Consider the following 144,179-nt stretch of genomic DNA (forward strand, 5'->3'; position numbering starts at 1 on the left):
GCCGACTTTCGGCGCAGCATTGTAGGATGGCCACACCAGTGCGGCAACTTGCTAGACACCACCTCGGTGCCATCCAGATCTCGGCGCGTTATGCTGCCTTCGGCCTACTGTAGCCGCAAGTGCGGACGCAACTCAGCTGGATAGCGAGTGAAACACCAAGGGGCGCCCCACTGCAGCCGAGGAGCCTCCATCTTGGGGGCGACGCACAGCATCACATTGCTTTCCAATGCAGTCAGATCCTCAAACAGCCCCCACTGACTGAAGCAACCTCACAGGCCAACGGGGTGCCCCACGCCGACTTTCGGCGCAGCATTGTAGGATGGCCACACCAGTGCGGCAACTTGCTGAACACCACCTCAGTGCCATCCGGATCTTGGGGCGTTGTGCTGCCTTCGGCCTATTCGCACATCGGTCCGCTACTGACGCCGCCTCACGTGCCAACGGATTTTCTACGGTTTTTATAGCAGCGCGTAACGTAAGCATAACAGGTCATGTGACTTGTTTATAAAACTTTTCATTGGTTCATTTTACTTTTGGTTTCCTAATAATAGAAAGCTTGATCATGTGACCTAAAAATAACACTTTTCATTGGATTAAAACATTTTTTTTTTCCCAAACGATGAAAGCCCCACCTTGTTTCTGGATGTTTCAGACTGAAGCTGGCGTCAGCATGAGAGCACTACCATCTCGTGGCTCAGTCGTGGTCATTCCGCGAGCAATCATGGCAGCCGCTCCCCACTGGAAGCCTGCAGGAGTCGGGGGCCCCCAAGACTTTTGTAAAATCTTCAAGGCTCAGGGGACATCCGAGTTCCAAGGTGTCCCAGGACAATTTTAGTGGACCAGGCCCAAATCCGAAGAGCTGTCCGCCATTTTAAGAGTCCTGTGGCAGCCGCCTATTGCTGCACTGCAAGAGTGGGCGCAACTCAACTACATGGTGAGCGAGACGCTGTAGCCGCAAGAGCGGGCGATAAACAGCTAAATGGAGGATGAGGCACAGTGTAGCAAAAGCGGGCGGAATGGCAACTGAAATGGTAAAGGGGCGCCCCAGGCAGCATTGTAGGATGCCAAAACCAGTGCGGCAACTTACTGGACATCACCTGGTTGCCATCCACATCTCAGCGCGTTCTGCTGCCTTGGGACTATTCGCACAACAGACCGCTACTGACGAGGCCTCCCCCCGCACCACCCGGGACGCCTCATGCCGTTTTTCGGAGCTGCATTGTAGGATACCAAAAACCAGTGCGGCACCCAGGTAACATCACCTGGGTGCCGTCCAGAACTCAGCACGTTGTGCTGCCTTGGGACTATTCGCACAAAAGACAGCTACTGACCATTGTTGCTTCTTTTTTCAAAAAAATGTTTCAATGTATTTACTGTTTTTGTTGCATTGTATATATTTATAAGTTAATAAAGTTTTATAATCCTACTACTTTGATGGAGTGCTATATATTTTAATGTGACACATAATTGTAAAAACTTTGATGTACAAAGAGGCATCCCTGGAATCTTCCGCTTCAGGCTCGGACCCACACACCCTCACAGTGAGAATCCCCTCACCAATCACAATACAGGATCGTTATCAGATAGTAGGAACGCATGTGGTGTGACGGATCTCATCGGGAGGGGGCCTTGATCTACTGTAACTCCTTTGAAGAGGGGTAATTCTCTACAGCTGGAGCCATAAACTACATCTACAGGGCTAAGTGATAGCCTGGGACCGGCCCGGACAATCAGACACAGAGGAAGAGGAGTGTCAGAGGGTGCAGTAGTGAATAGGGTGAAAGGGAGGTGTCGGGCGGGCACAGGGTGTAATTCTCAGGGAAGAGCAGCGCAAATGGGGGGAGGTTTATGGCCCATGCATGAGAGAGAGAGCGTGGGTGACCAGTGCGTGGGGGAGATGCTTGCGAGGGTGGGGAGCCATGCTGAGGATCGGCGGCGTGCAGGGAGTGGGTCTGGTCAAGGCATCTAAATTGCCTGCCGTGCTCAACAAAAGTGTGGCATTGCAAAAAAGGCAAGATAGCGCAGACAATGTTTATCAATAAGGATTAATTTATAACAATTATTTTTAACAAAATATTTAATCGCAGTGACAAAATGGCGGTCAACAGTTCCTGATTTCCTTCGAAACGAACGTTAACAGATGTCACGCAGCAAAAAAAAAAAACGCTCATGAACAGCGCAGATGGGAGGATGTTTCTGGCCCATGCATGAGAGAGAGAGCGGGGGTGACCAGTGCGTGGGGGAGATGCTTGCGAGGGTGGGGAGCCATGCTGAGGATCGGCGGCGTGCAGAGAGTGGGTCTGGTCAAGGCATCTAAAATGGCTGCCGTGCTCAACAAAAGTGTGGCATTGCAAAAAAGGCAAGATGGCGCAGACACTGTTTATCAATAAGGATTAATTTATAACAATTATTTTTAACAAAATATTTACTCGCAGTGACAAAATGGCGGTCAACAGTTCCTGATTTCCATCGAATCGAACGTTAACAGACGTCACACAGCAAAAAAAAAAAATCGCTCACGCACAGCCGCTGGAAGACATGTATCAACATATATGAGCCTCCTCAGCCACCCTCAGAAAACATAAGGGGTCAGGATACGTCTCCCGTACCCCCTTATACCTAGTAATTTAATTAAACCGAAACACAAAATGGCGAATTCACGTTTCGCTACCAGTTTGCGACCCGGTTCGTGAACCAAGAAGCGCTTCTACCGCGAAAAATCAAATTTTTTTTATTTGCCCAACGGGACACTTTAATAACCCCAACATCATTCCTAGGGGGTCAAGAAGGATCTACTTGCCCCCTTTCATTAAATTCCCCCTTCGTTTTTCTCCTCCTCTTGTCTTTTGATCCTACCGAGAGACAAGATGGCGGCCGCACCGGTCTGTTTAGAATGTTGACAGACACCGGAGAGCCAATCAGCTTCGCTACGCAAAGCTCCGTTACGCGAAAAGTACGCGATCTGGTGCGCTATCTGGGACGCTGTCACAGATATATGTTTTTTTAAACGTTAATTTCTCAAAATCCACTGGAGCACATATATTGGGACCCAGCAAGGGCACATCGGGCTAACAGTCCCTAAAATTTTGCCAAGTTTCGTGCAAATCCATTCAGCCGTTCGAGCTAAAAGTGAGGCCAAAGGCCCTATGGAAAAATGAATAGGAAAAATGCTTTTTGGGACCCCCCTTTTTTCTCAGCCCCCCCTTGACGGAACCCCCCCACATTTACAGGGGCTGCTTAGAAACAAAATGTGCCATTTTCCTGAAAATTTCAGCCGATTCCGTCCACAAACGCAAAAGTTATTAGACATAGAATTTTCAAAAGTTCCATAGAGAAAAAATCCTAACTATATATACCTACTGGCTATCGCCAGTAGGTAATATATATATATATATATATATATATATATATATATATATATATATATATATATATATATATATATATATATATATATATATATATATATATATATATATATATATATATATATATATATATATATTCTCTCCAATCCTGACGATCACATTAGCAATCAGGCGCTGACTCCGTGGGGTCTTATTCAGAAACAAGTATTTATTTTTCTTAGTGCTTTAGGATTGACGCGATTCGACGGTCACAGCCGCCTTGCTCATATATATATATATATTACCTACTGGCGGTCGCCAGTAGGTATATATAGTTAGGATTTTTTCCCTATGGGATTTCTGAAAATTCTATGTCTAATAACTTTGGCGTTTGTGGACGGAATTGGCTGAAATTTTCAGGAAAATGGCACATTTTGTTTCTGAGCAGCCCTTGAAAATTTGGGGGGGTTTCATCAAGGGGGGGCCGAGAAAAAAGGGGGGTCCCAAAACACGTTTTTCCCATGTTAATTTCCATAGGGCGGTTGGACTCACTTTTAGCCCGAACGGCTGAATGGATTTGCACGAAACTTGGCAAAATTGTAGGGACTGTTAGGCCGATGTGCCTTTGCTAGGTCTCAATATATGTGCTTCAGTGGATTTTGAGAAATTAACGTTTAAATCAAGATATATATCTGTAACAGCGGTCCGGGCAGCGATCCGGTTCGCGTACTTTTCGCTTATCGGAACTTTGCGCACGGAAAGCTGATTGGCTCTTCGGTGTTTGTCAACATTCTAAACAGTCCGGTGCAGCCGCCATCTTCTCTCTCGGTAGGATCGAGAGACAAGAGGAGGCCAAAACAAAGAGGGAAATTTCCATAAGGGGGCATAGTAGATCCTCCCTGACCCCCTAGGTTTTATGTGGTGTTTTTAAAAGGGCCCAGCAGGGTCCAAAAAAATATATATATTTTTTTTTTTCGCGATGAGCGTCTAGTACGCGAACCGGAAAGCGTTCTGGGCAGCGTACTATAAGGATAATAGAATGATACACTTTTCAAAGACTGTATGTTAATTGTTTGGTTTTTTTTCTTTTTTTTTTTTGTTGTCTTTATTTTTAAAGTTATTTTTGTTATTTTCATTGTTTTTCATACTTTATTAAATTTTCTAACATTTCATTGTCAGAAATGTCATAATTTATTATAGGGTGTAATTGTTTTTCATTTTCAAGCAAGTTGTCTACTGCTTCAACACATTGTAGAAGTTCGTGGTCTCTACTGTCATCCATAAAGTCATCAAGTTTGTCTTGGCTGCTCTCCTTCAGTTCAATCGAAAATGAAATTTGTTGTTCGCCTTCCATTTTGCCTGAAATTTTGAATAAGAAAATATATATTAGTAGAGATAGGGCACTGTTGGGATTAATTTTAGATAGTCATTTTTTATCAGTGAATTTATCTTTTGGCAGTGTATAGTATCAGAGTGGAAATAGGACTATAAAAAAGTGTATGTGATTTAACCAAGACAAGCCTAACTCCATTCATAACTATAACAGAGAAGTCTATCTAAATACATTACTACTACAGAGGGATAGTGTATACGTAGCAGAAAAATTCTATTATATTAAGTTATAGTGCACAATATATTTCGTTTTTAAAAATTATATCTTACCTTCACAAAGAAGTTGAAGTTTTTGGAAGCTATTAAAAGGTGTTGTACAACAAGAAGTAGTAGTCAAAATGGCTGTGTTTTCTTCTCTTCCTTTATATATATTCAAGTATATAACCAATCAAATGTCAGGTAATAAAAGTAGAAAATGAAAGTAACATTTTCATTGGTTGTCAATTCCAACAGTTCAGATGTGTTTTGTGAAGTAATTTACCTCACGGTATTTGGAGAGGTCTAAAGGCTAAATGGCTAAATGAAATTTCAATCAAATTTGTGAGAATGAAAGGGATTGTTATGTAGTATGAGCTAATTTATATTTGGTGAGAGTGTCTCTAGTCGTTTTTCTGTAAATTACTTTCCCGCCTTTTTTTGGACCGCTTCCCGGATAGCGGTCCGGTCCGCGTACTTGGAGCGTAACGGGAGTCCACCATTTTGTGTTACGGTCGAATCAAGGAATAAAATGGAGGGTAAATAATGTTCTGAATGGGTAGAAGGGGGCATGGTACAAGTATTTTGCCCCCCTACGTTTTCTGAGGGTGGCTGAGGAGGACTATATTTGCGAAGAAAAAACTTTTTTTTGAAATTTTGCGCGGTTAGCTTCCAGTTCGCGTACCGGATAGCGCTCTTTAAGCGTAGTTTGTTGAAAATTACAGAAAAAAGTTAGAAAAAAAATAATAAAAGTGTGTGATCAGATGAAGGGTAGCTCTGAGAAGAGCTTTTGGGTTTATGGTACATTTAGGTACTTATAAGTAGGTACCAATGCACAGTCTTAAATTCAGAATGAAAATTCTGTTGCCCTCATCTGAGAAGTGAACTCCATCTCCTCTGTAGATATCTTGCATGTAGTAACGCAAGTTATTGTTGTACAGAGAGCCCATTCCATGGTCTCTCATGAAAGCTGACACAGATTTGTTTACATGCTTCCTCGCTTTCTCAATTTGTGGACAAAATTGGTTGGACCACCTCCATTTCTGTCTTTGGCATATATTGGAATATACCAAGGCAGTTTGAGGAAAAAGTGCCATTAATTGCTCAAAGGTGTCCTTTAAAAGCATTTCCAGACCTACCCCTGTCAAAGTGCCCAAATCATTACCTCCACAGTGCACTATTAACAGGTCAGGTTTTGGCAAATGCATAAAGGTTTTCACCAATGGTATCAATTGGTGACATTTTAATCCTCTTTGGCCCAACCACTTAATTTCCACATCTTGTAAATTGAGGTTAGGTAAATTTCTGCTCTCAGCATACCTTTGAGCCCAGTGGATGTAACTATGTCCAACAATCCAGACGTTAAACATGGTGGCTGAAGGTTGTTCTGCAGTCAGATGAAGTGTGGTAATGAAAGGGCAGTTGAAACAGTAGGAGTTTCTAAAGAAAAAAAACTGTGGATTTACAATGCTAATGATTCATTAGCAGTGATTGGTGCATTTACATTTCTGAAAACAGAAAGTTAGGGTGCATGGATGTGTTCTTTGAAAGATGTAATTTGAATGGTCAAGGAAGAAACATTTAATGAAAGATTGCACTGGATACGCAGGTGCACTGAGAGTTCAGAGTTCAATTGAAACATTGTTGTGTGAATTTGCAAACATGAGAGGTCTTCCAGGAGGTGGTTGCTATGGATACAAGGCAGACAGGGCAGAGGGGGGAAGGATTTTGATTTGAAAAAAGTGAGGGAAGAGGTATGATTGGCTAATATGAGAGATATGTGAAAAGAATATCTGTATTTCTGTGCTTTCAATAGCTGCAGCCTTTGGAGTGCATCCTTTTTCTTCTGCTGAAGACAATTTGGTGTATTTCTGAGACTGTTTTCAAAACTCAAAAAATATTTGCTAAGGTGAGAAAAGATTTATTTAATTTAGATAGAGAATAGTATGATTTAAGGAGAAAATGATGAAGAAAGCTGTGTTTTTAAAATGTGGTTTTGTCTCTAGTGATATACTAATAGAATTAGTTTCAAAGAGAAATTATAATTGCATATTTGGTGTAACATTCTGGCATGCAGTTACACAAGATATTGTAATACATGGAGGCCATTTCATGGTCTGTTATGTAAGCTGAAACAGATATGTTGCTTTTAAAAACGATTTAAGAAATCAATTACATTTCTAGATATGTACTGCTAGAGCTTCATAGGTTGTTTTGGGCCATATTTATAAGGTATTTGAGTGTCTAAGATGTTGTGTTCGCCTTTTAAAATGTAAAGTGTTCCTCATGGGACAAGTGTCTTGTAAATACGCTCCCACTTGTGCTTGGCAAATTTAGATTTTGATTATGGGAGTTACCTAGCCATGTTAATAGTGTCCCAAAAATGGTGCTAGGGCATTCCAGAAAACACTTTCATGTGTCTCAAGGACATTTTTAGTCATTTCTTCATGAATGCAGGTATACAATTGATTTATATGCTGTGTTTAAAAACGAATTTTGAAATGAATTAAATTTCAGGATATGTACTGTTAGAGCTTCATAGGTTGTTTGGGGTCATATTTAGAAGGCATTTTAGTGTCTTTGAAGTTATTTTTCCCTTTTTAAATGGAAAGCGTTCCTCATGGGGCCCTGAGCAGTTCTTAGCCATATTATTTAATAGGAAGTGGATAACATGGCTAAGAGCATTTGCTGGGAAATGCATGAATATCGTTGATTTTTCTGCTATATTCATGCATTGTGGCCGTTTTTTTTCACATTGCTTCATAGGTTGTTTGGGTTCATATTTAGAAGGCATTTTAGTGTCTTTGATGTTATTTTTCCCTTTTTAAATGGAAAGCGTTCATCATGGGGCCCTGAGCAGTTCTTAGCCATGTTATTTAATAGGAAGTGGATAACATGGCTAAGAGCATTTGCTGGGAAATGCATGAATATCGCTGATTTTTTTGCTATATTCATGCATTGTGGCCGTTTTTTTTCACATTGCTTCATAGGTTGTTTGGGTTCATATTTAGAAGGCATTTTAGTGTCTTTGATGTTATTTTTCCCTTTTTAAATGGAAAGCGTTCCTCATGGGGCCCTGAGCAGTTCTTAGCCATGTTATTTAATAGGAAGTGGATCACATGGCTAAGAGCATTTGCTGGAAAATGCATGAATATCGCTGATTTTTCTGCTATATTCATGCATTGTGGCCGTTTTTTTCACATTGCTTCATAGGTTGTTTGGGTTCATATTTAGAAGGCATTTTAGTGTCTTTGATGTTATTTTTCCCTTTTTAAATGGAAAGCGTTCCTCATGGGGCCCTGAGCAGTTCTTAGCCATGTTATTTAATTGGAAGTGGATAACATGGCTAAGAGCATTTGCTGGGAAATGCATGAATATCGCTGATTTTTCTGCTATATTCATGCATTGCGGCAGTTTTTTTTCACATTGCTTCATAGGTTGTTTGGGTTCATATTTAGAAGGCATTTTAGTGTCTTTGATGTTATTTTTCCCTTTTTAAATGGAAAGCGTTCCTCATGGTGCCCTGAGCAGTTCTTAGCCATGTTATTTAATAGGAAGTGGATAACATGGCTAAGAGCATTTGTTGGAAAATGCATGAATATCGCTGATTTTTCTGCGTTATTCATGCATTGCAGGCCTTTTTTTATCACATTTGCAAGCACTTCTTAGCCATGTTATCCAATGGGAGGTGGATAACATGGCTAAGAGCATTTGCTTCAAAGGTTGTTTGGGGTTATATACCATTTTTGGGAAATTATTAACATGCCTATCTAACTCCCATAATCAAAATCTAAATTTGCCAACCGCAGGTGGGAGCGTATTTACAATAAATTTGCACCATGAAGAATGTAAAATAGCATACTAGATACTCAAATAACTTATAAATATGATCCAAAACATCTTATGAAGCACTAGTAGTGCATATTTCTAGAAATGTATTGGTTTTCATTTAATGATTTACTTCATTGGTAGGCCTTCACATGTTTTTTTACCTTGGTTTTTTTTCAGTGAAAATCTTATCTGCAACCATGTGTTGGCCTCACCTCAAATAAACAAAACAGGTGATGGACTGAATGTGGATCAATGACACACATTCACCCCAGTCCAAAGATCTGGGCCTAAACAAACCTTTAGATAGGCTACATCTTATCGTCATCCTGAATTAATGATTTAAAATATTAGGGAGTGATTTATGAGTGTTGTATGCCTGTTTTGTACCATTGAGTGTCATTTTTGTGATGCAGTGCTGGTGGAAAATATTTGCTATGTTAAATAATTAGTACGGCATTAAGTTTTAGATGACTGTTATTTATTTACTGTTTGGTAATAGTGGTTAATAACATTTTATATTATATTTTTTCACAGATTCAACTGCAGATTCTTTCATAGTTTGGAAAATGCCTTCCAGAAGTCGAATACGAAAGGCTAGAAAACGTCAAAGACAGCAGGATGATGTTTTATTGCAGCAGTCCTCTTCCCCAAATACTTGTCAAAACACCAAGAAAGGTCCGGGTAAGAGCATGAAATCATTCTTAAGAAATATTTGTAGTAAAAAAAATTTTGCTCAAAAAAATGTGTCTCTTAACAAAAAGAGAAGTAATTTAAATGGAAAGGAGAGACCCATCACAAATGTTACTGGTAGAGGAAGAGATAACTCTGTGCATGATAGTAGAAGGAAACAACAGTTTAGGGACATTCGACAACGAATGTTCCGTAATAGGATATTAGTTAATTTATTGAAAAATATTAAAAAGAAAGGCCAACAGAAAGCGGCATTTTATAGGAGGAAGAAAAATGTAGAGAAAATTATTGATCATGCTTTTGAAATTAAGCGAAAGTTGTTTATTTTGGTAATCAATAGAATTAGGAAACTAAGCAAGGTAATTTCTGATTTCAAAACTAAAAGTAGATGGAAGAGAGTAGTAAATCGTACTAACTTTTGTGAAGTTTTTTCCGGAGAATGGATGCATAGTTCTAGTTGTGAGGCATTTTTTAATGAGGAGAGTTATTTTCAGGATAATGATTTGGTGTTTGCAGTTGACACCAGTGGTCGAGCTTATGAAGTGAAGGATGGTTGTCCAGTTGAAAAAGAACAACTTGTGACAACAGAGACAGAAGAGGCGCTAAGTGATGAGGTTTTAGGAAGACGTCCTAAGGGTCCTGTGTACATTTGGAAGTGTAGTTCTATTTGCAGTGTGCGACAGGTTTCCATCAATTTGCTTTGTGATTTTATACGGACATTTAATAAGAAAAGTTTGAAGCAGAAAATGAAGTTGTTGCAAGATTTAGATCCTTGCAGAGTGAGACAAATGACAGGTTTGCGTGGTCATTCACTGGCTTGTCTTTCCAGGAGAGTATGCCAGAGTGTTTTTCATCATTTCAGGATGCTAGCAGTGCATCATAATAAAGTGAGAAAATTAGTGAGAATGTTGTATTATGCTAAGAGTCCAGCAATTATGCTTAAACAGTTATGTGCTGCTCTTTTGCATGGTTCTGAAATAGATGTGAAGAATCTTTGTGAAGAAATTGAGTTTTGTTACTTTGGTAGTAAAGATGAGAATGTTCAAATTGACCCTGAAGTAGAGGGTAATGTGGAAGATAATGTACAGGTTTCCAGTACAGATAATTTTCAGAAGGAAATTGCCACGTTTCAGATGAAATCAAGTGAGAGGCCTAATTTCACTTGTGTATGTTGTCGACGCACTTATTATAAGAATCAGACTAAGGTAGTGGATTTATATGCAAAAAGTGAAAGGGAAAATAATAGTGAATGGAAGGATTTAGCCACATACTTGATGGTAGAAAATTATTTTGATTTGGGATCGGATCAACGTGTGTGTACTTATTGTTGTAATAAATTAAACCAAAACCAGACGCCTGCTAGGGCAGTTCATAATAATCTGGAATTGGTTGAGATTCCTTCTGAATTGAAGGATTTAAATACTTATGAATCTATTTTGATTCAAAGTATCCATCCCTTTCAGGCTATTGTAAGAATGGAGCCAAAGACAGGGAAGTTGCCTCCAGCAGATTTACAGAGAGGATTAAAGGGAAGAGTTGTTTATTTGCCTCTAGATTTGAACAAAAACATTAACACAATTGGAATAGAAAAAGTGGAAGAGGAACCTCTGGTTATCTTGGTTAATGGGGTTCCGACAAAGAATAAGAAAATATGGCAAGATTTAGTGGATGTTAGGAAAGTCAAAAAGGCAACAGTGTATTTGAAGAAAAATAATAAGTACTATAAGAATGTATATGTTGCAGAAGAGGAAGTAAGTGATGAAGAGGATAGCGATTTGTGTGCTGGCCAAATTGAGAAAGTAGAGGCCTCTAAAAGTGAAGAAATACATGAACATTATAGTGTTCATCCTTTGCATTCGAAGGAAGTGATGGGGAATGCTATTGAGTTGTTTCAAATGAAACAAGCCAAAGGGAGTCCCATTAGTGTTTGGGAGGAAAGTTTGGAAGCTCGGTGTTTCCCACAGCTATTTCCCACAGGTCAAGGAGGAAGATATGATGAGCGACCTCGTGAAATTCCTGCGTCTGAATACCGGACTTTACGATTGTATGCAGAAGATCCTAGGTTTCGGCAATGCATTCCCTATTTGTTTCATCTCCTGTTTGAAAGCGATCTGTCTGGACTGTCATATGCAGTGAACCACATCTTAAAAAGTGGTATACAGATGCGAAACATCTCGGCAAGTGACTTTATGCATAAAGTCAATGTCCAAGACAGTATTTTGGATTCTCACTTAATTAATCTCATGGCGTGTCAGCGTGGTACTAATGAGTACTGGTACCGTCGTCATGGTGACTTAAAATGTATGCTGAGGAACTTAGGAACTCCGACATGGTTCCTCACTCTGAGCTGTGCCGAGTATGGCTGGGATGACTTACTTGAATTTCTACGAGAGGCAAATGGAAATATTGAAAACATTGAATTCAAGACACCTGGAGAACTGTGTTCTTTGGATCCTGTGAATGTATGCAGGTACTTCAATCATAGATTTGAAGCTATGATGTCTTTCATCACAAATAAAAAGAATCCACCTCTTGGAGAGGTGTTGGATTTCTTCTGGAGAAAGGAGTACCAAGCAAGAGGTGCCCCTCATATACATATGTTGCTGTGGATCAAGGATGCACCTAAATTTGGAACAGATCCGGATGACTTAGTGATGAATTTCATCGAACAGTATTCTACGTGTGCTGTTCCAAACGCAACGGAGAAGAAAAGTCTAAGAGAACAAGTTCTACGTTTCCAAAGCCATCGTTGTGGAAAGTACTGTCGTCGTAAATTCAGAAACAAGGACAAGTTCTACACCAAATGTCGTTTCAACTTTCCACGACCGGTGATTTCTAAAGGAAGAGTGAACAGTTTGATGTCTTCGCTGCGACATAATGTGACGAGGAAATCACCCAAGAATACATACAATTTGAAAAGGAACGAAGAGTCCAAGTACATCAATGACTACAACCCAGTGATTTTGTCCATGTGGAATGCCAACATGGATATACAGTTTGTGGCTGACAACTGTATGGCTGTGGCTCGGTATGTGACATCTTACATCACCAAAAAAGAAAAGACCGAACTGAAGGATATGTGGGAGGACATTTCCCATGAAAAGAGCCTCAGCAAGAAGTTGTACAGTTTCAGTCTGAAGATGTTGTCGCATCGAGAAATCGGAGCTTACGAATGTTCTGATCGATTGTCTTCAGCAAGTCTCTATGCCAAATCCAGGAGTCTCGTTTGGGCGAGTCTTGGTCTTGCTGCAACGCGAAATCGAGTTCTAAAACCTGTTCGGGAAATTGAGTATTTGGCAGAAAAGGAACCAAACAGTACCGACATTTTGAAGACCAACATGTTGGATACATATTATCCAAATCGAAGCAGTCACCTTGAGAATGTTTGTCTATATGAGGTTCTCCAAAATTATATATTCAAGAGGAACATCAAAGAAGATATTGAGAAAGGAGTGTATGCTGTAATTGGAAGTGAGGGATGCCTGGTCAAGCAAAGAAAATGCCAATTAGTAAACCATCGAAAATTAAGTGGCGAATCTCCAGAAAAAAAGGAGTTTTTCTATTTAGCACTTTTGCAACTTTTCAAGCCTTGGCGTGCAGAAGAGGAACTGCTTGGAGATTTCCTCTGTTACGAAGACTCTTTCAATGCAGCCAAGGAGTCCATAGAATGTCCTGCTTTTTCTAAATATCAAGAAATGCTAACTTTGGAAATTGAGCAGGAAGCAACGATTGCAGCCGAGATTGCCAGAGACAGTTCTCAGGACAGTCAGAGTTCTGTTTCATTGAGTCAAGATCCACTTGGAGGACCTATTATCGAAAATGAAGCTGCCACTGCTATGAATGAAGTAGAAAGAGCCATGGCACATGCTCAGGAGGATTCAGTTAACTTACAAGACTTGGAAAAACAACTCAACGTTGAGCAGAGGAAAATATATGATGAAGTTACCAAGGAAATTGAGCACGGATTAAGTCATGAGAAGAAAGAGTGCTCGTGTACGTCGTTGAAGCCTGTCCGACTGTACGTGAGTGGAGAAGCGGGAACTGGAAAAAGTTTCCTCATTAAAGCAATCTCTTGTTATTTGCAGGAAAGGACTGAGTCATCGCTGTCTTGTGTTGTCACCGCTCCTACTGGACTGGCAGCACATAATATTAAAGGTATTACTTTGCATCGTCTATTGATGCTGCCGGTGGAGCATGACAACAAATTACAATACAACAAGTTATCTGGAGATGCTTGCTGTGAAGTTTCAAGAGTCTTGAGGAAAATGAAACTACTTATCATTGACGAAGTAAGCATGGTTTCCAATGTCATGCTTGCCTTTGTGCATTTGAGAATGCAAGAAGTACTTAAAACTGAATATGATGTGTTATTTGGTGGGAAACACATCATTGTTTTCGGAGATCTTCTGCAGCTGACACCAGTAAAAGGTCAACCTGTGTTCAAAATACTCACGCATGAAGATACCAGGAAGTGCCTAGGGAGCATTGGCAACGTCAATATATGGTTAAACTTCAATTATGCAGAACTGCATCAAAATATGCGTCAGGCAAAGGATGAAGATTACAAGAATATTCTACAAGATATTAGAATTGGAAAAGTGACCGAGCATGGGAAAGAAGCTTTAAATGCACGATTACTGTCAAAATTATATCCCAAACAAGAGATTGTGCCTGAGAATATTTTTCGGAAAATTACTGAGAAGAAATCCGGGATATGTCTCATGCCAACTCTTGCAGAATGTGCCATCTTTAACAACAAAATGTTGAATTTAGAAAAGCAAGAGATTGTGAAACTTGAAGCTATCGACAAATTAGAGCATATGGGATCAACAATTATTTTGTCAGACAATTTGAAATCAAAATTGGATTCATTAGAGAAGACTATATCTAAAACAGCGGGTTTTGAAAAGACTTTGAATGTGTGTTTAAATTGCCGAATTATTTTGAGAAGGAATTTACATGTAGAAAGAGGTCTGGTAAATGGATCAATGGGTAATGTTGTTGATTTTGAGAAATACAGAAATAGAGATGGAATAGAATTTTTAAAAATTAAATTTGATGGCATTGAGGAAGTACAGCAAATTGGTCGTTGTTCTGCTAGGTTTTTGCTTGTTAAAGATTTATATGTTCGCCGTAAACAGTTTCCTGTTTGCTTGGCATATGCGGTGACAATCCATAAATCGCAAGGTTTAAGTGTAGACTGTGCATTGGTGAATATTGGCAGTTCTGTGTTCAAGGAGGGTATGGCATATGTGGCATTGTCACGAGTTAGAACTTTATCGGGATTGTACTTGATTGACTGTGATGTCACAAACATTTGTGCGGATCTAGATTGTGTTAAGGAATACAATAGGTTAAGAAGAGAGTATGCGCCACATTTGCCTCAATATCCTTTGTTTGAGAAACGTGTGGTAGGCCGCAAACGTAGAAATAGCAGTAATAGTAGGGAGGTTGTTGCAAAAAGACTAAAAGTCAATGAACCGAAAATTGTTAGCAGAAAGAAAGTGGATTCTGTTGAAGATGTTGTCGGTTTTCAATTTGAAAACAGTTCTGGTGTCAACTGCTATGCAAATGTAGTGGTTAATGTTCTCTTTTCACTAGAGAGTTTAAAAGAACAGATTCTGTTGAATTCTGAACAAATTTTATGCTGTTTGTTGAATTCTGTTTTCGAGAAATGTAGCACTGATCGAACAAAAGTAGAAAGTGTGTCTGAAGTTCGTTATCTGTTAGATGAATGTTCAGGTCAAACAGACTTCTCTGAAAATAATCAGCAAGATTGTCAGGAGTTTTTAATGTATATGCTTGATATATTGCAAGTTGAGGGTGTAGATGTAGATCACCTGTTTGGGCTTTCTTATCAATGGCAGCATGACTGCGAGAACTGTATGGTATCAAGTACTACTAGTGTAGACTCAGAAAGATTTATATATTTAACTTTGCCAGACAGTAAATCAGTCTCCTTTAATAAGCTAGTAAATGCAGCGGATCACAACATGGAGTGTAGCCAATGTAAATGTGATATGATGTCAACATTATTTATACGTAGATATGGCCAGTATGTCATTTTAATGATCCAACGTTGTAGGCCTGATGGATCAAAATTGTCAACTTTAATAAAAAATTTTGTGGCTTCTCAGCTGTCAATATCAGGGAGGACTTTTGTTACTGTAGCAATTATCTATCACGATGGTCCATCAACAACATCAGGACATTATACAGCTTACTTAAAGTCTGGAAACGGCTGGTCATTCTGTAATGATTCCGTTGTAACGTTCAAAAAAAAATTGCCGTTTGACCTTAAAAATTCTTACCTGGTGTTTTTAAAACCAAAATTTTAAGTAGAGGGAATGTAAGTCTGCAATGCTGTCTAGATTAAAAATCCAACTATATAAACCTAATGCAAGTAAGTCTGCTTCATAGTAAGCAGTATCAGTGTCATAGGAAAAGGAGAACATGAGTGACAAAGAAGAGTAAGTTATTAGTAGTCCAGGATTGTGAAAATAATCTCAAATATTTTATTTTTGAAAGTTGCGAAAATAGAAAATGTCGGGATTTGATTGGAAGAATAACAAGACTTGCGAATCGCGGCAACATGATTTGGCCTAGTGGAAACATGTGATATAATGAGAGAAGTCTTTTTTTCTATGTAACATATTTCACGTATCGATGGAGGTTTTCTTTCAGAAAGTGGCGGGCTGAAAATATTTGTAGCACAGCAGAGTGGATGCTGTTCATAGGAGATCGTTCGACGTCATTGAAAGTAAGTTAATTTTAAGGAGTTTTGAAATCAGATTTCGAAGGTTGTATGGGTTTTTTAAACACAATCATTTTGATTGTGTTTTTTTTTCCCCGCTGTTACATGATGAATACCTTCAAGTCACTGATTTAAGTGAAATTTGATACATTCTGAGAACAGCAAAAATAAACCATTTAACATGTATAATTAATGTTATGCTTTTTGAAATTATGATATATAATTAGAAATGTGAGGTAGATATGGAGAAGCAGAGTCTTCTGTAAGTGTCAATTTTAATGCTTACAGTGCTGTACTTCTAGGTATTGTTTTTTTTTAAAAAAAAGAAATAGGCCTCACCTCAAAGAAAGCTCTTGAAAGCACACATCTTATTTGCATCCTAAAACAATCATTTAAAATGTTTGACACAATTTTATGATGGCTTTACATCTTTTTTGCGCTGTTATTGCATCACTATTGTGAGACATAAGCAATGCAAAAGAAGCATCATGTTTCAAAATAGGCCTCATTTCATCAGCATGAAGATACTGTTTTTTTAAAATAAATATCTTTAGGATTGTGTAGGGGTCGTAGGGAAGTAGAGGTTTCTGTAAATGTCAAAGTTGTTTAAAAACTGTTTCTTCTTGAACCTTTTCCCTTCTTTTTTCTAATTTATAAATACATGTTTTAATATTTTTGGAAATGTTTGTTCTCTCTTTTACAGATTGAATGTATGAAAAATTTGCTTGAAAAGTTAACATGAATTATAAGGTAAATGTTTTCTACTTTTTTAACCTACATTCCACTACTGATGATGTTACTGACTATGTTATGATTGATGTAATAAATGGGCATGTTTTACTGCAATGGTAGGTCTTCACATCTATTATCTCGTCTGTATTCTTCAACAAGCATAAATTTGATATGCAACCCAGAGTACGGTTCACCTTAAACAAACTTTTAGAGAGGACACACCTTATCGTCACCCTCACTCAATCATTTAATCTATCACATTTAACATCTATTAGTTCTACTGCTTCATTTCTTTAATCTTTACTTTCCTGTGTTTGCTACTTCTCTCCTTCCTTTCTCTATTACTTAATTTTTCTATTCCTTCCAGTATTTTTCTCAGTCCCTCTCTTCTCATACTTCTTCATTATTATTCACTAATTCTGTCTCTATTAATGTTACTGTTTCTGAATGATCTCCAAAAATTTTAAAAACAAGAACAGTAAGTATAAGGATAGGAAAAGACATTTATGTTACAAGAAAGACAACTATAGGAAGTAAACAGAAAAAACTGTTACTCGCAATCCACTGCTGATGATCTCACTGACCATGTAAAAAATTATGTAATATATGACATGATCAGAAGTGAATTGCGGGTAACAGTATCTTTTCTTTACTCCCTATAGCTGTCTTTTTTTGTAACATAACTGTCTGTTTCCTTTCCTTATACTTACTGTTCCTTTTTTTAAAAAAATTTTTTGGGGACGCTCAAAGTACGCGTACCGGAGTGCGAACTGGTAGCGAACTAATAGAAATAGAGCTTGGCAGAGTTCAAAGAATTCTACCAATTTTTTTAATAATGGGGAGGTAGTTCTGAAAAGAACTGTTTTTTTTTGTTTTTGTTGTTTTAAATTTTTTTTATTAGTTTTCTGAACATTTTTTATATTTTTTTGTTTTTTTCTGAACATTTTGTATTTTTTTTTATTTTTGGGGGGGAGGGGGGAAACAAAAATGATTCATCGAAGACGGCTCAACAGGAGCAACAAAAAAAAAAAGAATTTACTTTTTGGGGCGTTTTGGGCACACATGATTGGTGATGGCTCTCATTATCAGGGTAATGCTACTTTCGCGGTAGCAAAGTGTCTGGTTGCACCACACACAGACTTGCTTGACTTCTCCCATGTTGATTTGGATGTTCGGGATCACCTCCCTCGCCTCCGGTCCCGATACCTCCTGAACAACAGATCTTCTTGCCATTTCTGGCGGATTTTGTTGTTGGTCGCGAAGTTGTGCATTGCTGTAATTGTTAGGGTGCCATCGACTCATGTGCCTGTGCATTGTATGATTGCCAAAACTGTACTTTTTGTCTGTGCCCCTTGAAAGACGATCGCCGCAAATGCGACAAAAGACGTATCTGGCATTTACTTTCTTTTGGTCAGCAGGAAATTTAAAAAATTGCCAGATATAATTTTCTTTTCTATTATATCTTCTGGGCTCCTCTGGCAAAAACTCGTCATTTTCTTGCTGTTCTTCCTCTTCTTGATTTTCCTCCTCTTCTATAATTAGTGAAGCAGGTAGTCTTTTCTTCCCATGAGGAGGTGGAGGAGGTGGTGGGGGCACACTGGCAGAAGCAACCATTGAAGCCATTGCTGATGAATCAAAAAAGGTCTTTCTCTCACCAAGATGAAAGTCAGAGTGAGGAAAGAAGGAGGGGTTTTCATCATTTGGGAGAAGGAAAAATTCTAAACCAATGAAAAGTGTTAATTTTATATCACATGACCAAGTATTACATCATTAGGAAACCAAAAGTGAAATGAACCAATGAAAAGTGTTATTTTCGAGTCACATGACCTGCTGTGTTTACGTTTCGCGCTTTGCTCCGCTTTCCGGTCCACTTCCGGGTCCGCTAACTTGGCGCGTCCAACGACGTATTACGCGATAACGCAAAACGTCATGCAAACGTAACAGTTACGCTAAAGGAACGTTGACCGGTTCGCGTACTAAGCCGCGGCTTTAAATTGAGCTAACGGGAAGCAGACCGGTTCGCGGACTGGGAGCGGAACAAAAAAAAATGTTTTTAAAAAATTGTCTAAAGAACATGAAAAATATATTTCAAAATTTAAAGAACAATACATTGTACAGCTACAGATATTAGCTTTTAAAAAACCATTGAAATTCAATGAAAAAACCATAGGTTATACTCCATATATAGTTAGGAATTAGCATTTACAAAACCTTATTTTACTCGCATAAAACCATTGAAATTCCATATATAGTTAGATGCGCTAACTATATATCGCGCACCCGCAATCCACTGCTGATGATGTCACATATTACATCATTCATGACATGGTCAGTGACATCACTGATGACATCACTGATGACAACATCCAGTGACTGTATGTTTCTGTAAAGTTAAAATATGTCTTACATATTGAAGAATGAGTGGATGTATAAGTGTCTGGATGAAGGATTTAGTAGGTGCATGAGTGACTGTATGAGTGAGTGATTAAATGTGTCTCACTGAGTGCATGGGTTAGTGACTAAACTGTCTTAATTTGTGCATCATTATGTCTGTTGTTCTGTAAACTGTTGCATGTGTGGATAAGTAGCTATATGAGTAACTATATGGGTTATTGATTGGTTGCCCAAGTATTTGTATGGGAGACTGAGTGTGTGTGTGGGTGGCTGGGAGGTGTATGACTCTGTGCATAGATGTGTGAGCAGTTGATTCACTAGATGTATGGTTTCAAAAGTGCATGTGGAAACAGCTGTATGGGCGGTTGACTGTGTGCATGAGTGTATTGGTGAGTGAATGGATATCTCAGTGCTACATGTCAAAGTAAGTACATATGTAAAACACAGTACATGTGAGAGTTGACATATATAAATAACTGTGCATAAGAGCCAGTGAATGTGTGAGTGGCTGTATGGATCATTGTGAACTTGTATCAGGGATTGTATAAGAGAGTAAATATGTGTTAGTATATGTTTGAATAAGTAAAGTTTGTATAACTGTATAGTTGAGGAAATGGAGGTGTGATTGATTCTTTGCATGACTGACTAGGTGTGTGAGTAACTCCATGGATGAGTGACAGTCTGTGAGTGTCTGTTTACACTGATTGTATCTAAGGTTATATTAGAGTCTGAAGAGGTTCATCGTATTATCACATGAATGATATCATCAGTGATGTGATCAGTAATGTCAAATGAGATGTCATCAGTGATGTCATCAGTGATATCATTTGAGATGTCATCAGTAATGTCAAATGAGATGTCATCAGTGATGTCATCAGTGATGTCACTGACCATGTCATGAATGATGTAATATGTGACATCATCAGCAGTGGATTGCGGGTGCGCGATATATAGTTAGCGCATCTAACTATATATGGAATTTCAATGGTTTTATGCGAGTAAAATAAGGTTTTGTAAATGCTAATTCCTAACTATATATGGAGTATAACCTATGGTTTTTTCATTGAATATATATATATATATATATATATATATATATATATATATATATATAGCTATATATATATAGTTATATATATATATCCTACTGGCGGTCACCAGTAGGTAGTTATAGTTAGGACCTAGTTTCCATAGGAAAAGTGTTTTTTCTTTTCCCAATAACTTTAGCGCCGGTTGACTGAACTTCGTGAAATTTTCGAAACTAGTGGCACGCTACAGTCAGCTTCTGTCGTGAAAATTTTGGGGTGATTCATCAAGTGGGGGCTGAGAAAAAAGGAGGTCCCAAAATGCATTTTTCCCATGTTAATTTCCATTGGAAGCTTTAGACAAAGCTACAACCCGAACTGCTGAACGGAATTACACCAAATTTGGAAAAAAGCTAGATTTTGGTTAAGAACGAGCCCTTTTAGTTAAATGGTGTAAATCCATTCATAGTTTCTGAGAAATTAGAAAAAGAGAACGTTGTGACATCTGGGGAAGCAGTGGAGTTGTGAACCCTCCTGAACATGAGCTTTATTCTAATTGGCTGCCGACACTCCAGACCAGGAAGTGTTGGCCGCCATCTTGTTTCTCGGTAGAACCGAGTCACAAGAAAACAGTAGGAAAAATATTCATAAAGCAAGAAAAGGGGACAGGGTAGAAGCACCCTGACCCCCTAGGCCTGCTCAGGAGGTCCCACAAGGGCCCCTAGGGCCAAAAAAAGCATTTTTAAAAATTATTTCGGCAGAAAGCGTGATGGGGTCGCGAATCCCGCTGAAATTATTTTTAAAAAATGAAGCGTGGGCTCCCGCGCTTTGTTTAGAAAAAACCCTGTGTGGGCCAGGTCCCGGGGACACTGCCAATTTATCAGCCGGGGCCTGTGGTGGACCCCAGAGCCCTGGGGACCGCCACCTCCCGGGGCTGTGAAAAACAAATGTGTGGGGTGGTCCCAATCCCCCATGCTGTTCTGAGGACCGCCACCCTCCCGGGAATCTTTTAATAATTAAAACCTGTTTGTGGGGTTTGAGGCCCCCAAAATGCCCCGGGGCCCACGACCTCCCCAGGGCACGACATATGTAAATGTGGGGGTCCGTTCCAGACCCCGAGCCCCGGGGACCATCATCTCCCTGGGGCATTGTATTGGTGGGGAGTGGGATCGTGCGACCCCCACCTGAAGCCCTCCATGGGCCTGGGGACCACCACCCTCCCAGGGCTGGTTCCTGCAGTGTCCTGGGGAGCCCATCCCCGGGACACTGCTGTTTGCTATGGCAGGTGCGGGAGCCGTGCCGCTCTCGCCCTGTCATAGAAAACTCTGCTTTGGATTTTGGAAGTGAGAGAAGGTTTACTGCTCTCAATTCCAAAATCTAAAACAGATTGCTTTTCCACAAGGGGAGCTGCATGTCGGCAGCTTCCCTCGTGGAAAAGCAATGCCGGCTCCCCCAGGAGGCGGGGAGCCAGCGGGACCGTGGGGGCATTGGGGCTCCCCCCACTGTCCCCATGCATGAGGGCAGGCCTCAGGGGATGGGGTCCGTGGGGCCGAAAAATGAACCAGGAAGGGGGCCGTGTGGTTCCCCTCCCTTTTAATAAAATAGATTTGGGTATGCCCCGGGCTATTGGGTCCCCGGGGCGAATATAAATGAATGGAAGTGGATGTTTTTTAACAATGAGTGCTTGGCTCGCAGTGTGACCCCTGCTGTGAACACGATGAGTGCACAGCTCTCAACGTGGCCCTCTGGTGTGAACATGATGGGTGCACGGCTCTCGGTGCAGCCCCAAGTGTGAACGCCATGGGTGCACGCCTCTCAGCAAGACTGCTGGTGTGAACTTGATGAGTGCGTGGCTCGCATCACGGACATCTGGTGTGAACATGAGGGGTGTGCGACTCTCAGCGCAGCCCCAAGGGTGAACGCAATGGGTGCGCGGCTGCATTAATCACGCAGGGTGCGCGATTCCTACCAAAAATAATTACGATTTTTTTACGTAAACCTAGGCTATACGTTGGGATATTAGGTGGCTCTAAAAAGAGCCCTTGGTTTAATTGGGAGGTTGTTGTAGCTACATGTAAGTGCGGATGCAGAGCTTCAGATTGTTGTGAAACACTCTGTTCCTTTCATCCGTGAAGTGTACTCCATCAGTTCTGTAGATGACATCCATATAGAAACGTAGATTGTTGTTATAGATGGAGCCCATCCTCTGGTCTTTGAGGTAAGCAGAAACAGCTTTATTGACATTTTTCTAGCTTTTTCAATCTGAGGATAAAATTGATTTGACCACTTCCATTTCTGTCTTTGGCATATGTTAGTGGATACAAAGACAGTTTGGGGGAAAAGTAACATCAATTCTGCAAATGTGTCCTTCATTAGCATTTCCAGACCTACTCCAGTCATTGTGCCTGGGTCATTGCCACCACAGTGCACAATCATGAGGTCAGGGGGTTGGAGATGCAAAAAGGTTTAAACCAAAGGCATCAATTGGTTCCTCTTTCATTCACTCTGTCCGATCCATTTAATGTCTACATTTTGTAAAGCTAGGTTTTTGTCAAAATCTCTGTGTTCAGCATACCTTTGCACCAGAAAACATAGATGTGCCCTACAATCCAGACAGAAAGAATTTTGAAGTAATGTCTGTAGGTAATCAAAAAATGTCTGTAGCTGAGGTTGTCAGTTGGTAGAATGAGAGGTATTTAAAATGGTCGACAAGGTGCTGTTTTAAAAAAAGCAGAACCATGATTGGCTGTTTATGAACATTGAACACTATAAAATAGGGTGCATTTTACTTTGTTTAAAAAGCATATTTGTTATTGGTCAGTAAAAGATGTTTAAAATGTACTGTAGAAACAATAAGGCCATGTTTTGCAAAGCCAACTGCACCTGCTATGTGCATTTGCAACATTGTTTGGTGAAATTTAAAATGTGGTGAACTTGTGACCTGTCAGTTAAGTTAAATTTTCCATGAAATTTTTCCTATGGAAACTGGCATTAAACAGAAAGGGTAAAGGATTAATTTGCTAAGCTTTATTATATGTAACCAATGGAAATGTGTTTTACAATTTGAAAATCTGTGGGACGCAATGTTATTTGTTGCTTATATGTATTTGTATGAAGAAAGTTAGGGAAACCTTGACTTTACTGGTTTTACCTTGCTGAGTCTGCTGCATTACATTGATTGATTGTGTGTAAAAGAAACTCCTGTGTGAGTGTGTGAGATTTTTCATTCAACACATTTATTTGCAAGGTGAGTTATACATTTGTAAGGTTTATTTTAAAAAGATATGAAATTATTCTAAAACTGTGTTGTTTGAAATATATTATTAAATGTAGAGATGCATATTGGAATTAGTTTCATTGTACTTGACTGTTGTTTAACCCCTTCGATGCTCATGATGGAACGGTTCAGTCATGAGCATCGGTCTAGTTGTGCATATGACGGAACCGTTCCGTCATGACCACACCCATTTCCATTAGGGCCCAGCACAGGAGAGGGATCATCTCAGCAGCTAAGGTGTTAAAAAAGAGTCTATACAGTAATATGTGTAGTTTTTAAAGATGATTACTGATGTTATTAATTAAGCTTGTTTTCAAAGTCTGTTCAAAGGTATAGGTGAATGATGGCGTACAATTTTTGGTAGTTGGTTAAAGATACAGTACAAATGTGTAGTTTGAAAGATGTTCATATGTTTTGTTCTCTCTACAAAGGTATAGTTGAATGATACTGCATTATTATAGATACTTTGGAAAAGATCTAGCAGAACTGTGTTGTTTGAAAGATGATCATATAATGTGTTAATAATGAGATTTCTGTCATTAGTTTGTACAGAAGGTAAAGTTAAATGATGCCATATATTTTAAGATAGAATGGTGAAATAAGGTGTTGTAAATTAGGCTTCCTTTGGTATTGTGAGCAAAGGTAGAGTTGAATGAATCCACATCATTTTAGATACAAAGGTGAAGATGTATAATAAAAGTGTGGTTTTAAAAATGTTCATTCAAGGTGTTGTTAATGACTCTTCTTTCTTAAGTCTGTTGAGAGGTATAGTTTAATGATGTTGCATATTTGTAAATAGAATGGTCAAGATGCAGCTCAAAAGTAAATACCACATATTACCCTTTCTGGCATGTTGTAGTTATCTACTTACTTGATAGTATGTAAAGACTCATCTATGTGTTCAGATTCTATTTATAAAGTTGTATGTATGCTTAGTGAACTTATTGAGAGGTGCCTGGCATATTACAGGAGTGCAAAGTTAGTGAATATGTGATTTTAAAATTACATGCGTAATGACTGACTGGTTCCATATTCTGCAATCACCCAGTTAGTATCCAAGCACTACCCATGCACTCATGCAAAAACACAGGCACTAACTCATGTTATGTTATGTTATAATTTTGTTAAGCGCACAGCTGCCCCAGCTAAGGGGCGTCCCGGCGCTGACCGTCAAATTGTACAAAATAGCAGTTATAGGCCGAAAAGATAGAAACCCTAGATCATGCACTGTTACAATCCCCAGAGCAATACCTATGCAGTCCAGTAATCTCCCTGTCACTACCTATGAACTCTTCGGGTTGCGTAGCCAGCACCAAGTCTTTATACAAATCACTCCGCCAAAACCCAAGCACTTATAAATTTGCCATGCACTCTCCTTGCAGTAGTCTAATCATCCAGTCACTACCCATGTACTCATGCAATTACCCAGGCACTAACTCATGCAGTGCTACAATCCCCAGAGCACTAATTAAGCAGTCCAGCAATTCCTATCAGTCCCTGTGCACTCTTCCAGTCTTGCAGCCAGCACATGTCCTTATCCAATCATTAAACCAAAACGGAAGCACTTAGAAATTTGCCAAGCACTGTCTTTGTAATAGTCTAATCATCCAGTCACTACCCATGTACTCATGCAATGACCCAGGCACTAACTCATGCAGTGCTAAAATCCGCAGCGTATAACCATGCAGTCGAGAAATCCCCCTGTCACTCCCTGTGCATTCTTGCAATCTCCCAGTCAGCACTATGTACTTATCCAATCACTGCACCAAAACCCAAGCACTTATAACATCGCCATGCATTGTCCTTGCAGTAGCCTAATCATCCAGTCCCTACCCATGTACTTATGCAATGACCCAGGCAATAACTCATGCAGTGCTATAATCCCCAGAGCACTACCCATGCAGTCGAGCAATTCACCTGTCACTCCCCGTGCACTCTTCCAGTCGTGAAATTTTCGAAACTAGTGGCACGCTACAGTCAGCTTCTGTCGTGAAAATTTTGGGGTGATTCATCAAGTGGGGGCTGAGAAAAAAGGAGGTCCCAAAATGCATTTTTCCCATGTTAATTTCCATTGGAAGCTTTAGACAAAGCTACAACCCGAACTGCTGAACGGAATTACACCAAATTTGGAAAAAAGCTAGATTTTGGTTAAGAACGAGCCCTTTTAGTTAAATGGTGTAAATCCATTCATAGTTTCTGAGAAATTAGAAAAAGAGAACGTTGTGACATCTGGGGAAGCAGTGGAGTTGTGAACCCTCCTGAACATGAGCTTTATTCTAATTGGCTGCCGACACTCCAGACCAGGAAGTGTTGGCCGCCATCTTGTTTCTCGGTAGAACCGAGTCACAAGAAAACAGTAGGAAAAATATTCATAAAGCAAGAAAAGGGGACAGGGTAGAAGCACCCTGACCCCCTAGGCCTGCTCAGGAGGTCCCACAAGGGCCCCTAGGGCCAAAAAAAGCATTTTTAAAAATTATTTCGGCAGAAAGCGTGATGGGGTCGCGAATCCCGCTGAAATTATTTTTAAAAAATGAAGCGTGGGCTCCCGCGCTTTGTTTAGAAAAAACCCTGTGTGGGCCAGGTCCCGGGGACACTGCCAATTTATCAGCCGGGGCCTGTGGTGGACCCCAGAGCCCTGGGGACCGCCACCTCCCGGGGCTGTGAAAAACAAATGTGTGGGGTGGTCCCAATCCCCCATGCTGTTCTGAGGACCGCCACCCTCCCGGGAATCTTTTAATAATTAAAACCTGTTTGTGGGGTTTGAGGCCCCCCAAATGCCCCGGGGCCCACGACCTCCCCAGGGCACGACATATGTAAATGTGGGGGTCCGTTCCAGACCCCGAGCCCCGGGGACCATCATCTCCCTGGGGCATTGTATTGGTGGGGAGTGGGATCGTGCGACCCCCACCTGAAGCCCTCCATGGGCCTGGGGACCACCACCCTCCCAGGGCTGGTTCCTGCAGTGTCCTGGGGAGCCCATCCCCGGGACACTGCTGTTTGCTATGGCAGGTGCGGGAGCCGTGCCGCTCTCGCCCTGTCATAGAAAACTCTGCTTTGGATTTTGGAAGTGAGAGAAGGTTTACTGCTCTCAATTCCAAAATCTAAAACAGATTGCTTTTCCACAAGGGGAGCTGCATGTCGGCAGCTTCCCTCGTGGAAAAGCAATGCCGGCTCCCCCAGGAGGCGGGGAGCCAGCGGGACCGTGGGGGCATTGGGGCTCCCCCCACTGTCCCCATGCATGAGGGCAGGCCTCAGGGGATGGGGTCCGTGGGGCCGAAAAATGAACCAGGAAGGGGGCCGTGTGGTTCCCCTCCCTTTTAATAAAATAGATTTGGGTATGCCCCGGGCTATTGGGTCCCCGGGGCGAATATAAATGAATGGAAGTGGATGTTTTTTAACAATGAGTGCTTGGCTCGCAGTGTGACCCCTGCTGTGAACACGATGAGTGCGCAGCTCTCAACGTGGCCCTCTGGTGTGAACATGATGGGTGCACGGCTCTCAGTGCAGCCCCAAGTGTGAACGCCATGGGTGCACGCCTCTCAGCAAGACTGCTGGTGTGAACTTGATGAGTGCGTGGCTCGCATCACGGACATCTGGTGTGAACATGAGGGGTGTGCGACTCTCAGCGCAGCCCCAAGGGTGAACGCAATGGGTGCGCGGCTGCATTAATCACGCAGGGTGCGCGATTCCTACCAAAAATAATTACGATTTTTTTACGTAAACCTAGGCTATACGTTGGGATATTAGGTGGCTCTAAAAAGAGCCCTTGGTTTAATTGGGAGGTTGTTGTAGCTACATGTAAGTGCGGATGCAGAGCTTCAGATTGTTGTGAAACACTCTGTTCCTTTCATCCGTGAAGTGTACTCCATCAGTTCTGTAGATGACATCCATATAGAAACGTAGATTGTTGTTATAGATGGAGCCCATCCTCTGGTCTTTGAGGTAAGCAGAAACAGCTTTATTGACATTTTTCTAGCTTTTTCAATCTGAGGATAAAATTGATTTGACCACTTCCATTTCTGTCTTTGGCATATGTTAGTGGATACAAAGACAGTTTGGGGGAAAAGTAACATCAATTCTGCAAATGTGTCCTTCATTAGCATTTCCAGACCTACTCCAGTCATTGTGCCTGGGTCATTGCCACCACAGTGCACAATCATGAGGTCAGGGGGTTGGAGATGCAAAAAGGTTTAAACCAAAGGCATCAATTGGTTCCTCTTTCATTCACTCTGTCCGATCCATTTAATGTCTACATTTTGTAAAGCTAGGTTTTTGTCAAAATCTCTGTGTTCAGCATACCTTTGCACCAGAAAACATAGATGTGCCCAACAATCCAGACAGAAAGAATTTTGAAGTAATGTCTGTAGGTAATCAAAAAATGTCTGTAGCTGAGGTTGTCAGTTGGTAGAATGAGAGGTATTTAAAATGGTCGACAAGGTGCTGTTTTAAAAAAAGCAGAACCATGATTGGCTGTTTATGAACATTGAACACTATAAAATAGGGTGCATTTTACTTTGTTTAAAAAGCATATTTGTTATTGGTCAGTAAAAGATGTTTAAAATGTACTGTAGAAACAATAAGGCCATGTTTTGCAAAGCCAACTGCACCTGCTATGTGCATTTGCAACATTGTTTGGTGAAATTTAAAATGTGGTGAACTTGTGACCTGTCAGTTAAGTTAAATTTTCCATGAAATTTTTCCTATGGAAACTGGCATTAAACAGAAAGGGTAAAGGATTAATTTGCTAAGCTTTATTATATGTAACCAATGGAAATGTGTTTTACAATTTGAAAATCTGTGGGACGCAATGTTATTTGTTGCTTATATGTATTTGTATGAAGAAAGTTAGGGAAACCTTGACTTTACTGGTTTTACCTTGCTGAGTCTGCTGCATTACATTGATTGATTGTGTGTAAAAGAAACTCCTGTGTGAGTGTGTGAGATTTTTCATTCAACACATTTATTTGCAAGGTGAGTTATACATTTGTAAGGTTTATTTTAAAAAGATATGAAATTATTCTAAAACTGTGTTGTTTGAAATATATTATTAAATGTAGAGATGCATATTGGAATTAGTTTCATTGTACTTGACTGTTGTTTAACCCCTTCGATGCTCATGATGGAACGGTTCAGTCATGAGCATCGGTCTAGTTGTGCATATGACGGAACCGTTCCGTCATGACCACACCCATTTCCATTAGGGCCCAGCACAGGAGAGGGATCATCTCAGCAGCTAAGGTGTTAAAAAAGAGTCTATACAGTAATATGTGTAGTTTTTAAAGATGATTACTGATGTTATTAATTAAGCTTGTTTTCAAAGTCTGTTCAAAGGTATAGGTGAATGATGGCGTACAATTTTTGGTAGTTGGTTAAAGATACAGTACAAATGTGTAGTTTGAAAGATGTTCATATGTTTTGTTCTCTCTACAAAGGTATAGTTGAATGATACTGCATTATTATAGATACTTTGGAAAAGATCTAGCAGAACTGTGTTGTTTGAAAGATGATCATATAATAAGTTAATAATGAGATTTCTGTCATTAGTTTGTACAGAAGGTAAAGTTAAATGATGCCATATATTTTAAGATAGAATGGTGAAATAAGGTGTTGTAAATTAGGCTTCCTTTGGTATTGTGAGCAAAGGTAGAGTTGAATGAATCCACATCATTTTAGATACAAAGGTGAAGATGTATAATAAAAGTGTGGTTTTAAAAATGTTCATTCAAGGTGTTGTTAATGACTCTTCTTTCTTAAGTCTGTTGAGAGGTATAGTTTAATGATGTTGCATATTTGTAAATAGAATGGTCAAGATGCAGCTCAAAAGTAAATACCACATATTACCCTTTCTGGCATGTTGTAGTTATCTACTTACTTGATAGTATGTAAAGACTCATCTATGTGTTCAGATTCTATTTATAAAGTTGTATGTATGCTTAGTGAACTTATTGAGAGGTGCCTGGCATATTACAGGAGTGCAAAGTTAGTGAATATGTGATTTTAAAATTACATGCGTAATGACTGACTGGTTCCATATTCTGCAATCACCCAGTTAGTATCCAAGCACTACCCATGCACTCATGCAAAAACACAGGCACTAACTCATGTTATGTTATGTTATAATTTTGTTAAGCGCACAGCTGCCCCAGCTAAGGGGCGTCCCGGCGCTGACCGTCAAATTGTACAAAATAGCAGTCATAGGCCGAAAAGATAGAAACCCTAGATCATGCACTGTTACAATCCCCAGAGCAATACCTATGCAGTCCAGTAATCTCCCTGTCACTACCTATGAACTCTTCGGGTTGCGTAGCCAGCACCAAGTCTTTATACAAATCACTCCGCCAAAACCCAAGCACTTATAAATTTGCCATGCACTCTCCTTGCAGTAGTCTAATCATCCAGTCACTACCCATGTACTCATGCAATTACCCAGGCACTAACTCATGCAGTGCTACAATCCCCAGAGCACTAATTAAGCAGTCCAGCAATTCCTATCAGTCCCTGTGCACTCTTCCAGTCTTGCAGCCAGCACATGTCCTTATCCAATCATTAAACCAAAACGGAAGCACTTAGAAATTTGCCAAGCACTGTCTTTGTAATAGTCTAATCATCCAGTCACTACCCATGTACTCATGCAATGACCCAGGCACTAACTCATGCAGTGCTAAAATCCGCAGCGTATAACCATGCAGTCGAGAAATCCCCCTGTCACTCCCTGTGCATTCTTGCAATCTCCCAGTCAGCACTATGTACTTATCCAATCACTGCACCAAAACCCAAGCACTTATAACATCGCCATGCATTGTCCTTGCAGTAGCCTAATCATCCAGTCCCTACCCATGTACTTATGCAATGACCCAGGCAATAACTCATGCAGTGCTATAATCCCCAGAGCACTACCCATGCAGTCGAGCAATTCACCTGTCACTCCCCGTGCACTCTTCCAGTCACCCAGCCAGCATCATGTCCTTATCCAATCACTGCGCCAAAACCCAAGCACTTATAAATTCACCATGGACTCTCCTTGAAGCAATCTAATTATGCAGTCACTACCCATGTACTCATGCAATGACCCAGGCACTAAAACATGTACTGATACAATGTCCTGAGCACTACCTTTGTAGTCCAGTAATCTCCCCGTCACTACCTATGCACTTCTCCAATCACCCAGCCAGCCACATGTCCTTATCCAATCACTCTGCCAAAACCCAGGCACTTATAAATTCATCATCCCTCTCCTTGCAGTGCTCCAATCATACAGTCACTACCAATGCAGTCATGCAAAGATTTATGCACTAACTCATGCACTGCTACAATTGCCAGAGCTCTACCAATGCATTCCAAAAATCTCCCTGTCTCTACTTATGCATTCCACCCATCACTTAAGCAGCCCCATGTCCTTATTCAATCACTCTGTCAAAACAAGGCACTTATACATTCACCATGCACTCTTCATGCAGCATTCAAATCATCCAGTCACTACCCATGTACTCATGCAATGACCCAGGCACTAACTTGTGCACTGCTACAATCCCCAGAGCACAACCCATGCAGTCCAGTCATCTCCCTGTCACTGGCTCTGTACTCCTCCAATCACCCAGCCAGTACCATGTACTTAACAAATGACTCCACCAAAACTCAAGCACTTATAAATTCACCATGCACTCTCCTTGCAGTACTCTAATCATCCAGTCACTACACATGTACTCATGCAATAACCCAGGCCCTAAATCATGCAGTGCTACAATCCCCAGAGCACTACCTATGCAGTCCAGCAATCCCTATCACTCCCTGTGCACTCTTCCAGACATGCAGCCAGCACATGTCCTTATCCAATCACTCAACCAAAATGGAAGCACTTAGAAATGTGCCAAGCACTCTTTTTGTAGTATTCTAATCATCCAGTCACTACCTATGTACTCATGAAATGACCCAGGCACTAACTCATTCAGTGCTACAATCCCCAGAGTCTTACCCATGCAGTCCAGCAATCCCCCTGTCACTCCATGTGCATTCTTGCATTTACCCATTCAGCACCATGTCCTTATCCAATCACTCCGCCAAAAGCCAAGCACTAATAAATTCACCATGCACTCTCCTTGCAGCACTCTAGTCATCCAGTCACTATTGATGTACTCATGTAATGACCCAAGCACTAACCTGTGGAGTGCTACAATCCCCAGAGCCCTACCAATGAAGTTGAGCAATCTCCCTGTCACTCCCTGTGCACTCTTCTAGTCACCCACCCAGCATCATGTCCTTATCCAATCACTGTGCCAAAACCCAAGCACTTATAAATTCACCATGGACTCTCCTTGCAGCACTCTAATCATCCAGTCAGTACCCATTTACTCATTCAATGACCCAGGCACTAACAGGTGCACTGCTACAATCCCCTGAGCACTACTCATGCACTGTCCATGTATACATTCAGTGACCAGGCACTAACACATGCACTGCTACAATCCCCTGAGCACTACCCATGCAATCCAGCCATTGCCCTGTCACTACCCATGCAGTGCTCCAATCACCCAGCCAGTACTATGTACTTATCCAATTACTCCACCAATACCCGAGCAGTTACAAAATCACCATGCACTCTCCTTGCAGTACTCTAAAGTTCCAGTCGCTACCCATGTACACATTCAATGAACAAGGCACAACCAGCACCCTCCCAGTGCGACTTCCGGAACACAAATTTAACAATAAAATAACTTTATTCCAATTAGAAATATATGATTTTTATATTCGTGTTGATAATCTCTTGCTTTAATACACATATTAAAATTCTATATATATACTTTTAAAACATAAACATTTTACAGGAGTCGCACACCCGGCACGGCAGCATACGTACCTGGGGTAACGCAGGGCCGGAAACCGCACATTCATCGCTTACCAAACGCGCATCAGTCGCGACTCTTGGAAAATGAATGTATCAATAATATATTTTTATTGCAATTACAAATATCTGATTTTAATATTTAGTATAGATAACCTCTTCTTTTAATACACATATTAAAGTTATATATATATATATTCACTGAAAAAACCATAGGTTATAGACCATATATAGTTAGGAATTCGCATTTACAAAACCTTATTTTACTCACACAAAACCATTGAAATTCCATATATAGTTAGTTGCACTAACTATATATCGCGCACCCGCAATCCACTGCTGATGACGTCACATATTACATCATTCATGACATGGTCAGTGACATCACTGATGAGATCACTGATGACATCTCACATGACATCACTGATGACATCACTGATGACATCTCATTTGACATTACTGATCACATCACTGATGATATCATTCATGTGATAATACGATGAACCTCTTCAGACTCTAATATAACCTTAGATACAATCAGTGTAAACAGACACTCACAGACTGTCACTCATCCATGGAGTTACTCACACACCTAGTCAGTCATGCAAAGAATCAATCACACCTCCATTTCCTCAACTATACAGTTATTCAAACTTTACTTATTCAAACATATACTAACACATATTTACTCTCTTATACAATCCCTGATACAAGTTCACAATGATCCATACAGCCACTCACACATTCACTGGCTCTTATGCACAGTTATTTATATATGTCAACTCTCACATGTACTGTGTTTTACATATGTACTTACTTTGACATGTAGCACTGAGATATCCATTCACTCACCAATACACTCATGCACACAGTCAACCGCCCATACAGCTGTTTCCACATGCACTTTTGAAACCATACATCTAGTGAATCAACTGCTCACACATCTATGCACAGAGTCATACACCTCCCAGCCACCCACACACACACTCAGTCTCCCATACAAATACTTGGGCAACCAATCAATAACCCATATAGTTACTCATATAGCTACTTATCAACACATGCAACAGTTTACAGAACAACAGACATAATGATGCACAAATTAAGACAGTTTAGTCACTAACCCATGCACTCAGTGAGACACATTTAATCACTCACTCATACAGTCAGTCATGCACCTACTAAATCCTTCATCCAGACACTTATACATCCACTCATTCTTCAATATGTAAGACATATTTTAACTTTACAGAAACATACAGTCACTGGATGTTGTCATCAGTGATGTCATCAGTGATGTCATTTGAGATGTCATCAGTGATGTCATCAGTGATGTCACTGACCATGTCATGAATGATGTAATATGTGACATCATCAGCAGTGGATTGCGGGTGCGCGATATATAGTTAGTGCAACTAACTATATATGGAATTTCAATGGTTTTGTGTGAGTAAAATAAGGTTTTGTAAATGCGAATTCCTAACTATATATGGTCTATAACCTATGGTTTTTTCAGTGAATTTTCAAGGTTTTGTAAATGCTAATTCCTAACTATATATGGTCTATAACCTATGGTTTTTTCAGTGAATTTTCAAGGTTTTGTAAATGCTAATTCCTAACTATATATGGTCTATAGCCTATGGTTTTTTTCAGTGAATATATATATATATATACATACATATATAAACATATATCATCTGTATATCTATATAAATACAAACATAAATGCATGCATACATATACTTATATGCATACAGATGCATGTTATTTACATGAAAGTTGAAAAACCATTAATAAAAGCAAAGCTAAAAAGCCACCTCATTACAAACAGAATGGCTTTAACTTAAACGAGGGCGAGATCTATTGCATTTTCAATGCTTGTTTACTTTGGTTCCATCAAGAAGGCATTCAGATGTGTCACACATTTGCCATAAATTCTGAATGTTAGCACTCTAGTTGCACATTAGATCACTGTAGTAAAGCTACTGCTCACCAGGGACGTCTGCTGCTGGTATTCAAAGTGCATGTTTCAGTCTGCATGTCAGAATTTTTTTAATGAAATTGAAGAGGATTTGAGAAGTCACTCAAAATGATCCCTAATTTTTCTTTCTGAAGCACTAATCATACTTTCTATGGCAAAATTAACCCCCTCATGTTGTTCCTTTTTAATTTGAGTGTTTTCAGACTTACCACTTCATTCCAATCAAGATGGCTTCTGGTGTGCCATACTTATGTCATAAGTAAGATTGTTAGCGCTCTAGTTGTTCTTTAGAACACTCTGGGACATTCTGTCATTGGGCTATACTTGGGGTACATCTGGGTGATATTTGGGCTACATTTAGGCTCTTTTGTCTCTGGTGGCCATCTTGGGAGACTGTATGTCAGAATTTTTTAATGAAATTGAAGATGGTTTGAGAAGTCACTGAAAATGTCCCCTAAGTTTTCTTTCTGCAGCACTAATCATAATTCATATGGCAAAATATACCCCCTCATTTTGTTCCTTTTTAAATTAAATGTTTTAAGAGTTACCACTTTATTCCAATCAAGATGGCTTCAGGTGTGCCATACCTTTGTAATAAGTAGGACTGTTAGCGCTCTAGTTGTTCTTTAGAACACTCTGGGACATTCTGTCATTGGGCTATACTTGGGCTACATCTGGGTGATATTTGGGCTACATTTGGGCTCTTTTGTCTCTGGTGGCCATTTTGGGAGACTGCATGTCAGAATCTTTTAATGAAATAGAAGAGGATTTGAAAAGTCACTCAAAATGTGCCCTAATTTTTCTTTCTGCAGCACTAATAATACCTTCTATTGCATAATATACCCCCTCATTTTGTTCCTTTTTAAATTAAATGTTTTAAGAGTTACCACTTTATTCCCATCACGATGGCTCCAGGTGTGCTATACCTTTGTAATAAGTAGGACTGTTAGCGCTCTAGTTGTTCTTTAGAACACTCTGGGACATTCTGTCATTGGGCTATACTTGGGCTACATCTGGGTGAAATTTGGGCTACATTTGGGCTCTTTTATCTCTGGTGGCCATTTTGGGAGACTGCATGTCAGAATGTTTTAATGAAATAGAAAAGGATTTGAGAAGTCACTCAAAATGTGCCCTAATTTTTCATTCTGCAGCACTAATCATACTTTCTATGGCAAAATATACCCCCTCATGTTGTTTCTTTTTCAATTAAATGTTTTAAGAGTTACCACTTTATTCCAATCAAGATGGCTTCAGGTGTGCCATACCTTTGTAATAAGTAGGACTGTTAGCGATCTAGTTGTTCTTTAGAACACTCTGGGACATTCTATCATTGGGCTATACTTGGGCTACATCTGGGTGATATTTGGGCTACATTTGGGCTCTTTTGTCTCTGGTGGCCATTTTGGGAGACTACATGTCAGAATGTTTTAATGAAATAGAAAAGGATTTGAGAAGTCACTCAAAATGTGCCCTAATTTTTCATTCTGCAGCACTAATCATACTTTCTATGGCAAAATATACCCCCTCATGTTGTTTCTTTTTCAATTAAATGTTTTAAGAGTTACCACTTTATTCCAATCAAGATGGCTTCAGGTGTGCCATACCTTTGTAATAAGTAGGACTGTTAGCGCTCTAGTTGTTCTTTAGAACACTCTAGGAGGCTGCAGTAGAACACAAAGGAATCAACTGACAGTCTCTGTCCTTGTTGGATGTACATGTTTTACTGAGAATGTCAGACTTGATTTTCACATGACTGAGAAAGATAATGTGAATTTACAGAAAATATGCTTTCAGTTTAGCTTATAGATCCCCTTCCAAACCACTGTGGGAAAATCATGAGATATTAGTTTTCTTTCAAACAATATTCATGATATCACAGCAGAAGGTTTTTTCAAATGGTAAAATCACCTTAGAACCCACCACAATTCCTAAAACGAGTATGGTACCATCAACAAATGATTTATAATGTAACTAAAGTCCTAAAACCCTCTATTAACTACAATTCTTTTTAATGAGGTGCTATCATGTATATTGGTCCCAAGATGGCTGCCAACACTTCTTGGATGAAGTGCTGACAGCCAATCAGATCAGATGTGTGGTTAGGCTCCGCCCAGATATATATCTTTTTTTGAACCTAAATTACTCAAAATCCACTGGAGCACATATATTGAGACCTAGCAAAGGCACATCGGGCTAACAGTCCCTACAATTTTGCCAAGTTTCGTGCAAATCCATTCAGCCGTTCAAGCTAAAAGTGAGGCCAACCGCCCTATGGAAATTAACATGGGAAAAACGCGTTTTGGGACCCCCCTTTTTTATCGGCCCCCCCCTGATGAAACCCCCCAAATTGACGGGGGCTGCTCAGAAACAAAATGTTCCATTTTCCTGAAAATTTCAGCCAATTCCGTCCACAAACGCCAAAGTTATTAGACATAGAATTTTCAAAAATCCCATAGAGAAAAAATCCTAACTATATATACCTACTGGCGACCGCCAGTAGGTAATATATATATATATATATATATATATATATATATATATTCACTGAAAAAACCATAGGTTTCACACCAGTTATAGTTAGGAATTAGCATTTAAAAAACCTATTAAATTCACTGAAAAAACCATAGGTTTCACACCAGTTATAGTTAGCTGGAAATTTTACTGATATAAAACCATTGAAATTCCCACGTTATAGTTAGTTGGACTCACTATAACTTGCGCGCCTGCAATGCACTGCTGATGACGTCACATATTACATCACTCATGACATGGTCAGTGACATCACTCATGACATCACTGATGACACCATCCCTGTGACAGAGTGACTGACCTCCTTTCAGTGTAATGTAACCCCTGAAACACATATTCAAAAATAGAAACTAACATTTACAAAAAAGTGGCGATACCTATACCAGTTACAACAACCAATTCAGTAATTCAACCATTTATATACACATTTACTCATTCACCAACAGTTCTATATAGTCATTCATACATATACTCACTTATCATATGTAGTGAAACACCTTTACATCCGTTAACACACCGACAGTCTTCCAAAAGTTACTCACACATATACTCACACATGCAAAAAAACTATTGAACATCCATTTATTTGCATATACAGCTATACACACACTACCACCTTATTCCTAAGGAAACTTACACATACTTACTCTCTTAAACAATCACTTATAGAATCACATACTTATTTAAACAGGAACTCTTACAATCTCTCACTCTCACATTTACTCACTTATATAAATCAATACTCCATATACTACAATAAAACATATGTATACACACTCATATATAAAACATATTTATTTTTTCAGAAAGACACACATTCTTTGGATGGTGTCATCAGTGATGTCATGAGTGATGTCACTGACCATGTCATGAGTGATGTAATATGTGACGTCATCAGCAGTGCATTGCAGGCGCGCAAGTTATAGTGAGTCCAACTAACTATAACGTGGGAATTTCAATGATTTTATATCAGTAAAATTTCCAGCTAACTATAACTGGTGTGAAACCTATGGTTTTTTCAGTGAATTTAATAGGTTTTTTAAATGCTAATTCCTAACTATAACTGGTGTGAAACCTATGGTTTTTTCAGTGAATTTCATAGGTTTTTTAAATGCTAATTCCTAACTATAACTGGTGTGAAACCTATGGTTTTTTCAGTGAATTTCATAGTTTTTTAAATGCTAATTCCTTTGTATATCGAGTTTCTAACCTTTTTTTTTTTTACAATTTGCTGTTTTTTTTTAAGTATTTATTTTTTTTTATATTTTTTTTCTTTTGCGCTCTGGGTGCGCGCTCCGGGAAGCTTTCAGCTAAGCTCTCCTGTAAGCTTCTCCGAGAGCTCATCTGAAAGCGCACCCAGAGCGCAACTGTCGTTCGTGAAAAAAAAATATGAATGAAAAGTTAATAATAATGCAAAACATTTCGTACCATACAAATAAAATTTGTTTTTTTTAATATGGAAAATGATTATGCATTTCTATAAAAGATTGATGACGTCACTTCGGCGCGCAACGTAAGTGCCCTCGGAAGCGCATACGTGCGCGGCGCATAAACGCACGGAAAAGCGCCTACGATCGCGCCACGTTTGCGACCCGGAAGCGCCTACGATCGCGCTGCGTAAACGCACCCGGAAGTGCTCCGGAGCGCGCAGCGTAAACGCATCGGGTCATGTGACCCTAAAATAACACTTTTCATTGGTTGCTAACAGTTTTTTTTTACAATGAATGAAATCCCCACCCATTTCCTTCACTTCTTCTTTCACTTTTGTGACTGAAAGACCTGCCTTTTTTGCTGCTCCATATTCCTGGATTCATCATGGCTGCCAGACTATCCAGCAGTGAAGATGATTTCATTGATGAAGAGCCTCCTACCCCAAAGGTGAAGGAACATTTCATCTGGAAATTTTTTAAGTTTCCAGAAGGCCAGAAGAAGGTGAATGCACCAAAAGTAGAGTGCAGGATCTGCAAACAGGTCCTGTCACGGGGTAACCCCCCAAAAAAATACTCTTTTGGCAACTTCACCATGATTCGCCATGTGGAGAGGAGGCACCCCCAGAATTTTGCCCGGGAAAGTGTCAGGGCTCTGGCACAGGAGGTTCCCAGAGATGGGGCCTCTACATCAACAGGAGGAGCAACTTCTTCTGGAAGAGAACAATCTCATGGGCAGGTAGCAAACATTCAACCTGCATTCAACCATGGGGTCGTCAGATGCAGATACTGCAATCAACTCCTCACCTATGGGGAGCAAAGTGGCCTGCTCATGGTTCGGGCATTGGAGAACCATCACTGCCCTTCCCACCCCTAATTTTTTTCTTTTCTTTTTGCTCCTGTTGAGCAGTTTCTATTCCCTGTTTTTGTTCCTCTTCAGTTAAAAGAAGAAAACCAAAAGTTCTTTTCAGAACTACCTCCAATTCTCATCAAAGAGCTATAATCTTAAAAAATGAAGAGTAAGTGAAATATAGTGCATTGATAATTGAAAGGAGAATGAGTAAGAAAGAACAGAAAGGTATGAGAGGTGAAAGGAAGTGAAGTAGGAGGACTGAAAGAAGGTGAGTGTTAGAAAAGAAAGTTATGACACAGTGAATAAACTGGAGGCCTCATTTCTGAAAAGTGACGCATCGCTACGTGAAAATAGCGATGCGTCACTTTTCTGGACGCACTCCTTATGACATTCCAGATATGTCATATTTAATATATGACTAATCAATTCGCAAGGAGTTACAGATATGTCAGTATTTCTGACATATCTGTAAACACAAAAGTAACGCATTGCAGGAGTGCGTCACAAAAGTGACGCAACTCCAATAATGTGTCCTTTCACATGGAAAAAGCACCATGTGAAAGGTTTGCTGTGAAGCAGGCGCAAGATTTTGGCGCAACTGCATCCTAAAAGTGACGCACTGCGTCATTATTACCAAGCTTTTTGCAAGGAACACCCCCTCTGCATGCATTATACCTGACACTATTTTTTAAAAAGTGACGCATCTAGGTACATGGGTCACTTTTTAAAACTCTGCGCCATATTGTATCTCCATCAGGTATAATGTATGCAGAGGGGGCAATCCCTCGCAAAAAGCTTGGTAATAACAACGTACTGAAATCTATGAGATTTCCCTGCGTCACTTTTAGGATGCTATTGCGTCAAAATTTTGCGCCGGCCTCGCATCACTTTTATGTTTACACATATGTCAGAAATACTGACGCATCTGTAACTCCTTGCAACATGATTCGTCATACATTAAATATGACACATCTGGAATGTCATAAGGACTGTGGACAGAAAAGTGACGCATCACACCAGCAGTGTAATAAAATGTGCCTCGTTGCACTATATTTAAAGGATGCAACAGCATCCTAAAAGTGACGCAGTGAAATCTCAAACATTTCACTGCGTCGCTATTACAAAGCTTTTAGTGGGAGAACACCCCCTCTGCATGCATTATACCTCACGCAGATATAATGTGGCGCTTGATTTTAAAAAGTGACCCATCTACCTAGATACCTCACTTTTTAAATATAACGCAACGCAACACATTTTTTTACACTACTGGTGCAATGCGTCACTTTTCTGTGCGCACTCCTTATGACATTCCAAGTAACGCATTGCTGGAGTGCGTCACAAAAGTGACGCAACTCCAGTAATGTGTCCTTTCAAATGGGGAAAGCAGCATATGAAAGGTCTTGCCTCAGTCTAACACCTGCTGTAAAGCAGGCACAAGATTTTGACGCAACAGCATCCTAAAACTGACGCAGTGAAATCTCAAAGATTTCACTGCGTCGCTATTACAAAGCTTTTTGCGGGAGAACACCCCCTCTGCATGCATTATACCTGACGCTATTTTTAAAAAGTGACGCATCTAGGTACATGGGTCACTTTTTAAAACTCTGCGCCATATTGTATCTGCAACATGATTCGTCATACATTAAATATGACACATCTGGAATGTCATAAGGAGTGCGCACAGAAAAGTGACGCATAACACCAGCAGTGTAATAAAATGTACCTCGTTGCACTATATTTAAAAAGTGACGCATCTAGATAGATGCGTCACTTTTTAAATATTGCATAACAATGCGCATTTTTTTACACCGCTGGTGCGTCACAAAAATTGACGCACAGGAAGCGCAAAACTAACAGCGCAAGGCCTTCATAAATATGGTCCTGGATTTTCCCCGTGCTTCGCCGGTGCGCGTACCATGCGCTTCCCCCGCGCAAAACGAAAAAATTTTTTTAATGCCCTGCAGGACCCTATTTTAGTCCCTACATCAAACCTAGGGGGTCAGAGGGGGTCTACTCTTCCCCCTTATGGTCATTTGCCCCTTTTTTTTTCAAACCCCTTGTGTCTCGATTTTACCGAGACACAAGATGGCGGCCGCTCCGCACTGTTTAGAATGTTTACAGACAACTGAGATCCAATCAGCTTTCTGCGCGCAAGTCGCGTGGCGCGCCTGGAGCGCACTCCGGTGCGCGCACCGGAGAGCGCCTATAGATATATATATTTTTTTGAACCTAAATTACTCAAAATCCACTGGAGCACATATCTTGAGACATAGCAAAGGCACATCGGGCTACCAGTCCCTACAATTTTGCCAAGTTTGGTGGAAATCCATTCAGCCGTTCGGGCTAAAAGTGAAATCGACCGCCCTATGGAAATTAACATGGGGAAAACGCGTTTTGGGACCCCCCTTTTATCTCGGCCCCCGCTTGACGAATCCCCCCCAAACTTTCAGGGAAGGACCGGACCGCCATGAGACCATTTTCCTGAAAATTTCAGGCAGATTCGTCAACCGGCGCCAAAGTTATTCAAAATAGAATGTTGAGATTTAACATTGAAAATTATCCTAACTATAACTACCTACTGGCGACCGCCAGTAGGTAATATATATATATATATATATATATATATATATATATATATATATATATATATATATATATATATATATATATATATATATATATATATATATATATATATATATATATATATATATATATATATATATATATATATATATATAATTCACTGAAAAAACCATAGGTTTCACACCAGTTATAGTTAGGAATTAGCATTTAAAAAACCTATTAAATTCACTGAAAAAACCATAGGTTTCACACCAGTTATAGTTAGCTGGAAATTTTACTGATATAAAACCATTGAAATTCCCACGTTATAGTTAGTTGGACTCACTATAACTTGCGCGCCTGCAATGCACTGCTGATGACGTCACATATTACATCACTCATGACATGGTCAGTGACATCACTCATGACATCACTGATGACACCATCCCTGTGACAGAGTGACTGACCTCCTTTCAGTGTAATGTAACCCCTGAAACACATATTCAAAAATAGAAACTAACATTTACAAAAAAGTGGCGATACCTATACCAGTTACAACAACCAATTCAGTAATTCAACCATTTATATACACATTTACTCATTCACCAACAGTTCTATATAGTCATTCATACATATACTCACTTATCATATGTAGTGAAACACCTTTACATCCGTTAACACACCGACAGTCTTCCAAAAGTTACTCACACATATACTCACACATGCAAAAAAACTATTGAACATCCATTTATTTGCATATACAGCTATACACACACTACCACCTTATTCCTAAGGAAACTTACACATACTTACTCTCTTAAACAATCACTTATAGAATCACATACTTATTTAAACAGGAACTCTTACAATCTCTCACTCTCACATTTACTCACTTATATAAATCAATACTCCATATACTACAATAAAACATATGTATACACACTCATATATAAAACATATTTATTTTTTCAGAAAGACACACATTCTTTGGATGGTGTCATCAGTGATGTCATGAGTGATGTCACTGACCATGTCATGAGTGATGTAATATGTGACGTCATCAGCAGTGCATTGCAGGCGCGCAAGTTATAGTGAGTCCAACTAACTATAACGTGGGAATTTCAATGGTTTTATATCAGTAAAATTTCCAGCTAACTATAACTGGTGTGAAACCTATGGTTTTTTCAGTGAATTTAATAGGTTTTTTAAATGCTAATTCCTAACTATAACTGGTGTGAAACCTATGGTTTTTTCAGTGAATTTCATAGGTTTTTTAAATGCTAATTCCTAACTATAACTGGTGTGAAACCTATGGTTTTTTCAGTGAATTTCATAGTTTTTTAAATGCTAATTCCTTTGTATATCGAGTTTCTAACCTTTTTTTTTTTTACAATTTGCTGTTTTTTTTTAAGTATTTATTTTTTTTTATATTTTTTTTCTTTTGCGCTCTGGGTGCGCGCTCCGGGAAGCTTTCAGCTAAGCTCTCCTGTAAGCTTCTCCGAGAGCTCATCTGAAAGCGCACCCAGAGCGCAACTGTCGTTCGTGAAAAAAAAATATGAATGAAAAGTTAATAATAATGCAAAACATTTCGTACCATACAAATAAAATTTGTTTTTTTTAATATGGAAAATGATTATGCATTTCTATAAAAGATTGATGACGTCACTTCGGCGCGCAACGTAAGTGCCCTCGGAAGCGCATACGTGCGCGGCGCATAAACGCACGGAAAAGCGCCTACGATCGCGCCACGTTTGCGACCCGGAAGCGCCTACGATCGCGCTGCGTAAACGCACCCGGAAGTGCTCCGGAGCGCGCAGCGTAAACGCATCGGGTCATGTGACCCTAAAATAACACTTTTCATTGGTTGCTAACAGTTTTTTTTTACAATGAATGAAATCCCCACCCATTTCCTTCACTTCTTCTTTCACTTTTGTGACTGAAAGACCTGCCTTTTTTGCTGCTCCATATTCCTGGATTCATCATGGCTGCCAGACTATCCAGCAGTGAAGATGATTTCATTGATGAAGAGCCTCCTACCCCAAAGGTGAAGGAACATTTCATCTGGAAATTTTTTAAGTTTCCAGAAGGCCAGAAGAAGGTGAATGCACCAAAAGTAGAGTGCAGGATCTGCAAACAGGTCCTTTCACGGGGTAACCCCCAAAAAAAATACTCTTTTGGCAACTTCACCATGATTCGCCATGTGGAGAGGAGGCACCCCCAGAATTTTGCCCGGGAAAGTGTCAGGGCTCTGGCACAGGAGGTTCCCAGAGATGGGGCCTCTACATCAACAGGAGGAGCAACTTCTTCTGGAAGAGAACAATCTCATGGGCAGGTAGCAAACATTCAACCTGCATTCAACCATGGGGTCGTCAGATGCAGATACTGCAATCAACTCCTCACCTATGGGGAGCAAAGTGTCCTGCTCATGGTTCGGGCATTGGAGAACCATCACTGCCCTTCCCACCCCTAATTTTTTTCTTTTCTTTTTGCTCCTGTTGAGCAGTTTCTATTCCCTGTTTTTGTTCCTCTTCAGTTAAAAGAAGAAAACCAAAAGTTCTTTTCAGAACTACCTCCAATTCTCATCAAAGAGCTATAATCTTAAAAAATGAAGAGTAAGTGAAATATAGTGCATTGATAATTGAAAGGAGAATGAGTAAGAAAGAACAGAAAGGTATGAGAGGTGAAAGGAAGTGAAGTAGGAGGACTGAAAGAAGGTGAGTGTTAGAAAAGAAAGTTATGACACAGTGAATAAACTGGAGGCCTCATTTCTGAAAAGTGACGCATCGCTACGTGAAAATAGCGATGCGTCACTTTTCTGGACGCACTCCTTATGACATTCCAGATATGTCATATTTAATATATGACTAATCAATTCGCAAGGAGTTACAGATATGTCAGTATTTCTGACATATCTGTAAACACAAAAGTAACGCATTGCAGGAGTGCGTCACAAAAGTGACGCAACTCCAATAATGTGTCCTTTCACATGGAAAAAGCACCATGTGAAAGGTTTGCTGTGAAGCAGGCGCAAGATTTTGGCGCAACTGCATCCTAAAAGTGACGCACTGCGTCATTATTACCAAGCTTTTTGCAAGGAACACCCCCTCTGCATGCATTATACCTGACACTATTTTTTAAAAAGTGACGCATCTAGGTACATGGGTCACTTTTTAAAACTCTGCGCCATATTGTATCTCCATCAGGTATAATGTATGCAGAGGGGGCAATCCCTCGCAAAAAGCTTGGTAATAACAACGTACTGAAATCTATGAGATTTCCCTGCGTCACTTTTAGGATGCTATTGCGTCAAAATTTTGCGCCGGCCTCGCATCACTTTTATGTTTACACATATGTCAGAAATACTGACGTATCTGTAACTCCTTGCAACATGATTCGTCATACATTAAATATGACACATCTGGAATGTCATAAGGACTGTGGACAGAAAAGTGACGCATCACACCAGCAGTGTAATAAAATGTGCCTCGTTGCACTATATTTAAAGGATGCAACAGCATCCTAAAAGTGACGCAGTGAAATCTCAAACATTTCACTGCGTCGCTATTACAAAGCTTTTAGTGGGAGAACACCCCCTCTGCATGCATTATACCTCACGCAGATATAATGTGGCGCTTGATTTTAAAAAGTGACCCATCTACCTAGATACCTCACTTTTTAAATATAACGCAACGCAACACATTTTTTTACACTACTGGTGCAATGCGTCACTTTTCTGTGCGCACTCCTTATGACATTCCAAGTAACGCATTGCTGGAGTGCGTCACAAAAGTGACGCAACTCCAGTAATGTGTCCTTTCAAATGGGGAAAGCAGCATATGAAAGGTCTTGCCTCAGTCTAACACCTGCTGTAAAGCAGGCACAAGATTTTGACGCAACAGCATCCTAAAACTGACGCAGTGAAATCTCAAAGATTTCACTGCGTCGCTATTACAAAGCTTTTTGCGGGAGAACACCCCCTCTGCATGCATTATACCTGACGCTATTTTTAAAAAGTGACGCATCTAGGTACATGGGTCACTTTTTAAAACTCTGCGCCATATTGTATCTGCAACATGATTCGTCATACATTAAATATGACACATCTGGAATGTCATAAGGAGTGCGCACAGAAAAGTGACGCATAACACCAGCAGTGTAATAAAATGTACCTCGTTGCACTATATTTAAAAAGTGACGCATCTAGATAGATGCGTCACTTTTTAAATATTGCATAACAATGCGCATTTTTTTACACCGCTGGTGCGTCACAAAAATTGACGCACAGGAAGCGCAAAACTAACAGCGCAAGGCCTTCATAAATATGGTCCTGGATTTTCCCCGTGCTTCGCCGGTGCGCGTACCATGCGCTTCCCCCGCGCAAAACGAAAAAAAATTTTTAATGCCCTGCAGGACCCTATTTTAGTCCCTACATCAAACCTAGGGGGTCAGAGGGGGTCTACTCTTCCCCCTTATGGTCATTTGCCCCTTTTTTTTTCAAACCCCTTGTGTCTCGATTTTACCGAGACACAAGATGGCGGCCGCTCCGCACTGTTTAGAATGTTTACAGACAACTGAGATCCAATCAGCTTTCTGCGCGCAAGTCGCGTGGCGCGCCTGGAGCGCACTCCGGTGCGCGCACCGGAGAGCGCCTATAGATATATATATTTTTTTGAACCTAAATTACTCAAAATCCACTGGAGCACATATCTTGAGACATAGCAAAGGCACATCGGGCTACCAGTCCCTACAATTTTGCCAAGTTTGGTGGAAATCCATTCAGCCGTTCGGGCTAAAAGTGAAATCGACCGCCCTATGGAAATTAACATGGGGAAAACGCGTTTTGGGACCCCCCTTTTATCTCGGCCCCCGCTTGACGAATCCCCCCCAAACTTTCAGGGAAGGACCGGACCGCCATGAGACCATTTTCCTGAAAATTTCAGGCAGATTCGTCAACCGGCGCCAAAGTTATTCAAAATAGAATGTTGAGATTTAACATTGAAAATTATCCTAACTATAACTACCTACTGGCGACCGCCAGTAGGTAATATATATATATATATATATATACTTTTAAAACATAAACATTTTATGGGCTTCACGTACCGGGCGCACCGGCATACGTAAGTGACGTTAGTTGGGGCCGGACACCACGCACCCATCGCATACCAAATGCGCATTCACCGTGACTTTAGCAATATGGCGGCTTGAATCCACGCCCTAACCGAGATAGGTACACGATTGGTACGCGACTCCACTTAGAAAAATATATATATATTTTAAAAACAAAAACATTATATTATTTTTACAACAAATAAAAACCTATATAAAAATATTTTTTACAAATCAAAGTCACAAAATATTTCATAAAAAAACCTTTGAAAATCACAGAAAGAACCTAAGGTTTCAGGGACGTTATATTAAGAAATTAGCATTTAAAAAACCTTTGAAATTCACAGAAAAATACCATAGGTTTCAGGGATGTTATAGTTAGAAATTAGTATTTTAAAACCTTTGAAAATCACTGAAAAAACCATAAGTTTCAGGGAAGTAATAGTTAGAAATTAGCATTTAAAAAATCTTAGACATTCACTGAAAAAACCTAAGTTTCAGGGACGTTATAGTTAGTTGGACATTTCACTCATACACAACCAGAGAAAATCAACTGTTATAGTTAGTTCAGCTAACTATAACTTGCGCCCCGCAATGCACTGCTGATAACGTCACATATTACATCATTCATGACATGGTCAGTGACATCACTGATGACATCTCAAATGACATCACTGATGACATCTGTGATGACATCATCCATGTGAACATCTGATGCACCTCCTCACACTCTAAAATACCCTTTGATACACCCAATTTAAAATTCAGACTACCATTTTCGAAACCATAACACACTAGTACCAGTTACTACATACACACTCACTGATTCCTAGGTCTACACACACATCCACTCATTCACCTATACAGGCACTCATACATGCAGTCACTCATCAATACAACGCTATCATATGCATTCATACACCTAAACAGACACTCACACACCACCACACATCCAGAGTAACTCACACACCTAGTCAGTCATGCAAAGAATCAATCACACTTCCATTTACTCACCTGTACAGTTATGCTCATACCACCTCACTCATTCATACAGATACTAACACATATTTACTCTCTTATACGATCACAAATACAAGCACACACTCATGCATACAGCCACTCTCACAGTGACTCACTGTCACATATAGTTATTTATATACACCATCACTCAGATATACTGCCTTTTTCATATGTAGTCACTCGTAAGTGTACAACTGAGACATCCATTTACTCACCAACACACCCATACACACACTCACCCACCCATACAGCTGTTTCCTTGTCCATTCCTGAACCCATACACCCAGTGAATCAACCACTGACACATCTATGCACAGAGTCACACACCTCCCACCCACCCCCACTCACTCAGCTACGCATACAAATACTCAGGCAACCAATCAATAAACCAGATAGACACTCATGTAGTTACTCACTAACCCATGCAGCCGCTTACACACCAAGCAACAGATTGATACAGAAATTCACACAGTTTAGTTGCTAACCCATGCATTCAGTAAGTCACATTTAATCTCTCACTTATTCAGTCAGTCACATACCTACTAAATTCTCCATCCAAACACTTATACACCCACTCATTCTTAAATACAACTTGAGATATGTATAAAACATATTTAAACTTTATAGAAACACAAAGTTACTGGATGATGTCATTAGTGATGTCATTAGTGATGTCTCCAACCATATCATGAATGATGTAATATGTGACATCATCAGCAGTGCATTGTGGGGGCACGAGTTATAGTTAGCTGAACTAACTATAACAGTGGAATTGCACTGGTTTTGTAGGAGTGAGATGCCCAATGTTTTTTTCAGTGAATATAGTTATATATAAAACATTCAAAACACAATGAAACAATGTACATGAAATATTAATATTTAATTTAAAATTATAAAAAAACATAACAATAATAATTGTGTTATTATTGTTCAATTAGGTTTCCACACTATACTCTCACAAACCTAGCAGTCCACACTTAAAATATAACTAAAATAAAGAAGTATAAAACAATTGACATACTTAATGATCAATTAAATAATTATTCATAAAAGAATAATTAGTTGTCAATTAATTATAGGCTAAATACCTTCCCACCCTATGCCCTACAAACACAACAACCGGCACCTAACATATATTGTAAATAAAAGACAACTATTTAAAAATTTACATAATTAACACTCAGTTAAATAATAAATAATAAATGAATAACTCCTTATTAAGCAATTATTACTTAACTTTCTACCCTATACCCCTTCACACATCCAACAATCCACACCTAAAATATACGTTTAACAATAGAATAATTACACAATTAAATCATTAAAAATCAATTCAATAATTATTAATGATAGATTAACTGATTATCAAGTATTACTTAATTATTATCCCACCCTATACCCCTACAAACCAAACAAACCTGTAAATAGAATATAACTTAAACAATTATAATAATTGCACAATTTACATAACTAATTATCAAATAAATAATTAAAACTAAATTAAAAATGTATAATTAATTAACCATACTTGATTAACTTCTCACTCTGTATCCCAACAAACCTCACAACCCACTATGATACCATAAATGACTGTTTACAATTAAATGAAAAATTACAAATAACATAAAATTACAAACTATATTTCAAAATGACGTCAACATACTGCACAAACAATATTTAACATATAAAATTAATATATGAACTAAAACACATAAAAATAAAAAACTATGGGGATATTTATGATGTTGGTGGGACCATCACCGACGTACTATCAGTGTCAGACCCACTGACATCAATAACCGCAGTCAGACTGCTGCATTAGGATGCACTTAGTCGGACTGCATTACCCCAGGGACCGATGACATCTTAATCCAGTCAGGTGATCGCATTCCCCATAATGAAGGCAGTGCCTTCTCAGGCATCACCGTCGGGATTGCAACCCACCTTTCCACCAGCCATTTCAGGTCAGTTCTTCTGACATGAAAAGACCGGTGCAAAGGCTTTTTTGGGCCCCTAGTAGGGCCCCTGTTCTCTGTGGCCCTCTGCTATCGGGCCTGGGGGGGGCACCTGTGATGCCCCCAAAACATTCCTGCATCATGTCACAGGCAATGTGCTTGCCACAGGGTGCAGGGATGTTTACAAACATGCCTTTTGGTGTTGGGGCGTGTGTGTCAGCCCTTTTCCTGGCCGCAGCACACACCTCAGTGCAAAGAGGCATGTTTCCGACTGCCTCCATGGCGGTCATTTTGCAATTTGGTGGACGGGACTGTGGACTACCTGTTGGCTGGTCCAGTTCCCGCAACAATGTCGGATGGACTCTCGTTCGACAGCCATCATAATCAGCCCCTATAATTTTAAGAACTATTTTATGGAAAATGATATTAATAACACAGATATTCTAGAAAATTATATTACCTTAAAAAAGTATACTCTTGTCAAAGTTATTTCTGCATCACAAAATGTATGTGTCCCAAATTTAAAAACTCAATATTTGTTTATCTCAATATTTATAATTTGAAATTGTGTTGAAATACCATCAAAATGCAAAGTACATTGTAGTCATATTAGCACCAAGTATTTCCCCCCAGACAATCTCACCTTTACCACCCTGGTTCCCCTGTAGCAGGGGGGTACCTTCAGCAGGAGATATCTATTCATAGCTTGGAAACTCTAAAACAAGCAATGGCCCTAAGCTACACCAGGAACACTCTTCCATTACCCACACATATCTGGACACCCTTGCACCAGAAATGTCCCCTGCATGGTAAGCAGACAAGTTCCACATCCTGAATGACCCACCTGCATATGGTACATGGTATTCTGACTTTTTGAGCCCAACTCACCCAGTAACCCAGCATGCACGCTGAGGCCTAGGCTTGCCTTTTTCCTCCAAAGGTCAACGGGTTGATTCTGAGTCCTTGTCGAGGGCAAAAAGAGTGCCTCTAGCTGATGTTGGAATACTGTCCTAGTCTTGGGTTGTTAAGCAGTGGTGGCAGGGTACTATTATAATCCTAGCATGGCTAACACCTTTTGTTCTGATTCAGTAGGAGCACAGCACATATTGACCTCACTCTTGTAGAGTTCCACTTGATGGGAAATCCAGTCACTTCTGCTGAGTTCCTGTTTGCATGTTGATAGCATGTTTTGTTTAAATCATGCATGCTAACAGACCTCCATGCAGTTATCAGTGTGCAATTACTTAGACTGCTGCGATCCATTTTGGAATGCTACTTCTTTTACATGACACAAGATAGAGTTTGAGGTACAGGCTATCTAAACAAAGGATGTATATTTGTGAGAAGTTGGCCTGGCATATGCTCTCATCTAGTTATAGTGGGCACCTTGCACCAGTCCAAACAACCCCTTAGAGGTGATAGGTTAAAGACAACCTTTATTGAAATCTATCCTAGTGGTAGCTATGGAGAGCAGCCTTCAGGCTAAGTCTTGAAGGAATGTAAAGCAGTTTGTTTTACCAGTCTATAATCTCTTGAATGACCAAATGAAAGGAGAGCCACACCAGGTATATATATATATAAAATATATGTATTTAGTCTAAACACACCCTACTAGTCTCTTTAGGAGTCTAGAGGTAAAAGCACATACATATTACTTAATAACACACAGTAAATTAACACAATATACATTGAGCCCTAGGGGCGTACTAAACCATATATTAAGAAAGTGGTATAAGAATCACGACTTGACTAGACACACAGCCTAGAGCCTGTAGAATCGCTTGGCCCACAAGGAACCACCCAAGGTAGTGACACAGGGGACCCACAGGGGACGCGTCCAGTGTGAGAACGCAGCCGCAAGACGCTGTTAGCTTCCATAGGGAAAGTCGCAGTAGGAAATTTAAAGATTCAGGACACTTAGCAGAGGACTTTGAGCAAAGCCCTTTAGACTTAAGGGGTTTTAGGACCAACACCCATCGGAGCAGCGGAGTACTCTAGTTACCTCATCCGGGGAAGCCGGGTGCATAGGTGTCTTTTGGTGTCGGGAATTGTCGTTGATTTCAATGGCAATCTACTGCAAATTACTGCTGCCGTCAAAGAGGAAATTGTCCGGTGTGATCCAAAAACCACAGTTGATGGACAAAATGCAGAACAATGTCATACATTCACCTCAGTACAGAGATCTGGGCCTAAATCCATCGTTTTTTTGCACTCTACATCACCCCAGTTCAGACATGGCCATATGCAAATCAGTCTGACCCTGTGCCTCATGGGAACAGTCCAGCCCGAACTGCCAAGCCATGCCTTCCCTGGACCGGAAACAAGCTTACAAGGACCGGTTTCTGGCATTTCAGCCGTCTTCAGCCCGGCTTGCTTGAATCCAGTGGTGTGGAGAGCATGGGACTCACGTCTGAGCATACCCATCCCACTCGGGGTGACACATGCAAAAACCACAGTTGATGGACAGAATGCAGAACAATGTCATACTTTCACCCCAGTACAGAGATCTGGGCCTAAATCCATCGTTTTTTTGCACTCCATACCACCCCAGTTCAGACATGGACATATCCAAATCAGTCTGACCCTGTGCCTCATAGGAACAGTCCAGCCTGAACTGCCAAGCCATGCCTTCCCAGGACCGGAAACAAGCTTCCGAGGACTGGTTTCTGGCATTTCAGTCGTCTTCAGCCCGGCTTGCTTGAATCCAGTGGTGTGGAGAGCATGGGACTCACGTCTGAGCATACCCATCCCACTCGGGGTGACACATGCAAAAACCACAGTTGATGGACAGAATGCAGAACAATGTCATACATTCACCCCAGTACAGAGATCTGGGCCTAAATCCATCGTTTTTTTGCACTCCACACCACCCCAGTTCAGACATGGACATATGCAAATCAGTCTGACCCTGTGCCTCATGGGAACAGTCCAGCCCAAACTGCCAAGCCATGCCTTCCCTGGACCGGAAACAAGCTTCCGAGGAACGGTTTCTGGCATTTCAGCCATCTTCAGCCCGGCTTGCTTGAATCCAGTGGTGTGGAGAGCATGGGACTCACGTCTGAGCATACCCATCCCACTCGGGGTGACACATGCAAAAACCACAGTTGATGGACAGAATGCAGAACAATGTCATACATTCACCCCTGTACAGAGATCTGGGCCTAAATCCATAGTTTTTTTGCACTCCACACCACCCCAGTTCAGACATGGCCGTATGCAAATCAGTCCGACCGTGCCTCATGGGAACAGTCCAGCCCGAACTGCCAAGCCATGCCTTCCCTGGACCCGAAACAAGCTTCCGAGGACCGGTTTCTGGCATTTCTGCCATCTTCAGCCTGGCTTGCTTGAATCCAGTGGTGTGGAGAGCATGGGACTCACGTCTGAGCATACCCATCCCACTAGGGGTGACACATGCCAAAACCGGTGTGATCCAAAACTGGATCGAAGATGAGAAGAACCTGAAAGCAGAGTGGAAGAGTCTGGGTCACTTGCCAGTGACCAGGGGCACGATAGTGGAATGCCCACCGATGTCGGGTGAATTTAGGTGGAAGAGGTGAAGCTTGACTCTGCAGCCACGAGGACCAGGAGGCATCAATGATGACCAGAAGCTGGATTCGAGATGTCCCATGAAGGATGTCGAGTGCTGCAGTGTCGGTGACCGGATTGGACCCTACATGCCTAGGCAACAGCAACCCTCACAGAAAGTGAAGAAATGCTTCGCTGAGGACCAGCAAGGTCTGAGGGACTCACCACATGGTGGCAAATCAGGGCACATCTGGAATGCAGAACAATGTCATACATTCACCCCTGTACAGAGATCTGGGCCTAAATCCATCGTTTTTTTGCACTCCACACCACCCCAGTTCAGATATGGCCGTATGCAAATCAGTCTGACCCTGTGCCTCATGGAAACAGTCCAGCCCGAACTGCCAAGCCATGCCTTCCCTGGACCAGAAACAAGCTTCCGAGGATCGGTTTCTGGCATTTCAGCCGTCTTCAGTCCGGCTTGCTTGAATCCAGGGGTGTGGAGAGCATGGGACTCACGTCTGAGCATACCCATCCCACTCGGGGAGACACATGAAAAAACCACAGTTGATGGACAGAATGCAGAACAATGTCATACATTCACCCCAGTACAGAGATCTGGGCCTAAATCCATCGTTTTTTTGCACTCCACACGACCCCAGTTCAGACATGGCCATATGCAAATCAGTCTGACCCTGTGCCTCATGGTACCAGTCCAGCCCGAACTGCCAAGCCATGCCTTCCCTGGACCGGAAACAAGCTTCCGAGGACCGGTTTCTGGCATTTCAGCTGTCTTCACCCCGGCCTGCTTCAATCCAGTGGTGTGCAGAGCATGGGACTCACGTCTGAGCATACCCATCCCACTCGGGGTGACACATGCAAAAACCACAGTTGATGGACAGAATGCAGAACAATGTCATACATTCACACCAGTACAGAGATCTGTGCCTAAATCCATCGTTTTTTTGCACTCTACACCACCCCAGTTCAGACATGGCCATATGCAAATCAGTCTGACCCTGTGCCTGATGGGAACAGTCCAGCCCGAACTGCCAAGCCATGCCTTCCCTGGACCGGAAACAAGCTTACGAGGACCGGTTTCTGGCATTTCAGCCGTCTTCAGCCCGGCTTGCTTGAATCCAGTGGTGTGCAGATCATGGGACTCACGTCTGAGCATACCCATCCCACTCGGGGTGACACATGCAAAAACCACAGTTGATGGACAGAATGCAGAACAATGTCATACATTCACACCAGTACAGAGATCTGTGCCTAAATCCATCGTTTTTTTGCACTCTACACCACCCCAGTTCAGACATGGCCATATGCAAATCAGTCTGACCCTGTGCCTGATGGGAACAGTCCAGCCCGAACTGCCAAGCCATGCCTTCCCTGGACCGGAAACAAGCTTACGAGGACCGGTTTCTGGCATTTCAGCCGTCTTCAGCCCGGCTTGCTTGAATCCAGTGGTGTGCAGATCATGGGACTCACGTCTGAGCATACCCATCCCACTCGGGGTGACACATGCAAAAACCACAGTTGATGGACAGAATGCAGAACAATGTCATACATTCACCCGGGTACAGAGATCTGGGCCTAAATCCATCGTTTTTTTGCACTCCACACCACCCCAGTTCAGACATGGCCATATGCAAATCAGTCTGACCCTGTGCCTCATGGGAACAGTCCAGCCCGAACTGCCAAGCCATGCCTTCCCTGGACCGGAAACAAGCTTCCAAGTACCAGTTTCTGGCATTTCAGCCGTCTTCAGCATGGCTTGCTTGAATCCAGTGGTGTGGAGAGCATGGGACTCACGTCTGAGCATACCCATCCCACTCGGGGTGACACATGCCAAAACCGGTGTGATCCAAAACTGGATCGAAGATGAGAAGAACCTGAAAGCAGAGGGGAAGAGTCTGGGTCACTTGCCAGTGACCAGGGGCACGATAGTGGAATGCCCACCGATGTCGGGTGAATTTAGGTGGAAGAGGTGAAGCTTGACTCTGCAGCCGCGAGGACCAGGAGGCATCAATGATGACCAGAAGCTGGATTCAAGATGTCCCATGAAGGATGTCGAGTGCTGCAGTGTCGGTGACCGGATTGGACCCTACATGCCTAGGCAACAGGAACCCTCACAGAAAGTGAAGAAATGCTTCGGTGAGGACCAGCACGGTCTGAGGGACTCACCACATGGTGGCGAATCAGGGCATATCTGGAGTAACCAGGGAAGCCCAAGAAAAATCAGAGTTGCCTTCACAGGGACACACCAGTCAAACGGACCAGGGATCGCGAAGGGGCCTTGAATGGAAACACACAGAACTGGCTCACGGAACACTTGTGGAGTGTAGGCCAGCAATCTTCGATGCAAAAGATGCTCAGGCTTGGGCTACAAGTAACCCAAAGCACAGCCTCAAAGAACATTGAGAAGCTGATGCACTTGCAAATGTGCACAGTGTCCAGGAGTTCCGGTTCCACGTCACTCACGAGGGCTGCGGGTCTCAGCTTTGCTGGGGACTCTGGTCAGCCTCTTAGAAGCCTAGAAATCCACCTCCTGGGCTGCAAATAATTCGGAGTCTGGCAAGAGCTTCGGAGATTCAGACCGGCAAATGCTTTGTTGGTGGCTGCGAAGCAGGGGAGGGACTCCTTTACTCCAATGGAGATTCTTCAGTCATCTAGTTGTGTAGATCATCGAAGTTCCAGGATATCTGTAGCAGAGTTTAATCCATTTGTAATCCAAAGTCCTGTAGTCAGGCGTTCCTTTCTTATGCCCAAGGAAGGGTTTTGACATACTCTGGGGACTCACCTATGGGAGAGTTTGGAAAGAGGGGGTGCTACAGCCATTTCCTTTGTACAGTTTTGTGCCAGAGCAGGGGCTGGTAGCCCCTGCAGCCAGTTTGAACTGGGCTATGCACAGGGACGCCAAATGTGCCCCAAATGCAGACTTTAAAGCACTCTCAGAGTGCACCCATCCAGCCCCAATACAATAAATCCTGTCTGGGAGGTGGTTACACCTCCCTGTGACAGGAAGCCTATTGTCCAGGCCTCCCCTGCTTGAGTTTCATCCAGCAGCAGGAGGCCTGACTTGTGTCTGTGGCTCAGCATCCATTTTGTGACACCGGGGCTCTTTTAAACTGGTATCACATATACCGGTGTGTACATGTCTCCCCCTCTAGAAGGGTGGAATTCTACCCCCACCACCAGGTCTGGCGGGGGGGAAGGATTCCAAAGTTTTTGACACCAAACACATGTTTCCGTGCAGCCATTCCAAAGTTAGCATGTACTTCGAGTTTCTAATGCAATTAAGAGTATATGGTCTGGCTGCATCACAGAACAGCCCCAAAGAATAGGTGCCGAAGGCTGCAGAAGGGCCCTGCTCATGCATGGGCACCCTCTCACACAACACCAAGCACCCTGCCCTCAGGATTGATAAGGCCTGTGGTGACTGATAGGTTTATATGTGTAGTGATTTAAGGTAGATATAGGTAACCTATATCTAAGTAAGGGATGCAGGCACCACCTTACCCAGGCTGCTGTAGCAGTCCTGTGGTGTCATTTTGGAAGGCGTCCCAGGGTCTTCCCAGGGGTGGCAAAAATACATGCTGCAGCCCCTAGTAGATTTGCAAAAACAACAGGTGATGGACCGAATGAGGATCAATGTCACACATTCAACCCAGTCAAAAGATCTGGGTCCTAATCCATCGTTTTTTTGCACTCCACACCACCCTGGGTTAGACAATGGCGATATGCAAATCAGCTCTGACCCTGTTGCCCCATGGGAACAGTCCAGTCCGAACTACAAAAGCCATGTCCTTCCCAGAACGGAATCAAGCATCCGAGGACCGGACCGGTTTCGAGGTAACACCTCTCATCAGCCCGGCTAGCTTGACTCCAGTGGTGTGGAGTGCCTGGGACCCACGTCTGGGCATCCCCAGTACACTTATAGCGGATTTGCAAAAACAACAGGTGATGGACCGAATGAGGATCAATGTCACACATTCAACCCAGTGGAGTCAAGCTAGCCGGCTGATGAGAGGTGTTACCTCGAAACCGGTCCGGTCCTCGGATGCTTGATTCCGTTCTGGGAAGGACATGGCTTTTGTAGTTCGGACTGGACTGTTCCCATGGGGCACAGGGTCAGAGCTGATTTGCATATCGCCATTGTCTAACCCAGGGTGGTGTGGAGTGCAAAAAAACGATGGATTTGGGCCCAGATCTTTGGACTGGGATGAGTGTGTGACATTGATCCACATTCGGTCCATCACCTGTTGTGTTTGCATATTCCGCCCTAAGTGCGCTGGGGATGCCCAGACGTGGGTCCCAGGCACTCCACACCACTGGAGTCAAGCTAGCCGGGCTGATGAGAGGTGTTACCTCGAAACCGGTCCGGTCCTCGGATGCTTGATTCCGTTCTGGGAAGGACATGGCTTTTGTAGTTCGGACTGGACTGTTCCCATGGGGCACAGGGTCAGAGCTGATTTGCATATCGCCATTGTCTAACCCAGGGTGGTGTGGAGTGCAAAAAAACGATGGATTTGGGCCCAGATCTTTGGACTGGGATGAGTGTGTGACATTGATCCACATTCGGTCCATCACCTGTTGTGTTTGCATATTCCGCCCTAAGTGCGCTGGGGATGCCCAGACGTGGGTCCCAGGCACTCCACACCACTGGAGTCAAGCTAGCCGGGCTGATGAGAGGTGTTACCTCGAAACCGGTCCGGTCCTCGGATGCTTGATTCCGTTCTGGGAAGGACATGGCTTTTGTAGTTCGGACTGGACTGTTCCCATGGGGCACAGGGTCAGAGCTGATTTGCATATCGCCATTGTCTAACCCAGGGTGGTGTGGAGTGCAAAAAAACGATGGATTTGGGCCCAGATCTTTGGACTGGGATGAGTGTGTGACATTGATCCACATTCGGTCCATCACCTGTTGTGTTTGCATATTCCGCCCTAAGTGCGCTGGGGATGCCCAGACGTGGGTCCCAGGCACTCCACACCACTGGAGTCAAGCTAGCCGGGCTGATGAGAGGTGTTACCTCGAAACCGGTCCGGTCCTCGGATGCTTGATTCCGTTCTGGGAAGGACATGGCTTTTGTAGTTCGGACTGGACTGTTCCCATGGGGCACAGGGTCAGAGCTGATTTGCATATCGCCATTGTCTAACCCAGGGTGGTGTGGAGTGCAAAAAAAAGATGGACTTGGGCCCAGATCTTTGGACTGGGATGAGTGTGTGACATTGATCCACATTCGGTCCATCACCTGTTGTGTTTGCATATTCCGCCCTAAGTGCGCTGGGGATGCCCAGACGTGGGTCCCAGGCCCTCCACACCACTGGAGTCAAGCTAGCCGGGCTGATGAGAGGTGTTACCTCGAAACCGGTCCGGTCCTCGGATGCTTGATTCCGTTCTGGGAAGGACATGGCTTTTGTAGTTCGGACTGGACTGTTCCCATGGGGCACAGGGTCAGAGCTGATTTGCATATCGCCATTGTCTAACCCAGGGTGGTGTGGAGTGCAAAAAAACGATGGATTTAGGCCCAGATCTTTGGACTGGGATGAGTGTGTGACATTGATCCACATTCGGTCCATCACCTGTTGTGTTTGCATATTCCGCCCTAAGTGCGCTGGGGATGCCCAGACGTGGGTCCCAGGCACTCCACACCACTGGAGTCAAGCTAGCCGGGCTGATGAGAGGTGTTACCTCGAAACCGGTCCGGTCCTCGGATGCTTGATTCCGTTCTGGGAAGGACATGGCTTTTGTAGTTCGGACTGGACTGTTCCCATGGGGCACAGGGTCAGAGCTGATTTGCATATCGCCATTGTCTAACCCAGGGTGGTGTGGAGTGCAAAAAAACGATGGATTTGGGCCCAGATCTTTGGACTGGGATGAGTGTGTGACATTGATCCACATTCGGTCCATCACCTGTTGTGTTTGCATATTCCGCCCTAAGTGCGCTGGGGATGCCCAGACGTGGGTCCCAGGCACTCCACACCACTGGAGTCAAGCTAGCCGGGCTGATGAGAGGTGTTACCTCGAAACCGGTCCGATCCTCGGATGCTTGATTCCGTTCTGGGAAGGACATGGCTTTTGTAGTTCGGACTGGACTGTTCCCATGGGGCACAGGGTCAGAGCTGATTTGCATATCGCCATTGTCTAACCCAGGGTGGTGTGGAGTGCAAAAAAACGATGGATTTGGGCCCAGATCTTTAGACTGGGATGAGTGTGTGACATTGATCCACATTCGGTCCATCACCTGTTGTGTTTGCAGCCCCTAGTAGGCATCTGGGGTACCTAAGGTACCATATACTGGGGCCTCATAAGGGTTATTCAGTAATCAAACTGGAGTGTGCTTATCGTACTGGAAATCAATTCAGAGAGGAAGCAGCTAGGCTGGGGTCCTGGATAGCAGGGCCCTAGCCAGAATAAAGTCGAAAAACAGTGAACATCAGCAAAAAGTGGGGGTAACCATAAGAGCAGATCCAACTCTCCTACAATATTACTTGCATTTCTGAACTGGAGGAAAAACTCTAGACAAGGAAGAGTGGGATGAATGATACATTGGCACTTTTAGAAATTCAATGATGACCTTGTATCAGGGTTTGCAGAATAGTCTTTCATGAGTACTACCATTCAGGTTAATGGGGGCAATGGGGGTGAATCAGCTGATACAGTTGTCAGAAGGAGGGAAGCTTTGAGGTGGAGGATACCCCTTTACTCTTATTGAGTGGTGCTTCAGGAGGGCTGATGGTATCCAGGTTCAGAGAGAGTTTACACATTTCATCATATACATGTTGTGGGAACACCTGTCTGGAACCACATTTGACCCTGTGTGCTGTGAGAGACATCACGTTTTACAAAGAGTAGTTCTGCAATACAGAAAGAACATTAAATATGAAAACGAACTAACCCCAAACAAGTTGGGGGTATGGCAGTGAGATCAATTCCCCTTGTCTAGGATATGTATGAAACGTGGGGTCCTAACCACTGTACTTTATTTCAGTTTAAGTTTTTTCAGAACCAAGGGAATGGGTTCCCCACTGGGTACGCAAAAAATTGCTGGGATCCAGAACAGGTATTTGTCTGACAGCTAGTCTCCCAGAGGTGAGAGGACATCATCTGAAGTCTCTCCATCTTAGAGTAACAGATGTGGGTTGGCATGCTACTTGGGAGCCTAGTTGACTTGCTGAGAAGTTGGAATAGTGGCCCACATGCATCATTGTGTCATTTTGCATTTCTTAATTTGCGAAAAATAAGGAATCGCAAATTAAGAAGTGCAAAATGCTATGCATCATTTTTTTCGGTATTTCTTTGTGATTCGGTAAAAATCGCAATTTTTACTGAATCCCAAAGAAATACCGAATTCTTAAGTTAATTTTCGCAATTCCCATTGATTCCTATGGGCCAAAAGGCCCATAGGAGTCAATGCAAATTGCGAGTGGCACTTAGAAAATTTCATGGGTGCAGGGGGGGGTCCAAAGGACCTCCCCATGCACCCCTGAAATTTATTTTTCGCATCATGTTGCACACACACATGTCCTAAGGACATGTGTGTCCGTAACATGAATGTTGAAAAAAAAGCATTTTCAACCACTCGGTAAATTTGGCACCCTATTTGCGAATTTTCACTTTTTAAAATAATGATGCATTGCTTTTAAGAAATCGCACATCTGCGACTTCTTAAAAGCACCCGCAATTTTAGAATTCGCAAACATGTTACGAATTCTAAAATTGCTTCATGCATCCCAAAAAGCACTTTTGCATTCGCAAACGGCCGATTTTAAGGAATCGCACCGTTTGCGAATGAAAAAGTGCTTGATGCATGTGGGCCAGTATTTATAATTTTACAGGATTGGAATGCCTGTGAAAAGAGAAGCCCAGCTTCTGACCCGAGGAGAGGGTAAGCCCAGAAGAGTGAACAGTGTGCAGGAGAATAACCAGAGATCACCTGATATGACCCAATAGTGTTCCGGCCTCTCCAAGTATTTTCACATTCACGCAACATGAGCCAAACCAACTGACTTACTCCTTATCGCTCTCTCTTTGTATATGAATGTCTTAGGCCCTTACCACAGGATTTTCTCAGATATACTCCAAGTATCTCCCCGAATTTGCTTTTTGTGATTTTCCTGAGATATCTGCCTCCTCTACAATTTCTAGGGTACCACTGTCATCAACTTAAAAAATGATTACCTTAACCTTACAATTGTAGTTGGCCCCTCAGAAAACTTAGGACCACAGCGGCGGTCTTCTCTGCTGGCTCACAGTACTCTGCACAGTCAAGCCAGTGAGATTGCACAGAGCCGATTTAGATGTTCCCATTGTGCTTGTGGCAGAACTCTAACTAAGTGATGTGTATGGGTGTGTGGAGAAAAGTAAATGCAACTTATTTATACGTAAATACACATATGTCATGTTTGCATGCAGTGATTTGCAGACAATGTGTTATTTCCCTTTGTTTACAGATTGCATACCACACAATCATGGGCTACAGTGACTGTCAACATGTGATACATGGGACATAAGTATAAGTAGCTGTCCTGAAATCTCAGTAAAAACTGAGGCATTTGGCATTGTGCAAGAGTCGGAGCAGCAAAGGAGGTACCTCGACACTAGGGTGGAAGATGGAAATAGATGAGAAAAACAGGAAATAAGGTAAGTTTTTAACTCTTTTCCTTTGATTCCGCCAACTTGAGTTTAAAGGTTCTTCCCGAGGCAGTTGCCTCAACAGGAAGGCACATTGTTGTCAACACGTCAGGATTCTTGGCTGGAGTCCTGCCAGCAGGAGCTGTGGCCACTGATGCTGTTGACGCAAGCCTAGATTCCTGACGGAGGCGTCGGGACTGCGGCGGTCTTTCCTCCAGTGACTTGCAAACATCTATATAAAGTGGGTGGACCGCTAAGTCAACGGGCGGGAAGACCACTGAAAAAGCAACAGTGGGACTTGTCCTACCATGATCAAAATCAGGCTTAAGGCTGCAGAACATAAAAAGACCAGGGAGTTTCAGAAGGAGACGTTGAGATTAGTTTGCCGGGATCAAGAGGAAACACACAAAAAAGAGAGAGAAATAGAGTAAGGTTAAAGAAAAGGTAAGAGAAAGGAACACAAGAGAATTGGAGAGTGAGCGGATAACCTTCAGAAAAGAGAAACTCATAATTGTAGCAAAGACATTAACTTCTAAGAAAAACAATGTTGCTTCAGCTCTACAGGACTTCCTGTGAAAGTTCCAAAAGAGCTTTGCACAAACATTTGGAAGTTGAAATGTTTTAATTTTTTATAATAGCTTATTGGATTCAGGCTTTTAATTCCATATCTAAGGCAGCTGTTTAATGATTTTCTTGACTATGGAAGTAACGGCTGTCACCTGGATAATGCTTGTGGCTGATCAAATAAAATATGAATAATTGAAGGTAGCTCAGGGACAATGACTTGGACTGAAGCCAACTCAGCATTTTCTGGGACTCAGGGAAAGCAAGCGACTGAATGATGCTTTGTTTGAAAACTGAATTCACAGTGTGTTTCAAGATTGCAAATAATGTTTGAGCAGTATGGTGTGAAGTTCTGTCATGACCTTAATCAATTGATGGTTACAGAGTGGATCAGAGAGGAGGAATCTGGCCCACTTAGGTACTAACTGTATCAATTGAAAGAAAAGGATCAGGAGAATATTGCAGCGTTGGCTGACATGTAGTTAGGTAGCAGGGTTACCAAAGGGCTGAGGCCACATAGTTATAAGCCAAAAGGGGAAACAAGCTCTGCATAGACTAGTTTCAAACCAAATGGTAAGGACCAGGGCATTTCCCAAGTGTTTAGAACCGGAAAAAGGCAGAAAGAGAATGGACTATACCCACCATGTCCACAAGAAGGACTGTCTCAATGGTAGATGAGAGAACTCAACAGTGCCCCGTTACACTCAATTCAGTTGGTATGCATTTCAGGGAATGGGACCCAAATGCCCCTTAGCACATCAAGTCAAATATTTTGGGGTTTGTTTTGAGAAACATTACTAAAGATTCCAGCCCTGAGCGATACAGACTATTATAGGATTATGAGTGAGAGGAAGTATCTATGGTCTGAGGATATTCTTGTTGGTGCCAATAGCAATTGCCTGGTACCCAGTAGGTATGACCTGGAGTACCTGCTTACTAGGTGGCAAGAAAAGATGGCCATGGTCAAAGAGCAATAAGAGAGAAAAAGGGTGTTGCAACAGTACAGTACCCAGAAGTATAAAGATCTTGCAGAGCATCAGCTTTGTTGACTAGAGGACAAGCTTCTTACCAGTCTGTGAAGACTGTGACCACCCCAGATGTTTAGAGACTAGAGGAGTATAGTAGACCAAAACAGTGCTAACTTTGAGAAGACATGGACTTTGAAAACCAAAAAACTGGGCTGTTCCACAAAGACAAAAGTAAGAGTACAATTTTGAATTGTCTGAAGAGCACATAATTACCTAAATGACGGTGCTTCCTAACATAAAAAGTCAATGAGTCAATAATGTAAATTGTTTTAAATAACAACTTTTATGGGGAGGTCTGCTGGTGATTCCTTTACTGAAACACATATAGATTTGCTACCCTGTATGTTGAGGTGACCCTTCTCTGAAAACTGTGACCTGTGCTAAATTTAATAAAATTTGCCAAAGACAGATGGTAAAAAATAGACACTCTTCCGGCAAATTGAGGACACTTAGTCAGTCAATATGGCAGCCATTGCCCCTCCTTCAGATGGATATGAGGATACAAACCAGACACAGACCACATAGAGTCCTTGGAACATGGTCGCTGCCGGAGCTGCAGGTTTATTTGTTTTTGAAAGACCTACCTACCCATGAGTCACTCTTTTAAATAAAAATTCTTATTTTGATGATGACAAATGCATACAAGTAACAAAACCACAACTTCAGTTGCCTACAACATAGCCGTCATTGACAGTAGCCAATATTCCCTAGATTGCCCAATTGGGGTTAGCTTATATTAGTTATATTTTATAAGAACAGTCTTTGCCTCAGAGTCCGATAGTAAGGGGGATATGTAATATTCTTAGCTAGTGTGAATCTCTGTGTACGGTCGTGTTCTCACCTTTGGCTAACGGCGGTATGGGGTTTTGGACAGTGTCACAGAGATCTCGTCCATAGTATTATTTCCGGGGCACCCCCTGCTCAGGTATGTGGAACGTCTGGCGGCCATACCAGCGAGGCAAAGAGCAAGTGTGTTCTGGAAAAATCTACCTCACTTGGGATTCTCAGGAGAACAAAACCGGGGTTAAGCGGTAGGGATGCCCCCAGTATATCTCCTAATGTACCTACCATGGCCAACCAGTAGGCTTGTAAGTTGGAACATGACCATATTGTATGGTAGAAATCACCTTTTTTTTTTTTTTTTTTATTTTAAAACTTTTATTTTCAAACAGTGCACACAGCTATTTAGCCTTACATCCCGGAGGCTAGGCAGCAAGTCAAGAAGCAGCAAATCAGAGTGCAAGAGCAATGCATCAGAACAAATGAAGGTTACATTTTTATATTTTCTTTTGTTTTTGTAAGAAAGAAACAAGTACAGAAAGGAGGCGCCGAAACAAGCGCCAAGAAAGAAGGCAATCAACCCAATATGCAGTGAGCCCAGTCGAGGAGTCAGCCAAGCACAGTGACAACAATGATGTTTCAGAACAGTATAGATAGTAAGGACCGATGGGGGAAGGAAACACAGGATAATAAGGACATACAATCGTCAGTTGGAGTCATGGGCTATGGGGTCAAGTGTTCTTCTAGCGGGACGGATTCCGGTGGTATGCAAATGTCACCCCTATACTCATTCCAGGCCCCCCATAACTTCTGCCATTTTTTGGGCTTACCCCTGGCCACATACACAGTCTTTTCTCGGAACATAGACCAATCCATATTGGCCTTCCACTGTACCACTTTCGGGGCCGTTGCTGCTCCCCACATCTGAGCTATGTCCCGCTTAGCGATCATATTCCCAAGGGTCACCCACTGGGTCTGAGTGATGATATAGTCCGTCGGGCCCCAGATATTTAAGAGGCATCTCCGGGCCTCCGCGTGAACTTCCACCCCGGTAACCTCACTCATGATCGCATGCACCTGCCTCCAGTAGGAAGCTATCGCATTGCATTCCCAAATTATGTGCATGAAAGTGGCGAGAGCCCCACAGCCGCGCCTACAGAGGCCGTCGGCCGAGTGTCCCATATATATCAGTCTAGGGCCAGTGACATAGACCCTGTGTAGGATCTTCAGCTGCACCAATCGAAGACGGGCGGGGACAGCGACCTCCTTGCGGGACGACACAGCACATTGCCAGTCCTCGTCATCGATCTCTATCCCATCCCGCACCCACTGGTCTCTCACCCCCAGAAGAAGATCCGTGCGCACGTTGATCAGTTTTTTATATGTCAGAGAGATGGCACTGTCCGGCATATGGCCGTCCAGTACACAGTCTTCTAGGGGAGAACTTTCGGAAATCGCCTCACCCTCCGGCCTGGCGGACAAGAGCGCGTGTCGCAGCTGGGTTACCGAAAGTGTTCAGTCTCTCCCAGCTGAAACTCCGTTTGCAGCCGGGCGAAAGACTTAACCTCCCCACGCAACATCATGTCCTCCACCCTGGAGATCCCGATCATGTCCCACTTATCAAAGCCTTTAGTGTGCCACAGTTTGCCCAGAATCTCAGAGTCATAAAGTGGAGTTGCCATTGTGAGCTTGTCCTTCCACCCCTGTGCCTTTGTGATAGTTCGCCAGATGTGTACAGCAGATTTCGTTGGTCCAGACATCCGCCTGTCAAGAGATCTTGTGTACAGCGCCCTATGGTATTTCCCACCGTTCAGGAGCCACCGATCCATAGCATATCCCGGATTATCCGCAGGGCCATATAGGCCATGATTGATAGCCGCCAAATTGGGAGGCCCAATAGTATCTTCTTACGTCGGGTAATGCGATTCCCCCATCGTACCACGGGAGCGGGAGCTTCGTGATAGTAATGCGCGGCCGGCAGTCCCAGAGCAGGGCACGTTGCAAGCTCTCGATTTCGCCAAAATATCTGGCCGGGACCGGATCCTGAGTGTTTTGCAGGGCATACAGGAATCTAGGCAGGGACATCATCTTAAATAACGCCGCACGCCCAAGTAATGAAAGAGGAAGTTTACGCCACCCCTCCACATCACGTCGGAGACGAATAAGAGGGGGAAGCAAATTATTCTCATAGCGCGCTTTGGGGTCAGTGGAGATGTAGATCCCCAGGTATTTGAATCCCTGTCGCGCCACCTGTATGCCACAGTCCCTCGGGAGACGAGGCGTCCCCCCTTTCAGGACGTATAGATGCGACTTCGACCAATTGATGACCAGGCCGGAGTACTGACCAAAGATGCGAAGCACATCGCAGGCCACGATGAGAGACTTGCAAGGGGAAGTAAGGTACAGAAGGATATCATCTGCATATAAGGACACTCGGTCCTCGAATTCAGGAGACCAGCGAATACCATTCATGTCCGGGTGGCCACGTATCCACGCCGCCAATGGTTCAAGTGCAAGTGCGAACAGAAGGGGAGACAGAGGACAGCCCTGTCTGGTGCCCCTCTGAAGAACAAAGGACGCCGAAACTCGACCATTGACCATCACGTTGGCCAGCGGACTTGCGTACAGTAGCTTGACCACCCTACAAACTCCGGCCCGAAGCCGAGCTTCGCCAACACTGCCCACAGGTAGTTCCATTCCAGGGAGTCAAAGGCCATTGTGGCATCTAATGACGTCAGAACGGCTGGCTCCTCAAGCGTGTGGGCCCTAGCCAGGGCTCCGTGGAGTCTCTGAAGGTTAAGGGCAGTGTTGCGGTGTGGAATAAAGCCCGACTGGTCCGGGTGCACTAAGTCGCTGATTGCGCCAATCAGTCGGTTGGCAAGCAATTTGGCTAGAATCTTAGGCTCTGCGTTCAACAGAGAGATGGGACGATACGATCGGCACAAATCTCTTGGTTTCCCTTCCTTATGGATAACCACAATGGTGGCCAACCTCTGGTCGTGGGGAAGCATGCCTGTATCTCGCACCTCTAAGAACATGTTCCGCAAGGGCAGAGAGACAACGTCAGGCCTGATTTTATAAAGTTCCACCTGAATACCGTTAGGGCCGGGCGCCTTACCAGACCTGAGGGAGCGAATGGCAAGTGCAATTTCGTCTGCAGAGATGTCCCTGTCTAAGTCGTCACGATCTGCCTCTGACAGGTACGGGAGATTGATATCTGCCAAGAGAGCACTGGAGTCGGTCACGGACCGATCTGAGATCGAGGTATAAATGCCTTGGAAGTAGTCCGAGAACGACTCGACTATCGCCTTCGAATCAGTGACAATCAGGCCGTCGTCTCCCAGCACCTCCGGCACTACGCGGCTCGCTCTCTCCTTCTTGTCAAGCCAGGCCAGGAGTTTGCCCACCTTGTCACCAACATCGTAAATTCTACCCTGCTGCTCCCTACCCATGATGATGGCAGCGTCAGAGGCAAGATCGCGATATTCCGATTGCTTAAGGGAGAGGGCATGGAGCAACTCAGGCGTGGGGCCCGCCTCCAATCGGGAGTCCAGCTCCATAATCTCTGCCTCGATGCGCACCATGTCGGCATCTCTGTGCTTACGGACGTCCGCTATGAGGGTGAGGGCCTCACCTCGCCGCACCGTCTTAAACGCCTCCCATAAGGTGGCAGCAGACGAGACCGACCCAGTATTCTCAGTAAAATAGAGCTCGATGGCCTTGGCCAGGAGTCCACGCGTCTTCGGGTTCCGAAAATACCATGGGTTGACCACCACAGGCCGTTCGGTAACCGCAATGTCAAAATCAATGGAAACCCACACCGAGGAGTGGTCCGAGATTCCCCTAGCCAACAAACGGGCCTCAAAAATCGCCGGCGCATGGGCCGCTAGGGTCAGAACATAGTCTATTCTCGAGAGGCTACCGTGAGCCCCAGAATGGAATGAATATTGGTTCTGGGTGGGGTGCATAAGTCTCCAGCAATCAATCAGACCCATGGTGTCAAGGAAGTCGGGCAACCAAGATTGTGAACTACGTAGATCTCGTGGCGGATGTCTGTCCAAGGTCCCGGAACAAACTGAATTGAAATCACCACCCACAATAAGCAGCCCCTCAGGCAAATTCAAAATGACGCTCCCAAATTCCGGAAAAGTGTTGTTTTGCAATCCCGGGGGGACATAAACTGAAACCAGAATCAAGGACCGCCCCTCCCATCTCCCCGTGACGGCAGCGTTCTTCCCCCTCTCGTCCACGACAGTGGAGGTAATCTCGAATGGCAGAGACGTGCGCACCATGATTCCCGCCACCCGGGACCCCGAGGAGAACCCAGCATGTGCCACCATTTTGAAACCCTTCCTATTGAGCGCATGACACGTGTTACCCACCAAGTGCGTCTCCTGTAACAAAATAACGTCAGGCATATGTCTCCTAAACAGCTGCAATACCACCCCTCTCTTGATATGGTCACCCAAGCCATTGACATTCCAACACAGGACTTTCAATTTCCTACCCCCCATCGTCAAATCTCAAGCCGCCGCCGACCCCAGAAGACCTCACAGATACATTGAACAAATTAGAGCACACATTGCATTGCCTTAAAAAGGGAAAGAAGAAACAAGAAAAACAAACGAAACCCCCCCACTCCCCACCCCCCACCCTGCACCCCTGCAGCAGACTAAAGAGCCCCCCCAACCAGCAGTGTGCCTGTCGCCCCATGAACTAAACTACAAGAAGACCCTAGAGGAGAAAGGAGGTCACGCAGTCCCCCCCCGCCACCCCCCATGTTAGAGAAAGGATATTCACATTAGATTGCTACAGTGTGGCTTGCCGGTCATAGTCAACAGGAACACCAACCGACAAAGTTAGTACGACGAGTACTACTCCTGATGATCAGGGCCTCCAGAGGCACCTTCCGAATGTTCCCCCTGTTCCTCGCTTCTGTGCGGCAGAGTGTCCAACCAGTCGCTCGCAGACTCAGGCATGTCGAAAAACATGTAATTTATCAAAAAAGGACTAGCTAGGTTGTGTTTTACCAATAGAGACTCAGTACGTATGACGGCAAACCATTTGGTTTGGTTGTTAAGCCCTCACCCACCGACCTAGTCGGTGGCATGCTTCATCATCGGGCCCACCACAGTAACGCCGAATGCGTCCCGGGTGTGCTTCGACTCCAGATTACTGAGGAGCTGGTATACTTCTCTGAGTGTGCTGTGAGGGGGTGTATAAGAAAGTGATTTAAAAGCTATGCTGTAGGTCCCAGTGCCCGAGGGTATATAGAACTTTAATAGCTGGGCCCACGCTAGCGTATAAAAAGGCAAGCGGACGCGGTGGAGCGGATTATGAACTCCCGCGTCCTATGTGGTCGACATGTTTCAGCCAGGCCTTTTCTTGTTATAAAACTGGCTTTCCTCAGGACCAATGAGAGTGTGGGTGAAAAAGTTAATATTAAGTGAGGTGATTATTAAAATGTGTCGCACACGCTAAGGTGCTATACGTGTGTGGAGGGGGGTTCCCTCCGCTTTACTGTACATAAAACACAAAGGACGAAGACAGACGTACATGGTAAAGTCAAGCAAGTATTTTATACCAACAACACAACGCACTGCCGGCAAGTTAAAGGTGAGTGAACGACCTCTACCGGCGGGAATTTAACGTGGCCATGAAAATGTATGGCGGCAGTGAGATCTAGGGCGTTTCTTAAACGAAGTGAAAGTGGTGGACTAAACAGCGGATGATAGTCAATGAGTGAGAATAGGTAATTCTGTTTCCTCACACATGCTATTTGCTGTTAAAGCCTCAAAGGTCACCAGGCAGGGAAGAGCGGGCCCTAAAAGTTTTTTAGGGAGGCAGGGATTAAAACCTGTTGGGAGAGAAGGTGGCTTACCTATTTCGACGTGAAGGTTGTATCTCAGTACTTACGAGATTACCGGCCTCCGTGCTCCATGAACCTGTAGTCCTGCTGCGGTGTCCCGAGTGAGTGGAGATCAGGAGCATTCTGATATTTATACTCGTTCAGGAAGGGCGGTACCTGCAGAGGGGTGGAGCAAGGGGCGTAGCTGCGCATGTGGAAAGATCAGTGTCAAGTGCTCATGGGCTACGCATGCGCAGAAGTGTGTAATTGTTTACATTTGGAAAAAGTAGCACAGAGGGACTAAAGAGAGGGACAGGGCCACGAGTCCAGACGGGAACAGGACTCAACAATTCAATGAATTCCATGGTATGGAATCATTAAGTCCAGTCAAGCGGGTGGAAAGGCGGTAAATCCACCGTTGTTCTTTTGTGTGCAGGGTTCTTTCATCGCAGTTGTCGAATTTCTCGATGACTGTCCACGTAAAATCGTTAGGGGTGTGGTTGTGCGACAGAAAATGTTCTGTTAGTTTGCTGATATTCTTGCCACACCTCATGGTGCTCCTGTGTTCGGTCATTCTTGTCCTTACTTTTCTGGTCGTCATCCCGACGTATCTTAGGCCACAATGGCATGTTATTAAATACACCAGGTTAGCAGAATTGCAATTGGTGAACTGCCGTTGCGTCCAAACTTTGCCATCTTCGAGATTGAGTGTTTTGGATGGAGTGGTCAGATGGCAGACACTGCAATTGTTGCAAGGTTGATGTCCAGTTAGTTTGGGCAGCCCCCACGCATTGAGGATAGTGTTGTCTGGGGGACGTTGGTTTTTTCTGGGTCTTGTCGAGACCAACTGGTCCCTTAAGTTTTTAGCTCTCTTAAAGGCAAACCGAGGAATGTCCCACTTTCTGGTACCAGAATTGATTATTTTCCAGTTCTTCTTGATGATGCTGGACACCTGATTAGAGGCCGTGTTATACGTTGTAACACAGGTCATCACAGGAGGTTCCGTTGGTTTCGGTATGGTTTCCAGGAGTGCATCCCTGTTCAGGTTGCGTGCCCTTTTACAGGTTTTTGAGATGATTCTCGTTGGATAACCACGGTCTTCCAGTTTATGGACTAAGGCTCCAGACTGTGATTTGTAGTCTTGAATGTTACTACAGTTGCGCCTTATTCTTAAAAACTGGCCAAACGGGAGGTTTTCTCTGAGAGGCCTAGGGTGAAAACTGTCAAAGCGCAGCAAGGAGTTACGTGAGGTGGGTTTGTAGTAAGTGGTGGTAGTTAAACCATTGTTCTGTGCTTTGATGTTTAGGTCCAGAAAAGCCAATTCAGTGGGACTGCTCGTGCACGTGAAGCGCAGGTAAGCATCCCGATCGTTAATCCACGTCAGGAACTGCTTCAGGGTGTCTTCATTGCCCTCCCAGATAATGAAGATGTCGTCAATGTAACGACGCCAGGTGATTATGTTGGCCGAGTACGGGTTAGTGGGGGACTCGATGTGGCTCCGTTCAAAGTGGTGAACGTACAGTCCGGCCACGCTCGGGGCAAAAACACTCCCCATCGAGGTTCCATTGGTCTGGAGGTAGAATTTTCCTTCATACTCGAAGTAGTTATCCTTAAGAGCCAGTGCCGCACACTCAAGAATAAATTTACGTGGGGTGCGATGTTGCCAAGTGGTTTCCATTAGGACATCGTGTAGTACTTGCAAGGTAGCATCCTGGGGTAAGCTTGTATATAAGCTTTCGATATCCAGTCCGACCAGGAGTTGAGATTCGGGATTGAATGCCATATCTTTAATGACATTTAGTAGATGTTTAGTATCCTGGATGTAGGATGGTGTTCTTTGTACAAGGGGATTGAGGAAAAAGTCGCAGAAGCGTGAGAGTGGTTCGAGCAGAGATTGGATGCCCGACACTATGGGTCTCCCTGGTGGCGGATTTATACCCTTATGTACCTTAGGTAAGGTGTAAAAATACGGTACCCTCGCGTTCTTGGTGCAAAGATAATCGCCCTCTTGTTTGGAGATGTGTTCCGCATCAACAGCCTCTTTGACGATTCGGTTGATTTTCAGTTGGAGTTCCTCAGTGGGGTCTTTATTCAGGAGCTTATAGTTCCGAGTGTCACTCAATAAACGGCAACATTCTTTGTCGTAGTCACATTTGTTCATGACCACAATTCCTCCTCCTTTATCCGCAGGTTTTATGATGCGGGTCGAGTCATTTTGTAGATGTTTGATGATCTCGCGTTCTTGGAAGGAGAAGTTGTTGAACTTGTTCCCAGGTTGTAATTTATCAATTTCTGCATAGACGGCATTTTCGAAAGTGATAATTTCCACAGGTATGCTTGTCGGTGGCGGAGTGAAGGTGGATTTCACTTTCAAACCGGTTTCATTTATGTTTTCCTGATTATCATCCTGTTTTTCTTGCTTTTCAAAAAATGCTTTCAGTTTTAACTTGCGGAAAAACTCAGCAAGCTCCACATGAAGTTTGAACGTGTCAAGTCGAGTGGTAGGAACAAAGGAGAGGCCTTTATTGAGGACAGCAGTTTCCTCGTTGGTTAGAGGTAAGTCTGAAATATTGAACACCAAAGGGTTGTCCACTCGGGGTTCGGTTACTTGCTGGTCCCCGCTTGTTCTCGGGATTTGTTCCGGGTGTTCGAGCTGACCGGGTCTTCTTCCGTTTCCCAGTGTACCCGTTGTCCGGGATTTCTTCTCTTGCCGCGTGATCTGCGGCCCTGGCCTAAAAAAGGATACCGTTGGTTCTGGTTGTTATGAAAGTATGGCATTTGTCCTGGGGCGTACATTGGAGGGTATCCGAAATATGGAGGAATTGGGCCAAAAGGGGGAGGGCCGAAATTATGATGTTGTGGAGGTCCTTGCCACGGTTGTGGCCAATTTTGGCCTCTACGTCCCCTTCCTCTTGTGTTGTTCGAGCCCGTACTGGACCCACTTAAGACGGAGCTGTTGTCATCAGAGCTATCTTGACCTTTAGTCGGTGCAGTGTAATCATCATCGGCATAGGGGTATGTTTTCGAGTAACTGAATCTTTTCAGGTCCTTTTCAAACTTTTTCATTTTAGTTTGTGTTAAGTATTCATTGTACTCAGAAATCTCACGGTTCTGGTCCTCAAGTTTTTTCTTGTAACCAGTAAGAGTGGTCTTGAAATGTGTCTCTGATGCCTGGATTTCTATCACTATGGAGTCAGATAGGCGTTTAGCAGTCTTGATGATGAGTACCAGCCAATCTCTGGTACAGTGCCACGCTATTTGGGCCCAGTCCTTCCTGAAGGTGACGTCATCCAGGAAGATCCTGGGGGCGTTGGTAACTAGTATGTCGAAAAACATAGCATGACCATCGCGCTCTATACGCAGTCTAGCGGGGAACAACATGGAGTATTTCATCCCCAGGACTCTGAGACGCCGCTTCACTCCCGCAAAACTTTGACGCTGTCTCTGAACAGTCCTAGTAAAGTCCAGATAGAAATTGACATCCGCGTTCTGAAACTTGAGGGGCCCATGTCGTCTCGAGGCCTGAAAGATCACATCCCGATCCCTGAAGTTGAACAGGCGGGCGATGATGGGTCTCAGTGTGGCGCCCGTCTTCGGTGGTCCGCCCGGCATTCTGTGGGCCCGCTCGACTGAGAAAAAATGGCTGGGGCCTGCTGGGGCCAAATGAGTCTTAATCAGATCCTCGACAAAGAGGTCAGTGGCCGAGTCCTCTGCACCTTCCGGTACCCCAATAATGCGCACGTTTTGCCGCCTGGCCCGACCCTCAAAGTCTTCCAGCCTCCTTGAGAATAGGTCATTGATCGACCGCAAATTCCGGACCTCCGTCTGCAGGTCCGAGACGTCAGTCGTAAGACTCGCAGTTTTAATATCCAATGATTTGACCCTATCATTGGTCTTACCAAGGTCGGCCCTGATCAGATTAAGGTCAATCGCCAGGGTGTCAACTTTGTGCGTCAGGACCTCGTGTTGCTTATGCATCTCCGTTCTGATGCCAGCTATAGCCCCCATGATGTCCCGGAGTGTCGGCTCCGACTCATCCGGCGAACCCGCGCTTAGGGAATCTTTAGAATGAGCGGCCACAGTTGGCGAGGTCCTCTGTTGGGCGTACCGGTCGATCTTGTTGGTCTGGGGTTGGACCATCTTTCTGCTGACCCGGTTCGCCGTCCTGTCTGGGTTGCCCCTGCCCGCCATGTTGGAGCCAGGGACAGAACAAAGGATTGGCACTTTGAGATCCCTTCGAATACTCAGCAGGCGCAAAGCGTATCAGCCACAGATGTTCAATCAGCTATAGGCCACTCCGCAACTCCGGAACTCCGCTTACTCTGCCAGCTGGGGCAGGAGCCGCTCATTTGGCACATCGATCGTGCACTGCAGTGTCCCAGCCGTCGGCCATCACCGGGACAATGGTCCGCCGCTGGCACAGAACTTCAACACGACGTATCTCCAGTCAGGAGTGTCGGATTTGGAATCGGAAAGCAGATCCCGTCTCTACGACCATTCACCAACAAGAATCCACCGTCGTGGAACAGGATCTCAACCAGGATTTGTGCGGAGGGTCGGAGGGTCTACGGAGCTCCGAGCTTACGCGGCCATCTTGCTTGCCCGCGAAGCTCCTCCCCTCTAGAAATCACCTTTAGTGTCTTTACACGTGAGGCAGTTTGGTGTCTCTGACCGGCCCATCGTATGGAAATTCTCCCTGTCGTAGTACACTCTATAAAAGGTTTTGCATTGTACGAGGCATAGCCTTTCTTTAATGGCTATCTCTCTAGAATGCATTAAGGCCGCCTTCAAATCTATTTCTTCCAAAGGCCCTATGTCTTTCTCCCACCTATTCCTTAGCCCATTTAAATTGTCTGGGTTGTTGTTGTTTTCAGTTATGTATGTATGGGAGACTGCCTTCTCTACAAGCTCTTCCTGCAGTAGTCTCCCCTCTAGTGGAGCGTATTCAGGTATGTCTGTGCATGAGACGTCCTCAGTCTGCCAAGCATGGAGCAGCTTTGCATACTTAAGGAATAGGGATCTATGTAAGCCATATTCCTGACTAATTTTAAGTGTACCTCTTTCCACGACTTCTCCTACTGTGGAGATACCCAGGAGATCCCATGCCTCAAATCTGTGTACTTGCCACAGTTCTCTAAACCTTACCCCTTCCCAGAGCAGGGTAGCCTTTGTGACCCGATTTGTCCACCCAAAAGCCTTTGTTGCTCTCTCCCATGCCTCTATGGTGAATATTGTTGCCAGCAGTAGTTGAGAAGTGCCCTTCCCACCATAAAGTTAGTGCAGGTGTGTGTGAGGCAACATCAGTTCTCTTTCTAATCGGTATGTGGGATGGTCTCACACCCAGTGCACCCATTCATTAATGGGATAGGATGAGCAGCCCAATAGTATGCCTCTATATGTAGCAGTGCAAATCCACTGTTATAGAAGTTGCACTGTAACATCTTCAGCGCTGTTCTGGGGTGCCCTCCCTGCCATAGCACGGATTTAATGTCACTCTCTAACCCGATGAGCTCTGATCCAGGTAGGGGGTGGTACGTGTTCTGGAGTGTATAGAGCAGTTGTGGAGGGGTAATCATTAAAACAAATGTGCTCTTCTGAGCAAAGAGACAGAGAGGAAGATCTCTCTGCATCTTGTTTGAAGTTCTGCAGGGCCTTTACCATGTTGTGGTGTTGGCATCTCTCTCTGTATGGGGTGATACAAATTCCCAGATACTGAAAGCCTTCCTGTGCCACTCTAAGGTCCCAGGCAGCGTCCACCTATCCAGGGTTCTGCCTGAGCTATAAAGCATGGATTTATTTCAGTTTATCCTATATCCGGAATATCGTCCATAGTCCTCTATAGTGTTGAACACGACTGGGAGAGTAATATCGGGATTAGTGACATATAGCAGAACCTCATCAGCTTAGAGGGAAATCTTTTCTACCTCCTCGCTGTTGGGCATTACTGTAAAACCTTGAATTTCTGGGTGTTGGATGTTGCAAGCAAGGGACTCAAGAGTGAGTGTAAAGAGAAGTGGGGACAAGGGACACCTTTTTCTCATCTCCCGTCTGATGGGGAAGTGTACCGATGTGTTTCTGTTTACTCAAACTATGGCGGTCGGCATGTTATAAAGTAGTGCTATCCAACTACAGAACTTGGGGCACATGACAGCACTGAACCCTTTCCAACAATAGAAATATGTGTGGTATATTGCAGCCTTTCACTTCGATCACCCAGTTGTGGGCCCTGTGAAGATTTAGCCTCGTAGCATATCAAGGCATGAAGCCTGACAGATCGTTGTGGATGAGAGATTAAATATATTTAAGAATATGGGTGGCTAGGATTGTTGCTGATATTTTAATTTCCTTGTTTTGTAGGGATATAGGAAGATACGAGTCGCATCTATTGTGTGGCTTGACATTTTTATGTATTACTACAATCGTTGCTAACCTTAGATCTGGGGATAGGATACCCACTTTATGTGCATCTTTGAACAGCCACAACAAGTGGGGCCCTAGAAAGTCTATGCAGTACTTATATAGTTCTGCTGGAAGGCTGTTAGGGCCAGATGTCTTCCCCTGTCTACATTTTGCCACTGCCTATTATATTTCTTTCAGTGTTATGTCAGTCTCTAGGTCATGCAACTCTTCTTCACCCAGCAATGGGGTCTGAATTCCTGCCAGGTAGTTCTCAATTTTGATGTTAGTACAAGCATTATAAAAGCTGTGGTGGTAGTCGGCAAATGCCCTGACAATCTGGGTATCTTTATTTAGGTATCTGTAGTGTAAATGTTATCCTGGTTCTCTGCGATCTCCCATACCCATCTATCTTGTTGTTCCTTTTTGCTGAGCCAGGCCTGCAGTTTCCCCGCCTTGTCACCAACCTCGTATAGGCGATGTAGCGTTGCCAGTCTCTGCTTTTTAGAATTTTCCATTGCTTTGTCCCTGTATTCTTGTCTCAAGGTGTCAAATTGCCAGACTAATTTGGGGTCAAGGTTTAGTATTTGGCGTTCCAGGTCTTCTTGTGATTTAACCCTTTTTTCTTTTCCCAGGCGATGCAGCCCTATTGTGTAGCACTGTTGTATAGGCCTCCCACACTGTCGCCCCAGAAGGGACGGAGTTCTCATTCTACCGGAAATATATTTCTGTGTCGGCCCACAGCACCTTCACGACTTCACTGTCCTGTAGGTCCCAGTAACTGAGACGCTGTACTGTTTTGGGTCAGGGCCCCACATACCTATTTGTACTATGAGTGGGGAGTGATCAGAGAGACCCCTCGCCAAATAGCCTGCCCTTCCTATCTCATTTAGTTTGTACCCAGGTACCAAGACATCAATCTAGCCTGGAATATATGTTATGTGCCTCAGAGTAGTAGGAGAATTGTGTGTTTTGGGATGTTCTTGCCACCACATGTCAACCAGTCTGGAAGTATCAGCACATCGTAACAGTGAGATTCCAGCCACCCAGAGCGGTCCAGTAACGGGTTCATGACATCGGTAAAGTCACCCCTGATAACATGGAGAGCTGAGGGAGTTTCTAGTAGAATATCCGTGATTTTACTAGGAGTGGGTGCCAGGAGTTTGGGCGGTGCATAAACGCATATCAGGGTCATCTCTCTCCGGCCTCATTGCCCTGTAACTGCCATGTATCTGCCCATGGGATCTTGCAAGAGACGTGTCATTTCACAGAGGGGAGATTTCTTAATCAGTTTAACTACTCCCCGTGACTCCCTGGTAAATCCTGCATGTGACAGTACCATGTATGTTCCCCAACCAAGCAATCTGCACTGTGTGCCCAATAGATGTGTTTCCTGAAGCATCACTTTGTCAAGGTGTAGCCTTTTTATGAATTTCGTCACCTACCCCCTTTTAATTTCCATGTGATCACCATGAACTCTGGCATAGGCTAGTGTATCCACATCGATAAGACCCATTTGTGTCCCACCAAGTGTAGGTAGAATTGGCACTCACAATGCCAGTCTTCCCAATGGTAACTTCCTACTGTGGTGGCCTTCGCGACTAACACACAAAAACAATAATGCAATATAACCAAAACCAGTTTCCCACCTTACTTACCCCCCTCCCCACCTCCCAAAATCCCCCCTAAGCTTCAAGCCCCTTCATATTATAGATGCAACTATTCACCAGTGAGGATAGAAAGGTCTGCCGTCCTCCCCCCTTGAACTCACTCAATTGTCAACCCTTCAAAATACTTAATACATTTTGAACCAACCAGTAAATCAGCTCAAAAGGTGGGTAACTCAGTCTGTTGGCTTGAGTATTGTGCCTGTACCTGCTGGACCCATTCTGTTGGTGTTCAAGTGCTAGTTCATGAGTCTGGCAGTTAACCCAGCATTACCTGTGTTCCAACTTCTGCATCTTGCTCCAGAGTTGCTATCTCTGCAGCCTGTGGATATGTGGTTTCTGGTCCAGAGGACGTCCCATTATCTACTAAATCGGTGTGGATGTCTGAAGATTTGGCCCTTTGTGCAACCCCTTTCCCATCACCGGCCCATTCCCCATCCATGTCTGCTGTATGTCTCTGTTCTGGAGTGGCTTTTCTCAAGGTGTAGAGTGTTCCTCCTCTTGCACAGCGTGTTTTCTGTTAATTTCTATGTTTTTCTTACAGCGAAGCCCGGGGCCTTTTGTCTGCCAGTGGTTGTCAGTGTCCATCTAATGCAGCCTCCCTCGAGGGAAAGAGGACTGGTCTTTCCTCTGCCCAGGCCCATCCCTCCTCCGGGGAATGGATGAAGTGCATTTTCCCCCAGATTAATTACTTTCAACTTTGCCTGGAAAAAAAGCATATTTTGTATGCCCTGAGTTTAGCTTTGACAGAGTTGAATGTTCTGCGTTGCTTTTGGACCTCTCAGCTAAAATCTGGGAAGATCATTATCTTGGAGTTTTCGTGTCTAACCTCTCCTTTATGATGCATTTCCCACAGGAGAAATGAATACTTTTCAGAATTTTTGGTCTCTGCGAGGCTCCCGGGGGAGGTAGTGTTCTCAATGTGCAATGTGCCCGCTCTAAGACGAAGCATGCTGAGAAGTGTTCTGACGGGGTGATATCCCTTCACCAGGTCACTCGGAATGCCAGTACTTTGGTCCCCCTCCACTCCTTAAGGGAAGCCCACAAATCGGAGATTATTCCTGCACCCCATGTTTTCTGCATCTTTCAGCCACCACATCATATCTGCAGTGGTGCTTTGGATCTCCAATCACTCCCTTCTGGAGGTCTTTAACCACATCTTCTACATCTGAAACTTGAGTTTATTTCTTTATTTACTTATATAGCGCCTAAATCACCCCCGTAGGGATATCTCCGCGCTTGTGGATGAATAGGAAAATGCTAAGACTGAGTGAGACATCTAGAATAGAAATGTTTTGAAGGACTTTCTGAAATGGAAATAGTCTGTACACTGCCTCAGTGTTAGCAAGAGTGAATTCCAGTTGTGGGGCATGGTAAGAAAAAGCCTTCCCCCCAGTCCTGTCCTTGTAAATACGCGGGACATTAAGAAGTGATTTCGAGCTGGATTGCAGGTCTCTGAGGGGAGTGTATTGACTAAGCTTCTCCGCCAAATATGTTGTCCCGTTGCCGTATACTGCCTTGTGCGTGATGCAGCAAATCTTAAATTTTATTCGCTTGCGCACCCAGAGCCAGTGCTGCTTGCACAGTAGCTGGTTCGACGGAGATCTATAGGGGGCGTTCAGTACCAGACGCGCTGCTGTATTCTGCACCACCTGCAAGCCATCCAACGCGGCCTCATTGGCCGATATCAGTAAAGCATTGCAATAGTCAAATTGACTTGTGACTAGAGATTGGATAAGAGTCTTCTGTCTGTGTTCTGGAAGAAATGGAAATACTCGCATCAGAAGACTTAATACATGAGTTCCTGCCTCTGTCCCACATTCTGACACTTTGCATAGGTCTTGGCATAGGAGTGCATCCTTCAAGCCGACCTCCCCTATTTTCTCTTCCATGACTTCTCGGGAGCTTTGTATTGCCTGAAGCAACACAGCCGTGTCTGAGGAAGGCTTCACAGCCTCTGTGTAAAACTTTTGTAAAGTGTTTAATTTTCCCCTGTTTGGAATGCTTGGAGTCCTTATATTTAGCAATCATCTTTGTGGTTTTCGTGACTGGTGAGAGCCAGGTACTTTCTCTGTTGAGTCTGACCAACCCGACAGTCCAACCCCAGATGTGGGGTGAGATAGTGGGTTCTGTAACATGTGGTCCATCAACAGGAAACTGAGGGACAAGTGTTTTTTATCTCTTTTGCCTGTCACTGGCCCTTGACAACGGGGTGGTCAGACCACCCAGGCAGCTATTTGGACCCTTCTATAGGATCCATTGAGTCTCTATCACCTCCTTGCATCGGCGGTGCAGCTGTATGGCCCGCTTCTCCACCAACCGCTCCCTGCGTCTTAGTCCAACTTAGGGTCTCCCTATATTCGCCGTCCCAGGCAGTCTGTCCTGGCTGGCCCTACTGTGGGTGATTGCCTGTTTTATGTGGTCTTAGGTGCAGGCAGGATTTTAGTGCTTTCCTCAGGCTGGGCCCTCTGTTTGTCCCCCGGGCTCGGTAGCCACTCTGTGCTGGCCAGCCTGGTCTTCCTTTACCTGGTCTATATCCATGGTTGTGAGTGTTATGGTCCTTTGCTCTTTCAATCCCGGGTGCTGCCACTCGACTCTGCATGACCAGCATTCTCAGGATGACATGGGGCACTCCCTACCTGGCCAATGTTGTTACCTCATTGTCCTGGCAGGCAAGGACTCTCCACATCTGGTCCCAGACCTCTACTTGCGGCTCTCCACAGCCACACGATCTCCCGTGCTTCCCACTCCTGACATTCAGAGGAGGCAGCGACACAGGGGGATTGTCCTGTCCCCGCAGCAGGACACTCAGGGGGAGCACTCTACTTCATCTAGTCATCTAGACCAATCAGTCTCTGGAGTGGCAGCAATTGCGTCTCTCTGGCCCGGCCATAAGAGAGGAGGCGCCATCTTGGGAAGCGTCTCCTCGAGGTTCAGAGATGTAGCGTTTTCATGGCCTCGAGGGTTGAACCCCATTTGGGCACTCAGTTACAGTCCATGCCACCTCTCCTGTTGGGTAGGCACTCTGGGCACCATCAAGCACTCACCTGGGAGGTAGGATTAATCTTGGATTAAGGGCTCTTGTGGGAGCTCTCCAGAAGCACGTCTCACTCAGCCATTTTCCAGGCCATGCTCCCCACCCATGCGTCATTCTTGAGTGACTCTGCCATGCACAAGCTGAGTATTCTAAACTTGTGATACGTGTTGTTGGAAGGTCTTATTTTGGCTGGGAGGACAGGCTTCTTTACAGTAAGCCCATAAATTCTGAGCCAGTGGATAGCAAGAGTCTAGTAGCGTCTCTAGGGCACAGGAGTGTAGTGAAATGACCAGCGAATGAGAGAAAACTGAGTTGGTCTCGTCATTATTCAAACTCATGGACTGCTGATCACTAGTTTTAAGTGAATAGCATTTAGCAAACATTTTCTATAAAGTAGTCAAAAAGTGTGAAAAGTTTAAATTGGAAGGGGATTTTGAGGTATAGGTTTAGAGTTGCAGCATTAATTGAGTCAAAACCTCATGAAATTGTATTTAAACTTTATAATCTTCCCACAGTGTTAAAAAGGGACTTTTGTAGTGGATCTCTGTGGAACCACAGAATCACCCCTGCTCCTACTCAGAGACTTTTAGAGCAGTCGGTGGACTGGCACAATTGTGCATTCATCCTCCTTTTCTTTTTCCAAGCGCCTAGCAAAGTCTCCTTTCCCTTGTCTTCCCTTTACAAGTCTCCTTAACCCTAATATGGCTCCCATAAATTCCCCTCCCTGGGAGGCGTGGTTTCACTAGTGGCAAGATGGCTGCTCGCTGAGCGAGCTCTGCCGGTCTAGCCATACATCTGCAGGAGGTGTTCTCCTCTCAATATAGCTGCCTGCTGTTTCACACCACCACTGGGGTACTAGAGGGCCCCAACGGAATATTACAGGAGCACAATCTGTGCTGTGATCTGCCTGTAGGCCCCACGAGGCCCATGGGCATGTTCGGCCCTACCCTGCCGACTGGAACCCCTACGCTTCTGCAGGCAGGATCGGCTGCCCAGCTTGGAAACCATTTGTCCCACTGCTTCCGCCAGTGGTACGGTGGAGCTGATTTGCCCTGTGTCCCGGCCCCCCTGCTGCTGGAGTGGTATGGCCTGAATTCGGCCGAGGACGGTTTGGGCCTTGCGACCTGCAGGGCTGTGGAGACTGGCCTACCTGTCCTGCCGCCGGAGATGAGGGCTGTGGTGCTGGGCTCTGCTGTTCCCTTCCTGGACCAAACGGAATCAGCTTGACTGCAGGGAGCCCCTTTGTGCATCATCCGGCGGCTCCCCGGACTGTAGAGGAGGAGGTCGGTTACTGCTTCTGGTGTGGGGGAAGCCTGGGCCCTTGAGGTCCGGGAGCTGCAGTAACCTGTCTGCTTTCTCTACTGTGTGACCCACATCGGAGGCTGCCTGGGAGCAGTGTCTGCGGCATCAGGCTTTGCAACATCTTCTGAGTGCCAGGTGAGACTGCCCCAACTTCGGGTAGCCACTTTGTATCGCGGTTGGCGGCTCCCTCCTGACGGCTTTAGAGGAGGCCGAACTGACGCTGCCTTACATCCTGTGACTAGGGGCACAATACCTGGCCTCCTGGCTTTTCTCTGGGCCTCCTCTGCTGTCATTCCCACTCCCGATCCTGTTCTTGTGTGGGGGCCTGCCGCTGTGTGCTCTCCACCTCACCCTGCTCTTGTGGCTGACCCATTGCTGAGGAACCCTGCGGCATGCCACTGCCTGCAGCAACTGGCCTGTGTTGGGGCTGCTGGTGTGGGGCATCTGGGAGGCCTGACGGCGTGGTGAGTGGTAGGCCCATTTAGCGATTTATTTTGCAGCTGCCTCCTCTACCTGCCTTTACCTCATTTGCTCAGTGCCATCTGCAGAACTCACAGAGGCCCAATCATACTCACGGAGAGAGTGCCAGTTGTTTCTATTATTGCCTGCCTTACTGGGTGTCCACTGGGCCCACATCTCTGCACCCCTTATCTCTGCGTCACTTGCTGCCGTGAGGAAGACGGACACCAGGCAGCCCAAACTCACCTTCTCTGGGTGCAGTACGGGCAGGGGTAGCGAAGCCCCTCCTAACACGGGTGAACAGTCTACTCAGACTGACCACCATGAGGACGACAAGGGCAGTCTATGAGCTATTCTCTTGGATGTGAAGTACCTATCTACCCACCTCAATCAGGAAAAACAAAGAGTAGACTCGCACAATATGCGCCTTGACCAACTCGAGGCGAGAGTGTTGGACGCTGTTGGACCCTGAAGATGCTAGCGTGGTCCCGGAGGAACAACTTTCTGGTCGTGGGTCTCCCAGAATTAACCGGACTGGGAAGATGGAGGACTTTCTTGAATCCCTGCTTTGGGACCTCTTCGGCCCAGTTCTCTCCAAGCACTTCCTTGTGGAATGAGCACACAGTTTGCTTGGCCCCCTGCCCCCTCCCGGAGCCCCTGAATGGCCAATAATTGCCCGCTTGTTGAACTACCAGGACTGAGTAGCCATTCTACACAGGGACTGGGAGCGTTGCAATGTTAACCATCAGGGCAACATGATGTCCTTCTACCCGGACTTTACTCTGATGGTCCATGAGAAGCGTCCAACATATCTTTGCACTATTCTAAAAATACTCTGGGTGCACTATTAATTGGGACAAGTCCTTGAAATATGTGTTGAGTTGTGTTCCACCGGTGCTACCGGTGGGATGTGAGGCCCACATAGTGACTGATGGCTTCCAATATTTAGGAAGGCATATCACACCGGACTCTGTCTTTTATGAGCGTAATCTATTGCCCCACTTGCTTCACCTCAAGGCAGACATAAGCCATTGGAAAACACTACCGCTCTACAAGATGATGGCACTCCCGCATTTTTTGTATGCCATACAGAATGCACCATATTCAGTCTCATCGCAATATATTATTTTGATTGACTCAGAAGTGGGTACCTTGCTCTGGGATCAGGGGGTCCCCCGCATCGCCGGTACACAATTAACGAAGAGCTGGTACGATGGTGGTATTGCCCTACCCTATATTAGGTCTTATTATTGGGCATTGCAGCTAGCGACCTTAAACAGGTGGGTCCACCGACCCATTTCGGACCCTGCATATAGAAAAGATCGGCAAAATATGTTACCTTAGACTTATGGCACAAGGCAACGTGGGCTCTGGGGTGGAAATACAAAATAACACAAGTTACTCCTTTGCTGTAGTCTGGCCGCTTGGGCATGTTATCCAGGCAGCCAGGATTTGATAAATGGGACAATATTGGTCTCTCGACAGTTGGCAATATGTGGACAAGGGGTAGGGTGATTCTCTTTTCTGATTTACAAAGTGACTACTAATTACACAAGCGAGAAACTTTCCGTTACCTTCAGGCCAGATATGCGTTGTATAAAGCCATACCCAAGGAGTCGGAGATGCCGGTTTCTTCGCCTATGGAGGACAGATTGTTGGATGGTTATCTCCCGGAGAAAGCTATCTCACTGACTTAATGGAATATCCTCAATCATACTCCGGATGCCCAGGGGGAATTGCGTGCAAAGTGGGCTGAAGATATTTGGGATTTTGGACGATGATGATTGGAGAGAGGCACTGGCATCCCCCCCTGAGGTGGCGATTCGATCTCTATTCAGACTTATGCAGTTAAAAATATTGCATCGGACATTATATACCAGCTCGGTACTGGTTAAGATGGGTGTGATGGGATCCCCTGCCTGCCCAATTGGGTGTGGGGGGGATGGTCTATATACATCAATGGTGGTACTGCCCGGTCCTTCGTAAATAGTGGGTAAAAGTAGTCACAGGTATGTCTTGTGTCTGCAATTCAACTATAGACGGCTCCCCCAGGCAGTGTCTCCTTAATATTTGGGACGCGACTGATATTTCATGTGCTGAGAAGATGTGGGTTACATTGGGCTGCATGGTGGCAAAGCGTAACATAGCTAGAACATGGAGGGGTGTGGTACAGTTCTGTTATAAGGATTGTGAGTCTGATATTGATTGGTGCATGCAGGCTAAGAGGGTGGTTTATGAAAAATGGACCAAAATATGGGGCCTTGAAATGAAGACAGAGGTTTGTTGTGCACTCTGTTGTCCTCCCTCCCTCTCTAGTGGTGGAAGATGAAGATCTTTAAATGCTCTAAACGTGGATTAATGATTCTACCCACTGTGGGTTGCACCACAGTGGGTAGAATCTTTGTTTCTGATCATTTTTGATCGCCCCTTGGGTACAACGGGGGCAGTGGAAGTGCACACCACAGGAGCGAGTAGCTCATTGTTTAGTCTACGACTTGGACAGGTTGGCTTTTGGCCAGTTGAGAGGTGCGGCACGCACACTTGTAGTGTGTGTAGAGTTCTGTTGTTCTAATTTTGGGTTTTCAATGTGGAAGAATAACGTGTGTTTTTTAGTAATATTTCCCAACGCCTTCTTAAATATTTGTACTGTGTATTGAGGTCTTTGGAATGTTTGATTATTGCAATGTATTGTTTATTTGTTTTTGTTGGTTTTGTTTTCTATGTTATTTTTAATAAAAAGATTTTCCAACAATACTCTGATGTTCCAGGCGGCCGCAGGGACTTTCTTCCCACCAAGCGTATCCTGCAACAGCTCCATATGTGCTACGCCATGCTCTACCCTTCAAGCTTCAGATTGACTTTGGGGAAAAACTGAAATTCTTCACAGACACAAAGGCTGCTGTCACATGTTGGAAACAACTTCAAAAACCCTCGCTGTGCACCAGCCGCTCCAACTCTGAGGAAGGTCACATTAGTGACAATGACTGACCTCATGCATGCTTGGTTATTCTCCTTCACGATGCAATTTAACAATCCATGTTGTTTATTTCTTAAGTTCAATGCCTGACTGTTCACTTCATGCCTTCTACAGTATTTGAGCTCTGTAGACTATGCATGATATGGTATGCTTGGCAATTTGGGCGCACCGTGTTCCTCAGGGCTCCACGAGGATTCCAGACAGCATGCTTACCTTTGCCTGCCTCTCTCACACCATGCATTTTTTCCAAGGTGCCTTGACCCACCTCCTCTAGCGACGTAATTATCACCTGCAATCTACTCCCCACCTTGGGTCTTAACAATGGGCAGCCGTGTCTCGGCTTTCCGGGTCTGGGCTCCCCGGGTTGCTTGATGGCCCACCCCAAGCTAGGGGTTCTTACCGAATGTCCTCATGAGTGCAACATGTTTACATTAGCCTGCCTCCTGCTTAGCTCTACTACGATCAGCCACCCCGCCTACATGGCTTGGGGGGAACGGCTGTGCCCACGCACCCCGCAGGGACGATTTCCATTCTCGCACCTGCTTCTCTAAGTTTGGGTTCCCAGGGGAGGGAAGGGTGGGATGCTCAACCTAATTGGGGGGTTGGAGTGGGTGGTGGGTGGGTTGGGTTTTGTTCCACAGGGCTCTGAACTCAACGCCTTTGCAAAAGGTTTGCACTGTTTTTTATTCTATTCAGAGATTGGCATATTACTGCATTGGGTGTTTTACTGTGTTATGTACATCACTGCATTTGCATCTGACCCCTGCTTCATGGAACGCTGACATTACACTACTCACCCTCCTCCTTCTGCCACATGACTGATACAATGTTTTCGACCTGGAACATCAGGGGTCTGAATGATCACTGTAAGGCACGACTCAAGCATGCACAGCTGCTCAGGCACCAGGTTGACGTTTGCTTCCTTCAGGGGACACATCTCCTCCTTGCCACTTCCTCCAGGCTATCATCTCGGCACGGGGTGACTCCTTCTCCTCCTTCTACTCTAACTCCTCACGTGGTGTCACAATCCTTTTCAGAATGGGGCCTCCCCTGGCACAACATCCACTCTCATATCGACCTTGAGGGTCGCTATGTAATCCTCGCTGGACAGTCTACAGTCAACTGCTGATACTGGCGGAGGTTTACAGTCCTAATTGCAATGACGCTGACTTTCTCACACGAGTTTGGCAACTCATGTCTGCCCTGAGGCCATGTCCTCTAATCTGGGGGTGACTTCAATGTAGCTCCCTCACTGGAACTTGACCGCTCTGGAGACGGAACCCAGCATTCACAAGCTACCACTTTCCTTCATTGTATTATGGCTGAACACTCCCTAATGGACGCCTGGCGGCATGCTCCTCCTGGAAGACGTGAGGGGACCTGTGTCAGGGGCACGTGGGGTTTGTGGTCTCGCATCGATCTCTGGATCACGACCCGAGACATAGCCTCCTTGACTACATCTGTACATCACGAGGCACGCACTCTTTCCGACCATGACCCTGTTCGCCTAGACCGGTGGCTCCCACTCACCCTTCGTCATGCGTTTACATGGCGCCTCCCTCCAAATGCCCTCTGTGACACCACCTTTGAGGAGATACGCAGCGCCACCATTGCCTATTTCGAGCATAATGTGGGTTCTGTCAATTTGCCTTTAACCCTCTGGGAGGCATTTAAGGTCGTGATTCAGGGGGAATGCATCGCCCGGCATTCTGGGGTGCTGAAGTCCATCAGCATTTTCCTTGAATGGCTTGAAAGCGATCTTAAGGCCTTGGATCTTCAACACGCTCAAGACCCCAACCTGGCTACACTTGCTCTAATCAGAGCAAAGCTCACTGAATTTCACGAGGAGGCTGCCAGAGAGGTTGCATTTCTTAATAAAGAAGCCAATGCCCGAATTATGGTGAGGGCGATCACCCTGGCAAGACGCTGGCTACTCTTCTCCGGAAGCTGCATGCTTCTTCTTATATCATGTCTTTGAGCGAGGACTCTGTGGCAGGACTACTTCCCGTACCGAGATCCATGCCAGGATCTCTGCTTTTTACTCATAACTATACACTGTGGGAACAGTGCCCCCGCAGGAAATGCTGGACCAATACTTTGACACAATTGAATTGTTGTGGCTTGGTATTTGTCACTGGGAGTACCTTGACGAGCCATTCCCTCACAAAGAGATCTCTACAGTTATTGCTGGACTTCCCGGAGAAAAGGCCCCTGGCTCTGACGTAGTTCACGTAGTACCGCTATGCGTAGCTACGTGAAGTGCACTTTGCACTACGCGAACTGCGTAGTGCACTGTGTAAAATGCTGTTCGCACTGATTGCGCTGTGCCGGATGCTTGTCCTCACTGTGCAATCAGTGCAAACCGCATCTTGCACACTGCAAGCGGTCGTTTTTGGTGCTCGAGTAGATTTCTACTCGAGAGGCAGCTTTCTCAACGCGGACTGGTAGTTTCTCATCGTGAGCGGTCACAAGCATACGCGACCACTCGCAATGAGAAACCTGACCTGCCTGCGTTGAGAATATTGCCGGAGGATTACTTTCCACGCTCGCGATCAGCAACTTGATGTTGCTGATCGCGAATGAGGAAAATGTCTTGCTGGGATGTCATTTTGCTTGCTCGCGGTCTCCAACTTAACGTTGAGGACCGCGAGCAAGCAAAATATGACAGCTACGCTACATGTGTTTGCACTGTGCTACAAGCAATTCGCGTAGTGCAAAGTAGCGCAAACTTCACAAAGTACGCGAGCGTATCGTAGTACTTCACCCAGGGTTATTCTGACGGGCTAACTCCCACTTTTTATAAATAATATGCGCCCCTCCTTGTCCCGCACCTGGCTGAAATGTACAATGACTCTCTTGAACGGGGTTGCTTCACCCGTCCCTCCGTGAGGCCCTGCTCACTCTCCTATTGAAACCGGACAAATCCCCCAAGAGCTGCATATCCTAATGCCCATTGTCTTTAATAAATACAGACAACAAAATCTATGCAAAATTGCTGGCTAACCGCCTCCTATAATAATAATAATAAGGGAGTTTTATAAAGAGCCTGGTTACGCTCAGATGGCGTGTCCCTGCGCTGAAACAGAAGAACTCAAGTCAACAGGATCGGGGAGTTTGCTTGCTTATCTTGTATATAGGTGTGTTTTTAGCCTCTTCCGGAAGCTGGATTCAGATGACCCCAGGCGGAGGTTTAAAGGTATGGCATTCCAGCTCTTCACCACCAGGTAGCGGAAAGATCCTCCTCCCATGCGAGCCCTCCTTATCCTAGGGACCTTTAATAGGCCTCCATGGGAGGAGCGCAGGGCGCGCGTGGGTACATATCTGGTGACTAGATTCTGGAGCGGTGCTGGCGCCTTCCCAGTAAGGTTGCGATGGCAGGTACAAAGGGCCTTAAATTCGACCCTACTCCTCACTGGGAGCCAGTGAAGGGTCTGAAGGGCAACTTTGGAGGCCGATCTTTTGGGAAATTTTAGAATGAGGCGGGCTGCCGCATTCTGCAACATCTGGAGGCGATTTATTGCTTTGCTGGTAGCTCCCAGGTATAGCAAGTTGCCGTAGTCCAGGCGTGATGTAACGAGGGCATGTACCAGCGTTCTACGGGCTAACGTAGGAAGGATGTCTAGGACCTTCCGTAGACTTTTTAGGACGCTGAAGCAGACACCCGCCACACGACCTATTTGTGGTCCAAAGGACAAGTCAGCATCAAGCCAGACTCCAAGGTTCCTGTCTTCCTGACGGGGTGTTGGAACCTCGCCTAAGCATGAAGGCCACCACGCCGATGACCAGACAGATGGGTTCCCTCCCACCACGAGCACCTCGGTCTTGCTGCCATTTAGTTTGAGGCAGTTGGTGGACATCCAGGCTGCAAGATCTTGCATGCAGGCTCTGAAACTGTCCATCGTAAGACCGAGCGCATGTGAAAGGGAGATAACCAGCTGCGTATCATCGGCGTAGGATTCTATTTGCAGACCATGGCCATCAGCGATTGGGGCCACTGGGGAGACATAAAGATTAAATAGGGTGGGGCTCAGGGACGATCCCTGGGGTACGCCCTGGCCCAATCCGATAGCCCTGGAGGAACAATCGCCCTGGTGGACCTGGAAGCTTCTCCCAGTCAGGAAGGATTGGATCCATTCGAGTGCAGCTCCAGATATCCCTCCACTATTCAGACACTGTAGCAGGGTGGTGTGAGCTACAGTGTCAAATGGTGCACTCAGGCCCAATAGGATGAGGGCCATAGGATGACTATGCCACTGATCGCTCGGCCTGACCAATCGGGCTTATCCCGGGCTGTGCCACCTCACACAATTTACGCACCATCTTCTCGGTCCTCCACGAGATTAACCCATCCTTACCAGCGGAGGCTGCTCTGTTAGATGCCACCAAGGCCTTCAACGCCCTGGAATGGCCCTTCTTTTTTTATTCAGCATGGGCATTGTGCACAAGATTAAACTATTATAGACACTCCCCATGGCGCGCATCTGGGTGAATGGCCAAGTCACAGCCCCCATCACTATCTCGAGAGGTACCAGGCAGGGGTGTCCTCTTTGCCCCATGCTATTTGCCATAGCCATGGAGCCTCTGGTGGCCAAGCTGCGGGAACATCATACGCACCGTGGTATCGGCTTCTCTGCTCGCTCTGTTGTCTCCTCAATGTATGTGGATGATGTTGTGATTTACATCCGTGAGCCTCGGGAGAACCTTGCTTCCATGACCGGGGAGGTCATCTGGTTTGGTTTCCTTTCAGGAATCCAGGTTAACTGGAGCAAATTTGTCCTCTCTCTGCTCAGATGCAACTACACCATTACCCCTTCATCTGGGCAATGAACCCCTTTCTATATCTGGGCATCTGGCTAAGTAGGAATATTGAGGAACTATAGCAGTCCAATTTTGGCAGGGCACTTGACTGGCTCGAAGTCAAGATTAGCATGTGGAAAAAGCTCCCCCTATCGCTCACTGGGTGCATTGCCATCACAAAAATGGTGCTACTTCCGCAATTCCTGTATCTCTTTTTAAATATCCTGATTCCACTCTCCTCACATTTTTTTCCAGACTGCTCTCCAACATCATCACCTTGATCTGGGCCGGACATCAGCCTAGAATTGCATATGACATTTTAACACTCTCCGTAGCTTGGCGGATGGGGGCCCGATCTCAAGCTCTACATGCTACGTACTCAAGCATGTTTCCTCCACTTCTGGATTCACGCCACGCCCTTTCAACCTCTTGTGGAGGTGGAGGCAGATCTCGCCTCCCCTTGGCCACTGCAGACTGCACTCTTTCTGCCGCACAAAGTACCTTGCGGCAAGGTCGACACAGTGGAGTGTCTGCGCTGGGACTGGGACGATTTGCACAGATACACCGAAGAAGATTGCTTTTTGCACCCTCCATGCGGCTCGCCAACAATCCATCCTTCCCTCCAAGAGCTCATTCAAAGCGGTAACAATGCTTGATCACCTCCTCAACCTAAAACTTAAAAGTTGAGGAGGTGATCAAGCATTGTTACAGTGTTGAATGAACGCTTGGTATTGAACACAAAGGTTTGCGGGAGTTGCTCCCGTAATGTGTTTTAGATTCAAATTTACTATTGGATATTTTGAAGATTCTAGTGAGCAGCGTTTGGGGTCAACCACAGTCTGTTTTGGAGACAACTGAGGACTTGGTTTATGGGGTTTTGCGCAGTACCTTACATAGAAGTTTGTTGGAGTTGCTAACGCTACCTGGGAGATGTAGATGGATTTTAATATATTGGACATCTGATCGGCACCAATTGGGGTTGACCGCATACTGCCTAGGAGTCTATGCTAAATAATGGAACAAGGAGATTCCCCTAAAGAAGAGATTTTATTGCCTGGAATGCATTGGGACTTGTATAATTTACACTGGAATCATTTGAATGTTATCTAAACGTTGATGGAAAGGTTTCTCCAAGAAGCACCAGTGTTTGAATAATAAACAACGAAGAAGCTAAAAAAGTTATTGTGTCAGGGATGACTTACTGAATTATTGTTATTATTTGTAATGTTGCTAGTGATTTAAGTTTTGCATGTTGGTTGGAACTATTTTACCATAAGAATATCATCTGGTAGACACTCTTTGAGTGCACAAAAGTAGTGCACCTTCTGCCTACGACTTAGGTCCTTGTTTTGCTTTTCACTTTTAGAAAATAGGCATGTTCTTGTTTAACCATTCTGTGTGCCTCTGCCTGTTTGTGTATTGACTGTCTTATTTAGGAGTAACAGGGGTTTATAAAGTGTATTCGCTGTAGACAGCCACTGGGAGGGGGCTTTGAGGTGTGTCTGGGCATGCCTGGATGACTCAGAGCTGCGCTGAATAGACCTTGGCTGCAGTTAAAGTAGTGGGATGAGTTTTTTGCACCTGAATAGGGCCTGTATCCCTTTCACAATGCTGTTTCCACCCACTGTGGTCTTACGGCACCTGTGAGGAAAGAACTGGTTTGGAGACTGGGCTCAAAGACTCTTGCACAAAGAAGAACAAAGCCAAAATGGTGTATAAGTAGTGGACCTTAAACCCTAGAACTTTAGATCACTTCTGGACTCAAGAGGCATCTTTGCCAAGGATAAGAGCTGAAGAGCTGTGTGGAGGAGTACCCTTTGCTGTGTGCTGGGTGGGGTTGGCCTGCAGTTGTCTGTTCGACCAAGGAATGGACAAAGACAGGAACTTTGCTGAGAAACCTGCTCGAAGAAGAATCTCCAAGTGCATGTGTGTGCTGGCCTCCTGTTCTGAAGTCTCAGGGACACAAAGACTTCACCCCAGCCCCCCTGAACTTTATTGCTGAGAGTTCTGACCGGCCAGGAGGTACCTATTCCAGTTTTGTTCTTGCTGTTGGGAGAAGGAAACAACTTGAAAGAAGCAAGAAAACCTGATTCTGACACCATCAGAGACTCTGCTGCGACTTGCACCGAGCCCAGGGGCACCACTTGTAAAGTGCGCAATGCACCGCCCGGCCTGCACCGCAGCTCCAACACTCTCCGACGCTTGCAGTAATCTGCATTTCCTAGAACTGCATGAAGAACGATCTGATAATTAAGATTGATAGAACTTAAATATTGATCTGTCACCACCACTTGCACACAACATTAAAATTCAGACGGAATAATGTGGTACTAGAATTAGTGAGAAAATCCTGATATTCGCAAACAATTATATTGAATACATTGAGCTGTTAAGCACATGTACAGATGCCTCCTCATAAAGTAGAAGCAGAATAAAATAGCATGTGCTCCATTAGGCTATAAGGTAAAAGGCTATAACACCAGTTAATACAAGCTTGTCAAAAAATTGCAGAAACCTCTTACCTAATGATGCAGACCAAACTGTGGGGGTCATGATACAAAATATTGCAGTGACAGAGGGCAGTGCATGGCATGTCTTCAAAAGCTGTTGATGATTGCCGTAGGCTTCCCATCAGCTGCCTTACCTCCCAATCTGGCCGTTCAGTCAACTCGAGAAAGAATTGCAGTAGCCCAACGCCCTCAGCATAGAAAGCAAGATTTCCCCTATGGACCTTCTTGGCCCCATTACAGACAACACCACAAGTGGTGTATAATGCATATGTGCCTGTTTTTTGCACCCTCTGGGCACGGTAATATTAGTGAAGTGGCCGCAGATTCTTGTGCAACCCTCAGATACTTATGCAACCCCTTCTACAATATAGATAAGAACGGCATACATATAGCACTATCTTAAGAGGGGGTTCCCTTATTAAAATGCGGGACGTGGGCCTAGTCCATGCAAATGAGTGAAGCACATTTTAGCGACCGTGCCCGGGCTGTATTATTAGCTTGTGCACAATGACAAAACAGCCACTAGAGGGTGCACTACTATGCACCTCAATATGCTTACTGAGTGCAGCACTGAGGAGGAGGACAAGTAGGTCCCATGGGCACACCCACATTCCCCTGCAGTGAGTTGCAGTCATTCACAGCATAGGCAAGGGATCGCTATGCTCCCTTTGAAGCACAGGCAGGACCTGCCTACCCTGTCAAAGAGAGAGTGACTGCTTCAAGAAGCTGTTTCGTCTTTCGTAATACGCTGCCAAGTGTGCATCGGTCCTGGAGGCAGTGCATTATCTGTAAAAGGCTTACTGTATTTGTTTATGCCTGCACACCAATTTGAAGAAGCTCAACTGAGCAAACAGGGACACGGCACCCTCTTTGTAACAGCCTTTGGACGCTAAGGTCAACACAGAAGAATGTCAGAATAACATTACAGCCAGGAGACTAATGAAGTTGATGAAGGAGCTGAACAGCGCAAGCAATGAGAAACTTGAAGTGCTGATTGGTGGAGCAGTAGCAAGCACAGCCAATGTTTTAGTGACGGAAGATTGAGCTGGTGATATCTGTCTCCCAAAGTGTAATGCAACGTCTGTCATGCAGCTGGATTTGGTGATGGCACGTTTGAAGAGGCCATAAAACTAAAAACGAAACTTGTGGCAGTTGTGAGTTTTGTACTTAGCGCATGTCCCTTTCCATGTCATGTGTTGAAACCCCCCTGTAAGTGCTATAGTTAGAAACGAGTTGTACTGTTGCAACACTTTGAGAGTCTGCCCCACAAATGCCTGTAGAGATTACAGGAGAAAGAGGACTCTGCTTCCAGAACTATGCCCAAAGTACAGATGAGTTGAAGCACTTCTCCCACTTTGCACAGGGTTAGATGGTTGCCTGAGTATTAAAGTGCCAACCTTTATAGAGAAAAACCCTTTGACCTCGATTTTCAGAAGTTTGAAAGGGTGCGTTAACTCTCAATATATGAGGTCAGCAAGGTCTGGCCGGCTTATTTAGAAATCAGGCAGTGCCCGATGGACTGGTCTGACAGATCAGTGTGTGGGCTGATTTTCTAGCACTTGTGGGTCGGTTTTATGGCCAGGTGGGCAGGTTTTACAGTCGATTTCCCTGGCGTTACCACTTTTTCCTAGCTATATGCTTCGTAATGGGAACACTTTTAGCAAACCAGAGGTTGTGGATGGCTAGAAAAAGGTACGAAGCCACTATAGGTGGTAGACGAATCTTTGTGTTTCAACAAAATGCATGGAATGGCCTATCTATAGAAATGAGAGAACAGCGTTTGCTAATTTTTGGGAAGAAAATGAAGAGTGATATTTTCAAACCTTTGTTTAGGGGTTAAGCTGATGTTGAAGCTTTTCTTTCAAATAGTTTCAGAATACACTGTGGGTAATTATAAGGGAGAATCCGTGTGTAAATACTAATTTTGGCTTCAATACATTACACATCTGTAATTGTCTTAAATATACATGCACCCAAGCACAGGATAGGGACTGCTTCAAGCAAGATATTAGAAGTAGAAATATGCTTGGATTAGTAATGATTTCAAGCTGCTTTTTGGGGATTCAAATGAAGTTAGAGTGCAGAATTCTCTGCTATGGAGAATTCCGCAAAGGAGAATAGGAGCCTTCACAAAATATCTGGGGGCAGATTTATGTTGGACTTGCGCCACGTTTGCGTCACGCAACGGCGGCGTAAACGTGGTGCATCCCTGCGACCTAATTACAACGTGACGCATCTAGGCAGATGCGTCACGTTGTAAAGCCCTGCGCCACATGTGGGCGTTCCGGCGCAGGGTGAGCGTTCCGGGGCAGGTGCGCCTCGCAAAAGTGGCTGTCACTTTTGGGCCAATGCTGCGTCAAGACCCTGCGCCTGCTTGAAGCAGGCGTAAGGCTTGACGCAGCATTGGACAGATAGGGCACCCCGAGGCTTGCTGGAGCTGCGTCGCGCTTGCGACGCAACTCCAGCAATGCGTCACCTTTACGGCACAGATGCGCCACGCATCTGTGCCGTTTTTGCCCCATGGTGCGCCGCATTTACAATGCGGCGCACCATGGGTGGCGGAGCTGCGGCGCACAATAACTGGCGCATCCCTGGGGATGCGCCAATTAATTCCTGGAATTTGGTCTGGAAACCTGCGCCTGCGACAGCTTGCTTTCCAGTTGGACTTTAGAAATATATATGAACAAAAATCAAGAACGAATGTTTAATCAGGGATGTAAATCATGTAAAGCTCTGCAGTCAGAGAGGGAAATCTCTGACCATACTTTGTAACCGTTTTGTTAATAAGGCCAATACGTTTCCAATGAAATGTACGCTTCAGCTCACATTCTCAAGTTGCTTTTCTTATTTTATTGCTAGATTTGAGACCCTAGCAAAACAAATTAATAGCTTTATGTACCACTTTATCAGCAGCATAACGATGTGTGCCTTGTAATGCGTGTTTAAGGCTCGAAAATACCCTTTAGCATTGCAGCTGATTGAAAAGTTGTAGTGACCATGGCAATCCTCGCAGATTGAGTTCTGAATTGAGAAATTCCAGTATAATGTTTACTGCATAATTCATTTTTCAATTCTGGGCAAATCTGCAGAAAGATCAGGGAAGTGAAGCGTTTCGGTGGCACTGAGGAGTTTAAACTGCCAGTCTGGTATGCTTCAAAAAAATAATCAAACTTAAATGTATGTCTCCTGAAATAAAAGATTCAGTGGTGTATGAAACAGGCGAAGGAACTGTGTTAAAAATATTATGGACACAAAAGCATACATTCAGGTGTAAATTAAGACTTACTAAAACCAAGGACTATAAAATATGAAAGATTACAAAAAAAAACACAAACAAAACAACGATCAAAATTTTAAAAATGTTTTCTTGTGCCTAGGGCATAATAGGCAACCTCTAGAGCTAATAAAGGAACTGATTTAAATATTTTTGTACTTGAAGTAGTATTGCAGAAATTGACTGCTAGGTACTATAACATGCATTTGGTAATCAGCCCCGAAAATGTGCAACTCCTTAATATTAAAAGTGCAAATATGGCACAGCTCTTTCTAATTGTACTAATTTATATGTTTATTCTCAATATCGTCCCATTTTATTACCATTTTAAATATTTTGCAATTAATTAGTACAGGCACGTAAGAGTACGTAAACAATAATGCAGGAGTGCCTTTGTGAACAGGCCCCTATGCTAAGAGGTGGATCACTAGCATTTGTTTTTAAATACATAAATAATTAAATAAACATTGTAGAACAAAGGACAATGAATATGTTTGACTGATCAACTAAACAAACTGAAACCTTCAAATTTTTATTTTTAGAATGTCATAGTGTTTGTAAAAATAACATTAGTTTGTGTTATGTAAATGTGAGCAAAAATTTAAATTTAGAAAGCGTGTATTTCGAAGTCCAGGATAAAAACCTAGGGCCTCATTTATGAGTACCCTTCCACTGCCGGAATGTCACTTTTTGTTATGTTCTGTGGCACAGGAGCCTGCTCCATATTTACGAGGCAATACTAAGCCACTTTTTTTGGCTTAATGGTGCCTTGTAAATATTGTCCCTTTTAATGCAGTTTTCTGCATTAAAGATTCATGCAATGGGTGTTGCTAGGGGCGTTCTAAGCAACATACATGGCATTTTGACACTGTCCCAGATTTATGAGAAATCGTGATTCTGAGGTAGCGCCAAAAACCTAAGCCACCCTAGGGGAGGCATAAGGGAGGCACAACAAGGAGAAATATCTTTATTTTGCCCTGTTTTTTCTTTTTCTATGTGAGCTGCATTCTGCAGCACACATAGGAAGGTTTCACTTTCTGCATAAAAAAAAATCAAAAAACAATCTTCCCCTCAATGCAGGCACCTTTGCATCATGGTGCAAAGGTATCTGCTTGGCGCACTGCAGTCTATTGTGTGTCAGAACTGCGGAAAAGGACAGGAATGTGCAGTATCTCATAGATGCAGTGCATTCCTGCCCTTTTCTTTTGCCGTAGGTTAGCACAGCAGGAATTTTTGCGGCGCTGCCCTATGGCAAAACTTCATAAATGAGGCCCGACTCAGGGCCTTTCCTTCCAGGGGTACTTGGCTCCCATACACAAGAGAGGTATCATTACTATTGGGAGACAAGAGGGAATGCTGGGTGGTAGGACATTTGTGTCAGCCTGGTGATCTCACAACTTAACAACACAGAAATGTGGGAAACATTTTATTTTTTTCAGCTAAATTTGAAGTTTGCAGGGGATTCGGGGTAGGAAAATGTTGGGGCTAACACCTCCCTGGACTCTCCCAGGTGTCTAGTTTTCATAAATGTGTGGGTTTGGTAGGTTCCCCTAGATAGCCGCTGAGCCTAGAACCAAACACCAGGTGCCCCCTTGCAATACCAGGCCATTTTGTGATAGATCATTTTTATGTCTCTACAATATGTTTTGGGTCCTTCCCTGCTGCAGGTACTTGACTACCACACACAAGTGTAGTACTTTTTTTATCGGCAGAAATATTTGTGACAGTCCAGTGATCCTACAACTTTCCCACACAGAAATGTGAGAACAATTAGATTTTTTCAGCTAAATTTGAGGTTTGCAGGGGATTCTGGGTAAGAAACTTTGGGGGATCCACACAAGCCACATCTCCCTGTATTCCCCTAGGTGTCTAGTTTTCATAAATGTCTGGGTTTGGCAGGTTTCCCTAGATGTCCACCAAACCCGGGACCAAAAACACAGATGTCCCCTTTCTATCACAAAATGACCTGGTTTTGCATGGGGCAACCTGCGTTTCAGGTACCTGGTTTAGCAGCAATACAGGAAAACCTACAAATCCCAGAAATTCCCGAAAACTACAGGAGGTGTAGCCTGTGTAGATCCCCCAACGTTTTCTTACTGAGAATCCCCTGCATATCTCAAATTTAGCTAACAGATCAAATTTTCCTCACATTTTTGCCTGGCATTACCATGCTAGCACAAAATACCTATCACCCGGCATTCCCCTTGGTCTCCTAAGTAAAATGATGGATGGATCCTTGCTTAGGGATCGCCCTCCTGGGGTGATTCCCATGCAGGGTTGCATTAGGAAGGGTTACCATTGGAAAGGAGAGATTCTCTCCTTTCCAATGAAACATCTCCTGTGTGTTTCAGTGCTTATGGGGCTGAGATAACCCCACGAGAACCGAAGAACTTAAACTAGTCGATCAGCTAATTTCAGTTTCATTTCCAATGTAATGACATCAGCACGCCATGCACACAATCGTCAATACATTGGAAAACATATACCCTGGGAGGTAGAGGAAGCTGTTCCCCAACTCCCGAGGCAAAAAAAAGAAATCCCTCTGCTGATTACAGCAGAGGGATTCAGTGTGCTTGTGCATATGATGGAATGGTTCTGTCATGAGCACACGAGTACTGGTGCTCATGATGGAATCCTCCCGTCATGCACACTGAATTGGTTAAACCACCTTGGAAATTTGTATCTTATATGCAGGATCCTCCTCCTTCCACGAGCCTCCTACTCCCCATAAATTAGGATAATTATTTGTAATTATAATAATACATAACTAATGAGGAAGCTTGAGGATGAAGCATAACATTTGAGAAGGTATATGATGACTTATCTAACAATTTTTAAAATTGTTAATACAGTTTGTTCATTGGGCACACTCACGGGACTTAATAGAGTGTAACATAAATTTGGAAAATATCCTTGGCACTATGTAGGTTTTTAATCTGGATTACTGTTTCTGGGGAATTTATTATTTGTACATCAACAACCAAACCCCACTTTCGTTAGACCCCACAGAAATCTTCCATGTTCTCTGGGTCACTTGTTTATTGTTAAAGTTAGACTACTGATGTATTCTGGCATAGGATTTTTACCTTTCTAGTGGTATGCCTAATGTAGAACAGATCACATGAGCATTCCAATCTGTATATCACAAAGCAGGAGTGACAATTACTCATTCTGTTTTGATACCATATTTAAGTTTGTAAACACGTCAGCCATCACAAGGATATTCATCCTTAATAATAAGTAGCCCAAGCAAAGCCTCAGAGGATTTATTTCCCATCTGGGTGTGCAGGAGCTTATCCCTGAGGATGGATGCCCATCGAAAAGCACTTTGGGGCAAGGCAAATTCTGTAATAAATTAAACTTTTCCTGGTGGATTTTAGAAGCCAGGGAGTCAAATGTCATGGGCATGACCACAGTTAAACATTGTCATTGCTGCCTGATATGGTCACCCCGGGCTACTGGGTGCTGGCGATAATCCATAATCTATGTTTTCTCCAGATATACGTTCCCCTGGTGGCAACATGTTAGCTATATCTTTTACATTTTCTATATTTTTTAAAGTATATGTGTTATTCACTACTTGGATTACATTTATTGTATGGATTACTCACTTTACATCTTTTGTTTTGTTCCCCTTTCCTATTAGGCACAGTACACTGTTGAGCAACATCTGTGTCCTCTTGCCCTGATAAAATTGCAAACGTTTTTTAAAATTGTTGGTCCTTTGTTACTTTGTTGATCTGAGAATGTCTAAGTGGTTTTAATCATGCTTTAAAGGCACATTTAAATTAAATACATCTGGGAGTATTTATAAAAAAATATATATTTCCTTATTGATGATTGAACGGTCATAGAGAAGATAACATTCAACGGAGAATTTATCAGGGTGCAATATCTTTTATCTTAACTGCAACAGGATCATCACACTATATGATGTTAATCCTTATATTTTGCCACATAAACTGCATATTTAGGTAAAGACATTAGAACAAAAATACCATTATGTGAATCACATTGTAAAGAAAACACAGAGCTGATACCATATGAAGGAAATAACTGTTTGCCCACAATGGGATGCTGCATACTGCAAGAGATTGTGTGCTCTGTGGAGAATGAGATTAACAGGCTCTCTATCTTTCAGGAGGACTAACACCACCTTGGAGGACTTGGAGGGGCATTTATCCAACCAGCAAGGTGCAGTCCAGGCAATCTATGCATCTCCCCAGTTAGTTTGAGCCTCAAAATGCTCTGTTATTCAGGAACAAGCAACTATCAGACCAGCCTCAATCACTGCTAGATATATCTACCAATCTGGGGGATTGGGTGTGACCAAGTGTCCTGGTACGGTACTATGCAATATCGCTAGTTTCGCTACAATACCACCAAGTAAATTGGTAAGCCATAATGTGATGGGAGGTGTTACTGATTCATGACTATCCTTTAAAGGCACATTTAAATTAAATACATCTTGGAGTATTTATAAAAAAATATATATTTCCTTATTGATGATTGAACGGTCATAGAGAAGATAACATTCAACGGAGAATTTATCAGGGTGCAATATCTTTTATCTTAACTGCAACAGGATCATCACACTATATGATGTTAATCCTTATATTTTGCCACATAAACTGCATATTTAGGTAAAGACATTAGAACAAAAATACCATTATGTGAATCACATTGTAAAGAAAACACAGAGCTGATACCATATGAAGGAAATAACTGTTTGCCCACAATGGGATGCTGCATACTGCAAGAGATTGTGTGCTCTGTGGAGAATGAGATTAACAGGCTCTCTATCTTTCAGGAGGACTAACACCACCTTGGAGGACTTGGAGGGGCATTTATCCAACCAGCAAGGTGCAGTCCAGGCAATCTATGCATCTCCCCAGTTAGTTTGAGCCTCAAAATGCTCTGTTATTCAGGAACAAGCACCTATCAGACCAGCCTCAATCACTGCTAGATATATCTACCAATCTGGGGGATTGGGTGTGACCAAGTGTCCTGGATTCTAATGTGCTCCTTCCTCTTGTATACTTTGGATACGGTACTATGCAATATCGCTAGTTTCGCTACAATACCACCAAGTAAATTGGTAAGCCATAATGTGATGGGAGGTGTTACTGATTCATGACTATCCTACGCTTGGCAACCACTAGTGCAAGGTCTAGAAATGTATTAAGGGTTTTGCACACTGCCACTTGGGATACCCAGAAAAAAATGTAGACCATTCATTGGTACAGTGTCTCCTACAGTCTCAGTTGGTACCTCTGCTATCATCATCCAATAAAATGCCAATAGTGTGCATGACCATACCATGTGAATAAAGTTAGCATCTGGGATTTGGAGCATGACAGGAGTCTAGAGAGCCTTGATGCATTTGTGCAAGACTGTGGAGTGTGAGGTATCTGTGATGAAGGTAACTGAATTGGGTGTATATTTGCCTGGTATTCATTGAGACGCATTTTGACATCCCCTTGCATTGTGCCCACTGCTTGTCAGTGAACATTGTAGAAAGCTCCACATCCCAATAAGCGCAAGCGCTGTAAAGGAGAAACCCTTGTCCCTGCATATGAAGTCATACAACATTGTAATAGCACGACAGCACGTCCCATGTGTAAATATTGTTTGGAGGACTCTAGATGTTTTGGGTTCATGTGTCTTACGTGTAAAGTATCCAAAGTATACAAGAGGAAGGAGCACATTAAAATCCCATAGTCATCCATCATGCTCTCAAATGTGCATATAATCTTGACAGAGAACAAGTCTCCCCAGGACGTGAAGACCACATTGATCCAGACAGCCTCATCAGGCCTAGAAACTAGGTCTATAAAACCAGGCATCACCCACAGAGATAACTTGGGAGTGTAAGGAGGATTTGTGTTTGTAAGTATTCCAACAAGAATGGACTATGGACATTAGGATGTTCCCTATGTTCTTTGGGATTGTACCCATCGAGTCCAAAAACCATTCCCGCACCTTAGACAAATGTGTCCCAGTCCACCAATATCCCAGCACTCTTACACTTTGGCCGGCTAACCAGCTCATTGGCCATTGTAACTGCACAGCCGCATTGAAGTATTCATAATTTGCGGCACTCAGGCCTCCCTCCACAGGGGGGCATACAATTTCATAGGGGACACCCACTTTCTAGCTGTACCTCATATTAAGGCAACTAAAAATGCCCTAAGGTCTTGACAAGTTTTCTGGGGGATTTGAATGGGGAGAGTGGCAAAAAAATGTAACAATCTGGGTAGCACCAACATCTTTGAGATAGTTATGTGACACATAGGGGAAAGTGGTAGACTGCCAGAGAGGACCTGGTGCTGGCAACTACCCTGTCCACATTACCATCCAGCAAATCTTTTGGGGGTGATATATCCAGATTCACAGACATTTAAAGGAATCGCAGGGTCATGGGTGCAGTGTAACCAGGAGTAAGTACCCTGCTTTGGTCAGGAGACAGTAAGGTCATCGTGAATAGTTGTGATCTATCCCAGATCACTTTCAAGCCTGATGCATTTCCGAACTGATGCAACAATCAAATAAGGTCTGGTAGTATTGTGACGTCTTCTTGTCTTGCAGATAGACTAATACATCATCTGCATATATGGATATTACGTGCCATTGGCTATTTGCTTTCATTCCCCAACTCATAGCACATTGTCTAAGGGTGCAAGCTAGTGACACCATTACTAGCGCAAAGATTATCGGGAATGGTGGCAACCCTGTCAGGTGCGCCACTCTATGGCAAAGGGATAAGAAATGGTGGTTCCCGTTTTTACTCATGTCGCTGGTGAGGTATACAGTAATGAGATCCATTTAAGGAATCTGGGGTCCATTCCAAACTCAGTAAGTACCACCAGCAGGTATCACCATCTTGTGGTATCAAACGTCTTCTTGATATCAAGGGAGGTGACCCAGATTCAAGCCCCATCTCCCGCACCCAGTCCATTAACATCAAGAGTATAAGCAAATTTAGGAAGGTGTTCTTGCCATCTATGAACCTATTCCGATCATGATGTACTGCAGTTTGTACTACTGAGACCAATCTGTTGGCCAGTACCCTTCCAAGTATCATATACTCTGAATTCACAAGAGACAGTGGTCGAAAAGTAATGGATTCCTGTCCGGTTTAGGCAAGACCACCAGCATCGGTTCCCAAAGAGAAGGGAGTAACTATCCATTAGTGTATGCTTCGGTATAAATGTGATGCATGTGAGAAACCAATTGCACATTATAAGTAGAGTAAAATTCCAAGGGCCAGCCATCTGCTCCTGGGGTCCTGCCAAGGCCATCTGGCTAATTGCGTTGGTTATTTCGGTCTCAGTCATGGGGGATTACAGTTCTTCCCGCTGCATAAGTTGAATGAGGAGGAGAGCAATTCTCTCTGAAAAGAAACCTGCTACGGCCGGATCCTCCCCTTGTGGGGCTTTGTACAAGGAAATATAATATGAGCAAAAAGTGGTGTTGATGCCGTCCTGCATATTAATGGTAGGCCCAAGCTGTCGCTTATCAATATGATCAGGTTCCTAAGTGAGTCCAAATGCAGCAACCATGCCAGGAGTCAACCAGCCTTGTCACCCTCAGCATGTTGTTTAGCCAAATGTTCTCTATGATCAAGGGCTCCCAGCTTTTGTAGGCTGGTGTTGTACTTTAGTCTGGCCTGAGCCAGTAGAGTCACAACCGACTGATTGGTGGGGAATAATTGTTCATATCGGTGTATGTCAGACTCCACAGTAATGAACTCTTTACGGAGAGTTAGCTTAGCGTCGTAAATCGCTTTGATCATGTGGCCGTGGAGCACGACCTTAAATATATACCACTCAACCCCAACTCCTAAGGCAGAGCCTTCATTGTGCTGAAAGTAAGAAGTGATGTTATCAGAGAGGGGGTGTGACAAAGTGCCTCCAAGGGCATATGTCATGTTGTGATTTTAGGTTTACTTCTTCCCAAAGTCAATTTTAGCTGTAAAGGGCAGTGATCAAAGAGGGTACACACTACATATTCCACCTGTGACACCCTAGCAAGGGCTTTTTACTGAGCAGTAAACAAGATCAATTCCGGGGTGTAAGTGATGCAGCCATGAGTAGTGTGAATATTCTCTAGCGTCAGAATGTAGACCTCTCAGCAACCTGTACCTGAGTGTCACTGGCCCTTTTCTGCAGATTTTTTGTGAGAGATTACAATTGCGCCCCTGGCAGTGCGGGGCAGGAGTGGTCTTTATCAAAGCCTGGGGTAAATTGCTGATGTCAAAAGGACGAAGCAAGACGGGGAATCCCTGAGCTAATAAGAGCACGAGGTAAGCGCATCAGCAGGTGAGGAGGTGTATGTACTAAAATCCCCTCTACCTTGGACCTCATATGCAGACCCCTTGGACATAAAACTAGAAATCTGGGTTTCCGGATTGAACCATTCAAGAATATACGGCAGTTGGGAAACAGGGATTATTAAAGTCCGTTTAAAAAGTGGGTTCAGTTAATAAACCATACTTCGAGTCTGCAAAAGAAGTATAAGAGTAAGTGCAAATATCAACTCCATTTCATTCAGGGTAGAACAATCAAATGTACCACAAAGAAAATTGAACATAATGACTGTCTTGATAAAGATGGAATAACCAGATACCCATCAAAATGTGTCGGCACATTTTTATACATTGTCCCGAGGACAAGTTGGACCTGTAGATACAAAACAGACTATATGTATGCAGGTTAATCTTGCTAAAATTATTCCCAGGGAATTGTTGAGCTAAAAGACAAAGTATACTGTCTATCATTGTTCGTCATCCCTATTGTTTTGGGTTCTCTGTGGTAAAAATGTCATAAGATGTTATGTTATGTCCTGATCTCATGAATTGTATTGTTTTTAATTATGCTGAAATGATGCATTGTGTTTTGTTATAGGTGTTTTTATAATATTTGTGTTTTAATAATATGTACATGTACTAAAGAAATAAATTCACTTATTTGCACTGCATGCTATAGTAGTATCATTGTTTGAGTATTTCAGGGTGTTTGAGTGAGATCCTTATTTAGTTTATCTATGTGTTTATATGAATTATGAATTCCACTATTAATAGGGGGTTCTTGTTGATTGAGTGAATCAAGGGATAATTTGTTTTTTGAACCATGGATGACGCCTATTAAGAGATTTCCATTGTCGCTGTTCTTGCCATGAAGTAGAGAAGTCAGATTTGTCCCCAGTTGAGGGCTCGAGACCCCTATGCTCTAGCCAGGATCAGACATCCTTCAAAGTTGTACATAAGGAAGTGGTGCTCTCATTAGGCACCCAGAGAGTTTCAGGGAACTGCAAGGCAAATTGATGCTGTGATCTCAGAGACATTTCCTCACTTCCAGAATGGAAGATCTGCACTGCTGGACTTCAAGGGTGTAGTCTGGGTAAATGCGTACCTGGGCATTCTCAAACTTCCAGGGTCCCCTTGCTCCTGTCACTTACAGGATATGATCTCTGTCCCTGTAGTTGAGCATGCATGCAACCACTGACCACGAAGGGGAACCTGGGTGAGGAGATCTCCCAGGGACTTTATGGGCCCTCTCAACAGAAAAGAAAGTGGATTGGTTACTCTGAAGTATTGCGTTCATAAACCGGCCCTCTAGGTATAGCTCCATGTTCGGACCTTCTGCTTGCTCAGGCAGGCCTAAAATTCACACACTATTCTACCCCATTCTACCTTCTTGTTCTCCACTCATCCACACAAATATTTTACTTCTACCTGCATAGCTCAAAGACATTTATCAGAATCTGCTAACGTGGGTCGCAGGGCAGCCAGCGTGGATTCCGTAGATTTGACTCGGTCTTTCAATTTTTTATGGTCCTCCCAGAGGAGGATCATGACAACACATAAAGTTTAGTCTTGTTTAGGTGCAAGAGTGGGTTTAATGTCCAGAATTGAGATAGGAGTTTGTTGAATTGCTGAAAGTGTTCCGACAGCGTGGCTGCTAAGGTTCTATCCACCAATTTACTTATCTTTATGCGTTCCTCATTCCCATTGGCACCCCCATCTGCTGCCTGCACTTTTTGTTTTTGTCTTGACCATGATGGGTCAGCGTGATGAGTGGGTTTGTTTAAACCTGGCACAACAATTGGTAGCAGTGCTGAGGAGGTGTCAGATTTAATACAAAAGAGTGTTATAGTGTGCAAGAAACACGGAGAATCCACAAGTCTAGTGTTTAATATTCCATGTCCCAGCTAGGAGGACTCGATTGCTGCAATCATCATCCCAACTTAAATGCACCACCACAGGAGGAATGGTGGCCAGGACGTTGTAGTCCACGGTTTTAATATGTAGACAGGGGAAGTGGATGAAAGAGATCAGTGTCTAATTTGGCAGGGTCAGAAAAGTTTGTCGCTCATGGTGTACCTCTTCAGGGTCGACAGTGCCAGGATGTTGATGGGGTAACTGCAGGTTGATATGCGCCCAGTCGGTAACAGTTATTGGTGAGTGTCAACAAAGGGGGCCTCCTTGTCAGCCAAACCCAGGTCGGAAGCCGATCAATGTTCAAGTGTACTGCAGTAGGCCACCCTGTGCCAAAACATAATTTGTTAGAAGCCAGGTATCCTTGTAGGGTGTGCTAAGGAGATCAGCACAGTTTGATGAGTCCCTGTTTGTGTATGGCATAATGTGGTTCCAATAGTATCAATTTTTCAAGGGTAGGGGTTGATACCCCCAAATGTGCTGGCTCACGTTCACGCCTCAGGGTCTGTTGTGATGTGCAAATGGAATCTGGACACCTCGCCTGGCCCCAGTGCTGTGTTTTTCATATTTGTTCTTCCCAGTACTTCCTATCCCTGGTGCAGAGCAATGTCACAGCCATACAATCAAGATGGGGTAGGGAAGAGAGAAGGGCCTCCGGACCCCTGCACGGGGAGCTGCTCCCTATGGGGCGAGAGTCAGACCACACTGGGTTGCGTAGTCTAATTTACTCTGTTATTGCACAGGGCACGCGCATTGAGTAGTGAGGCCTGTGTCGACTCCTGTTTGAGAATACAAGGGAAAAGACACATAATTGATGGATGAAATGCAGAACAAATCAAAACATTCCCCCAGGTCAAGAGCTCTGGGTTAAATCCATCATTCTTTTTCTCACCATGCCACCCCAGTTTAGACCTGGTCATATGCAAATCAGTCTTGACCCTGTGCCTCATGGGAACAGTCCAGCCCGAACTGCAAAACCAGGTCCTCCCTGAACCTGAAACAAGCATCCTAGGACCGGTTTCTGGGTTTCACCCCTCATCCGCCAGGATAGCTTGATTCCAGTGGCAGTGAGCCCAGGACCCACGTCTGGGCATACCTGGCGCACTTAGGGTGAGAAAGCAAAAGACACAGAATTGATGGACGGAATGCAGAACAAATGGAAACATTCACACCAGTCAATAGATCTGGGTTAGATCCATCATTCTTTTGCTCACCATGCTACCCTAGTTTAGGCCTGGCCATATGCAAATCAGTCTCGATCCTGTGCCTCATGGAAACATTCCAGCCTGAAATGCCAAGCCAGGTCCTCCCTGGACTGAAAACAAGCATCCTAGAACCGGTTTCAGGGTTTCACCCCTCATCAGACAGGATAGCTTGATTCCAGTAGCACAGTGAGCCCAGGACCCACGTCTGGGCATACCTGGTGCACTTAGGGTGAGAAAGCAAAAGACACACAATTGATGGATGGAATGCAGAACAAATCAAAACATTCACCCCAGTAAAGAGATCTGAGTTAAAATACAAGGGTTAAAATACACCCACCAGTGAGCTGCCCGCAGATTTCCTCAAGGTCCCAGTGTGACCTCTGGTGTCCCCAGTGCAGGACACAGAGATGACAATCAGCCTACAACGTCAGCCGTCCACGCCTCAGCAGCCCCGGCCTCACCTCGAGCTGCAGTACAATCCCCAATCATGCAGTTGCCAACAAGGGTTCCAGTCAATTGTAGCTCACTTAGCTCCGGCTCCTACAACAGTGTAAGTCAATCTCATGGCTAGGTCTGTGTCAGGCCCAGCCTTCCAGGTCTGTGCTGCTCCAGGGTCACTGTACTGTAGCAGTCAGGTTACTGGAGTATTACTAGGATAATTAGCAGGCCTGGCTCAGAACTTTTCACTGTGCGTCTGATCCAGTCGCCTTCTTGACCATGCCCCTGACTTCTGGGGATACTTCAGACACATTTATAATAATTGTTTGGTCAATTTTGTTCCAGACAGTGACTACAGAACTTTCATCACACTAGAGGAAATTTTTGAATGCAGGCATGAAAGAAATTGGGTTGTTGGTTGATAGGAGAGTGAGCCCTGGTCAAGCAGCAACCACAATCCTTGTAAGGGTGAGGCACAAGCAGCCCATACATTAACCTGTGCTCAACCTTCCCTTAGCTTTGGACAGAGCAGCCAGGCTTAACTTAGAGGCAATCTGTAAAGTATCTGTGCAACACTTCAAACAGTAATGCATTGAAAACAACACAAAAAAGGATTCCAAATCAGATTAGAAAAATAGGGTAATTTTCAAGTAAAAAAAAAGAGAAAATTCAAATCATTTGAACCTGAGATATGCAATTTTAAAGATTTCAGTGGAAATAGTGCCAAAAGGTACAAAGTGCCAAGTGTGGATGTCTGGTTGTGCCAGACAAGGACAAAGCCACAAGTTCAGGTCGACCGTGTTGGAGCACAGGCTGGCTACAGCATCACAGTTAGACCAGCTGAACAAGGTACCTTAAATCCTGGTTTGTAGAGAGGATCTGTGTCGAGGATGCGTCATATAACCGAAATGACTTGTCAGTTCTGAATTGCAGCGAGGGTGTGCTGTAATGGCTTGTGCCATGGTCGCGGATCCAGTCATTGAGATTTGCAATGTGGACTCTGGCATTGAGGATGCAGCACACAGTCGGGTGATGCATCGGTTCTGAGGAGCTATGATGCTGCGTTGCAGAGTCCAATGTCATTATCGAGGCGGTCATTGATGAGTGATGCATTGATCCGCTGCAGTTGGGATGGGGCTGCAAAGGCAATCTAGACATTCTAGGAGTCACAGAGACGTGGCTAGAAGATTCTTCTATGCCCGACTTAGTGGCTACACTCCCACTAAACTTCTGTGCCACCATCCATAATAGGAAGGACGGCAGGAAAGGGGGGGGGAGTTGCCATCTTCTATAAAAACTCATTTAAATCAGAAACCATTTGCGCAGAAAGTATAGAGGGTGCAGACATCTTGGGGGTCAAGCTCTGTTCTACCACCAATTGCCTGGCGATACTCATCGTTTATCGCCCTCCCAGAACTCCCCCTTCCTTCCTTGAGCCGTTCTTGGGACTGGTTCACGATCTCCATACAAGATATGAGGGACTAGTGGTAATGGGAGATTTCAACCTCCACTGGGAGGAGGCCATCAAAGACACTATGTCCAAACAGCTAGATGAGGCCATGACTGCGCTAGAACTTACCCAGATAGTGACAGGCCCTACACACAAGAAGGGCCACACATTGGATCTAATTTGGACCTCAGTTCCGGTGTTGAGCCCTATTACGATCTCGCCCTGCATATGGTCAGATCATCACTTGCTACAGGGTAAATTAGCTTTCCCAGGGCAAGGAGTAATCCCTACCGCTGCGTGGCGGGTGGTGAGAAGAAGGAATTTAGTTAATACCGACACTCTGTTATCTACACTAGAGAAATCCTCCTACCTTAACAGACCACCAAAGGATGACGTCGAGAGGGCCAGCCTCAAACTTTCACAAAAACTGAAAAATGCCATTGAGGCAGTGGCACCTGCACGTAGGGTAAAAATCCAAGACAAAGGAAAAGGGGCCCCCTGGTTTAATGATGACCTGAGACGCCTCAAACGCTCCCTACGTCAGAGCGAGAGAGCACGGCGAAAGGGGTATGATACTTATTCCCAAGCTTTGTACGCAAAAAATCTTACCACCTATAAACAAGCTATCAGGACTAGGAAAGGTGCGTTCTACGAAAACAGAATTGCGACAGCACCTAATCCCCAAAAAGAAACTTTTAAAGTCCTCACAGAACTGAGGAAAAAGAAGGGCCAGCCCCCCTCCTTCACGCAAGAAGCCTGCAATAAATTTCAGTCATTCTTCACCACCAAGATTTCTGCCCTCCTGACAGAAATTGAGTCCACCCCTAGACTGGAATGCCCAGGAATTAATCCAATACCTATCCCTACTGTCGTACAGCCCCTAACTTCACTACCATTAATCACTAAAGAAACCTTGGAAAGAGTGATGAATCAAGTCAAATCTGGATCGCCGGCAGACCCTTGCCCTCCAAGGATCTTCAAACAAGCATGGCCAGGACTGGAGGAAGACATATTATCGCTTCTCAACAGCTACCTCACTTCCGGAGAGGTTCCTTTGAACCTCAAGGAAGCCCGATTAATACCGCTCTTAAAAAAGGCAGGGGCTGACACCAAGATCTTAAAAAATTACAGGCCCATTTCCCAATTGCCTTTCCTAGCTAAAATACTTGAGCAACATGTACTGCCCAGCCTCTCCCACCATCTTGAGTTCAACTCCTTGCTGGACCCCAACCAAGCCGGATTCAGGGCCCACAATAGCACGGAATTGGTCATGCTTTCCGTAGTAGACGACCTGCGACTTAAAGCAGACAGGAAAGACCCCTGTGCCCTTGGTGCTGCTAGACCTCTCCGCGGCATTTGATATGGTCAATCATGACCTACTATTGTCGCAGATGTGGGACTTCGGCATCCAGGGCACAGCCCATGCCTGGCTGACTTCCTTTCTTACTGAGCGAGTTCAGAGAGTACAACTAGATGACCTGGTATCAGAGGCAGCATGGATCACTTGCGGAGTCCCACAGGGCTCGGCTCTGTCACCCTTGCTGTTCAATGCATACTTGCAGCCCCTCATTTCATCTCTGAACCAGATGGACTGCAATATATACAATTACGCTGATGATACCCAGATCATCATTCAAATCAGTAACACTCCAACAGCAGATCATAAATTACAAAACATCCTAAAATTTACCGTCAATGGATGACGGCAAACTCCCTAAAAATCAATCCTGATAAGACGGAGGTACTTGCAATTACGACATCTTCTAGCCCTTGGATTGACCTCCTGTGGCCTCCTGAATTAGGAAGTCCACCAGTACCAGCAGAATCAGTAAAAGGTCTCGGCATAGTTGTAGATGCTAAACTCACTATGTCAGCCCAGGTCTCAGCTGTAGTGGGCACCTGTGTGGGGTTAATGAGACAATTGCGCAAACTGTCGCCCATTCTGACGATGGACACTCTCAGGAGAGCAGTATCAGCATTAAAACTGGCTCGGCTGGACTATGGCAACGCCATGTATGTCGGTACCCCATAAAAACTAATGAACAGACTCCAGATCATAATGAATGATGCAGCCAGACTAATTTTTAACAAACCAAGAAGGACTCACGCTACCCCCCTTCTTCGTAAACTTCATTGGCTGCCAATAAATCAGCGGGCCAAGTTTAAGGGCCTATGCATCACGCATAAAGCCATATACGGGCAAGCTCCTAAATACATCAAGGAACGTCTTGTCCCGTATGCCCCTAGCAGGAACCTTCGTTCATCAGAAGCCACACTACTGATCTGCCCACGGTTCAAACTATCCTCCATAGAAGGCCGCACGTTCTCCTACACAATCCCTAGTGCTTGGAACAAACTGCCTGAGAACCTGCGCAAAGAAACAAGTTTGCTGCCTTTTAGGAAAAAGCTAAAAACCCTGCTATTCCAGGAAGCATGGGGTACCATCTAGCATCTTCCTCACAAACAGTGCCCACTTGTATTCACACCTCGCTAAGCGCTTAGAGACCCCTGGGTGATAAGGCGCTCTATAAATCAAAAATACAAATACAAATACAAGGCTTTGAGGGTCTTTGTGACTGGTCCAATTCACTCAGCAGAGGGATACATCAGTTCTGTTTGTCTTTGTGCCACACAGTAGAGGAGTTGAATTGGTTCCACTGGATCCATAGGCAACCAGAGCCCTTAAGAACATTACAACGGTCCACGACTGGGGTGGCACCAATTGGCAGGATAGACTCACAAATGGGAGTGTCCAGGTGTAGATTCAAGATTGTTGGAAGTCTGTTGTGTTTCAGAGGCCTCAGATTAGGAGGCCAGCCAACTAGCCTTGAGCCACTCTGGTTCAAGAGATGGGGGTCCAGTCCTTCTCACGCAGGCAAGATATCAGTAGGCAGTAGGCCCGCACAGCAGAGCAGCAGTCCTTCAGAACATCAGCCCAGCAGAGTAGGAGTTCTTTCAGCAGCACAGCAGTCTTCCTTCCTGGCAGAGAACCCACAGATCCAAAAGTGTACTGAAGAGCTAGTGTCTGTGGTTCAATATTTATACCCAGCAGTGCCTATGAAGTAAGAAGAAGTGTCTAGAGGCAGGCTTTTGAAGTGCACAAGTGCCTTTTTTAATGGAGTTTTATATAGTGCAAACTTGACCTGAAGGTACAAGGTATCAGAGCTCTTCACATGATCACCAGTTGTGTTACACAAGGACGCATTAATTTTTTTGTTAGGAACAGGGAGATTAAGTGATTTGCCCAGAATCCCAGGATGTTGAGCGTCATTGCTGAGACTCAAACCAGGTTCCAGGATTAGAGATTGACCACCTTAGCCATTAGGCCACATTCTCTCTCCTGCCTTGCCTTCCTGGCCTTGGCTCCAGATTAACTATAGGGGGTAGGCAGCTTTTTATTTGAAGACAGGACACAGTCAGTAAGTGGAGTTGTGACCAGCTGCTCCCTCCCATTCTGGCAGTGATGGCCCATCCAGGAACAACTGAGCTCCCTATTGTGTGTGAATGTCTTTAGGAATCATATATTACAAAAAGAGCAACTGTGGGTCAACTGTGTGTCTATGTGTGTCGTGATGACTCGGAGTGTACTCTAGGTGTGCTAGTAGAGCACACAACAGGATATCACACTGTATGGGAAGATATCCATCAGTTACTGTCCTTTTACCGCCCTTTCATCATCTGAACCACTTCCCAGAGTGGAGAACCTATGTTGTTGCCACCTGTTGTGGGAATGGCTACTGTTGTAAGATAAAGGACTGAAGGGGAATAGTATTAGTAACTGAAAGCAGTGCAAGAAAGTGGTGTGGGAAAGCAAAGGAATGTGCTCTATGATAAAATTGAATAGTGAGCGCAAAAATATTTTATTCTGGTGCCGTCCTCTTCTAAAGTTAAAAGCAATTCAGTGCAAAATAGCCAGTAAGTAGACCTAATAGTTACTGGCCCGATGTAATGGTCGACATGTTTCTGCGGTAGTTTAAAGATCCCATGGTATCTCCCGCTTCTTCAGGACCTATGTCTTTTGCTACTGCTCCAAAGTGAAAAATGAAAATTATTTGATACAGATATCACCTGTTCAAACCTGGTAGTCCTCCTCTAACGCAAGAGGAACGTGCCTCTCCTCGCCTGGCAACAACTCAGGAAGATAGTGCACCGCTCTGCCCGTTGGTAAACTCTGCAGCCACCTGGGCTCCCCATACAGCCAGGTTTGAACAGGTGATATCTGTATCAAATAATTTTCATTTTGCCTAAATTCCCACAACAGGTGGCAACAACATAGGTTCTCCACTCTGGGAAGTGGTTCAGATGATGAAAGAGCGGTAAAAGGAGAGTAACTGATGGATAGCTTCCCATACAGTGTGATATCCTGTTGTGTGCTCTACTAACACACCTAGAGTACACTTCGAGTCATCACGACACACATAGACACACAGTTGACCCACAGTTATTCTTTTTGTAATATATATCGTGTTTAGGGGGCAGTAACTGCGTGGTTGTTAAATATTCCCTGGGACCCTCGATTTATCTGTTTGTTTTTATTGTCTTTAGGAATCCACAAAGACCAACTGTCAACTATGCCCATTCAGGTGACCTAGAGACAGGCAATCAACAGCAAATGGAGGAGGCAGGAAAATGGCAACCTTCAAAAAGAGCCATTTTCAAAATTGTAATTTAAAATGACTTCAATTATAAATTAAGATTCCAGAGACACCAAACAACAACTGGTTGCATGTTCCCATATGGAAATTACAGCTTCTTAAATGTAATAACTTGGTAACTCCAATGTTATACTTTGAGAGAGGTATGTCTAACAGTGGTGAAAAACAAATGTAAGAGTTTTTCACCACTAGGATACATAAAACTTAAAAGTACATGTCCTACTTTTTAAATACATTGCACCCTGCCCTCTGAGCTGCCCATGTCCTCTCCTAGGGGCAACTTACATTTATGAAAAAGGAAGGTTTGGGCCTGGCAAGAGGTTTATTTTGAGAGGTTGAAAAGGTGGTTTAAAACTGTACCCACACATGCTGCAATTGCATCAATTATGTCATTTGAGATGTCACTAGAGATGTCATAAATTATGTCACTTTTGTGAGTGATGTAAGATGTAAGTTCATAAGTTGCGCATGGTCGGAGCACAAGTTACAGTAAACTCCGTTAAATATAACTGGTGAATTTCTGTGGGTGTTTTCCAGTTCAAAACATTAATGTTGTTACTGACATATTCATCTAACTGTAATGTAACTTTAAACTTTGATTCTTTCAGTAATTTCATAAGGTTTTTAATTTTTTTATCATATCTAACTATAACGTTAATTTAACTTTAGCTTTCTTTAGTGAATTTATAGGGTTTTTATAATGTAAAGTAATATTGTATTACCATACGTAAAAAGCCAACGCCACTGCACATGTCGTTCGGCCTTAGGGCCTTGTGTTGTTTAATGTGGAGGGGGTCACATGGCCAACCTCCACAAGCTTTATTAGGCCCTGGGGACACCATCCACAAGGGCCTTCTGTTTTTAAGGGGGACGAGGGCCAAATTAACCCACCTTCCTGAGCCTTATTACACTATAGGGACGCCATCTACTAGGGCCATTTTCTTTTAAAGGGAAGGGGTCACGGACCCACTACTCAGGCCTCATTAGGCCCTTGGGACCCCATCCCCATGGCCTTATCTTTTTTTAAAGTGAGTGGATCAAACAGCCCTCTTCCCCAAGTCTTATTAGGCCTTGGGTACTTTGTCCCCAGGGCTGTTTTTTAACCCCTTCCATGCTCATGACAAGGTCAGCTCGTCATGAGACACAGTGGAGCTGTGCTTATGACGAGCTGACCTTGTCATGATCCATGGACTATTTCAATTTCCAGCACAGAAGGGGAAAACCCCTAGCAGCCAAGGTGTTAAGAAGAGGGCCACCTTCTTGAAGCCTTTAAAAGGCCTTGGGGACCCTATCCCAAGGGTCATATCCATTTAAAGGGAAGGGGGGGGCATGTGGCTCTATGCTCCCCTCCCCAAGCCTAATTATGCCATCGGGAACCCAACTCGCAGGACCGTTTTAAAAAATTTAAGGATCAGGCCCCCTCCCTAAGTATTATTAGACCCTGGGTATACCATTCCCAGGGCCATTGTGATGAAAGGGGCGGGGGCATGTGGCCCTACCTTTCTGAGCCTTTTTAGATCCTGTGGACCCCATCCCCAGTGCCATTACTGAAATTAAAATGGTTGGAGCCCATGTAATCATCATCCACAAGCCATTTCCACCCTGGGTGCCCAGCACTGTGGCACACATCATTAGAAGTGGGTGCCCTGGTGCCCACCCAGGTCATCCATCATACCTTAGTTGAAGACTGCATGGGAAGCCTCAAGGCCTCTGAGTTCCAGACATCTCCTTGCATGCAGCAGAAGTCAGTATTGCTCCCTACTTGGAGGGAGCAGCTACTTATGCTGCTCCTTCCAGGTGAGAGCAATTTTTTTGTCTGCTTTCCTGCCAACATCACTCTGCTCCCAGCTAGCAGGAGCATTTTTAAAGCTCCTGCCTGCTGGCAGCAAACTTTATATTTCCTCCAGCTTGGCAGGAGATACAAAAATACTCCAGTCAAGCAGTAGCCAACACAAGTATCCCGGGCTAAGCTGGTGCAGGTAAGGAAACTGCCATGGACCGGGGTGGACTTTTCAGGACATAGCTAGTGGGAGGTGGCCAAATGCCCCCCTACCCATACTGATTAATTTCAGCCCTGGGTGTGGGCTCTCCAGAGTCTTTAAAGGCATGGGAAGGGTGCCATCTGACTCCCGCCGTGGCATATTGGCCCAAGGAAAAAACAGCTCCCTAAGCCAATCAGAATGCTTTATTGTTTTAAGTGGGTTCAAGGGACTCTCTGGAAAGTCCCTCGAACCCAACCATCTCGATATCTATATAATTTTAACAGGATTATCTCAAAAACTACTGAACAGATGTATGTTAACTCACAAAATGCACAATCTGTGTACCAAGATTGAGCTTCCTGTCAAATTTGGGGAAATTCCATTGAGCAGTTTTTGCTGTCGCTCTTTTTAAAGAAGTCTATGGAAACTGCATAGTCCACACTCCAAGGATCACCCCAAAACTTTTCATGCACAAACTAGTCAAAAAGTAGCACCTTTTTCAAAGGTTTTGTGGAAATTCCTCAAATAGGGCCAAAGGTATTAGCAACACAAAAACACTTTTCCCATGGAACTACTAGACTAACTTTCCAGTGGTATTACAAGAAGAAAGAACAGATTGAAAGTGTAGTCGAAAAGGCTTTTGAATTGAAAAGAAAATTGTTTATATTAGTATTGAAGAAAATGAAAACATTGAATAAAACAATGCACTTTATGAAGGAGAAAAGTAAAAGAAAAAGACTTGTTAATAGAACTAACTTTTGTAAAAGGGTGAATGGAAGCGCACTTCTAGTACTAAAGATTTTTTTTAATTAATACAGCTATTTTCAACAAGGTACATTAGTTCATGCAGTTGATACCACAGTCGTTGTTAAAAAATGGTTGTCCAATTGAAAAAGAAAAGATGGTTCTAGAAATGTGGAAGAACTAATAGCTGAAGAAGTTTAAGGGAGAAGTACACAATCTCCAGTGTATAGGTGGGATTGTAGTAGTAGTTGTAGTATATGACTAGAATTTATTGACATATTATGACATTTCTTATGAGAATATGGTAAAAAAAAGTGTTAATCAAAAGATTAAAATGTTGCAAGGGCTAGAACCTTGTAAAGTGAGAAAATGTTCTAACTTGCAGGGTCATTCTCTGGCTTGTCTTTCTAGAAAAGTGCGTCAAAGTACTTTTCATCATTTAAGAATGTTAGCAGTACATCACTCAGAAATGCAGAAATTAGTAAGAAGATTGTACTATGTAAAATGTCCTGCATTATCTTTAATTGAAATAAACACTACTCTTTTGCATGGTTCAGTATTTGATGTAAAAAAAAGTTTCTGATGATATTCAGTTTTGTTTCTTTGGTTCTGAAGGGAAGTGTAGAGAAAGTGAAAGTTTGATAAGTCTAGGTGCTGAAGAAGAGGTAGAAAACGGTACTACTGAGATGTTTGCAGAAGAAATTCGAAAGTTTAAGGTACTTTCTTGTGAACAACCAAACTATGTTTGTATTTGTTGTCGACGTACTCACCAAAGAAGTCAAACTAGGAATGTTGATGTGCATTTAAAACGTGAAAAGGAAAACAATGATAAATGGGAGCAATTTGGTGCTCATTTGTTGGTTGAAGGTTATTTTGAGTTGGGTAGTGATCAACGTATTTGTAAATATTGTTACAGAAAATTAGAAGAGAACAAAATGCCAGCTAGAGCTGTACATAATAACCTTGAGTTGTTGGATATTCCTCCGGAACTGGTAGATTTAAATACGTATGAGTCCATTCTTATTCAATATGTGCACCCGTTTCAGGCTATAGTTCGTATGGAGCCTAAAATAGGTAATCTGCCTCCAATAGATTTACAAAGAGGGTTTAAAAGGAAGAGTTGTGTATTTACCTTTAGATTTTAAGAAACGTATTGAAACTGTTGGTGTAGGAAAGTGAACCTGTAGTTATTCTAGTTAATGGTGTACCAACAAAGAGTCGGAAAATATAGCAAGAGTTAGTAGATGTCACCAAACTTCAAAACGCTACTTTATATCTTGTACAAAACAATATTTATTATAAAAATGTATATGTGGAAGAACAAGAAATATCTTTAGAAGATGAAAGAGAAATGTCAACGGGCCAAATAGAAAAAGTGGACAACTTCAGGAGTGACCCTCATTCAGCCCGGTTGCTCCTCCACGCTCCAGCTGACCACACGCTGGTATCGTTGTGCTTTTCCATTTCTCTGCTCCCAACGCTGCATTGCCCTGCATTCATCCATTTGCTAGCGCTGCACCATCGCTCCATAGCGCTGTATTGCCGATTTAATTTTACCTCGTGAATAGCGCTGCTCTGCTGATTTAATTATTTTATTGTGCCGCACTGTCGCCTTACTTATTTCATTCACTCTGAATTGCTCAGCTGTCTCGTGCGTGTAAAGCTTCATTACGCTGTGCATTTGCTGGCCCTGGCTGTGCTCGCCTTTGACCCTCCATTTTGTGCATTTGTTTATCCCCTGGTCCGCCCCTCCTCCCGCCACCGCCTCCTCCCAGCTGCTGCCCCTCCCACCCACGAGTTATACCCGTCCTCGCTCCCGAGCTCCCTGTGACCGCCTGGACCCTCATTCAGCCCGGTTGCTCCTCCACGCTCCAGCTGACCACACGCTGGTATCATTGTGCTTTTCCATTTCTCTGCTCCCAACGCTGCATTGCCCTGCATTCATCCATTTGCTAGCGCTGCACCATCGCTCCATAGCGCTGTATTGCCGATTTAATTTTACCTCGTGAATAGCGCTGCTCTGCTGATTTAATTATTTTATTGTGCCGCACTGTCGCCTTACTTATTTCATTCACTCTGAATTGCTCAGCTGTCTCGTGCGTGTAAAGCTTCATTACGCTGTGCATTTGCTGGCCCTGGCTGTGCTCGCCTTTGACCCTCCATTTTGTGCATTTGTTTATCCCCTGGTCCGCCCCTCCTCCCGCCACCGCCTCCTCCCAGCTGCTGCCCCTCCCACGCTCCGCCCCCTTCACCATCCATTTATGACCAATGCCCTAACGTGCAGCGTTCACGCGCAGCGACCGCGCCCAACCCGCGCCGAAGGTGCGCCAAGGTAAGCCCGTCTACGCCCGTCCGCGCCTAGACCGCGCCCAGCGCCAGAACCCCTGGCCCCCGTCCCTCCCAGCCCCCCCGCATTACCTACGATGCCGCCTCCCTCCTAGCCCTTAACCCCGGTCGCGCTCCCACCTGCGTCCAAGCCGCCCCTGGACAAACCCATGGACCTTTCTCCTGCTTCTCCTGCAAATTCAGCGGCACCGACAACATCTCCGCTACGACCACACCACAGATTCCCAACCACCTACAATGCATCCTTCTCAACACCCGATCGGTCCACAGGCACGCCATTGACCTATGGAATCTACTAGACACCATTTCTCCGGACATCGCCTTCCTTACGGAAACATGGATGAATGCTTCCTCCGCACCAGACATCACCATTGCCATCCCTGAAGACTATAAGATCACTCGCAAAGACCGCACCAGCCACACAGGAGGAGGAATCGTGATCGTCCATAAGAAATCAATCCGCATATCAACCAGCTCTGACGCCAACCTCGCCAACTCCGAACATCTTCACTTCCAGATCCACATCGACCCCAAGACCACACTCAGAGGCACCCTCCTCTACAGACCACCAGGACCCCGCGCAAAATTCAGTGAAGACATCACGGACTTCATCACCCCACACGCGCTCCCCTCCAAAGACTACATCCTTCTGGGAGACCTCAACTTTCACCTTGAAAAGATCAACGACCGCAACACCACCACCCTCTTGGACAACCTCGCCAACCTCGGACTTAAACAACTAGTCACCTCCCCCACCCACATCGCAGGTCACACACTCGACCCCATCTTCACATCCAGCAACCATGTCTCCTTCAGCCACACCACGGACCTCCTCTGGACTGACCACAGCTGCGTTCACTTCACCCACAACAAACCAAAACCCAGCATCCACCTCCAACCCACCCTGCAAAGAAACTGGAACAAAATCACCACGGACCAAATCTCCGCATCACTCCTTCAAAACACCCCAGCCCTCTCTTCTAACGCTAACGAAGCCGCCGCCAACCTCACCCTATGGTTATCCAACACCGCTGACACCTTAGCACCACTGAAAAAACGTCAAAACAAACCTGGCAGCAAGAAGGCCTGTTGGTTCAACGATGATCTCAAGAAGTCCAAGAAACTCTGCCGCTCCCTCGAAAAGGCCTGGAAAAAAGACCCTGCCACCAGCACCAAGGACGCCTTCAAAAACGCCACACGCACTCACCACCAACTAATCTGAAAAGCCAAGAAAACAGCATTCAAGGATCGACTTGACAACAACGCCCACAACAGCAAGGAACTTTTCAACATCGTCAAGGAATTTTCCAATCCCTCAGCCAACTCCAACGACATCACCCCCTCTCAAATCCTCTGCGACTCCCTAGCCTCATTTTTCCACAACAAGATTGCAGACATCCACAACAGCTTCGACAACCAACCCGGAAAACAACCCACCCTACCATCTGCCGACCCTCTTCCCCCCGCGAACACCCTTAACGCTTGGAACCCAATCTCCACTGAGGACACCATCCGCCTGATGAATTCCATCCACTCAGGATCCCCCACAGACCCATGTCCCCACCACATCTTCAACAAAGCAGACTCCGTCATAGCACCGCACCTCCGAGACGTCATCAACTGCTCCTTCAACTCCGCCACCTTCCCGGAAGACTGGAAACACGCTGAACTCACCGCCCTTCTGAAAAAACCCACAGCTGACCCCACCGAACTCAAAAACTACCGCCCCATCTCGCTTCTTCCATTCCCGGCCAAAGTCATCGAGAAAGCGGTCAACAACCAGCTCGCCGCCTTCCTCGAAGCCAACAAATCCCTCGACCCCTCACAATCTGGCTTTCGAGCAAAACACAGCACTGAGACCGCCCTCATCGCAGCAACAGACGACATTCGAACTCTACTGGACAATGGAGACACAGTCGCCCTCATCCTCCTTGACCTCTCTGCAGCATTCGACACAGTCTGCCACAGCACCCTTTTACAACGCCTCAATAACATCGGAATCCAAGGAAAAGCACTTGAATGGATCACCTCGTTCCTCACCGGAAGAACCCAGAGAGTCCGCCTTCCACCATTCAAGTCCGAGGCCTCTGAAGTCATCTGCGGCGTACCACAAGGATCCTCACTCAGCCCCACCCTCTTCAACGTATACATGAGCCCCCTCGCGGCCATCGCCCGCCAACACAACCTCAACATCATCTCTTACGCGGATGACACTCAACGAATCCTTTCTCTCACCAATGACCCAAGCACCGCCAAAACTAACCTACACGAAGGAATGAAAGAAGTTGCCGAATGGATGAAACAAAGCCGTCTGAAACTGAACTGAGACAAAACAGAAGTCCTCATCTTAGGTACATCCCCCTCTGCATGGGACGACTCCTGGTGGCCGGAAGCCCTCGGAAAAGCACCCATCCAGACAGACCACGCACGGAACCTAGGCGTCATCCTGGATTCTTCACTCTCAATGAACAGACAAGCCAGCGCCGTATCCTCTTCCTGCTTCAACATTCTTCGCATGCTTAGAAAAACATTTCGCTGGATCCCCGCCGAAACAAGGAAAACAGTCACCCACGCTCTGGTCACGAGCCGACTGGACTACGGAAACACCCTCTACGCAGGTACTACCGCAAAACTCCAGAAGAAACTCCAACGAATCCAAAACGCCTCAGCCAGGATCATATTAGACATCCCACACAACGAACACATCTCTGGTCACCTTAAAGACCTCCACTGGCTACCCGTCAATAAGAGGATCACTTTCCGACTACTTACCCACGCACATAAATCACTCTACGACATCGGACCAGATTGCCTCAACTCACGACTATCCTTCTACACCCCCTCCCGCCAACTACGTTCTTCCAGCCAAGCCCTCGCCACTGTTCCTCGCATCAACAAGACCACCATGGGAGGCAGATCCTTTTCATACCTGGCTGCTAAAACATGGAACTCACTCCCCGCTTACCTTCGCCTTACCCAGAACCACCTAGCATTCAGAAAACAACTTAAAACATGGATATTTGACAAGTAATCCCCCTTCCCTTCCTTAGCGCCTTGAAACCCTCTGGGTATGTAGTGCGCTATACAAATTTTCTGACTTGACTTGACTTGACTTAGTGTACATCCTCTACATTCAAAAGAAGTGATACGAAACACTATTGAAACATTCCAAATGAAAAAAGAGAAGGGAACTCCCATGAGAGCTTGGTAAAAAAGTTTAGAAGCTGATTGTTTTCCACAGCTCTTCTCCACTGTAAAAGGTGGACGATATGATAAACGACCAGTACAGATTCCAGCTTCAAAATATCTTACAACAAGATTGTACTCAGAAGATTGAAGATTTTGACAGTGTATTCCATATTTATTTCATCTACTGTTTGAAAGTGAATTGTCTGGTCTTTCATATACAGTGAACTACAAATTAAAACAGGAGTTTATCTTACACATGTTTCTGCGAAGGAATTTTTGGACAAGTTTCAACAAAGAGACAATCATTTAGAATCTCAATTAATTAATTTGATGGCATCTCAATGTGGTACTAATGAGTATTGGTCTCATCGTCACAGAGTACTTAAATGTATGTTGGGAAACTTAGGAACCCATACATGGTTTATTACGGTTCGCTGTGCTGGATACGCATGGGATGATTTACTTGAATTTCTACGAGAAGCAAATTTGAATATTAAAAACATTGAATTGAAGAGAACTGGAGCACTGTGTTCCTTGGATCCTGTAAATATGTGCAGATATTTTAATCATAGGTTTCAAGCTATGATGAATTTGATCTGCAATAAAAATAATCAACCTCTTGGAGAAGTTATTGATTTCTGTTAGGGAAAGGAGCACCAAGCCAGAGGTGCACCTCATACACACATGCTGTTATGGATCAAGAATGCACCAAAATTTAGAAGTGATACTGATGAAAGTGTTTTGTCTTTCATTGAAGAATATGTTACCTGTGCCACTCCAAAAGAAGGAGGAGAAAACAACTTGAGCCTCTCCTGGACATCCTTAAACAATTTCTTTTTCAGGATCAGACGGTTACCTGGACCCAAAGTCTTTCAAACGTCATCAAAGGAGTTGACCTAATGACACACTAATCGTCTCCAGCTCACAGCTACTAAGCAGGAATGACTTTATTTCGCTTCTCCTGCTAAATATCCTCAGCTCCATCCTCACCCCAATAGGGGTGACGCTATCTTTCACTCAGGTCATATTTCCCATCACAATATTGGTATCCCTGGACTGGTAATGCTGCCCTAAACGTTATGTGAATTGTGTAATTTTTCCTTTTATTTATTACTTTATCTAGGTGCAATCATAATAGTTTACCTTACTCTGTTTCTAGTATTTTGATATTGTCACTCACTATAGACTCCTCTTCTAAATGTTATATTTTAATTTAATTTTCCTGATTTCCCCCTGGATTGTTTATGCTACCCGAAACGCTATGTAAATAATGCTATTCATTCTAGTTTATTATTTGGTTTAGGAGCGACCAGAATGGTTCAATCCCATTTCTGTTCTCATTTTTTTATACTAATCTTGTGATCCACTTCTGCTCTATGTGTACTCTCTGCTGACTTCCCCACTTCATTTATCACCAATGTTTACAATTTTAACTTTTCATTTTATTTTTATCAACGTTTCCTTGCTTATCCTTTGAATAACTCACACTGATGCACCCTTGTCTTCATCTCCTTCCCCCTCTCTGATTTGTTTATCACTTCTGCTCACAGTTCTCTTTCTACCTCTTCCACCCCCTCTATCTCGTTCTCCCCCTACTATTTTCCCCCTCCACTTTCCACTATTCTCTCTCCTGTCTAGTACTTACCCCATTTTTCCACCTCTCACGGCTCTAAACCTGCCCACCACCTCTCCCCCTTTAATCTCCCCATCTTCCATTCTCTCACCCCCTTAACGCCTCCTACACGACCCACGACTCTCCATGGCCCACTTCTCCCCCCTGATTTCACAAACTCTATACCGACGTTCCCATGGCCCACAACTCCCCCTGATAATAGTACTTCTACTTTAATGTCCCCTTACCCCCTTCTCCTATTCTCTCTACTCTCACTGAGCCCTACCCCAATCCCCCCCTCAGTCCTCCCCTCACACCTTGCCCTCTAACACTGACTCATTTGCCTCCCCTCAACCTTAGCCACCTGTCACAGGACTCGTCCATCACTAAACATGGACCCAACTCTTGGTCTATCCTTTACCCCTCGTACCTTTCCAAAAATGGCAAGAAAAAATTCAAACACAAACTTCTTATTTGCCATCGAGAAACCCTATTTGTGGACAACTATCTTAGCCTAACTTCCATCATTAAAACGAACTACATCTTCTACACTAAACGCGCCTCTAAATAGAGAAATTACCTTTCTCCGCCACCTTCCAATGACAAACTCCCGGAAAATCCCTTATGGTGTGAAACTTTCCACCACTCCGTCACCCTCTTTCATTGGTGAAATCAACATCTCTATTTTCAAATCAGGAAATATCCTCATTCAAGCTTCTGAAAACCACCTCACCATTTTTGAACACCACTTCAGTTCATTATTCCTTAACCTACCATCTTCTTCGTCGGCTAACCTCTCTCCCCCCAATTGCAAGTGACCCCCTTGACCCCTCGTTCCTTGACCCCTACCCAGCTAGTCCCCGACTCAATAATAGACACCGAAACTCCAGTCCCTCAGATATTTCTTAGCACGGCCACATCATCTTTCTCCCTATGTCCTGTCCTTCCTAAACCACCTCGGCCTCCCAAACACTCCCTTGGCTGGCCCTCCTGCCCCACGACTCCCCAACAGCTGCACAAATTACCCCTTCCACCTTCTCTCCCAACAGTCCTACTATTCCTCCCACTGTCACTTTAATACACCCACTTAGTCATCTAACTCACTCCCCTGACCCCCAGACAACTCCATTAACAACTTCAGTAATAACCCCAATCCTTTCTTCCATCACCCAAACCACTGATTCCCTAGCTAACAGACCCCAACACCCCCTCACGCCCCCCTCTCCTCTCATTACTCCCAATTGACTCCTGGGACTTCCGTCTCACACCCTTGCACACCACTTCCTCCTTGCAACCTTAACACCGCTCTCTCCCCTCCACCTGGTTTCCCACTGATCACACATCCCAATCTTCCATTGCTGACAAACCGGAACCATTCTCTCCCTCCACTTAATCTCCTCTCCTCTCTCCCCATCGCTCCTCTTACTTAATCTCCCCTAAATATTGAACTCCACCTCTCAACCCTCGTGTCAGAACTCTCCTCCTTCAAAAATAGTTTTATATCCCATGCCACTAAGATTCTCTCCAGTCGCACCTATCCCCAGGACACCGTACCTTCGAACCCTGCACCTCACATTCATTGGGCTACTCCCCCTCACCGGTTTCGCCCGACAGTAACTGCTCTAGCATACCACTCTTCTTCCAGAACCATCTCCCCTCCCCTGCTCTTCCGGGCCCCAAGTTTAACCACCTCGACTCCACGCTGACCACAAAGTCTCTCCCACCTCATTCATCATCCCCAAGCAAGACCCCGTCTTCCCATGCTTCGCCCAGACCTCCACAACAAATCACCATGATCCAACCCTGTTCCCCCACAAAAATGACTGACCCCAAAACCCTTAACTGCACGTTGACCAACTGCCATTCAACTCCCAACCAGATTACTGATGTTGCCTCAATAAACCCCTCCTGTCACACCTACCCCCCAGGACTTCATACCAAGGAACCCTGCTCCCCTCTTCCAAGGGTCCACCCCCCTTTCAAAAACTCCTCATCCGAGTCATCCTGCAGTAAACACCATAGCACACCACCCCTTTTATTGAACCATCTCCCCCCTTTCCTTCCTGACCTCAATTCTAAACACCTTGCTCTCCACACTGACTACAAATTCTCTCTCACCTCATTCATCTATCCCAGTGATCCTTGGAACAAGTAGGATCCTGCCCTCCCCTGCTTCGCCCAGACCTCCTCAACAACTCACCACCATCCACTCTTGTTCCCCCATTAAAATTACTGACTCTAAACCTCTCATATGCATGCTGGTCAACTGCCCATCAGCTTCCTGCCATGCTACGGATATCGCGGAGACCTTACTCAGTGAATGCATCGACATCGCATTTCTGACAGAAACTTGGCTTAATGACCACTCCACCTCTATCCTAGACCTTCTCGCAAGCTCCAGGTTACTTCATCCTCAGAAAAGATAGGTCTATCAAAATTGGTGGGGGCCTCGCCATAATTTATGAAGATGAACTTCTACTCACTCATGTCCCGCACCCAGGCCTACCTACTTATGAATATCTGAGTGCTGATCTCACTAATCAGGGCCCCTGCCCCGATTTGGTTGCATAATATTTACTACCCTCCTTAGTCAAGAATTAGCCAATGTTCTTATCCAATCAGTTGTCACCAACTCTTGTAACATCTTCCTGGGGGATTCAACCTCCACTGGAATAAAACTGATTACCCCGCGTTCAACCTTATTAATGACCTACTTGATTTCAGCAACATGAATCAACTTTGCAATTCTCCAACACACAACAAAGGTGCCACCAACATTATCCCCATTGACTGTTCCGATCACCACCTCATCCGCTTCACGATCAACAACTCCATGTCCCCCCCTTTCTAATACAACTAAACAAATGAAACTAACCAGAAATCTTCACCTCATCCCCCCAGGGTGAGCTGGAGAAAAAAAAATGAAAACCCACCTACGACTTACTCCTCTCCCCCTCAGCACTAATGACCTTACGGAACATTACAACAATTCCATTACCGAGGTCGTGGACCAAATCGCTCCAGCCAAACTCAAACCACAAAAAAGCAAACCATCCAAATCCTCGTTCAAAGCCCACCTTTACAGCAAAAGGCGAGCGCTCAGAAAGTCCGAACGCACTTGGAGGCAACAGCCCTCCTCCTCTAATCTTACCCTCCTCAGAGCCGCGAGGGCCAGCTACAAAAATCATATCTTTAATGAAAAAGCAACCTTCTTCCGCTCTCAACTTGACCGGGCAAAAAATCGACTGAGAGAACTATTTACCATTGTTAAAAACAAAACTACTTCAGCCCCCCCCCCCCAATCTTCCGGCTTCAGTTGAAAGATGTGAGGAAATCGCCAGCTTCTTCTTAGACAAAATCACCAAGATTGACCTATCCTTCGCTGCCCCACTCCCTCCACATAACCTTCCTCCGCTCCCTAACTGTTGTCCAGCATCTCCTACCATTCCAACCTCCCCCCGGATGCTGCTCAACCCATCACCCCTCACTGCTTGTAGTGTAGTTCCTATTTTCCCAATAGGCATTGCGCATTGGAATAACATAAACAATAGTTTAGACGTAGGACTGAGGTTGACTAGGTTTCTATTGAATATGTTAGACTTAATTTAGTTTTGCCAGCTAGCTCAGAGGTCACTAGAAACTTTCTCGAATGAACAGAGAGGAGTGAACTTCCCTGTTTTAGAAAAGAAGGGATACAGCTTCTGACAACCGCATAAACATGACAACTTTGCTTCCCCAGAATAAGGAGTATATCTCCAGAGTCGTGTGAAAACAATAGATAGCTATTTCACTCAGTCAACTGTGCATACTTAGTTTCAACAGAGTGCAGAGAAATAGAGAGACAGGCCTTTTCAATAAAAGGTGTTATTTATTAAGCAGTCTTCTTTCTCATGCAAGAGAAATGAATTGCCACAATTGCAATACTTGTTATAAAGTAAAGTGCTTACAGTAAAAGGAGTATTATGAAATAATACTTTAAAAGCATTGATATGGTTTCTGAGCCATATGATACTTAAAAGGTATAAAATATATACATTTGCATACAATGATAAAAGTTTGACTAAACGTACTCAACTGGTGCTTCTAAATACGCCAACCCCGGTGTACCTAACCTAAACCTAGTACGTGGGAAGGAGTAAATGAGCTGCAGTGTAAATTAAGTTAGTTTTTGCCAAGAATCTTACTCAAGAATTCTCTAAGGGTCTAATCAGCTCTGTACCTTTGTTTTAGAATGGAGGAGGTCTTTTATCTCGTTCTCAGGACTCGATCTCCCAGTAACCCGCGAGGGTGACTGGAAACACTGGAGCTGGATTTTCTCAGCAGGAGAAAGAGACAGCATCTTTCTCAGTGCGTCAAATGGGAGGGACGGCTTCCTTCGGCACTCTCATCAGCTGGGCTTCGGATAAGTAGATAGCCGCTCTGCTCCACACCCCCGTGTATTGCTTCAGGCAAACGCTGGTATATTTATACCTGGAAGGTGCCATGTTTGACGTAAGGTTGGACATAAGACGTCAATAAAAGATGTCACTAAGAACTGGCCGTTCTTTTAGTGCTTGCAGGAGTTCGAGGACAAATCGAAACAAAAGCATGGGGAATTCCCAGGTTGCTGGAGGTTTGGTTTGTTGAAAGAACTCTTTGTGCTCTCTAGGAGTCTAAGGATGTAGTCTTGCCGTATTTGGTTTGCATTGGCTATTACTAAATATGGATTTGATTCTTATGCCTTTATTAGGGTATGATTTGTTATAACCACATAAGGGCATAAATCAGGAATATTTAATTAGGGTCCTAGATTAGATCACAACACCCACTCCACGTATAATGTCCATCATTACTAAATACTAAGCAATATATAAACATATAGGTATGCATGTGTTTTCCAGCCCACCCCAAAATACATCAAATGCATTTGAAATGGTATAGATGCACAAAAAAAGGAGTATTATACTGTATGCATTCAAGAAGTGGTATCATTCAGACAATGCAAATATAAATATCAGCTGAATGAATTGCAAAAAATTACATTTATGAAATGGCTCTTAATACAGAAGAGAAGATCAGAACGGGGCAAGATGGCCGCCGTGAGGCCGTAGGGGACGGTCGCTCTTATCCTCCTCTCCCGAGGAAATCAATGTGACTCTTGCCATTGCCGAGACATCTACTGAGTACCCCAGTCTTGCTATCTCTTTTAGTTTATTACCTCGAATAAGCTGTTTGATTCATCTAAAACTCTAAGACTCTCGACGTGGGAAGGTTTCAGGCTGTTCCACCCCAAATAACGATGTTTTATAGCACCTAATATGTAAATGTAAATGTAAATGCCATTTGTAAAGCGCACAGCTACCTCCAACGGAGGTGTCCCGGCGCTGTCCGTATACCGCTTAGGAACCCTTCCTAGTTTTTCCCTGTGGAATGTCCCCTCCTGGGCACCCCCAAGGTGAAGCCAGGCATCCCAGCGCTGTTGGGGCCGTTGTGAAGATTAAGCAAGCTATTGCCCAGAGTTGCAGAGTGGGACCCATGATTAGAATAGGCACCGAGGCGAGAATTATCAGGTCCGAGGAAATTGAGCCCAAGACCCGCCGAGGCGGGTATTGAACCCTGGTCCCGGACCAGACCTCTGCATCAGGGTCTGCCGCTCTAACCATTTGAGCCACACTTCTCCACTAATAGAGCAGTTGGCCTCCGTGAAAAGAATGAGTTGCGGGCCGCCCAGGAGGAAAGTGCTTCCAGCATTCCTAACCCGCCATACCATGCCTTCGATTCAGAGTCGACTCCAAATGAGGGCCCCAATACTGATACGGACACGGGCACGGACATGGAGCCTGATCCCGACTCGTTTTCTCAGGAGAGTCAGGAATCAGATTTATTAGTTTCAGAAGCAGAGCTGGACACTATACAAAAGAGAGGAACTAGCCGTCGGGTTATCAAGACAAAACACAGGCCACGCAGTAGAGCTAAGATCTCCCTAAGCCCTGAGCAATCAGAAGTCGCAAAAAAACTTGATTGGGATTACTCAGCCACTTCGCAGCTACACCATGAGGGAGCTAGTGGCTTACATCAATTACAACCAGGGACAACGGGATTAAGTCCTAACGCGAGCTCTGGATCCAACTCCAACTTCGATCTTTTGTTTACAACCTTAAAACAGATCCAGAGTGAAGCCAGAGCTGAGAGCCGTAGGGTAAGACAAGCCAAAAAAAAGATACAGGGAACATTAAGTAAAGTAAATAAACTTTATTCTGAAGTAGCAGGACAGAGGTGGAGGAAAGTACAGGCAAACTAGAAGACGAGGTGGTGAAATTACAGGAAACCAGAATGGAACAAGAAAAGACTTCTTCAGATTAGTTGTGGAAGCTGAAAGACTTTGAAAACAGACAGAGATGCAACAACATAAGACTACTTGGGGTGGAGGAAGGGAAGGAAGGTCAGGATGTGCGGGCATTTGTGGTTGATCTACTTAAAGGTGCGTTTCCGGAAATGGATAAGTGGGATTGGGAAAATGAAATCCAGCGGGCCCACAGGTTCCCCCTGACTCAGAAAAAGGGGAACATGTTTAGTAAAACACATGCAATCTTGGTCTATGTGGGTAATTATTTGTTAAGAGAGGAAATAATGAGCAAGGCAAAACCACAGGCCAAGCGATCATATAAAGACATAACTTTCTTTGCCCGACCTGATTTCTGTCACCTCACTGTTGAAAGGAGGTGGCGTATGCGTCAGCTACTCACTCCATTTCAAAATGCAGGTTGTGAGGTGTATTTAATGTTCCCATCACGGCTAAAAGTTGGTCTTAACTGCCACTTTAGAATTTTCTATTCAGAGATCATGGCCCAAGAGTATCTCAACTCCCTTAGAGAGAATAAAGGGGAGAACAGTCAAGTAGTCGCAGTGAGGCAACCACCCCGTAAGCGGTAGCTATGAGCCAGGAGTAGATATGTCAGGAAATGCAGCTATAGGGTGTCATAGGGTGTCATAGGGAAGGGGAAAAAGAATAACACTTACTATGATCTTGGATTGGATTTATGATTGCACTGCAATGACAAGGGTGTGGAAGGGATTGGCGTATCAGAAAGGTTTTTTTTAAATAAACAGGGGTAGTGCAGCAGTAGGGATGGTCTGGGATGCCTTTAAGGCAGGGGCTCGTGGCGAGATACTGAGTTTTAGCACCTTTAAACGCAAACAAGAGCAACTTAGAAATAGAGAACTGATCAATGCAATCCTTGAAGCTGAGGAAGAGCTACATCAATGCGTACTATCAGGGGCTGCATTGGATCATGTGCTAAATAAGCTTTTAAAAGTGAAAATGGAGGCAGAAGAAGATATTGCATCTAAGGCAGCTAAGAACTTTACTATAAAAAGAGAGAATGTTATGAATTTAGCTAGAGGATTGGGCGCACATTAGCCATTCGCACTAGGCAAAAAGTGGCTTCAGGAGTAGTAAGGGAAATTAGGGACACAACAGGTACCTTACGCATAGATTCTGAAGAAATACGGGAAGTATTCAGGAAATTTTATGAGACATTATACGACGACAGGCAGGACAGAGACCTAGGGGAAATAAAGGATTATTTAAATGAAATTCCACTTGAAAGATTGACAGAAGAAGAGGCAGAACAGTTGGATTTGGAAAAGATCAAAAAAGCCATGACATATCTCAGGAAAAGCTGCTGGCCCAGATCAACTGCCAATTGAATTCTATAAGGTGTTCTGGGATACACTGGCTGAGGATATGGTTACAACTATGAAATCGGCACAGACGGGGGTATCCATACCAGGGACCTGGGGGGGAGCGGAAATTGTAATAATACTTAAAAAGGGGAAACCTGCTACCGAGCCGGGGTCTTATAGGCCAATTACATTAATGAATTCGGATATGAAAATTTATTCCAAGGTGTTGGCCATAAGATTCGCCAGAATAATAGGAAACCTTGTGTCTGATAACCAACACGGATTTATCCCGGGAAGGGGCACCACCCACCACACACATAAAGTAATTACTTTATTTGATGCAGCAGAAGTCGCAGGGGACCCGATGGCGGTTATGTTACTAGATGCCGAGAAGGCCTTTGATCGGGTCTCCTGGGACTATCTGTGGCAGGTTTTAATCAGAGCAGGATTTAGAGAAGGATTCATAAAAGCAATTCAATCGCTGTATACTGCCCCAGTGGCTTCTATACGGGTTAATTCAGGATCCACGCGCGCATTTCAGGTAAGAAGAGGAACGAGGCAGGGATGCCCGTGTTCCCCGCTCTTATTTGCAATGTATATGGATCCTTTGATCTGCAAAATAGAGATGAGTGATAGAATTGTTCCACTGGACACACGCATGGGTCAATGCAAGATACTTGCATACGCCGATGATGTGGCAGTGATTACACCGAACCCCACGGAGGCGATAAGGAAGGTAGAGATAGAGGCTGATAGATTTGGTAAAATCTCAGGATATGCGTTAAATATCACCAAGGCACAGATAATTAAAAATCAGCAGACAGACTGTTCTGATAATCAGGTGGCTCAGTCAGGAGTATACTTGGGAGTGACAATCACTGCTGATCGGAACATACTAGTGGAAAAAAAATCACACCCATAATAGCTAATGTAAGGAAGGAGATGGATAGGCTCGATAACCTACTCTTAACAATTGTTGGACGTACCAATATCATAAAAATGATGATACTGCCCAAATTTTTATATTTGTTTAGAGCCATTCCACTCCTATTTGAAGCTAAGTGGTTTAAAAGCTGCAAGCACATAATTAACAGGTTTTAATGGGCGAAGGGAAAAACTAGGAGAGCCCTTCGTTTCATGTCACTCCCTCGTGAAAGGGGAGGGTGGTCACTCCCAGATCTTAAACCCTATTATTGGGCAGCGGCCTTTCTGTATATGGCGGGCCTTTTAGGGGGGGCGGAGGTAGAAGGGCAGGACAAACTAGGTACATTAGCTATATATGGCCTGGTTATGGGGGCAGAAGCAGAAAATCTCCTATTGAAGTTCACTGATGCAAGCTATTTTAAAAGGACCAGATTTAAGACACTCCAGGCTGCATGAACGGTATGGAAAGCGTTTGCCAAAAAGTTTGGTCTGGGAAAATATAATGCCTACACAAGAATGAATAGTAACCCTACCTTTCAGTATGAGGTATTCAGTGGTCCAGCTTTTGATGAATGGGGAGAAAGGGAATCATTATGATTGGCAATGTGGTTGGTCCACAAGGACTGCTGCAAGTTTCAGAATTGCAGGCTTTATATGATTTAAATACGAGACACTTTCTGAAGTATTTGCAAGTCAGAAGTTTTCTTATTACAAAAAGGGGGGGCCGGCTGGATTTGGAAAAAACCCAATAATGGAAATTATTCAAAGGGGTGCTGACTGCACGATTAAAAGATTGTATTCTGAATTGACAAAATTAAAACAAGACGATATGGAAAAATGGGCAGAGAAGTGGGCAAATAGCCTGGATATTGGGGCGGAAATTTTCTATCAGTCATTGGAGCTGGGACAGCAAACTCTCAACACTATAAAACCCTGTACCATCTATATTATACACCTGCAAAAATAGCCCAATGGGGAGGGGTATCGGGCACCATATGTTTTAGATGCTGGAGTTCAGAGGCAGATCTAGTGCATATATTTGCTATATGTCCCCACCTGCAAATAACAAAAAAAGATATTGAAATTTTTTCAAGTACACTACTAGGAAAGGAGGTAGTTTTAACTCCAACAATATTACTTCTAGGAGTTAATGACGAAGACATGCAAATGTATGGTAATAGATTTATTTTCTTGGCCATGGCAGTCCTGAGATTATGTATAGCCACAGCGTGGTTGGACCCTTTGCCACCAACATACTCCCAGTGGTTAGGTAAACTGTTGTCAATATACAATTTAGAAACGGCATTATATGCAAGAATGGGGAAAAAGGGAAAAAAGCTGGGAACACAAATTTGGGAACCTATCACATTATGGAAGGAGGGAAATTCTTAGTTAACTAGATGTCATTAATCTAGCTTACCGGTATGGCTTTCTTCGTTTTTTTTTTTAAATATTTTTTCCCTTTAGTTTCTCTCTTTTGGCTGTAGTATACCTTTCATTATCAGCTTGATTGTCTCTTTATTACTGATATGTATATAAAAAAAGTATGATCAACTAAGAATGTAATGAAGGTAATTGCATTGTATTAGCCTGTACTAATTGAGATTGTATATGTCTTTCCTGTTTATAAACTAAGTGCTCTGTACATGTATATACGGGGGGAAAATGTCTAAAAAAAATATTTAAAAAGAAAATAAATAAATAATAAAGAAGAGAAGGTCGAGACCATTTTCATCACATATTTATAAAAGATTGTAAGTGTGCTAGAGGCTGATTCAGAATATTATCTCCACAGTCTCTAGGAATAGAAGCTCTGTTCTCTAAGAATAGTTCTACTTTAAGCAGGGTACTTGTGCCAAAAAAAAGGTAAGTATTTTGGAAGTTTGCGAGAATAATTTTTCTTTCAGGGGAAAAAATAGTTCCAAGTGTTTTCAGCAGTGTTGTTTATTAAACTGAAGGCTGAATTTAGTGTTCAGGGAACGCTGTGTGCTCGCTATTTCAATTGTTATTCTGGTTGTTAGGAGAGAACATTACCTCAGAAAGACCAGCAAAAAACGTGTCTACCACAGTAGGTGAAAGTTGGGCCAACTCTGAAAAAGTTGAAATAGTTCATATATGAGATGCATTGCCATCATCGGTGTCTAGATCAGCAATGTTCACAGAGGGTTGTACCTGTGTGCTGCCGCTTTCATCTCGTACTTCACCACCATCTATTCGTAATGGTGAAGTCTCCACGAATGCCGTCATCAGAATCGGTAGCCGCTGGGGACAACACGTTGCATAAGTCATTACCGGACAAAGCAAAGCTTCGACATCCATTGGTACTGTTGATGGTAGTGTAAGACCGACGTCTAACACGCATTCTTCTCCGCATAGCAGACATCGAAGCACAGGTAAGATGCAATTTTGCCAAATTGGTCTGAATGAAAGAAACCAGGTAGTGTTCAGATCTCTTAGGACCTTAGTGATACGGTCTCGGTATCGTATTGCTAGGATCGTTTCTTCCATCGTAGCCTGAGTTTTGTCTGTGACTTGGCTTGCCATATTGGAGCAGAAGGAACGAAAATAAAATTCCTGCTACGAGTCCCAAAATAAGAGGCAGGCCACCGAAAAGAGAGTGCACAAAATTCGGGAAGAAGCCCAGGACTGTTTCAAAGGGTGCTAACAGTCCAGAAAAAATTGTCTTAAATACATGTGCGATGCCACTGGTATCTGACATGTTTAAAAATTGGCTTAACATTTCTACGAAATGCACGGGGCAATTTGTCGATAATAGTGTATGTATCTCTGCCGCTGTCCTTGCAGCTTGCAGGTCATACGTCTCTTTGGAAGAAGTTAAAGGCACAGTTGTCTGTAAAAGAATAGACTTCATTCTGCTTAAAGTATCAATTTGTATAGAAGAGATATTCACAGAAGGCCACAATGCCGCCTCCATGTCTGTATTGCTATTTGGGTACAATAGTTGCATACAACAAATGACCCTGGAAGTAACGCTTAAGAGATAGGGTTTTCCTGGCATCACGCCACAACAGCTGTGGTCACTTAATATAACCTAGCTACCGTTGGAAAGATGTCTGAAAAATGGCTTTATCTGTGTAGCTGGGGTACCGTGCAGATGACATGAAAGGTTGTTTGATGAACCTTTGCAAGATCCATGCAAGTTTATACCTTCGCATAGGAGTGTATCGCTCAGTGACGTTTTACAATTTGTACCAATAAGAAATACCTCTTTCTTTCCCCCACTCCAACATCTATGTGTAAAAGGTAAATTCCAGGTTGATTTGATGTATCCTTTACTCAACCTTTCATACAGGCCTGCTGGTATATACTCTTGGCAGTATTGAAACTGAAAAGTTGTTATCGGGATTGTAATGGTGCTATGTATTATCCATTCAATGACAGGTCTTTTTGACATTGTCAATGGTAATCTCTCGAGTTTTTCAATGCTTAGCATCGTATAGTCTGCTCCTTTCTGTGCCAACGAGATTTGTCTATCAGTAAGGTTAAAGATAGAAAATAATGACGTTATGTTGATAAGACACCATGGCACGTGACCTGGACGCAGGTTTTGTAACGTCCAGCCTAGCTGTACAATAGAACACAATTGGGACTAACCATGTTGTAACATTATCATATCCTGTTCTATTATATAAATAGCAGATGATACAATGCTGTCCAGTGAATAGATTCTGGAGGACAGAGTCGTTAACCCATTGTCCGCTACAGAAAGTGTTTTTTCCAAATTAATACGATCAATTTCTCGTATTTTTTCAGCAGTTTCAATTTGATTTAATTTCCAAGGTTCATTGAATGCTGCGTATATACCGACGTATATAAAACGTTTTTGATGCTGTTTGCGAGGTCCCAGTATGAAATCTCGCAAGTCAGCACCTTTTTTAAGTCAAGTCAAGTGTTGCTTAATTTTGGGAAGTGTAGATCTCTGTAGTCAGTCGAGGCATAGGTTTCCTACACTATATGTTGTAATAATCCCTGGATGTTGTCTCTGGGAATATCTTGGGTCTGGCCTGTTCTGTTTAAACCCCCGTATTTTGTTCAGGAATCTATCATGACAGTTATTAGCGTCTGTAGGCCAGATCAACCATTTATTCCAGTCAGAAAGTGTTCTGTTTTGTTTTAAAATATAGGCCACGTCTAACCCCTCATCTGTAGTGGTATTTCTATCAGGCATTGGCTTTGGTATAGACGGGTTGTTTAAATCTTTTATCTTGGCTAAACCAAGACAGGTTGTTTGCTGAATTGTGTCATTCAGGAACATTATTTGTTCCGGGATCATGGAGGCTCAGAACAATGCTTCTACATCTTGTGCCTGCCATTCTTTTGTACCCCAGATGGTTTTTGTCTCAATGTTGTTTTTCCAAAATTCAAAACCAAATGTAGACCTTTTTTCATAAACTTTTTCAGAATAAATCAGTTTAGTGTTTGTCAACATGTTTTTCACTCCTGTCTTATTTAACATTTTAACATAGAATGTTTCAGGATCAGTGACATTAAACCCAGAGAAGTATGGGAATTTCTCATAAAATGTTTTTGAGCTGCCTTTTGGCGGGGTTGGACAATGTTCCCATTGAATATAATTGAGAATATTTCTAGGATTTGCAGATTTATGCAGATAATGATGCCCAAAGTGGTTAAAACAGTAAATTTCCTCATAATTCGACGAACCCTGTAAATAATAATGTGCTGTAAATTTTGCTGACATTTCTAAATCTGACATCATATTATTAATATTTTCAAAGTCCCAATCATCAGAGAAACTACTAGGTGATACAAGTTCACTTAAAGAAATCTTAAATTGGTGTGGATATTTCAAAAGCTCAACCGGGCCATAAATTTCATAGTCAGTTTGTCCCATGCTATACCACCAGGTATAGGGATGGCTGTGATGTTCACTGATGATAGTTCTCTTTTTTCGATGTGTGATGATCTGTGTGGTGTCAGGACCAAGTTGATGTTCTGGCTTGCTGTGTCCATTGTACTATATTTTCCATCAATACATTTACCCAAACTTAAAACCAAGATGAGCCATAGAAGGAGGAAAGGTATGCCTAACACGTTTTATAATTTAATCCATTGTGAAGTTAGATATGTTTCTCTGAGTTGTTGAAAGAGTTCTGTGATTTTTTCTTTGAATTTTTTTGTTGCTGGCTTGTCTCCATGTTCACTTGGATCATCGGAAAAGTCATCAAGGTTGATAAAGTAGCCAGATGCAGTTTTTCAAATGGTGGGATTGCCTCCGGATTTCCATTGATCTTTGCATTGTCTTTTTTTACATTTGTATAGTCTGAGGCTACATCGTTGTAGACTGGTGTTTCTTGTTGAACTGTTGAAATTTGGGTTTCAAGAAGCACAAGTTCCATGGCTTTGTTGCATAGTCCTTTTTTAATGACTGCAGGTTTGTCAAATGTGATTAATCTCTCAGTTTGAACCTCTTGGATTGTAGCAAGATTTGGTCTTCTACTATTTTTTGGGAGTTCACTAGGCCTACTACTTATGATTGTCGTTTCACCAGGTCGATTGATACAACTCGGTTCTCCTTTTTTTCCAGCAAGTGGCGCTAGTACAACTGATCTTGTTCCGCTGACAGCTAAGACTGGTACTGCTTTTCTGTAAGAAGGCCCAAATTCCTTCTTCACCGTGATCTTTTCTATGACCAGATCCCCAATCTTTGGAATCCAGACAGGCCTTGCTGGGACAGGTGGTTTTTTTTCAGTGGTAGTTGGCTTTAGCTTTTCGTTACTCAGACTTTTTCTTGTTTCATTTAAGTCCTGTAAAACAGCCAAACGATCTTTGATATCAAAGGCTTTTTGTTGCACCACTGAAGTGTGACAATCCAAGGCCTGAATTATCATTCTGGTACCAAATAAAAGTTCATATGGACTGATACTTCCTAGAGAATTTCTTGGCATATTATTAAGACTATGTTGGACACTTATTAGATGTTTGACCCAGCCATCACCCGAACCTAATACCCTTGCTGTTATAGATTGCTTTATGTCCCGGTTTTTTCTCTCCACTACCGCGTTTCCCTCTGGATGGAATGGACTAGAATACCGCAATGCAATGCCCATGCTGGCCATGGCCTCCTTGTAAGCCAGAGAGCTAAACGCAGGACCCTGGTCAGAATGTAGCATGCAAATTGCGTATGTGCCGATAAAGACTCGCAAATCTGTTTATAACAGTTCTGGCGTCAGCCGAGAGCTGGGGGTCTCATCTAAATGAATCTCGTCTTAATTGTTATGGGACCGCATATGTCCGGTCGGACGTCTGCGGATAGATAGCCTGATGCTGTCTAATAGTGGTGTCTGGGCTGGTGCCTGGTTTGGTTCACAACTGTGATCTCTGTTGCCGTCCTCACAATTCATTGCAAATTTGTAAATTTCTACGCTCATCATTTAAGTCCTGTAAAACAGTCAAAGGATCTTTGATATCAAAGGCTTTTTGTTGCACCACTGAAGTGTGACAATCCAAGTCCTGAATTATCATTCTGGTACCAAATAAAAGTTCATATGGACTGATACCTCCTAGAGAATTTCTTGGCATATTATTAAGACTATGTTGGACACTTATTAGATGTTTGACCCACCCATCACCCGAACCTAATACCCTAGCTGTTATAGATTGCTTTATGTCCCGGTTTTTTCTCTCCACTACCGCATTTCCCTCTGGATGGAATGGACTAGAATACCGCAATGCAATGCCCATGCTGGCCATGGCCTCCTTGTAAGCCCGAGAGCTAAACGCAGGACCCTGGTCAGAATGTAGCATGCAAATTGCGTATGTGCCGATAAAGACTCGCAAATCTTTTTATAACAGTTCTGGCGTCAGCCGAGTGCTGGGGGTCTCATCTGAATGAATCTCGTCTTAATTGTTATGGGACCGCATATGTCCGGTCGGACGTCTGCGGATAGATAGCCTGATGCTGTCTAATAGTGGTGTCTGGGCTGGTGCCTGGTTTGGTTCACAACTGTGATCTCTGTTGCCGTCCTCACAATTCATTGCAAATTTGTAAATTCCTACGCTCATCGCCGGCCACCAGTATTGTGATTGTAATTCTTTTAGAGATTTCAGGATCTCTTGGTGCCTCAGACCCAATCCCATGTCTGCTTCTTGTATCAAGAAAACTCTCTGGTTCGTGTTTGGAATTACTCTATCCCCCACTCCAGGGATTTGAGCAAACAGAACGGAGTTCGCATCAATTATGTATGTATTGCTGAGTGGATAGTTTGGAGGTAACGCCGTATAATTGCCTTCCATTGAGGCTTTTACTGCAAGCAGCGTTTCGCCTTCTATTTGTTTTTTTGTATGCTTTTTTGTAGCTACGGAAGCCGAGTGATCAGCTGCCGCTGTGGCTCTGTCAGCCAATGAATTCCCTGCAACGAGAACGCCATCACGTTGAAGACTCTGCGTATATATCACGTGAGTCTTTTGTAGTTCTTTCTGCAAAAGAACTACTTGTTCCCATAGTTTTTAATGCTTTATTGTGGCACCTGTCTCATCTTTGTAACCGTTTTTTATCCAGGTCTGCATGGAATTATTGTAAGATCGGACGCAGTAATGCAAATCGCACACTATTAGTGTTGGGAATTCACGATCAGCATTTTCAAGCGCCATCTTTAGAGATCTTATTTCAGCTCCCTGAGCTGAACAGTTTCTGAGTGATTCAGTTTTAGTGACCATCTGTCAGAATTTACCTAAGCGCCAGCGACCTTTAACAATCGCACAGCTGCATTGTAAATCTGTTTTTCCACATCGTAGTGTTGTGCAAATCTGTCTGTGTAGATTACACAGGTGTACTGTTCGAGAGGCAGAATTTCGATCGGCACAGGACATTCATTTTCATATTCCAGATATTCTAGTTTTTTCATTTTCGGATCAAATGCGTGTATCACGTCTTCTGTTGCAAGAGAAGTTTCCCATTTTATCCATTTTGGATCTAGAGCCTTCGCATTAGGATTGCCTGGTATTGTTACTGCCTCAAGGGCTGATACTGCTGTTAAAATAGATATCCTTTTTCCCTGGGCAAGGGCTCTTTCTTTTGTTACATGAGTTTGAACCGCAGTTACAATTTTTTCAGTTGAACTGAATTTCATTTCAGCTTGTGTGTACAAATGTGATTTGTAAGCTATTGGTACCATTTCTCCCTCATTAGAGGTCAGGTATGTGAATCCGCATCTTCCTGGGATGACTCGGATAAAAAGATTGCGTTCATTTGCGCGTGTTTGCAGTTTTGTTTTAGTTAACATATCTGTCTGTAATGATCTTAAAATTTCCGTATGTTTTTGAGTCCAATTAATTGGTTTAAAATCAGGTTTTATTAGTTCGTAGAGAGGTTTCACCCTCTCTGCATAATTTAGAATATAAGTTCTTCCGAAATTCAGGAATCCTAGTATTGATTGTAAGTTTTTCACCGTTTTTGGAGCTTGGAGTACAGCACACTTCTCTAAGAAGTTGTCTGCCAGGCTTTTGCCTTCACTTGATAATTCATATCCTAAAAATAGGACAGTTAGATGAGCAATTCATGATTTTTTAAAGTTAAATTTGTACCCTTCAGCTGCGAACCCAAGCATTATGGTGTTCACTCCTTTCAAGTGAGTCTCCAGGTCATCGTCTGTAAGATAGATGTCATTGACATAGGATAATGCCTCATCATCATAAATTTCTAGTAACTCTGTTACCCTGTGGGCGTCGACAAAACTGTTTTTGTGACCCCATTGTTGAGAAAGCGGTCAAATATCTGCTTTCAGGTGCTATGTTTCGACAGAAGAAACCATTTGAAATATCTAATGTTGTTTTATATTTTTTGCGCACGATGTTATTCATTAGTGCTGCACTGTGTGAATTGTGTACTGCAAAAGTTTACAGCAGGAGTTTAGATGTCTGTAGTCCAAAACTAGACGATATGAATCGTCTGGCTTGGAGACAGGAAACAAAGGATTGTTCATTTGTGAGGTGCATTTTTCAATCACCCCCTGATATTCAAGTTGATATAAAATTTCTTTTACTTGTTTTTTAGCTTCTTGCTTAACAGGATACTGCCTCTGTGCAGTAGGTTGAATTTTTTAACTGGATTTTATGGTGAGGAGAATCCTCATCCCATTCCACATGATTTCTATATAATACAGGGGCTTGGGCCACTGCTCATTTTCTAGCAAGTGTGTATTTTTTATGAATTGGAATGTGATTTGAGAAGGCAGGCTTAATCATTTCTTCGCCATGTGGACACTCCTTGACAAGCTCTGGTGGCCAGTCTTTCTCTGCTAGAAGGATATCATAGCTTTGAGATAGATTCTCCGAAAAGAGACCTTTTATTTTCCTTATTTTATCTTCCTCTATACGTAATGGTTTTTTATATAGTTTATGGGGCACGCTGACCGGGTTTATGGCTCTATTTCTGAGTGATGGTGACTTTAGCTTGCTACCATCCTAGATCCCTATTCTTAGCTTGTTTTGGTCCTTTTCAGGCCTCTTTTCAGACCTAGAAAAATAAACTAGAGGATAGACGCTTTATATGATGATAGATCCCTTATTCCTGACTCTAAACCATCTATTGCCTATTGGCTTTGACATAATTATGTGTCCTTTCATAATTCTATCTATAGTAGTGGGTGGATCCTGTAGTTCTGATTTTATATTACCTATTGGTAGAGTTTGTGTATAGAGCTAAGTGTCTATTTCATCCTTTTCGGGCCTACAAGGCTCCATTTTGCTTTCTGCCTCTGCAGACTGAGATGCATGTAGGTCAAGTGTGATGTTTTAGTTATGAGGTGTTGTTCGCTCTTTGCAAACTAGAGAGAACCGGCTTGAGCTGAATCTTATCAAGAAATGTCCCTGGGCTCAAGTCTCTAGACGAAACAAGCAGTTGATCACTGTGAGGGCAAATAAAGACAAAATACCTCAGCACACCCTTCTCATTATTTCTGCATGCGGTAGTATCAGTGTAATTTGACACAGTTCTGGTAATCTCAGTGCCCTGTATAATTCAGTCCAAGAACAGATTATGATCTCAGGAGGTAATGATAGAGTAGTCCAAAACAGGTCTCCCTGTATTGAAGTTTGTTTATTCTCATATTCCACAGGAAGAAAACAGCCGACGCGCGTTTCGCCCACAGGGCTCTTTCAAGGCTGCAAACAAAATATTGGTATATGTCCATCAGGAAAACATTCCTTTCCATTGATTTATACTAATAGTGTACTTCTCATATTCATGCAACATCACAGGTGGATCCTATTAATTAACAGGGCCATCCCGTGATGTATGCTAGGATACACACCATTATGTATGTGCCATTCACCCTAGTGCACCTGAACTCCCAGTTTACATCCATCAGTGATGGTGGAAACAAACAGATTTTCGAATAAGTGATAAAAAAGGGAAGAGGGAACCGATAAGAAAGCCAACGAAGAAATAGTATAGAGTAGATAATGTACTTAAAAACTGGTAATACATTAGAATCTAATTTGGACAATATTGTGACAAATATTTACAATTGTAGAAAGAAAGGGTGGAAGAAATGACCTCCACCCAATGCGAAGTATGCAGCCGCAATGTGTCTCACCTTGTATTATTCTTCTAGTGACTCTGGTACACAACGGACATTCCCAGTATGGATTAATTGAATTAAGTCAGTCCCAAAAATGTGAAATGGGTCTGCTTTTGTTATTCACTCTGAAAAAGTAAAGGCCAACCGTTATTATCTATACTATTAGAAAGGAAGGGGTCAAGTAAACCTCAAACCAAATTTGGGCCAAGGCAAGTCTACACACTCATTTAAAAAATATAATAAATGTATTACCTCACCAATTGGACTGACTAAAATTTACATTGGTATTCATTTAGTACCAATGTGATAAAACGCCAAAGATAAAAATATATAACAAATACACGTCTTACCTATATTAGAGATGAGAATGTGTCCAACTCTTAGAGAATGTATTAATGTCCTTTCCAAATGAGTAATTGTAAACCCAAATTAGACAACATCCAACCCAGGATACGGGTTTATACTCCCAGA

The sequence above is a fragment of the Lissotriton vulgaris genome, chromosome 4_1 (assembly GCF_964263255.1).
Source record: "Lissotriton vulgaris chromosome 4_1, aLisVul1.2, whole genome shotgun sequence".
In the NCBI taxonomy this organism is placed as follows: domain Eukaryota; kingdom Metazoa; phylum Chordata; class Amphibia; order Caudata; family Salamandridae; genus Lissotriton; species Lissotriton vulgaris.